General features: G+C 40.0%; 2 protein-coding genes across 3 annotated transcripts; one reads left to right on the top strand and one right to left on the bottom strand.

Annotated features, from left to right (window-relative positions):
• The first annotated feature begins 19,786 nt into the window (after nucleotides 1-19,786).
• LOC149223997 (uncharacterized) lies at nucleotides 19,787-21,909 on the top strand. Its single transcript, XM_089388057.1, has 4 exons — nucleotides 19,787-20,138; nucleotides 20,232-20,537; nucleotides 20,898-21,412; nucleotides 21,649-21,909. The coding sequence occupies exons 1-4, from the start codon at nucleotides 19,787-19,789 to the stop codon at nucleotides 21,907-21,909; spliced, it is 1,434 nt and encodes a 477-aa protein (XP_089244183.1).
• Nucleotides 21,910-32,072: 10,163 nt separating this feature from the next.
• Nucleotides 32,073-126,133, bottom strand: LOC149223996 (15.7 kDa heat shock protein, peroxisomal-like). Of its 2 annotated transcripts, none has more exons than XM_089385984.1 (3): nucleotides 125,961-126,133; nucleotides 125,630-125,769; nucleotides 32,073-32,644 (listed from the first exon to the last, which is right to left on the bottom strand). In XM_089385984.1, exons 2-3 carry the CDS (start codon nucleotides 125,760-125,762, stop codon nucleotides 32,370-32,372), a joined length of 408 nt encoding a protein of 135 aa, XP_089242110.1. In that variant the 5' UTR covers nucleotides 125,763-125,769; nucleotides 125,961-126,133; the 3' UTR covers nucleotides 32,073-32,369. The 2 variants fall into 2 exon arrangements, with proteins under 2 accessions (XP_089242110.1, XP_089242111.1); XM_089385985.1 differs by lacking the exon at nucleotides 125,961-126,133 and adding an exon at nucleotides 125,875-125,953.
• Between the last annotated feature and the right edge of the window lie 18,046 nt (nucleotides 126,134-144,179).

Below are 144,179 nucleotides of genomic sequence, written 5' to 3'. Positions count from 1 at the left end.
ATTTGGAGGACAATTGGGTCTTCAAATCCTGGATAATTTCTTTGTCATTTCCAACCAGCAACATATCATCCACATACAAGACCAGATAAATAACATGGTCACTAACTAATTTAAAATACACACAGTGATCTGCTTCGCTTCTGGTGAATCCAAGTCCCCGTATAAATGTATCGAATTTCTGATACCACATCCTTGGTGACTGTTTTAACCCATACAAAGACTTTTTTAACTTGCATACTAGTTCTTTCTTACCCTTGACCACAAAGCCTTTAGGTTGCTTCATGTAGATCTCCTCTTCCACATTCCCGTGAAGAAATGTTTTCTTCACATCCATTTGTTCTACCTCAAAACCAAAAGCAACAGCAACAAATAAAAGTAATCTAATAGAAGCTACCTTGGAAACAAGAGAAAAAATATCACCAAAATCAATTCATGACACCTAGGAATAACCTTTTCCTACCAACCAAGCTTTGTATTTCTCCACCTTTCCTTCTGCATTTGTCTTCTTCTTGAACACCCATTTGCTACCATTGGGTTTCCTTCCAGCTAACAACTCCACCAGATCCCAAGCCTCATTTTTGTGCAAAGATGCCATTTCATCAACCATGGCCTCTTTCCATAGTTTTCCATCCTCTGAATCCACTGCTTCCTTCACAGTTCTGGGATCATCATCAGAAATAGATAAAGAAAAATTTGAACAGAAAGTAGATGAACTATACCTTTATGGCTTCCTTCTTTCTCGAACTTATCTTCTCACAACCGGAGTTTGTGGCTCTTCATCTTCTGATTCCTCTTCTGATGTAGAGTCTGATTCTTCCTCCTTTAGCTCAAACTCTATCATCTCAGATTCCTTTGGTTAGACTTCATGTTTAATAACATATTTCACCTCTCTAAACACCACCTCTCGATTTTACACAACCTACCTTGTTACTAGGTTCCAAAGTTTATAACCCTTTAAACCATCCTTATACCCAATAAAGATTCACTTTTCAGATTTAATATCCAACTTTGTTCTTTTCTCCTTTGGAACATGTACATATGCATAACATCTAAATACCTACAGATGTGAAAGAGAAGGTTTCTTACCAGTCTATACCTCTTGTGGATTCTTATCCTCCAACGCTAATGAAGGTGATATGTTGACTAGGTAATATACAGTCTCCACCGCCTCTGTCCAGAATTCATGTCTTAACCCGGCACCACTAAGCATGCTTCTTACCATTTCCATCAACGTCTTGTTCATTCTTTCTGCAACTCCATTTTTCTTAGGTGTGTATGGAGTAGTCTTCTTCCATGCTATACCACACTTCTTACAGAATTCTTCAAATTCCTTCTTGAAAATCTCTCCACCATTATTTGTCCTCAGCACCTCTATCTTCTTCTCTTTCTGGTTTTCAACCAGATCCTTAAATTCTTTAAACCTGTCAAAGACTTCAGATTTCTTCTTGAGGAAATATATCCATGTATTCCTTGAGAATTCATCTATAAATGACACATAGTACACAGACTTACCCGATGATGGAACCTTCATAGGTCCAAACACATCATTGTGCACAAGCTCTAATATTTGTTTCGCCCTCTTACCACTAGAGGGGAAACTCACCCGATTTTGTTTTCCATATACACATTTCACAGAAATCAAAATCCAGAGAGCTATTAGTCATACCTTCTAACACACCTTTACCATAAAGTATTTGAAGGACCTCCTCTCCAATATGTACAATCCTTAGATGCCATAGCATGGTATTTTCTCCAGAGACCACTAGATTTTCTGCTCCACATTCAGGAACCACAGAACTGTTGCACCCATCAATAACAGTGCTACCTTGCAGCTTGTACAGAGTTCCAATCTGAACTCCCCGCATCAATACCAATGCTCCCCAAATCATCTTGCAGGTATTTTTTTAACATTGTTTTTACACCTGCATCACTAGCTCGCTTACAGAAATTAGATTTTTGGCTAATGCAGGAATATGCAGAACACCCGAAAGTGTTCTAATCCTTCCACCTTGCAAATTCAACTTAACTTTTCCATGACCAACGATTTTAGCCTTCCTGTCATCCCCCAAGAAGACATCACCACCATCATATTTCTCATACTTGTAGAACCACTCTCTATGGGGAGTGAAGAGAAAGGATGCACTTGAGTCAATCAACCATGCCTCATGATCTACATGTGTACTTGAAGAAGCCAAGTACACATCCTCACCTTCATCTGAGGTGGTTTTCGCCTCTGCAGAAGAAGCATCATCATATCCCTTTCCTTTGTCAGGAGCTTTAGATTTACAGTCCCTTTTGGGTGCCCTTCCTTTCCGCATTTCCAACACACCTTTACAGGTTTTCTTGGAGATTTAGATCTCCCTCTAGATTTATATCTCTCACTCGATGACTTATTTTTGTTTTTTTTCTGGGACCGTCCTCATACAGACAAGGCACCACCATTATGGCTCTCCATATTTTTCCGTCTCAAATCCTCTATCAGTAAAGATGAGACTATTTCATCAAACTGCAAGGCAGTTGCATTGCTACATATTGCAATAACAAGACTATCCCATGAATCTAGTAGAGAAGACAACAAACTGATGCACTTATCTTCATCTGAAATTTTAATATCAACATATAATAACTGACTTACCACAGCTTTAAATGCGTTCAGATGCTCTGTCACCGAGTCTGCATCTTTCATCCTCAGGTTATATAGCTTTTTCCATAGGAATAGTTTATTCTCCTGAGACTTAGATTGGTACAAAGTCCCTAACTTGTCCCACAAAACCTTCATCATAGCTTCCCCTAATTTTCAGCAATACTGAATCTGAGACACACAATCGTATTGTGCTCTTTGCCTTCCAATCCAACTTCTTCCATTCTTCATCGGACACTCCCATTAGTTTGGTACCCAGATCTACTGTGATCCGCTGATCTTTGTCCACCAACAGATCCTCCATCTTGAGTTTCTACAACTCAAAACTCTGACCATTAAAATTCTCGATCTCTATCTTTCCACTGCTCGCCATCTTCTTTCACCACCAGAATCGATCCCGCAGATCTCCCACTAAACAGGTTCTACCACAGGCCTAAGCGAAACCCTTCAGCAACAAAGGCATCTCCTTGAAGCCAAAACAGCTCTGATACCAAACGTAGGTTTTCACCTCGTACAGAAATTACCTGCATATGAATTCTAAAACACAGAAAATAAACATAGTGAGAGCATAACACATAAAACAAATATACATAGAGATTTTCCCCTAGATCCCAAATCTGGAACTGCCAGATTGATTTTTCATTATGTTCCGTCCAATGTTACAATACATATATATATACATGCCGAAGCATCCAATACCATGGACCGAAAACCATCGTGCCCTAAACCATGTGCGAAAACCATGCACAAAACCATAAGTAGGTCCATCCACCTAATATAGGGTCCAAAAAAAATTCCCAGGGGCATTGCCCTGAACCCCATAGAGAGGGGGCTAACCACCCCCCTCAAACCCCCTGTGACCCCCCGCTGCACAATCGACGCAACGAAGGGGGGGCTCTAACCCCCCGGTTAACTAGGTAAGCTAGTCGTGGAACGAATATAACACAACCCAACAGTTGTAAGTTTGTCTTATGTTTTCACATATCTTGAATGTATGTCTTCATGCTTGGAAGAAACATATGTTTAGCTCAGAATTCATCTAAAAGGTGCTCTAATTTTGTTTTACCGAGTTATCTATGTTTTCTTCTTAAAATAACATTCATAATTTATCTACAGTTTGATACTCTTTGTGTTGTTTCCATTTTTCCTAACACTCTCCCTCCTACAACGAATCAATTCCATCACCAAGACTGCCTACCATGCCCCTGTGGAAAAACCCTCTCTCTTCATCTTATCATTGGAAAAATAATCAATTTGACATTACTCGATGCCCAATGGATATGTCTCCTTTCTTACCAACAAACCTTTGAAAATTAGACCTTATTGAGCATTATACCTAGCCTAATATTAGATTAGTTGAACAACCTAAGTGAATGAGCCCTCTCCTAAGCTAGAAGGGCTAGCTTCTAGCCTAACAGTGGTGTTTTGGTTACCTCTGATGTTTTTATCCTCAGCCTAGGGAAAATTACAGAGAGCTAACACCCAGTAAATAGATCGCCTTCATTAACATTTGAGGATAAGACTCCACATGAGTTATGGACTAGTAAGAAACCCTCTTTCTCACCATATGACAAGTCCATTTTTAAATGCCCTGCAAAAGTGGAAGACCATTACAGAGTAACCATTATCAACTATGAAATTACTCCCCTAATTTCTTTGGTTCGATACAGTCCCCACACGACAAACTTCTCCAATAAGTCTTAGGGATTAAGCAACCCAATTGGTCTTAGGCTAAATACCACCTTATGGATACTACTACAAGATTCACCCAAGGACAAATATGCAATTATTAGGGTTTCAAGTGATTTAAGGTATAATTCCAAAAGAGTAAGTTCACATGATTCTATGGTTGAATCTAGAGGGATTAGTATGACCTAGAAATTATCAAATAGGTTTCCAAACACATACAATTCAAGAAATTACACTTTGATGTTATAAACTAGAGGATTAATCAACAATTTACAGCTTGCAAATATTTTATAATAGCAATAAGAAAACAACCCCAAAATATATGATAAATAAGTATAGAATTAAGGTTCGTTAATGAGTAAGCAAGTGAATAAATTGCAGCAATTTTTAATGGTTGATAACACATCTAACAATAATGCAATCCCTAGATGTCAGAAATGCATGTAAAAATAATATTTCCAATTTTCCAATTGAATACATGCAAGTCCTAACCCTAGTACAATAGGTTCCAAGGTAAATAATGTTGAAAAATGATGATTTTGCTATAACCTAACTCAAATTTACCTTAGAAAACATAAAATGCAAAATTTTAAGGTTTTATTTTATTTATTTATGGGATTGACCCAAGAGATAAGACTAGTGTCTTTCTTTATCAAGGTCTACTAAAATCTAGGAATAAATAAATCTATGGAAGAAGATTGATAGAAGACATTTCAAGAAAAATGATGAAGACAACTTGTGTCCCTCAATTCTTTAAACCCTAGCGTCCTATCATTTTTGGATATTAAAATGGAGGAAGCTAAACCTAGGTTTCTCAATAGAAACTTCATGAAAATCTTGCGCAAAGAGATTTTAGATCCATAAAACATCAACAAAACTTTGGTAAAATAATCATCAAAGCCTTAGTTCATCAACAAGTACAAGATGGAAGAACATAACTTATATGAAAATAGCACATATCATCAAAGAATCACCAATAATCATCCAAGAGAGAGAATCATCCAACAAAATATCCTCCCCAAGAAATTTTTCACAACTAGTATCCTGTCACACATGAAAGATTAGACTAGCTAGTTCACATTCATCTCCAAGTGTGACAATGATCTCAAAAGAATTCTACTTCCCTTTATTTATATAAGGGAAGCCAAGTTGAATTTCTCCAATTTTAACTTAAATTCCCAAAATAATATTTAATTATGATTACAAGTTGGATAGGTCACAAACCAGCCCTTAAATATAGTTGACTCGACGATAAAACATAAACATAAGCCTCAATTAAACCACATGTGAGTTAGAAACCTTCAACGGTGAATTCGTCCTCCAAAAGGTGCATCTCTCATTAAAAAGTGAAATGGGTATCTCAAAGGAAGTGTTTCATGTTTTTTTCCATGATCTTGGGTCTATGATAGAATCTTAGAATATCTGACGCTACCAAACCAAGAATCACAACGATACTACTTTTCACAGTGGAATATAAACAACAGTAAATATACTAGTGCACAAAATATGGAGAACTCCTTACAATTTTCGACCCAACTTCGTTATATTAATCAACATATGATACAATAGTCTAGGGCTCTTGTACCAGAAATAATGGCCCTCATACACCTACTATTACAAGATACAAAAATGGGACTTGGTGTCAGTGCATCGACAACCAATCTTCCCTCAACAAGATACTCTGACTGTCTAGCTGATGTAGAGCTCCTCACAACTGCCTTGGTCGTACCCTGTAGCTACCCAGTCCTTTGGCACCTGATCTACAGTACTTCCTCTATCAATGAACCAAGTCCATCTAGTCATTGAACCTCGGCTATCAATTTGCTCACTAGTTGTGCCTTAGTCCATCATGGACACAACACATCGATACTCATGTCGAGTTGTTCACAGCTCCACTTGTGAACAACACTCAACTGCCCATTGTTTCTCCTCAACTACTCAAGGACTTCAGCCCACTATGGTCTTCCTGCATTGCTAAGATGAAGGCCAACATAAGGCACAGAGGATTGCCACCTATAAATGCAATATGTCCATCTCCCACAATGAACATGGGCAAGGAGGAATACCCATCATCTGTTGTAGAAGTCCTTCTCCACACATAAGTCTAGGGCTCCACAAACTGCTCCCAGTTGATCAGACCCTTGAGCTCAACAACTACCACTCTAGAAACCACTTAGGTCCATGAAGATGGTGCACACCAGGCTCCAACTTGGACATAATCACATTGTCCTCCAAAAACCATAAATGCCCAATCCACTAGCATCAATTCAACCTTAAAACATCAATATAATACATACCTAGCCCTACTCAGCTTCTACATCACCCTGGTGCAGTTTGCTACATGCTAAACCCTCACTCGCATTGCCTACACTCATGCTACCTATACTCGTGTTCCTACACTCATGCATTCCTGCACTCACACATTCTTGAACTTGCACGTTCCTGCACTCACACGTTCCTGCACTTGTGCTTTCCTATACTCACACATTCCTGCATTTGCATTCTTGCACTCGCATTTTCCTGAACTCGCGCGTTCTTGCACTCGCATTACTCCACTCGCGCGTTCCTACTCTCGCGTTCCCACACTCACGCTGCCTGCACTCGGGCTGGATTTATTGATGTGTAGACTATGAAATATTCTTCTTGGATGTGTGAAATAACCCCAAGCTCACCTCTTATTTATATCCAACAAGAGGTCTCCAACAAATTTTTCAAGAGGGCTAAACTAGTCTTAGCCGACATGCTTCCCTTGACAAATTAGCCCACACATAACTTCAAAAATTCATAACTCAACCAACAACTCGGAAATGGAATATTCTCGATGCGTTGGATTCGTCTCATCATCTACTATCATCCTCATCCATCACATGTCGTAATATCATCATAGTTTTGGCCCAAACACCGATGGGTGCAAAACCCCAAGCTTGGGTTTCAAGCCCACAAGGCCACTTGTCGAGCTCCTTCCTCCAAACACTCGATACTCAAAGCTTGGAGTACCTTCCATGCTACAAAAATCAACACTCCCTCTTAGCGAGGGAGCTACTTCGAAGACTAGGAAGTGACCATCATCATCCGACGACACTAGCCTGTCTGGAATCCATCACTGAAGCATACCTTGTAGAATGAATCTGGGAATCTCGGTAGTGCCTCTACCTCATCACATCTGAACCTGAAAATCCCAAACCTCCATAGGTTTCTCCCTCTGAGCCTACACAATCTCCACTGGATCAGTTTTGCAAGCACTCATCATCCTGGATAAAATACCACTCGTGCAAATCCCTTCAATCTCGCATATAGAACATCATGATCTGATGAAGACTCTAGCCTGCCAACCCGTAGTCCATCAAATGAAGCCATCTTGATCAACCTGATCTTGTCCATGCCAAAGAAACCCTCGAGTTTTCCCAACCATCCATGAAAAATCAAGAAAAGTCCATGATCAATAATATGCCCTACAACAAACCTTTGTTAACCAGGCTCACCACCAATCCACCAGAACTCCCACCCAATCTCATTTCCAAGCCATTCAAGACCACATCTCCATGTCTTCAGCTGAACCCTATGCTCCACGATCTAGACACCCACAACTCTCTCTGAGTTGCTTTGTTGTGCACACTCTAATTCAATATCCCTCAAAGTTGTAAAGATATGCTCTAATACCATGTTGAATTTCCACGATCTTGGGTCTAGGATAGAATATTAGAATATCTGACACTACCAAACCAAGAATCACAATGATACTATGTTGCACAGTGGAATATGAACAGTAGTAAATCTACTAGTGCACAAAATATGGACAGCTTTTTCCAATTTTCAACCCAACCTCGTTATATTAATCAACATATAACACAATAGTCTAGGTCTCTTGTACCAGGGATAATGGCCCTCAAACATCCACTAGTACAAGACACAAAACTGGGGCTTGGTGTCAATCCATCAACAACCAATCTTCCCTCAACAAGATACTGTGATTGTATAGTTGATGTAGAGCTCCTCACAACTGCCTTGGTCGTACCCTGTACCTGCCCGGTCCTTCGGCACTTGATCTGTAGCACTGCCTCTATCAGCAATCCAAGTTCATCTGGTCACTGAACCTTGTCTATCAATCTACTCACTAGTTGTGCCTTCGTCCATCAAGGGCACAACACATCGAGACTCATGTCGAGTTGTTCACAACTCCACTTGTGAACAACTCTCAACTTCCCACTATTGCTCCTCAACTACTCAGGGACTTCAGCCCACTATGGTCTTCCTACACTGCTCCGATGAATGCCAACATAGGAATGGAGGGCTTCCACCTATCACTACAAGATGTCAAACTCCCACAATGAACACAGGCTAGGGGGAATTCCCATCAACTGCTATAGAAGTCCTTCTCTACACATAAGTCTAGGGCTCCAAAAATTGCTCCTGGTTGATCATACCCTTGAGATTAACAATTGCCACTCTAGAAACCACCTAGGTCCATGAAGGTGATGCACACCGGGCTCCAACTTGGAAACTATCACGTTGTCCTCCAACAGACCATAAATGCCTAATCCACTATCCACACTTGGACCACTCTCATGCTACCCTCCAACAGTCCATGAGTGACCAAGTCTGTTGTAGCATTTGCTCCTAGTTAGGGAATCCAACACCTAGGAAACCCTTCCACATGGCTGCTAACAGACTTCCAAATTGTCCTCTCCTAAGTCTACCTCCACTAGCATCAATTCAAACTTAACACATCAATATAATGCATACCTATCCCTTCTCATCTTCCGCATCACCCTAGTGCAGCTTTCTACACACTAACCCCTTGCTCGTGTTGCCTGCACTCGTGCTACCTGTACTCGCATTCCTACACTCACGCGTTCTTGCACGAACGTTTTCCTACACTCGCGCATTCCTACACCCACGCATTCCTACACTTGCACGTACCTGCCCTCACATGTTCATGCATTTATGTTTTCTTGAGCTTGCATTCCTTCACTCACGCTTTCCTGTACTCATGATTTCCTGCACTAGTGCTTTCCTGAACTTGCATGTTCCTGCTCTCGCGTTCCCACACTCACGTTGCCCGCAACTCAAGTTGGATTTCTTAATGTGTAGACTATGAAAGATGCTTCTTGGATGTGTGAAATAACTCCAAGCTCACCTCTTATTTATATCGAACAAGAGGTCTCCAACCAATTTTTTAAGAGGGCTAAACTAGCCCTAGCCTACATTCTTCCCTTGACAAATTAGCCCACACATAACTTCAAAAATTCATAACTCAACAACGATGACTCAGAACTGTACAATTCTCAATATGTTGGATTCGTTTCATCATCTACTATCATACTAATCCATCACATGTCGTAATATCATCACGGTTTTGGCCCAAACATCGATGGTTGCAAAACCCCAGGCTTGGGTTTCAAGCTCACAAGGCCACTTGTGGAGCTCCTTCCTCCAAACGCTCAATCCTCAAGGCTTGGATTACCTCCCAAGCCACAAAAATCAACATTTTATCCCAAGGATCACATCTCCTCATTAAATGGTACTAAATCATGAAGCAAACCCTCATCAACTCCAACATCCTCCAATAGAATTCCCACATCATTAATCCAAACATGATGATGTCATATTACAAAATCATGATGTCAGGAGAGAGTTGCACCATCCCCTCAAGAAGGGTCCCATGTCATCATCACCATCAAATTTCTTCAAAAATAGGGCAATGTTTGTCAAGTAGGTGCAATGCCAACCTAGAGGGTCTTGTCAACTTTAGGGTACATCATTGCTCATGGCAACATCTTGGCTCTGTAAGGTAGTGTCAAAGGTCCTAAAGAGAAAGAAGAGTAGTCATTGTTCTAGGTCAAAGCATATTGTGGAATCATTTAATGGGATGAGACGTCCTCTTTAGAGTGTTGGAGAAGAATCATACATACAATCCTTCAAGTGATGGAAATTGTACTTGGAAGCAAAGATCTAACAACACAAACATAGAATAAAGTGAGATAAACATCATGGATACAAGAACCATAAGAGTATAAAAGTGGTTCACATTCAATGTAAATGACATCAAGGCGCTTCACACAAGAATCATCTTCAAAAGTCTTCCTAGATTATAATTTGTAAACAAGTTTCCTTGCTTAGGTATGAAAGGGTTTTCGTAAGGCTTGTTGGGACAAGGTCCCCTGGGGTCAATTTTGCAATAGATTTTTGTTATTTATGTAAAGTCTCTGCATTTTGAGAAGCAGAGCGCGAAGGTCATAGAAGTAAAAGGGGCTTTATGAAGGTCAAAGCCCCTTAGTATGTTATAAGATAAGTTGTTTTGTGACCCACAAATGTTATAAAAAGGAGTCATAGGAAGTAATCAATCATTGAAGATCTATGTATGGGCAAGTGATCTAAGTCAGAAGAGTATGTTTTATGTACTTAGGCGAAGGGGAAGGCTCTACAACTGTGTGCGCAGATACCTTGATAAGTCTACAGCTGAGTTCGTGGGCCCCTACAGCTATGTGCGCAAGGAAGAAAAACTTTGTAATAGAAGGATTGAACTTAATAAAGACTATTTTGGAACAATATCTGTGTATATGTGCCTTTATGTTTACTTCTGCATTTTTTGTATATTCACTCTGTTTGTTGAAATTATCTTAAGAAAACATTTAATTCATGCGCGAAAGTAGTAGATCTACTAGTTTACTTGAAGATATGAATGTTTAAAGCAATCGAAGCAGAGTTGGAAGTTGTTGTCTGTAAATTATCTTAATTTCCACATTTCAAGGGTTAGGGTTCACGAAGGTCAGGATAAAGCCCTAGAAGTAATAGAAACCCATCACACAGACCTTTGGATGTAGAAACCTAGTTCTGTCATCCCCCAATACTGTATCGAGTGAGACTGCAACTTGCGTCACGCACTTGTGTGTTCCTGCACTCGCGCTTTCCTGTACTCACACATTCCTGCACTTTCGTTCATGCACTCGAGTTTTCTTGAACTTGCGCGTTCTTACACTCGCGTTTCTGCACTCACACATTCCTGCTCTCATGTTCCCACACTCACGCTACCCGTACTCGTGCTAGATTACTTGATGTGTAGAATATGAAAGGTTCTTCTTGGATGTGTGAAATAACCCCAAGCTGACCTCTTATTTATATCTAACAAGACGTCTCCAACGAATTTTTCAAAAGGGCTAAACTAGTCTTAGCCAACATGCTTCCCTTGACAAATTAGCCCACACATAACTTCAAAAATTCATAACTCAACAACGAAAACTTGGAATTGGATGAGTCTCGATGCATTGGATTCGTCTCATCATCTACTATCATCCTCATCCATCACATTTCATAATATCGTCACATTTTTGGCTCAAACACCGATGGGTGCAAAATCCCAAGCTTGGGTTTCAAGCCCACAAGGTCACTTGTGGAGCTCCTTCCTCCAAACCCTTGATCCTCAAAGCTTGGAGTACTCCCCATGCTACAAAAATCAACAATCCCTCTTAGCAAGGGAGGTACTTCCAAGACTAGGAAGTGACCATAATCATTTGATGACATTATCCCATCTGACATCCATCACTGCAACGTACCTTGTAGAATGAATTTGACAATCTCGGTAGTGCCTCTACCTCATCACATCTTAACCTGATGATCCCAAACCTCCATTGGATTGTTCCCTCTAAGCCTACACAATCTCCATTGGCTCAGTTCTGCAAGCACTCATCCTCATGGATCAAATACCACTGGTGCAAATCCCTGCAATCTCGCATATGCAACATCATGATCCGATGAAGACTCTAGTCTTCCAACCTATAGTCCATCACATGAAGCCATCTTGATCAACATGATCTTGTCCATGCTAAAGAAACCCTCGATTTTTCCCAACCATCCATGACAAATCAACGAATATCCATGATCAGCGATCTACCCTACAACAAACTGTTGTTCACTAAGCTCACCACCAATCCACCAGAACTCCCACCCAATCTCGTCGCCAATCCATTCAAGACCACATATCCATGTCTTTAGCTGAACCATATTCTCCATGATCTAGACACCCACAACTCTCTATGAGTTTCTTTGTTGTGCATAGTCTGATTCACTATCCTTCAAAGTTCTTAAGATATGCTCTAATACCATGTTGAATTTCCACAATCTTGGGTCTAGGATAGAATCTTGGAATATCTAATGCTACCAAACCAAGAATCACATCGATACTACGTTGCATAGTGGAATATAAACAAGAGTAAATCTACTAGTGCACAAAAGATGGACAATTTTTTACAATTTTCAACCCAACTTCGTTATACTAATCAACCTATAATACAACAGCCTAGGGCTCCCGTACCAGGGATAATGGCCCTCAGACATCCGCTAGTACAAGATACAAAATTGGGGCTTGGTGTCAATCCATTGACAATCAATATGCCCTCAACAAGATACTCTAACCATATAGATGATGTAGAGCTCCTCACAACTGCCTTGGTCGTACCCTGTACCTGCCCGATCCTTCGGCACCTGATCTGTAGCACTGCCTCTATCAACGATCCAAGCTCATCTGATCAATGAACCCCGACTATCAATCTGCTCACTAGTTGTGCCTTAGTCCATCAAGGGCACAACACGTCGAGACTCTTGTCGAGTTTTTCACAGCTCCACTTGTGAACAACTGTCAATTGCCCACAGTTTCTCCTCAACTACTCAGGGACTTCAGCGTATTGTGGTCTTACTGCGCTGCTCTGATGAAGGCCAACCTAGGGCACGGAGGGTTGCCACCTATCACTGCAATATGTCTAACTCCCACAATGAACATGGGCTAGGATGAATTCCCATCAACTACTATAGAAGTCCTTCTCCACACATAATTCTAGGGATCCACAAACTGCTCCTAGTTGATCAGACCCTTGAGCTTAACAGCTTCCACTCTAGAAGCCACCTAGGTCCATGAAGATGATGTTAGAAAATTATATATTACGGAGCAATGGAACACATAAAATATTGCAGAAATATAAACACAGAAAACGCACAAAACAAGAGAGACACAGATATACGTGGTTCACCCAGTTTGGGCTACGTCCACCCCGAACAGCCAGTCCTTCCTTTCTATTATCCATCAAAATGAAGAGATACAACCTACAGCAAATCCGCTGTAATATCCTCTGTTTTCTCTCAGAGTCTCACCTCTATGTTTCTCGCTCACCGAATACACATCTATATATCACAGCCTCAAATACAATGCCCTCATATAAAGAGAGGGGTTGCCTTCTAGGGCAAAAAACCCTAAACTAAACATAAGTTCTACCGTCAGATCATCCGCCTAATGAACGGCTCAGATTGACTAGAAATTACTATACTTTTACAAGGCAATTTTACAGTTGTTTTTAGCTTCGGGGGCGCTGCCCCCGAAACCCCCCGCCAGGGGGGGGCTCCATAAAGTCGCTGCCGCCCCCCCTGGACCCCCCACGGCAGCGATTATTTTACGGGCGGCGTTGCCGCCCCATTTTGAACTGGGGGTCCAATATGCCGGTACTATAGAAGATAATCAGGCTCCACACCCAACCGATGATGCAAACCTGGCTCCAACTTGGAAACTATCACGTTGTCCTCCAATAGACCATAAATTCCCAATCCACTATCCACACTTGGTCCACTCTCACGCTGCCCTCCAACAGTCCACGAGTGACCAAGTTAGCATTTGCTCCTATTTAGGGCGTCCAACACCTAGGAAACCCTTCCACATGGTTGCTAACAGACTTCCAAATTGTCCTCTCCTAAGACATCATCCACTAGCATCAATTCAACCTTAACACATCAATACAATACATAGCTAGCCCTGCTCAGCTTCCGCATCACCCTAGTGCAGTTTGCTACACGCTAAACCCTCACTCGTGTTCCCTGCACTTGCACTGCCTGTACTCGCGTTCGTGCACTCACACGTTCCTCCACTTGCACATTATCCTGCACTCGCAAATTCATGCACTTGCATGTTCTTGCACTCGTATTCCTACACTTGCGCTTTCTTGTACTTACATGTTCTTTCACTCACACTTTCCTGAAGCTTTGTGTTCCTACTCTCGCCTTCCCACACTCGTGTTGCCCGCACTCAAGCTCGATTTCTTTATTTTTATACTATGAAAGATGCTTCTTGGATATGTGAAATAACTCCAAGCTCACCTCTTATTTATATCAAACAAGAGGTCTCCAACAAATTTTTCAAGAGGGCTAAACTAGCCCTAGCCGGCATGCTTCCCTTGACAAATTAGCCCACACATAATTTCAAAAGTTCATAACTCAACAACGACAACTCAGAACTCGATGATTCTTAATGCATTGGATTCGTCTCGTCATCTACTATCATCCTCATCCATCATCTGTCATAATATCATCATGGTTTTGGCCCAAACACCGATGGGTGCAAAACCCCATGCTTGGGTTTCAAGCCCACAAGGCCACTTGTGTAGCTCCTTCCTCCAAACCCTCGATCCTCAAGCCTTGGAGTACCTCCCAAGCTACAAAAATCAACAAGGAACACCTCTTCTCATCAAATGGTGCTAAATCATGGAGCAACCCCTCATCAACTCCAACATCCTCCAATAGAATTCCCACATCATTAATCCAAGCATGATGATGTCATATTACCAAGGCATGATGTCACCATGGAGAGAGTTGCACCATCCCCTCAAGAAGGGTCTCATGTCATCATCACCATCAAATTTCTTCAAAAATAGGGCAATGTTTGTCAAGTAGGCGCAATACCAACCTAAAGGGTCTTGTCAACTTTTGGGTACATCATTGCTCATGGAAACATCTTGGCTTTGTAAGGTAGTGTCAAATGTTCTAAAGGGAAAGAAGAGTATCATCAACTATGTTGAAGCATCCCAATGTCAACGCTCCTCAAAAAGTAGTCATTGTTCTAGGTCAAAGCATATAGTGGAATCATTTAATGGGGTGAGACGTCCTCTCTAGAGTGTTGGAGAAGCATCATACATATAATCCCTCAAGTGATGGAAATTGTACTTGGAAGAAAATATCTAAGAACACAAACATAGAATCAAGTGAGATCAACATCATGCATACAAGAACCATAAGAGTATCAAATTGGGTCACATTCAATGTAAATGACATCAAGGTGCTTCACACAAGCATCATCTTCAAAAGTATTCCTAGATTATAATTTATAAACAAGTTTCTTTTCTTAGGTATGAAAGGGTTTTCGTAAGGCCTGTTGGGACAGGGTCCCCTAGGGTCAATTTTGTAATAGTTTTTTGTTATTTATGTAAAGCATCTGCGTTTTAAGAAGTGGAGCGCGAAGGTCGTAGAAGTCAAAGGGATTTTAGGAAGGTCAAAGCCCCTTAGTATGTTAGAAGATAAGTTGTTTTGTGACCCGCCCATGGTTTGCGAACCATGGTATTGTAAAGAAAAATGTTATAAAAAGGAGTCATAGCAAGTCATAGGAAGTAATCAATCATTGAAGATATATGTATGGGTAAGTGATCTATGTCAGAAGAATCTATTTTATGTACTTAGGCGAAGGGGAAGGCTCTTGCAGCTGTGTGCGCAGATACCTTGGTAAGTCCACAGTTGAGTACGCGGGCCCCTACACCTGTGTGTGGGGATACCTTGGTAAGTTTGTTGTTGAGTCTGTAACAGAAGGATTGAACTTAATAAATACTTTTGAATCAATATCTATGTATCTGTGCCTTTATGTTTACTTCTGCATTTTCTATATATTCGCTTTGTTTGTTGTAATTATCTTAAAAAAACATTTAATTGATGTGCGAAAGTAGTAGATCTATTATTTTTCTTGAAGATATGAATGTTTAAAGCAATCGGTGCAGGGATGGAAGTTTTTTTCTGTAAATTATCTTAATTTTCGCATTTCAAGGTTTAGGGTTCGCAAAGGTCAGGACAAAGCCCTAGAAGTAATGGAAATCTATCACACAAACCTCTGGATGCAGAAACCTGGTTCTATCATCCCCCAATACTACATTGGGTGAGACTGCAGCCTGCACTACGCAGGTTGTTGCCGAAAGGTCGGCAGTGTAGGGTTTTGTTGGTTGGTGCAGCTAACTTAGAACCTGGGTCCAGACCCCTTAAAGCCAACAAATGGTCCCAGGACTAGGACCAGATATTTCTGAGGAATCTGCGATGTTGAATAAATGGTTAACAACTAAGAAAGAGATCGAGATGTGGATAGATTGGAAGCTGCATGAATTTGCAGCCTAGGAAAACAGGAATACAGACCTATCGAAGGAAGAGTGGTTGAATAGATACCTATATACAGATGAGCACGAAATTTTCTTTTGTTCTTTTCCATGCAAATTACACTAGTGGTTGTCTAAATTGGCAGACAATCAAGGTACGTGGAAGTTGGAAAACCCTATTGTGTGGACTCCAGAGTTAGTAAGACACTTGGAATCTTCAGAAAACAAGATTGCGAGGGCTTTCGATTATTGGATCGATAGAATTTTTGGCGGATTCATCATTGAGTTCGTGATCAATACATCTGTCAGTTATAGCGAAGCTGAACGACAGTTTTACAAAGGACCAAAAGGTAAGTATCTAAAGTCCCTGAAAACTTGGATTAAAATGCTATTGAATTAATGTTTAGAAGAGATTTGACGGGAGCTACGCGAAGTGGAAAAACATTCAGAAGATATCCAGATTCAGGTGCTGAGTATAGTCCTCTGTTGGGAGCGTCTGATAGTGACGAAGAAAGTAGTGTTCTGAAGGCACCTCTAGGTGCGATTCAGCTGATAAAATTGGGTATCGCGGGATACCGCATCCATCCACTCCACCTCCACCATCACCTTTGCCTCACACACCTACACCTAAAAATCCACCTCCACTATTCATATGGCCAATGTTATGAAAATGTTCATATTCAGGGTTCTGGGGACAGAAGACCCTGAACAGTTTTGGTTTGTAGCAGATGTTGTGTGGAAGTCACAGCAGATTACAGATGATGATTTGAAGAAAGCGCAGCTAGTTACAACACTGCAAGATAGAGCACTAAGTTGGTATATTAAGTATTGTTCGGCTCATCCAAATGCAACACTGGAAGAAACGAAGAAAGCACTCAATAATGAATTCAAGAAGCCTAAGTCGCAAGCCCAGTCAGTGACAGAGGTCAAAGAGATCCAGCAGAAGGTGAATGAGTCTGCGTGGGACTTTGATCAGAGGTTGAAATGTTTGCTCCAGCAGGATAATATGCATATCACAGATGACCAACACAAGGACTAGTACATTGCTTCGCTATTTCCCCATTTGAGATTGCCACTGTCGCAGTAGAAGATTGGGACACAGGAGGAGGCATTAGAGATTGCTATGAAATTAGAAGCCTCACCCATTCAGGATATGAATCTAGGAGTGCAGTAGATTCAGTCACAACTAGCTAGCCTGCATATGGAGTTGCAGAGCCTCAAGAAGGGAAAATAAGTCTAGAATGAGGTCCGCGTGGAAGTATGGTGTTTGAAATGTAAGGACCAGGGTCATGATAAGGATCATTGCCCAGTGTACCAAAATTACCTAGTTGGAGGGGATCATGTCCCCTTGAAACCAGAGAACATCGTTGGGCCAAGTATGGGAGTGGTACCATGCTGCGCTATTTGTCAGATTGCCGAAAAACACACGAAGGACAATTATCATTTGCTACAGAAGTTTGTGCAGACTCCCCAACAGTTTTTCTATAATTTTTGTAAGTCTATGGGTCATGACGAGCGCAATTTTCGGAGTTACGAACTGATGATGGACAGAACACCAACATATAGAGTACAGATGAAGGCTCGTCCTCATGATCAAGGTGTAATTGTAGCTCGCTGAGGGTTTCAAGGTCAAGGAAGAGGACGAGGAGGAGGGGCTAGAAGAGGTCGTGGCCAAATCATCTGTTACAATTGTGGAGAACCATGTCACTTTGCACAAGATTGTCAGAATCCAATGCACCCCTCATGTCAATATTGTCGCCAATTTGATCATGTCATAAAATATTGTCCTATGCTCATCACAAAGATGCAAAAAAAGAAGACTCGGGGTCAGTAGCCTACCCAGAACATCCAGATGATGAGATCTAAACCGCGTTAAGAGGATCCTAGTGTTAATATTTTCATGTGAAGTGGCATAGCTACCGGGGAGGATAAAGGGAAGAAACCAGAGGAAAATGTATGGGTTCACAAGGCTATTGATAAGGAGACTAGATTCGATGTAAATAAAGTGAAGGAAATATTTATGGAAGCAAAAAAGGAGCTTCGCGAATGCAGGAGCTTCTACATCAAGGACTCAAAGCACGGGAAAACTTGAGACACTAGTACTACGCAGGAGGCAGACCACTCATTAATAGCATTATTTTTACAAACCTGCATGAACCTCCTAGGGGATAAAAAGGCAATAGAACGACTACAATAATTAATAGATAATTGCACTGGCAAGAATAAGCCACTACCGAAACTGTGCACAGTACATAAGGTGAGAAAAAGTGAGAAAAGGATTGATCGCGAAATGAGATTGACTACCCAAATAGGAGAATTCGAAATGGATCAAGTAATTCTTGATTTGGGGTCCTGATGTAAATGTTCTACCGAAGCAAAACTGGGAAAGAATGGGAAAACCAGCACTATAGTGGTCCCTGATCTAGCTGAGGATGGTGAATCAGCAGAAGATTATTCCTATTGGGTGCCTACATGGAATGACTATGGATATTGAAGGGGCACGTGCCATAGTCGATTTTGAAGTGATCGAAATAGTGGGCAACAGTAACACATATCCAACACTGCTTGGAATTGATTGGGCATTTGATATGAATGCAGTCATCAACCTTAAGAAGCATAGTATGACGTTCAAAAAGAAATAACTAAGGGTTATTGTTCTGTTGGATCCAGACGAGGGTGCGCGATACACTGAACTTGTCCGCGATTATGATGAGGAGGACAATATTGAGAAGATCTATAAGTTGAATGCGCACAATGAGGATTAGATCAACCCTAAGACGGATGGGCGAATTACGTGGGAGAAGGATAACTCCTACAATTCAGATTCAGATGAGGAGTTTTAACACTAGAAAAACAGGTTGCATGAGGTATCATCGTTGTGATGGAACCGGCTTACAAAGTCACTCTGATGTACACAACTTAAATCATTATGATGGTTTAGAAGATGTCAATTTATTTCTAGATAAATTTGAAAGGGATGTATTGAAGGAACATCGGTTCCAAGCACTAGACATGGCGCTGCAAGCTACGCCTGCTAGATGGTGGGGTACACATAAGAACAACTTTGTAGATTCGAAGGAATACATCGGATGATGAAGTTGCGGTTTGGGTATGCCAATACCCGCATTACGGAAAAATATACAAGGAAGGACGAATCGCGCAAGCATCTCGCTCGATGGACGAAATCATGGGGAGAAGAACCACATCCAGAATGGTTAATATATTCTATCATACTTTGGATACGATCTCGATGAACTGGTATCTAGAAATGGAGTTGTGACATAGAACCATGGAATGGGATGTCCTGAAGGAGAGTTTGTTGTTCACTTTTAGCTTTGAAGATGGATTTGAATGTATTGATGAAGCGTTACAGGAGATCAAAGCTGCAATATTCAGAATGCCTGAAGAACCTATTGCATGGGTACAACCAGATTGGAGTACGCAGTTGCGCCATGCGCTCGAATGTTACAATGTGACCATTGAGGAAGGCGAAGAAGATCCTAGGAACATCAATATTCCTGAATCAGAGGGACAACACGAAGTCGCAAGGCCTTCAGCGAAATTTCATGATATTTCACAGCCCTTGAAGACCAAGCAGGTGAATATTGGATTGAAAGCACAGCCAAAGTTTGCAAACATAGGCGACTATTGGGATGAAGACACAGTGGAAAAAGTCGTGGAGCTACTATGGGAGTATCAGGACTTGTTTCCCACCAAGTTCTCTAATTTGAAAGGGATAGTAGGGGATCTAGGTGTCATGAATATCACTCTAAAGCCAAATGTGAAGCCAGTAAAGCAATGCCCCTACTGGTTGAATCCTAAGTATAAAGAGAAAGTGCACACAGAATTGGATAAGATGCTTGCAGCCGGGACTATTGAACCTGTCGAAGAATTTGAATTGGTTAGTCCCATGGTGGTTCAGGAAAAGAAGATGCAGGGTGAGATTCGGATATGCGTAGATTTGAGGAAGTTGAATTATGCTTGTGTCCACACTCCATTTCCTACACCATTAACCGACGAAGAACTGGAAAATGTTGGAGGTCAGGAAGCTTATTTATTTATTGATGGGTTCTCAAGGTACCATCAGATCAAGATCATGCTAGAGGATAGGAGTAAGACCACCTTCGCTATTGAATGGGAGTGTTTCCAGTATATAGTTATGCCTTTCGGACTTAAGAACGCCCCTGCAATATTCTCTAAGGTGGTAGTCACAGTCTTCAAGGAGTTTATTCACAAGTTTTTGGAGGTATACTTTGATGATTGGACTGTGTTTGGGTTTGTAAAAAGACATGTTTCTAGTCTTTGCCTCATGTTGGACACTTGTCGGAGGTACAAGATATCCCTTAATCTAAATAAATGCATATTTTGTGTACCATATGTGATATTGTTGGGCAATGTAGTTTGTAAGCAGGGGTTGATGGTAGACCCTGCCAAAATTGTCGTAATTATTAAATTGGAGCCTGCAACGAATGTCAAACAACTGCGTGTGACATTGTGCCAAATAGGGTACTACACGAAATTTATTAAGGCGCATGCGCAGATCACTGCGCCCATGGAAAGATTGTTGAAAAAGGATACGACATTTTGTTTGGACGATGACTACCAAAAGAGTTTGGATGTTTTGAAGGAAAAAATGGTCACCGCGCCCATTTTAGTGTTCCCCAATTGGAAGGACTTCCACGTCCATGTCGGTGCATCCTATATAGCCCTCACAATTGTGCTAACCCAACCAAGTGAAGGTGATATTGATCATCTGATAGCATTTGCAAGTAGAAATTTATCGAAGGTGGAAAAGAATTATTCTACCACAGAGCGCGAAGGACTAACAATGGTGTTCCCCACACCCATTTTAGTGTTCCCTGATTCAAAGGAGGAGTTCCATGTCCATGTCGATGCATCCTGCATAGCCAACCAGGTGAGGGTGATATTGATCATCCGATAGCATTTGCAAGTATAAAGTTATCGAAGGCGGAAAAGAATTATTCTACCACAGAGTGTGAAGGATTAGCAATGGTGTATGGACTGCAGAAATTCAGGCACTACTTGTTGGGTGTGCACTTCAAGATGTACACAAACCATTCTGCTTTGAAGTACCTGGTCAACAAGCCTGTGTTGAGAGGGAAAATTTGTCGATGGTTGCTACTCTTTCAGGAATATGACTTTGAAGTAATTGTGAAGCTAAGGGGATTAAATGCAAGACCAGATCACCTCTCGCGCATTGAGAATGGTGACAAACCTACAAGTCTGGAGGAAGGTTTGCCTGATGCACAACTATTTGTTATGCATATCGCAGATGACCATTTTTCTGATAGTATCCATTTTTTATCCACGAGTACAGCTCCCGAAGGGTATTCCACGCAACAGAAGAAAGAATTGGTGGTTCGGGCTACAAATTTCTCTATTATTGCATGACAGTTGTATAAAATGGGGTCTAATCAAATATTGTGTAGTGTCCTAGAGTATGAATGGAAAAGCATCCTCACTAAATCACATAAAGGAGTTGCAGGATGACATTACGCAAGAAGAGAAACTGCGCAGAAGATCCTACACGTAGGACTATGGTGGCCAACTGTGCATAAGGATTCTAAGGCTTATTGTAGGGCCTGTGATGTCTGGCAGAAAACGAGGAGACCATCGCGAAGGGATGAATTTCCCTTGAACCCGTAGGTTTCATTACACGCGTTTGATAAGTGGGCAATTGACATCATGCGGTCAATTCAGCCACTGGGAAAGAACGCAGGGGCCAAATATATCATTCCAGCAACTGAATATTTAACTAGGTGGGCTAAGGCACAGCCTGTAAAGGATTGTAGCGCAGCGACAGCTACAAAGTTTATTTTTGAATATATCCTATCTCGATTTGGTTGCCCTAATATTTTGATGAGCGATAGAGGTTTGCACTTCTTAAATGAAATAATTACTGCATTACTCAAAGAATTCCATATGTATCACCAAAAGAGTGTGTCGTATCATCTTCAAGCGAACGGCACAGCAGAAGCATTTAACAAAATCTTGGAAAATGCCTTAACGAATATTTGCAATGTGAAGCAAAATGATTCGGATGTGCACATACCAGTTGTTCTATGGGCATATTGCACTACCACAAGAAGTTGACAGGACAAACATCGTTCAAATTGATTGATGGACAAGAAGCGATAATGCTGATAGAATAGATAATGCCCAATATATGGATTGCTGCAGTTACAGACATGGCCGATCGAGATACCATGGAAGAACATCTTGCGTAGCTTGTTGAGCTGGAGGAGGATCGCTTCTTGGCAGGTTTTCATCAACAGGTACAAAAGGATCGTGAAAAGGCATGGCACGATCGCCATATCAAACAGCGCACCTTCAAGAACGAAGATTTGGTATTACTGTATGACAGTAAGTTCACGAAATTTTCGGGGAAGTTCTAAATGCATCGGTTGGGGCCCAATATTATTAAGGAGATTATGGAGGGAGGCGTAGTTCAGCTCGCGATGCTGAATGGGGAATTATTTCCAGGCAAACTCAATGGGAGTCGATTAAAGTTGTACAGGGGTGATCCCGCCCCTACGCAATGACTATATGGATGTGGGATAGTCTTAGCGCTCCAGGCAGTTGCAAAGAAACGTGGGACTATAAACTACACTACGAAAAGGAAGATTGGACGAAGTGATGGAGTTGCATGAAAAATCAATGGAAGGCGCAGAAGAGAGCTCCAACGAAGGAGTTGCCTAAGATGGTTGGACCCACGCAACTTGGCCTAAAAGTGACCGTTGGCAGCACTGTAGCTAATTGGACGACGATTTTTTCGTTAAAGGGAGCAGGGGTAGAGAATTTATGGAGCATATCTTTGGAAATCTGCCACCAAAGACGCATTAATGACAGGGAATTGGAGGGAACAGACATATTTGAATTCAAATTGAGTTATAAATATGGCTTCTCGCTCCACATTTGAACACTTTGCTTCTTGACAATTTGCATTAAGATTTTGTGCCTCAGTTTGCGCCAAGAGAAGTATTATATGTCTGATAGGGATTGGGAAAGCATTAAGGAGAAGATTTCACAACCGAGATTCGCAAATTTTCCTGATTGGGAGCACAAGATATTCCTCGAGAGAATAACTGCAACAAAACCTGAGATAGAGTCGGTCCAACCTGTACCTACAGGGTTGCCTACTACTGTGCCTAGGTCACCAAGGCCTAAGCTATTTGCTTCTACGGTGGGAGATAAGAAGCAGAAGAAGTCTCAGCAAGCACTGGTGCAACAATCACCGCGGAAAAATCCAACAGAAATCCACTAGAAGGGAAATATGGATAGGTCCAAACAGCCGATAGAGCCCCTGGACCTAGATGAGGAAGAATTGCATGGAGGAATATAGGATATTGATGCAAAAGACACTGAGCCAATAACTCAACCATCGTTGTATATTCCACCAAGAAAAGCCACGGCGAAAGTACCCAAAGACCCAGATTTCGCGAAGTTTATGGTCTCCACACCTTTATTGCCGGAAAATATGTTGTTTGAGGGCAATTTATTGGCCTGTATACAAAACTTGAAAATGGAGGATTGGGACTTGGGGGACCACGAGAGGTTTCCACAGTTGGTGCCGAGAAAGTACCTGAAGAAGGTTTACTATGAAGAGTCGGACGTCACGCAGCTTGAGCCAATGAAATGGGTGGCTGGAGTTGGGTGCACGGGGCTCCTAAATATGTTGTGGGTGTTGCACTTCAATCGCACCACTATTAATACAGTCTATGTGCGCCAATTGTTGACACTAGTACACGATGGGTGCCTTTGGTTAGGAGGACCCATCCTGATCACTAACATGCTGATCCACAGAATAACATTGCTACCATACCAAGGAGTGGACCCTGCGGAGGCATTTGTAGGAAAATCGCAGGAGAAAAGATCGGTCTGGTCAAGAAGTCACATGGGTATTCCATTCAGTTAATCTCAAATGGAGTGGTGCAATTTGTTGCACAAATCTTGGCTAGAAATATTATGAGGAAGTGTCGCGCAGACGAAGTACCGACACCCATTGTTTCTTTGGCTTTGCAGTGCGCCAAGGGAGTCCAGTATAACTGGCCTTAATACTTATGTCAAGAATTTTTGGAAGACTGCAGAGAGGCCAAGGATGAGGGCAAGGAGTTCCACTATGCGTGGTTGTTATTGTTGATTGCATTGGTGGCCTGGAGGACGCCTTAAGAAAGCAAGTTCCCTCAACAGGATACAGATCTACATGAGGGCGTGAAGTTCGCTTCGTTGTGGGCGACCTAAGACACCGAACGAGTGATGGAGACGAAGATATTTTGGGTCTTGTTTGATTCAGAGCTAAGGATGGTGATTAACCAACAACCAAGGTTATCACCAAGTTTGCACATGCAGTACCTCAATGTCGCAGACATCAAGGTAGATTTCCATAATCTGCACATTCACACGAAGAAAGATGTTAAGGGAATATGGTACAAGTTGCCATATTTAGTCGCCGAAGATGATATTTTGGGGGTTGTCAGTAAATGGCCAAGTGACTGGTTGACCCCCTCTGATGTCGACGCGGGCACTAGTAAGGTTGTTGAAGGTGAAGCAATGCAGACCACATCAACAACAACAACAGAAAAGAAGAAGGAAGCGCAGAAGGCTTCTGCTAAAGAGAAGGTCGTGGCAAAAGAAAAGGTCACGCAGTAGAAATAAGTTGTTGCAAAGCAGAAAGAAGATGTTGCAAAGGAAAAAGAAGTTGTTGCCAAAAAAAAGAAGCAACAAAAGAAAAGACTACGTTGCATGCCACTATTGATGTCGGCAAGTTTGAAACAAAGTGCACGAATGTCGAAGAAGAGACAGAAGAAGAAGAGGAAGGGGACTCAATCTTGGAGTCCCCCTTCATTGTCAAGAAGAGACAGAAACAGAGTTCGACAAAGTCGTGCAAGAAACAAAAATCAGATAAATCAGTGAGCGCGACGCCTTTAGTTCTCACAAAAGGGGACCTAAAATGAAATTGGGGATGTGGTCTTAGATCTTTGGGGCCACTATCGAGGATCAGTACCAACAACGTTGGGTAAAGTGCAGCAGGGCCTACGAGAATTGCAGGTCCAAACAGGTCTTATTCAAGCGAGCGTAGGACAGGCGAGCCTAAAACAAGTGGGTGGTTCAGCCCTAGAAGCAGAACTCGCCTAGATCTACGCACAGTGCAATTGCCCGAGGGGTCCCTGCACGTCGATTCAGCAAAAGGCAAGGCGCACCTATTACATATGAATGATCTGAGTCTAAATTTGGTCACGCTTCAAAATATCACTGCAGCATTAAAGGATTCACAGGCAGAAATTGGCAGTCAAGTTTGAGTTACAGCTGCAAATCTCGAAGCTACAACTTAAGTTGCTACCCACTACGCCTCTAGAAGTCTGAGAGCAGCACGACGCTGCTATTAAAGAAGAGATGGCCACCTTGGAAGCTGCACTCAAGGGTTGCACTCAATTGTTTGAACATGCCATGCAATTATGGACCTTGCTGCAAGAGGATCCAACTCTGCAAAAGATTGATGCAGACATCAGAGAGAAGCAAAGACAGTTCGATGAAATCAGGTCGACAATGCGAACCTTAACACCAGTGCAAAGGTTCACTAGATTACAAGAAGGCAAGCTCATCCAGAGCGAAATTGATGAGCTGCGTCGAAAGGAAGCAATCATATCTTCAAGGACGCAGCCCTGGGCAGATGAGCCAAGTCAGTTGACACTATCAGTGCAAATCTAAAGTCAATCCAGCAAACTCAAAGAACCGCGGGCCTTGCAATTGAAGGCGCCACCACAAAAAAATTGGTTGAGGGAGTTCGTCAGGCCGCTGCGCAGGGGACAATATACCTGCAAGTTTTGAAGATTGAATTCAACGAGTCACAGGCGAAGATCGAGGCGCCAACAATAGAGTGATTCAAGGACGAATCACAACTTTGTGTTGGGGGCCTGTTGGGACAAAGTCCCCTGGGGTCAATTTTGTAATAGTCTTTTGTTATTTATGTAAAGTCTCTGCATTTTGAGTAGCAGAGCGCGGAGATTGTATAAGTCAAGGGGGCTTTAGGAAGGTCAAAGCCCCTTAGTATGTTAGAAGATAAGTTGTTTTGTGACCTACCCATGGTTCGCAAACCATGGTATTGTAAAGAAAAATGCTATAAAAAGGAGTCAGTGAGTCATATGAAGTAATCAATCATTGAAGATCTATGTATGGGCAAGTGATTTAAGTCAGAAGACTCTTTTTTTTGTACTTAGGCGAAGGGGAAGGCTCTTACAACTGTGTGTGTGCGGAGACCTTAGTAAGTCCATCGCTAGGTGCGTGAGCCCCTGCAACTGTGTGTGCAGGGAAGAAAGAGTCTGTAACAGAAGGATTGAACTTAATAAAGACTATTTTGGAGCAATATCTGTGTATTTGTGCCTTTATGTTCACTTCTACATTTTCTATATATTTGCTCTATTTATTGTAATTATCTTAAGAAAACATTTAATTGTTGCGCGAAAGTAGTAAATCTGTTAGTTTACTTGAAAATATGAATGTTTAAAGCAATCCATGTAAAGTTGGAAGTTATTTTCTATAAATTATCTTAATTTTCGCATTTCAAGGGTTAGGGTTCGCGAAGGTGGGGATAAAGCTCTAGAAGTAATAGAAACCCATTACACAAACGTCTGGATGCAAAAACCTGGTTTTCATCCCCCAATACTACCTTGGGTGAGACAACAGCCTATGCTACGCAGTTGTCGAAAGAGCCGGTAGTGTAGAGTTTTGTTGGTTGACGCAGCTAACTTTGAACCTGGGTCTAGACCCCCTCAAGCCAACAAGGCCCTATTAAGTGCTCTTCAGCCTAAAGGGAGGAACAATGCCTAGGTTTAGGAGCACCTAATAGGGACACTTGAGTATCTTTGGAGGTCTATTATATCCATGTTCCTATGGAGAAGCGGATGAAACTACAACCCTTAAGAGAGAAGAGCATATTTGTGCAATACAATGGGACATCAAAAGCTTACACGACCTCCATACCAAGGTTTTTCTTATATATTTTGAGCATGTGCCTTATATAGGGAATTAAAATTATATTAAACAAACCTAAACAATAAATGTGATTTCTTGTTATCTCTTGTAGTTTTGTTCAAAATATTTTTATTTAGGAAGATGCAATTATTAGACATTAAAAAAAACAAAATTGTAAATATGGCTTTTACCATAAAAACAATCCATCATCCAACACTCAACTACAATAACATATCCAAGATGAATGACAAGCTTGGTCTCCTATGCACCTCATCATAATCAATCTTAAAAGGTAACACTTCTTTTGATTCCTTGACCCATTCAACGCTTTTCCAAGATCTCAAACATAGTGTCTAAGGTGAACCTACCTTTAATAGATCTTGTTTGCTTAAGCCTAACAATACGAGCAACACAATTCATCCTCAAAGCTAAGATCTTAATAAGACACGTTGAAGAATGTAGTAGGATGCCATCAGCGGATAGAGTATTTAACAACATTCTTTAAAACTCCCTTTATCAAACCTTAAATTTAAACATCCCAATTTTGAATATGTGAAGCACCTCCCACACCATGCATAGAATATCATCTTCAAGCACATTACACATCTTAAAAATTTAATATTGAAGGCCATTGAAACTTAGGGATGTCCTATTTTTCTTGTTATTTAGAGCTTTAAAATATTCCTCCCCCCAAAAAAAATATAGGTCAAGCATACCCTGCACAATGCTTACAAATTAACTTCCTTGACAAGCCTCTCAATCAGCCTCAACATTTTTTGTCCTGGAATAATTGGTAAAGTAATCTAGAATTGTATCCTAAACATCTTGCAAAATTCATCCAGATTTACAGCATATATCCTCCTTACTGCTTTTTTAAAAGTTAAGAATGCTTCCCACGTCTTCAATAAGAACATTATTGGTATCCCTCAAACCCTTGAATTTTTCTAACATAAATAACACTTGAGAAAATCTTTAAAATGCTTGGAAAGCTTGTCACCTTCTTTCATACACTAAAACACTAAAGACAATTGAAATAATGCTTGGTAAGCTCATCACCTTCTTTGATCCACTGCACAATAACATATTTTAGCTTCTTGAGCACGATATCCTCCATGCCTCAATGAATTGTTCTTCCTTGGTTGTTTCTTCTTGAAATTTAAGATTATGAAAATTCTCTACATAAAAGTTCAACTTTTAGCACCTAACTCCCTCTTCCCTCTTCTCTAAAATCAAACTACCATTATACCCCAACCTCCAAGAAACTTAACTCATTATGTATTAAAAATCTCCCACCATAAAACCATCAAGTTCTTTTGAAATCCCAACTCCAAATTCCATACAATCACAATCATCACACAACAATGTAAATGAAAAGGACTCTAAACAAAAGAGATCCCAACAATGAATTCCATAAATCAACACAGAACAATGTTGCCATGAAAGAGACTCAACTTGAAAAGGAATCTAAATGAAAGAAATCCAATTTGAAACGCAGAAAAATAAAGAGAGGAACTATATCCCCAATCAAATAATCCAAAGAATGTGCATTCTAAAGAGTGTTCTAGAGAAAACATCCAAAAAATATGAAAGATGTTGAAACCAACCTTAAAAGCATAAGTCATGCCAAGCCTTTCTCTAACACAACATCCATTAATACAAGAAATAAAGACTAAAAATAGATTGTGTAAGTCTTGCTTCAATCATTGCTAGACCAAATGAACCAACCCCCATACTCAAGATATTTTCTCCCATTAACATTAAATATATAAAAGCTACCATTACACGAAATCCCGGCATTCTTTAAATATATAAAATCTAACATTACAACAAATCCAAGCATTCTTTAAATATATAAAATCTAATCTTACAACAAATACAAGCATTCTTTTCTCTAAAGATGGGAGCCACTTCCTCTTCTCAATCACCTTCCCACACACCCATATTAAAATGTCCACTACAATATTAAAATCTCCAAAATAGCAAGCAAGAGCCACTCCCCCTCCTTAATCACCCAAACACACTACCATACTAAAATTTCCAAGAGAAATCAGAAGCAACAAGCCAATCCCAAACTCAGACCAATTGGCAGCAAGAAACAAAAACATAAATAGAGCAAAAACCCAACGCTCTATCACCAAGCAGACACATTACCCGAACATCACTGTTATACGGGTTCATAATAGAAGAAACAACGATGGAGCTTAACCACGCAGCAAACCCAAGCATAAGTCCAAAAAAAATCACAGTATGAAGGTCAAAAACCCGAGATCTTGATCTGTCTTCGACACTCAAGCCAGATTGAGAGAGACCTCATCTTTAACTTGCATTTTTTTAAGGCTAGGTCCAAGCCTCCACACATCAAAAACATGTAGAAATATTCATCCTCAAAGGGCTAAATGGGAATCAACTACTCATCCAAACCACCTTAAGCATGTTTCTCATTCCCACCCTCTTTCCATGAAGTTAACATTCTACTAATACTCTTCCTATAACTGTTTGAACCTTTTCTTTTCCCACCTTGTTGAACTTGTAAGATCCCTCAAAGTAGAGTTTTGAAAGTCTCCTGTGACTCCTCGTGGACCTCAAGGATATTTTGCAAATTCAAGCCTCCCCAAGGCAACTGGATTGGATTGGCCCATGCAATGCAAAGAAATCAAACCTTGGTTTAACCTCCTTTCTCTCCAGCACCCCTGGTTCTCTGCCCACCATTGACAACCAATCAAAACTTGAAGGAATGATCTAGCAGGAGATTTTGGTTTAACACTATCGTGCCACTTTCACAAGGAATAAATGATACAAATCAAAATAATACGACCACTGAGCATTTACCCTCAAAACACAAGCTCATACCCATTAAATAAAATGAAATGGAACACAAACCGAAGCTTTGGCAGACTAACACCAGATCAAGTTCGTTTGGCGAACTCTGAAGCATTTTTCATTGCCACATAAGTTACTCTAATTTCCATACATTAACAATTTAAGACAAAATAATTTGTCGCAAATAGAAATTAACCATGGCCTCAATGCACAGAGCGCTAGCTGCTCCACAATCAATGAAAAATTTAAGGCCTCCCAAGGGCATTTAGCATCTTCCAATACAAATAGATCATACCAACTCAGTCCATGCTCAACCCCCCACCTAAATCATTTATATGGAGTTAAAAGTAAACAATATCAAGTTAAACATCTAGAAAACTGTACATTGTAAATAGTAGATTTTTACTTGTTGAATACCAATTGAAATATTTAGTTCAATGGCTAAGATAGAACATTAATATAAAGAGAGCTTTATACAGCATGGGGGCTAGTCTAGATGGAAAAAGTGGATATAACTAACAAGGCACTGCAAACTTCTAATCAGTAATTACATACTACAACACTCGCAACATAAGGACTCCAACAGGCAACAGTTCAGATGTATAACTCCACGGAACAGTTCATATGTATAGCTAGCTGTACCCTTCTTCAAATAAACTAATTCTAGATTTAGAAATTGGAACCATGGAGTTCATATGTATAAATCCAGGCAACAGTTTATATGTATAGATAGCTGTACCCTTCAAATAAACTGATTCTAGATTTGTAAATTGGAACTATGGCATGGAACCATGGCATAAGTTCTGGGAAAAACATGGCTATCAACCCACAAGGACCAGTTTTACTATTCAAATAGTACTTGCAGGGACCTCGTATATTGGCCATTGCTGTAAATTCACCACCCTCCCATAGTCTAGTTTTGTATAATCACTTTGTGAGCCACACCCCTCTATAAACGTATACCATATATTATGTATATTTCAGTATAGCCCATCCGTAAGCAGCAACAAGTTTCTTAATGCAACACCAAAACACAACAAGATACAACCATTAGAGCCCTCGCATAGTATTCCAGTGCTGCACTCAAAAATAAGAATGACCGCCATGATTTTTCCTCAAGCATTCACCATGAGATGACTTTGTCATCTGTTCCTGCCAATGTGATATTATCATTTTCTGTAATCATTTCAAACCCAGTACACATAATGAAGGAAACAATACTTGACTCTTCTCTATCTTCCATCCATCAGCAGTATATAGGAAAAACAAGCAAATTTATAAAAGAAAAGATCACATTTTCTCTAATGTTAAACAAATTGACAAAACTTGGAAAGCGTGAAACGTTTTGCATGTTGCATTTATGATTTCTTACAGATTTCCCCAGTCATCTAGATTGCAGGGAAAAAAAGACAATCTTATAGAACTACAAGATAAATTATATATATATATATATATATATATATCAAGTCAACTAACACTCCGCTGCAAGAGAGGTTAAAATCATCTCCAAAATGAAAAATTGGATAATACTCCTTATAAGTGGCCAAATACAACATAAAGAGCAGTAGAATGCAAGACATATACTGGGCATATTAAACAACCCCTTAAAATGTCAGACCATATCCAAGGGACTATCTTCTCAAGCTCAATAACAAACTACTTTAAAAATATGGTGTATGCTTTTTATTGACAAGCACTAAACAACCCATAACATCCTAAAAATCTTCAAACTACTTGATATTTGACATTTGTAGAAGCCAATATGATCACAGAAAGAACAATCGTAGCTTACAACACGCACACGTCTTTATGCATTGCTTCCTCAAAAGTATGAACAGCATTCACACCTCTTTATGTATAGCTTCATAAAAAGTATGAATTTATGTATAGCTTCAATAAAAGTACGAGTTTTGCTCTTTATTTGGTCGGGGGAAATTTGGCCAAATGTCTTAGGCCAGTAGAGTTTTAACATTTTATAAACACATTTTAGGCACCTTAAAATATGTCCAAGCATGACAAGCACACAGCGTTAGTCCATCTACATTCTACACATCCTCTGTTCACAGCTTACTGGAAATATTAATGTTTCGCACTCTAGTTTTTGGATTTGAATCCTTGGGAGCAATAATAGTCAAAACCCCATTCTCAACCTGGGCCTTTATGTGATCCATCTTGATATCTTCTGGCAAAATGAACTGCCTGGAGAAGCCACCTCTCCCTCGTTCCATACAGTGCCACATACCCTCTGCCTTATCCTCTTCTTTCTTCCTTTCTCCTTTAATGTGAAGGACATGACCATCTTCAACCTGAATCTTTATGTCATCTTTGTTCATCCCTGCAAATTCACAAACAGTGAGCTGTTATCAGAATCCTTCACAAAGAAGGCACTGCTATCTCAAGTAGGTTTGTTTCACTAGCAAAACACAAACTATCTTCTATAAGAGCACTAGTCTTATTTCAGATTATTAGGATAAACACTCGCATAAACCTATCTAAGAGAAATTTCCTTCTGGGAGATTCTATTTTTTGTTATGAGCTCACTTGATTTATGCTTAAAAAAACAGGAGTCGCCTCCCCTGAACAGTGAAATGATTTGATTGGTTTATAAGTAGTTGAAAAATGGCTGGCCTTTGCCAAAAGTTAGTAGAAATTATAGGAACGAAGGCCTTGGGTAGATATTGTATAGATAAGCTGTAGTAAAATGTTTGATAGGCAAAAAGGCCATCGGTAGATGTTGTGAAATTGTATACTGGAAATAAATATCTGTAATGAAAGAACTCTCAAGGGATAAAAAGTGACTCCGGGATTATGACAGTATGTTTGCAATATGTTCTTCAATTATTATTTACTGGGTTATTATAATTGCTATTAATACATTCCCTTTCAGAGGAATCAGATGCACACTTTACCTGTAAAATATTACGACTATTTATTTATGTGCTTGAGCCCTGTGGAATTGGACAAGATGCCATCTCATGAACCAACCCTGAACAAATATCATTAGGAGCGAGATAGGTGTGTTACCACTTTAACTCTCACGGTCTCACCTCTCACCCCTAGATGCAAAGTCTTCACCAAATAAAATGCGTAGTGAAAATTGGAAAAAGTACCACTGTCACATTAATGCCCTCTTCCCTCACTTCAAGAAAGCCTATTACCAACACCAGGGGATCTTCATTATCTTCATTAATCCACCGATATATGATCATAAATGAATAGATTGTAAAATATTACAAATCTATTCTGGGATTGAGGGAAGATTTGTATAACAGAATTACAAGTCTGGCGTCAGATGCAACAAATAATAAGGTTTAGGCAGAGCCATAGCAAGAACAAAGGTTTATTTTCCAGATCTGTTTGGCTAAGTAGAAAAAAGGTTTACATCTTATACAAATCTGCTTATACATGTATTCGCAAAACTGTAGGTGTAGATTTATATAGAGAATCTCAAATCTGATTTTGAATGCAAATGCAGTGTTGATAATATCGCCGAAATATCGGCGATATTCGGAAATATCGCGATATTTTCGGCGAGCCGAAATATCGCCGACAAAATATCGCGATATTTTCGGCGATATTTCATATCGCGATATTTCCGAAATATCGCCGATATTTCCGAAAATATCGCGCGATAATCGAAAATATCGCCCAGTGACTGTAAAATTTTTCCGCATGGCCTATAAAAATCCGATTTTGATTTTTTCCATATCATTTTCATTTTTTGTTGCTGAAGAAGGAAGGGGAGAGCTATGTGGTTTCTACCAAGGAGGGTTTGAGCGTTCTAGGCCCTAGTATTGATATGGTATTCATGGTAATGTTAAATTCTTAAAGTAAAAGTGACATTCTCCTTAATCTTCATTTTCATCCTTTTACTTAAATTTTTAACATTACCATGAAATGACTCAGGATGTTTGAGAGTGGTTCCGGCCTCATTGGATTTCATATGGAGAAAGTAGAATTTTAGATTTCATTCAAAATGCAGCAGACTTGTCAATTTTTTAGGATTTCAGGATTGGGAGTTTGTAATGTTTCCAGGTGACACCACTTGCCCAGGCTACCCCTGCCACCAGTAGAGGACGTGGTCTACCTCCTGTAGCTCCTACTTCTAGTTCTTCAGCTTCTAGAGCATAGCAAACTCCACTGCAACTCCACCAACACCAACATCTACATCTAGAGGGAAAGGGAAAGCTGTGGCATTTTCTCGCAAGAAGGGTAGAGGAAATCAATAGGATTAGACTTTAGTTATTTTCTTATGTGCTTGTAAGTTGTACATGAACAATGAACATTGAATATTCAAGAATCAAGACCAAGCATATCACATTCTAATTTCTAAATAGTAAATTTTGATTCTATTTATTTTTTAAAGTGAACTATGAACTTTGAGAAGTAATTATATTTTAATTTGATTAGATAGGCTGCAACCTGCAATTTAATATGGATAAAAAACTATATTTCGGTATATATATATATATATATAAAATGTGTCCCCCGTGTCTTGTTTCCAGGTCGTTGTGTTTCGTATTGAATACTCGTATTTACGTGTCCTCCGTGTCTCGTGTCCTCGTGTCATGTGACTTAGCTTAGAAAATATTGATGTATTGTCTCCATGGAGGGTGGAGTCTGAGGAGCCCCTCTTGGAGGAGTCACCTTCATGGTTAGAGCCAGTGGCAGTTGATCCATTAGAGCAGGGGCAGCAAGAGGAGGACTCGGAGTCAGAGGAGCAGCAGCACTCAGAGGAGTAGGAGGAGGAGGAGGACACTACGGGAGCATCGGCATCAACACCATCTGCTATAGATATAGGAGAGCATAGCCCCATACCTAGCACTCATTATTTGACATTAGGTGCAGAGGCAGGGTCAGGGCCTCCTATTACTAGGGGCAAGCCTGGCAAACAACCCATCATGTTTTCCCGTAAAAGGGGGAGAGGGCAGTGATTTCAGATAGATAGTTGCTATTTTTATTTGTTATGCTACATATAACTCATGATGATGAGATACTTTTATATATGTGATGTTATTTTGTATTGGTTCTCCACATTTGAGTCCTTGAATGGACAATTATTAGGGATCAGTAGGATTTGGTATCGCCTTTGATGTATCATTTCTATTTGACATCATATATATTAGTGTTTTCTTCATATTTATGTGCCAATGTGTTTATTTCATGTTGTTATTGCTTCATATGTTTAAAATCTGAAAAAAAATGAATATATTATGCATTTTTTATGCTTGCCGATATTTGCCGATATTTTACCGATATTTTCGCCGATATTGCCGATAAGATATTTTCTGGACCCTCGCCGATATTTTCCCGATACCGATATTATCAACACTGTGCAAATGCAATAAACAATAAATTTCCAGACTTGAAGGACAGATCTGAAGTTAAATAACTCCCATGTTCCCCCAAGTTTTCAGGATGTGGGAGCGAAGAAATGCACATCAGAAATGCGTAAACACCCCTCAAATTTTCAGGAGAAGTCACAGGACTAGGGGGCATCAAGTTCCCTAGCATAGGGGGTCCCATCTTAAAAATTGTAAAAAAAATAAAAATAAAAATACTACCAATAACAATTCATCCCATATAAAATCAGCATTAGACAATGTAAATACAAATTCAAATTTGTAAATGACAAAAACATGATTCATAAATCCCCATAGTTATTATCATATTTCACATTGAATCAATAATACATACACATCAAAAATTAAAATATATAACTTACCACAAAATTGAATACATTAATTCAAATTCCAAATTGTACCAAGTACTAAATAGTGAAGTCTAAGATAGTAAATTAAAATTACTCAAAATGATAAAGAAAATAGTAAATTTTACTCAACAATGGTAAAGAGAGAAAAGCTAAAGACCCTTATAGGGGAGACCTAGTAAAGCATGAATAGAATGATTTTTTTGTAGATTTTTTTCTTTTTAACTTAATGGGTGATTGCAAGGTGATACCAGTTAGCAGTGCCTGACAAAGGAATTGGGCATATTGTTGATGTTTTGGTAGCATCGGAAGTATTCTCACATGTGGGTTCTGGTCAAGTGATGGGACTTTGCACCCATACACCCATGGTATTACACCCTTTGAAAAAGTACAAGTACAAGGGTGAGTGATTCATTTTTGTGGTTGGCAAGAGACCATCTTGTCAAGGAGAAGGCCGAGTAGGCCTCAGACCTGTAGAGGACCAAGAGGGCCTGTGAAAAGTATGCCTTAAACAGGGGTAAGGTTGTTGAATATGCTATGCCTGTGACAGCAAAAGGGAGAGACCGAGAAGGCTAAAAGAAGGCAAAGAGGGCTGGAAAGGAGGGTCCATAGTCCTTGTGGAAGACTGCAGCAGAAAAAGGTAAGACTGCTGCCCTAAACGAGTGGCCACAGAACTGAGGATGGGCCGCAGCACACAAAAAGGCGGCCACAAACCTGAAAGAAGGTCGCTGGCCTGTGAAGAGGAGGTCGCAGCACAGTTACAAGCCACAGGGCTGTGGGAGACAATCTGAGGCCTGTAGAAGACATTGTTTGCCCCTGTTTGGACAGCGGTGAAGGGCTGAAGTCAGCCCGTGTTTGGACAGCAGTGAAGCGTTGAGTTTGCCCTTGTTTTGCAGCAGTGTTTGGACAGCTTAGAGGGCTAAGTTTGCCCTTGACTTCCAATGATTGGACAGCTAGAAGGGCAGCCAACAGTGAGCAAATTGTGGCACGGAGACTGAGGAGGGCTTCAGCAATAAAGATGAGAATTTTTCTGCGATCTCTTGTGATTTGGCATTTTACTGAGCATTGTAAAAGGGTCATTTTCCCTTGTACAGGAGCCCTAGATTCTTGTTGAAGGACTAATAAAAATTATGTTTAGGTGTTGAAACTTGAAATTCTGTGTTTGTTGTGCATGATCTAATTGTTGGTTTTATAAGTTTAGTTGTGCAAAATTTGTTTCTGGTTAGGCACAATAGTGTGTTTCAGTTAATTAATTTGAGATTGTTGCCAGATATGGTGTGTGTGTGCACCAAGTCTAGTGCCCAAAAATCTAACATGGTATCAAGGCTTGGCCTCTGAGAAGGGCAGTTGGATTTTAGATTTGCACAGGTGGCAGCTTGAGAGGGATTTGTAAGAGCCATTGCAAGTAGCAGCAATGTTTTGAAGAGCCATGCCCAGAGAGTTGGCTAAGTATGACACACTGCTTGTATGGGCCATGAAGGTCGGGATCAGCAAGCCTGGTGAAGCATGGAGCCACTTCTGGGTAGCGTTGTGAGAATACATCCCTCACATCAACACTCCCTCTTAGCAAGGGATGTATTCACACAACACCACACAAAAGTGGCTCTGCCTTCAAACCTAGAACAAATTTCCATCCTTGATCCACTACCATAGTTGCTCCATATGACATAATCAATTCTCGTTGAATGATAGAGACCCTTCTTCAAAGACATCCTACTCCTAGAAACCTCTTGCTCTTGAGCATCCCGCATGGCCATCTTGTACCCTAACACAATCTTGGAAGACCACTCTCTCCCATCCGCATGGCCATCTCATACCATGATTCTTGGAAAACTACTCTCTCCCACTTGCATGGCTATCTCGTACCATGACTTCCTGAACCTGAAGGTTGTCTTCCGCTAACTCCCTCTGACTCCAAATCACAAGCCTTCTTGGCCCTCAAGATCTTTACCCTCGTACCATCAATTCCTAAACCTAAAAGTTGTCTTCCGCTAACTCCCTCTAACTCCAGATCACAAGCCTTCTTGGCCCTCAAGGTCTTTACTTGACCTTCACTCTAAATTTCTCACTTTGATCTCCACTAGCTATCTCGGGCCTCGGACCACTCCCTCTTAGTGACAGATGTATTCTCTCAACACCACCTAGAACTGGCTCTACCTTCGAACCTGGAACACATTTCCACCCTCGATCCACTGTCACAGCTGCTCCATATGACACGAAAGCAATTCCCACTATATGATAGGAACCCTACTTCAAAGTCACCATCCTCCTAGAAGCCTCCCACTCCTAAACATCCTACATGGCCATATTGTACCATGACACAATCTTGTGAGATTATTCCCTCCCCACCTGCATGGCCATCTTGTTCCATGACTCTTGGAAGACTACTCTCTCATGCCTGCATGGCCATCATATACAATCATTTCCTAAACCTAAAGTTTGTCCTCCTTTGAGTTGATGACTCCCTCTAAGTCTGCTAACTCTCTCTTGAGCCTACTCACTCCCTCTAAAGCCTGACTCCCTCTAACCCTAGATCACAAGCCTTCTCAACCATCAAGGTCTCTACTTGACCTCCACTCCAAGTTTCTCACTTGGATCTCCAATGGCTATCTCGACATTTTGACCATCACAATCCTACCTGCTCAACCCCTCTCCTATCACAGGAATAGATTTGGCTTTTACTCAACCCCTCAAAGCTCAGATCTCTTCATAAGACCTTCACTTGGATGATAATGGATCCTTCATTCAATTCTCTCTATCTACACACCAGGCTACAGTTGTCCATAACTCCTCATTTAAATAGTCCACTCCATGTCTCACTAAGCCTATTAATCCTGGCATTCACGGCCCATACAAGCACTCTACCATACTTAGTCAACTCTCTTGGCATGGTTCTTCAAAACATTGTTGCTACTTGCAACAGTTCCTACAACTCCCTCTTATAGTTGTCATTTGTGCAAATCTCAAATCCAACTACCTTTTTCAAAGACCATGCTCTAATACCATGTTAAATTTTGGGCACTAGACTTAGTGCACACACACACTAGATCTAGTAGCATCTTCTGCTTTGATATTGGCTCCACTCATTATGATGATGGGTTTGTATATCTGGGTTTTAGATTAAAACCGAACAAATACTTTATTCAGGATTGGGATTGGTTGATTAATAGGTTTGACAAGAGGCTATGTGGATTGGAGCACAGGTGGTTATCGTTGGGAGGCCGCCTAACCCTGATTAAATCAATGCGACAATACATATCCGTATACTGGATGCATCTATTCCAGTTACTTATGTAGGTCATTCAATGGATTGAGTCTATTATGGCTAGGTTTTTGCAGTCAATAAATTTGCAAGTGGAGAAGATCCACCTGGTTAGATAGAAAGTTCTCACTAGGCCGATAGCAGAGGATGGCTGGGGTATTCTGGACACTCACACTTTTAATCAGGACTTAAATATTAAAAATAGTTGGAGGGCTATGTCGGAGAATGGTATTTGGCCACAAATTGTCAGAGGGAAATATATGTATGGACAGCAGTTTTCTACTTGGATCAGATGTGGAGCCAGGAGGAAATCATGTTCATCGATCATTTGGAGTTGCATGCGGAAAAATCTATTATGGTTGATGACATTCTTACGGTGGGAAGTTGGGGATGGATCCACAATAGAGATTGGTCTAGATGCGCTCATGGGCTTCGCTGGGAATCACTCTCTTTCGGCTCCACTGATCGATCTTCTACATGAAAAAGGCATATATTACCTACAACAGATCCAACACATTCACCATGACACCATTTATGGACAATCCTGAATCAAGGCTTATGAGATGGGCTTACATGGAGGGCATGTTATTGAACGGGAGAAGTACATCTCTCAATTATGCTCCGTTGGCATATTTATAACAGATCAGTCAAACAGGATGGTATGGGATGGGACGATCAAGAAAGGTCAGTTGATGGTGAAAGAGATATATCATAAAATACCCTTGGTTGAGAAGGATTTCAATTTCTACTTGTGGTTTCAGAAATCATGGGAATGGGAGATACCACAAAAACTCAAATGTTTTTGTTGGTTGGCACTTCATGACCGCATCCTTACCTGGAAGAATCTTCAAAAAACGGGCTTTATTGGTCCCAATATTTGCCTGATGTGCAAGTGGAGGAATGAAGATGTTGATCATCTATTGCTTCAATGTCCATTTGTTGCAGTGGTCTAGGAGGGGGTTTTGGATGCTTTCAGTATTGTTCCTCTTAGGAATCAACAAACATTGAAATCGTGCTTATTATTTTGGATCAATTCACAAACTCAGTATCGTTCCTTGCCCTTTTACATTATTTGGTCTATCTGGAGATGCCGAAACGTACTCATCTTTGAACAGAAATATGCAGTAGTACGGGAAGTTATCATTAAATCTATGGCCTATTTCGCGGAAATAGGGCTGACTAAAAGAAGGGAGACAAAAAGAAAGATCAGATTTCGGGATATCTGGAAGGACTTTCCAGTGGGGTTTATTTATGGGGCATGCTTGCACAGGAAATGTTGAAAAATGTGCAACAAGAAATGTTAAATTTAGAATGTGCTAAAAATAGACCTGCTAAAAATAGCAGTTTGGCCAGTGAGGTCATTGGCCACATTGGGTGAGAGGTGAAACTGCTAAAAATAGAAAGTTCTAAAAATAGCATATTTGGGTCCCTTCCTATTTATAGCAATCCCTAGTCTATCTATAAGAAGTAAAATTAATTTTGGTCTTACCAGCAGTTTGGAATATTAATTAATTAATTCTCCATGAGTTAATTAGTTAAGGAAAAGCAAACTTGAAGTCTTTGTGAGAACATGCAATTATTTCTCCACTGATTGGGGAATATGTCCTTAATTTCCTCCACTGATTGAGGGAATAAGCATGAGTTCTATAATGAGAGAATCAGTTGACTTAGTTCTAACTAGTCAAGTCCAGTTAGATTATTTTAACAAGTTGTTAAAGTAATAAAATATAGTTTGTTAATGCTTGCATGCATGTGACAACTATTATTTTAGATAACTGAGGATTCACTCATGGATAACTGTTGCATGTCAATTCTGTCAGAGACCCAGTGGAGATCAAATGTGGGACAGTGTACTATCAAATGCTTGACTATTTCTAGTAAGTATTTTTTGCATGGTTGAGGAACTAGTGTCCTCAAGGATTGCGTAGTTGGACCATTGGTTATTTTGGTATCTTTGGAATTAATAGCATATGCTTTTGCTATTATTTCCTACGCAAACTACGCAAGGACCATAGGTAAAGCCTATATAAACAGGCTTGGTTGGTTCATGAGACATATCTTCATATCTTCATAGTTCATTGAGAATTGAATAGCTTGAGAGCTAATTCTTTTTGTATTATGAAGAGGATTTCCACTTGATTGATAATACATGGTTGGGGTTTTATGCTAGTGCTTTCCCCTAAATATATCTTGTGTTATGTGTCATTATTTCTCTTGATCAATTATGCATGTTTCTACTTGATGTTGCTCATGAATTTGATTATGCTTCCGCTTAATGTTTTGTAGAAGTAGAACATGTATTATGCTTTAGGACATTGCATATATCAGCTTGTTCTACAGGTGAAAATTCTACATGTTATCAAAGCACAGGTGATCAAGCAAGAACAATATACTAGCAGGAGAAATTCGAAGTTTATTATTCAAGATATAGATCTCAAGTTCTTATCACATCTATTTCATCGATGGCGTTCTATGGTTTGAGGCTTGAGTATGCCCTTGATGGCAGCTCAAACTATATAGCTTGGAAGGATCGCATGGAGGCAGTTTTGGAAGATAATGGCCTTAAGGATTTCATTGATCAAGAAATTCCTAAGCCTACTGACAAGACTGAGCAGGTGGAATGGAGGAAGTGTGTGGCTAAAGCTAGGAGAATTCTCTTGGAGGGAGTGGGAGATCACATTGTCTCGAACCTCCATGGGAAGGAGACTTTGAATGCAATGTGGAAAACATTGAAAGATTTATATTAGAATAGCAGTGATCAGAGGAAGCTGGCACTGAAGGACAAACTTCGAAAGATCAAGTGTGAAAGGGATGAGACGATCTCTATGTATCTGACCAAGCTCATCACATGCAAGGATGAGCTTGCAAGTGTAGGGGTCGTGACATCGGATGAGGATATGGTGAGTCTAGCACTCCTTGGCCTTCCTAAGAGCTGGCATAGCTACCAGGACTCGGTGAATGGAAGGGAGAAACTGCTAGATTGGGAACGACTATGGTCAAATTTGATGCAAGAGGAGATCAGACGGAGCACCAAAGACAGTTCTTCATCCATGCATGATGAGGAGAACTGTGCCTTAGCGAGTAAGGCAAAGAAGGGGAAGGAGAAGGTTTCTCTTTCCGAATCCAGTTCTTCCAATGATGGGAAGAAGGTTGACAAATCGAAAGTGCGATGCTTTCGTTGTCATGAGGTGGGCCATTATGCTGCAAATTGTCCACAGAGGAAATCCAAGAAGGGATCCGGGGAAGGATCTCAAGGTGAGGCACTTGCTTCACAATTTGAGTTGGATTTCACACTCTTCGCATGTATGGTTTCATCCATGGTGGGAAGTGGTTGGTTTCTTGATAGTGGAGCTTCTTTCCACATGACCGGCGACAAGAGTTTGTTCAGTACTTTGGAGGAGAAAGATCTCCAGATACTCATAGTGATGGGTAATGATGAGAAGTATAATGTCTCAGGTGTAGGCACAGTTATTTTTCAGAGGGAGCATGGATCTCGCCTTACCTTGACCGATGTCAAGTATGTACCAAGACTGAAGAGAAACTTGGTGTCAATCGCGATGCTGGAGACAAAGGCTATGATGTAGTCTTCAGTAAGGGAAAGGTTTTCCTTAGACACATCATCACTAGACAGGTGAAGCAGATTGGTTCACGAGTCAAGAACCTGTACGCTCTTGAGGTTCAAGATGCATGCAAAGCCTTGAGCAGCAAGGCAACTGATGGAGACCTGGTGGTTGAGAGGGAGGGTATATTACCTCTCAACATGCACCGCCAAAAGAAGTCTCAGACAATTGTGGAGGAGCCACGATTGGTGCAGCAGCTTCAGGAGGTTGTGGAGTAGCCACAACAGGGGAAGCTGAGAGGAGATCGAGTAGAGACATCTACTCACGCAGAGACCTCGAGTGGGGGGAAAATTCGAGCCAGGTGGGTAGAGGGATCACATGCAGCCATACCTCCAAGTAGGAGGTGGGGCGATGTGGAGTGATCGTCCCAATGAGGAGGGGCGAGATCCTTGAGGTACCCAAACTCTTGGATGATACCTTGCTACGGGAGCCCCGATGAGCAGGAACTGACTGATTGGGTAGAGACAGATGCAGATGGAGCGGCAGAGAGAGCTACAGTGCAGGGAATCCCAGGACAATGCATAGCTAGCAGGCTGCAACAATGCGAGAGGCACAAGTGTTTTGCACAGTGCTAGGTGGCACAGAGAGGTGTGCAATGGTGCGAGATGCATGGAGATGTTGCAGTAGCGAAGATGTCAGAGAGGGAGCACTTGTCAGTAGCAAGTAGAGCTTAAGCATCAGAGTATGTTCCTAGCCCAACAAAGTGGTCAGTTGGGAGTGTTTTTGTTCCAAGTGTTGTTAGAGCAAGCGGACAGGGTAGATGTGTTGCATGCAGAACATTCCAGAGTTATAGGATCAGGTTCGAGAGGAAGCCTTTCTTGTTGAGAGGGAATGTTGAAAAATGTGCAACAAGAAATGTTAAATTTAGAATGTGCTAAAAATAGACCTACTAAAAATAGCATGTCTAAAAATAGCAATTTGGCCAATGAGGTCATTGGCCCACATTGGTTGAGAGGTGAAACTGCTAAAAATAGAAAGTTCTAAAAATAGCATTTTTGGGTCCCTTCCTATTTATAGCAGTCCCTAGTCTATCTGTAGGAAGTAAAATTAATTTTGGTCTTACCAGCAGTTTGGAATATTAATTAATTAATTCTCCATGAGTTAATTAGTTAAGGAAAAGCAAACTTGAAGTCTTTGTGAGAACATGCAATTATTTCTCCACTGATTGGGGAATGTGTCCTTAATTTCCTCCACTGATTAAGGGAATAAGTATGAGTTCTATAATGAGAGAATCAATTGACTTAGTTCTAACTAGTCAAGTCCAGTTAGATTATTTTAACAAGTTGTTAAAATAATAAAATATAGTTTGTTAATGCTTGCATGCATGTGACAACTATTATTTTAGATAACTGAGGATTCTCTCATGGATAACTGTTGCATGTCAGTTCTATCAGAGACCCAGTTGAGATCAGATGTGGGACAGTGTACTATAAGATGCTTGACTATTTCTAGTAAGTAGTTTTTGCATGGTTGAGGAACTAGTGTCCTCAAGGATTGTGTAGTTGGACCATTGGTTATTTTGGTATCTTTGGAATTAATAGCATATGCTTTTGCTATTATTTCCTAAGCAAACTACGCAAGGACCACAGGGAAAGCCTATATAAACAGGGCTTGGTTGGTTCATGAGACATATCTTCATATCTTCATAGTTCATTGAGAACTGAATAGCTTGAGAGCTAATTCTTTTTGTATTGTGAAGAGGATTTCCACTAGATTGATAATACATGGTTGGGGTTTTACGCTGGTGCTTTCCCCTGGATATATCGTGTTATGTGTGATTATTTCTCTTGATCAGTTATGCATGTTTCTACTTGATGTTGCTCATGAATTCGATTATGCTTCCGCTTAATGTTTTGTAGAAGTAAAACAAGTATTATGCTTTACGACATTGCATATATCGGTTTGTTCTACAGGTGAAATTTCTACAGGAAATGCAGTTGCGGTGCAGTGATTCTATTGGAGCCAGGCAACTATTACCATTTCTGGTGGGAGGGGGGTTATGGGACCAACAGTAGAGCTGAAATTATTGCTTTATGGGGTGTCCTCATAGGTGTGAAATGGTTGGGACTAGAGAGATTACAGGTATTTGGTGATGCTAAGGGCATAATTGAATGGGTCAAGGATTACACTGTTTAATCCTCCTATTTTATCAAACTGGATGAGGTGGATTCGGCACCTAGTAAGTACTTTCCAACAAACAGATTTTGGTCATATTTACAGAGAACAAAATCAAATCATCGATCTACTCTTAAAGCGAGGCAATCACAAAGGAACCTGGTAAGATTCAATTCGCAACTTTTATTCAGGGTGTAATGACAAATGTTGGATGCATTAATTATACTTAGGAGACCATAGAAGTTATGATCTGGAAACATAAGTGAAACTATGCTATAGGCATTTTTGATGATAAGATGTTGGATACACATGCTGTAAATTTTGTATTTTTTGGGCAATATACAATTTAATTTGATATAGATGAATATAGGGAAGACGACAGATAGAAACTTTAGAACATAAAGGAATTAGACATAAGAGATTTAGGAGATCTTAAAGAAGCTTATAGACAGAAACAAGATCATGTACTCTCTTTTTTATTAATGAAAAGAAAGTGTTTTTTTCTTCTAAAAAAAATCTACTAACATCTTCCACTTAACTTTACTCTGCTAATAAATTGAAACACACTAATGTGTCTAACTTTTACACAGTGAAAACTTTAAAAATAGCAATTAGATCATGCACAAAAAAAGGTCTTCCTTCTTGAGAGGGAAAATACACACAATAATAAACCTATAATTGTATTCAACTGATCAAACCTTTGATCTATCCTTTTATTTTTTGGTTGATCTAGATCTGTCTCCCTTGTTGCCCCTTGCATTCTTCCTCAACCCAATCACTAAGATCTCACTCTCACTGTGTATTTTGCTCAAAATTGTATGTACTCCTTGACTTAGCCTTCCTCTTGAGTTATTGATTGAATCCACAACCCTAATCTCCAAAGTGATTAACAATTGAGATTAGATCTCAACATCACTAGAGATCAATGGTTGAAATTCATCTAATTCATTAATGCAAATAACCTTTCCATTTTATTAGATTAACTCACATTATCTTATAAAAGTCAAGTACTCCATAATTAAAGTAATTGCTAAGGTTGAAGGTCAATTAGGGGACTTCTACATGCACAACCCACTTAGGACTGTGCAAAAGTACCTGCCTGAGCTATTAACATCAACATCCTATGTGGACACACCATCAACAACCTAGAAACCATCTGGAAAATAGCCCCTCTAGGAAGACATGTCCACAACAAACTCCTCCATGTCATCCAACATGTAACAACCCTAAACTAACTCTAGCAAACTCCCTGAATGAGGGGTGGCCTCATCATCAAGCACTAAAATAATAAATAAAATGTGTGACATCATAATATGTATGCCAAAGGATGAGCACTCCACTAAGATATCCTTATCCACATCATAATGCACCCATCCCAACGTGAACAAGACCAAAATGAATAATTGTTGGATATCCTTATCCACATCATAGTGCACCCATCCCACTGTGAACAAGACCAAAATGAATAATTGTTATCCCTACAATCAACCTCCAAATTTTTGCATAACCTAGGCAATCCACTTCTGATAACCATATATGATACTACAACATGAAATACAAGTGAAACATACCAAGGAAGACTAAAGTGCCAAGGCTAGATAGCCTCCACCATGGGAAATTATATCAAAACATAATCAAACCATGTTGGAACCATGTAAATTGATCAATAATGCTAGGCACTCCAATTTGTGAAATAAGCCATACACAAATGGCATGCTCATGCTAAATAACACTAATATGCTAATGATTCTAAACTGCCATGGATATTCCACTGGACAATTCGTCAAAACAAATCTACTAAAATATATTAGAAAATCCTAAATACACTATGAGGTTTAATTTCTCCTCAGATTTTTGGATCTCTTAATTATTGTTTATTGTGTATGCATGCAAATTACAATTTTGCAAAAAATAAAAACACAAAAAACCACAATTGACACATTATATCTTGGGAAACCCTTTTGGGAGAAAACCCATCTAGAAGGTGAGGTTGCTTTGCTCTCTCTCTGAATAGAAAATGGCTACAAGTACAAAGAAGGCATGTGGCCCATGGGATACTATAGTGCACAAGTCCTCTTTGTGTGCTCTCCCCCTATCCCTCTCGACTACTCTACTCATCTATGGAACTAAATGCACTCAAAAAGAATGAAATCCCTTTTCCTCATAGTGGCCCGATTATAACACATCCCGATCGACTAATAGCATACTAGTGGTTAAGTTTAGCTCCTTCAACTCTTAACCAGAGTTACAATAATGACTCTTCTAGAGTCTTCTTCAACATGATCACATGGCTAGCCCATTTTCCATGATTAATGGGGGCTGACACGGCATCCTTTAGAATTATGGTAGTCAAAATAGGAAGGTCAACTTCTGAGTAGCATAATTTTTGCATATGGACTTTGGTTGAGGCGATTCTTGCACTGTCGAAAAGGTCGTGTATAGAATAGGAAAAAAAAAGGTGCAACGCTTAAGAGGCAAAGTTTTACCCTGCAAAAAAATAAATAAATAAAAACATTATTTGATGGCTCAAACTGCTCCTAGAAGGTTTCAGACCCTAATTTGCCAAATTGGGTCCCGTAGATAAAAATGGTCCTGTCAGCTTATTCCCCACCTTTTCCACTCTAAAAACATCAAGATAGATTACAAACAGTATAATGAACCAATCTGAATTACACCTCCACATTTTGGGAGCTTTTGGTCCCCAAAAGCTTTTACTAAATGAGGTGACAAAATTTTTCCTCCACCTTCCCTCTGGGGTACCATTTACCTTTGCCTATAAACTATTATTTCAACCTAATATACCAAAGGTCATGCTACCCCTCTCTTGTAGTTTTGGAACTCTTCTGCAAACTTTTATCCTTTGTCAACTCTTCTTGAGCATTTGGTGCTCAAGAAGATAGGACCTGTTCCTCTTCCTAATCTAGCACAGGAGGCTCATAGAGTTTCAGATTCTCTACGATCACCACTGAATAAATGTGCATGTATTAGGAGTAGACTGAGTCTATAGGAGTTATCTCCTACCTTTTCTAGTATCTCAAAGGGACCATATCCACCTTGATTTTCTTACCAAGGCCGTATAGCATCTCCTTGTTCAACTGTAACCATACTATGTCTCCCACCTTAAATGACTTGTCTATTTTGTGTTGATCATGCTTGGCCTTGTATTTTTGTTATGATTTTTGCAATGTCTCCTATACCTATATATGGATTTTCCAAATATTCTCAGCAAATTTTTTTACCCTTAAGGCATCCCTTGTAAGATCCTCACTCATCCTTGTTGTTCATATGCAACATCCAAAGGTGAAGGTGGAAAATATCCAAAAGAAGTTTCAAATGGGGACTTCCTAGTAGAAGTGTGGACTACTCTATTATAAGGGTATTGAATATATGTACCAGATTTTCATCCCAAGTCTTCGAATGCTTCTTGTAACCACTCAAACGTTTATCAAAAGTCTCGTTGACTACTCCTATCCGCCCATTTGTCTGTGGATAGAATGTTGTAGACCTCCTCAACTTCATGTCCATCTTATCCCACAATGGAGTCTAGAATGCACTAAGAAATCTTGTGTCCCTGTCTGAAACAATGCTCCTCTATATCGCAAAGTGCACCCAAAATTGTCCAAACAACAAGTTCGTTGCCTCTTTCCCACTGATGGTCTTTTTACAGGGCATTAGGACACACCTTGCTAAACTTGTCAATTAACAAATATAGATAATCATGTCCCTTCCTTGCTGGTGGTAAACCTCCTATAAAGTCCATGGAAATGATTTCCCTAAGACGATTGGGCACAAGTAAGGGAAGAGATAGACCCTGTTTCCTATTATTAGGCTTGTTGGTACAACAAAGAATGCATCCTCTTATGAACCTCGCTACTTGTTCTTACATTTCGGCCAATACACATATCTTTGCAAGTTGGTCATTGTTTTCCCTACACCAAAGTGCCCTGCAACCTTGGAGGTGTGAGCCTCATTAATCAACTGCAATCGTTCATCATAGAGTAACCAATCCTAGAGATGGTAATCAATTATGATGTCGCCATCATGCACATGACTCTGGCTCTGCAACTACTAAAACACCTCCTTGAAATCCTCATCATTTGAATATGCCTCTACGCATGCATCATTAACGAATGGCTCCATGTGCATAAGAGTTTGTCAAAGTTGTGATGTGGGTGCCTTGAAAGCATGTCAGCCAACTTGTTTGTGTTGCCCTTCTTACACTTGATCACTAAATGAAATTGTTGTAGAAACTCCATCCATTTGTAATGCTTGATCTGGTGTAGCTTACTTTGGGCATGTGGTTACTATAGTGGTTGGTGATCTGTGTCGATTACTATCTCCTTTCCCATCATATATTATTTACACTTCTTAACATCTTGCACTAGGGCATAAAGTGTTGAAGAATCTAGGGGAATTAGGTGTAATGTGATTCTTGATAACAATTTGTGGAGTCTATTTACCTTTTCTTGTTAGTTTAACCTTCTTCTTATTATTAATGTATATGTGTGTACTTCATCAAACTGCTACCAAAAACATAAGAACAAGAACACAAGATGTTGGCTCTCTGCCAAGGCCAAAACCCTTTAGTAAGTTTCTCTTATTGAAGTTTCTTTTTAATCAATGCCAAACCCTAAACCCTTGATAAGAATATCCTCCAAGCAAAAGTCAAGTCCTTCCTTCTTCCAGCACTTCGTCCTCCTTCTTTCGGCATTTCGTTCTTCTGACAACTGGTGATAGTCCTTGTTATGCTAGCTCTAGAAGTGATACATATCTGTGATACTTAGTGAAGTCTTTCATCTATAAGGATACCTTCCTTCTCTTGTCCAATCGAGCTCCTTCTTGATGTGTAGTTGCAGACTTGTGATCACTGTAGTGCAGCCCTATGTTCTTGCACATGTGGGAGGATTCCTTCCAGATTCTTATGATAGAGTCTTCCTTTCTTCTTCGCTTGAGTGAACCTCTTCTTCGCTTGAGAGAGAAGCCTTATAGGCCTACTTTGATAGCCCAAACAATGAGAGATATGTGACTGTGATAGTGCTACTGTAATGACCGCAGATAGCCCTCCTTTTCTTGCATTTTTGACTATAATAAGTCCTATAACAGACCTCTAAGGCTCGGTGTTTCTTCCTTCTTCCTCATTGTCCTTGGAGAACCTTTTCTCATCCTTTTATTACCCTTTTCTTGCCTCCTTACTTTGTTGATTTCAAAGCTCCTTGATTGTGTTGTATTGGAGTGAACAACCTCTATTTATAGACTATCCCTCCTTTTAGGCCGACTTGTTTAACTATTGGTAGGCCAACTGGTTGAGTAGACTTTGGATGGTTTCTATGCTTGAAGGTGCTTCTTTGATGGTGCCTTTGCATAAGAGGAGACTTGACTTTGCTTGGAGGTATTCTCTTGAACTTAATACATATTCATACATGGTGTAACATGCCCTTAAGGCCTTCAACATTTCCTTTTGACTATTTGACTCACCTATAGCACTTAACATGTGCTAGACCTATTTCAATGAGCAAGAAACTCATTGCATATATTATAAAAATAATATTTATTTTCTTGAATAAATACAAATATCAAAAGTATATTTGTGAAGACCGAACCTAGTTACATTTCCTTACAACATTCCATCTTAACTAGGGAGGTATTCATACAACATTACAAGGTGTTTGGCTATTATCAATCTTGAAGAATTCACATAAGAGAAACCGGATTTGCAACCCATATGTTATAGCACCATATCCATCAGCATTGTCATAGTGCAGGGCCTTGACTAACAGCTCCATCTCTTCATGAGATCATGAGCTACAATGCTGGCGAGACCAATGATTTATAGACACCTTCATCATTGTCTCTTAAGGTACATGCCCACCCGAGTGTTCTCTGAATATGACCTTCTAGGACTATTCTTGTCTTGGGTTACCAACCCTCAAAGAATATCGATCCTCTTGCCTACTCTTGTCTTGGATGCCCTAACATCCTCAAAGAGTATCGGATCCCAATCCTCCCATTCTTTCTTCCCAAGTGAAGACAAGGATGTTGTGTCTATCTTGTGTCTACATTTCCATTCATGGCCTTCATCTAGACTTACGGTTGTTAGTCCTGGTCTAGTGCATGACCCATGAAATGGAAAAACACAATTGTCACTCCTTTGTAATCAGGGGTGATCCAAAACTCCCTTTTTATCAGGGAATTGTCAGAGCTCCCTCTTAACTAGGGACTCTTTCATTCATCAGCAACTTCTTCATGGGTTCTTCAACTGCTTGATCTTCTTCCTTTCTTTGATGTCATGAAGTCTTTGTTCAAACTTCTCCTAGGTAGGGCACCATCCATCGATCACTTTCCTTCCTGGTTTTTCATGTCATTGTTTCTTTCGTGGAAAGTGGCTTTCTTGTCATACATCAGGTTTTCTTGTCATCTGGCTACTCCTTTGTCATCTTGTCCATGCTTCAAAATACTCTTCTCATGGATGCTTCGTTGTACTTGTTTGTTTACATGCTTTGATCTAGTAGCCCATCATGACTTCATCCTGATATTGCTTCAACATTTCCTTTTCTTTTGTTGGATGGCTTCTTCAACATGACATCTTTGTAGAGTAGAATTAGTTATTTGCATCTTTCATATCTTTAAGGCCTTCATAGGTGTCAAGGGTCCTTCCTTCCTTTGTCAGAGTTGTCCTGCCTTCTTACGAGAGATATCTTCAAAGTATCTTGTCAGATAGTGATTCTTGGTGATCATGGTGTTCTTTACATGCTTGAACTCTTTCTTCATTTGCTTCTTCTTAGATAGATAGGTCAACCATCTTATGCTTCTTGTGAGAGCATTTCTTCATTGCTTGCTTCCTGGACTAGTCAGCATTTCTTCTTACTTCATAGTCAACGATCTTATACTCCTTATGTGAGCTTATTCCTTTGTTGACTTTCATTGCAATGTAGTACATGCCTTCAAGCATGTCCTTAGTGAAAGAGATTCTTTCATACTTGATCATGTTTATAGAATTGTTCCCATGACTCAATAATACACAAAAGATAACATGACTAAACTTTGATGCATACATACCTCATCTTGATTCTCCTTTGATCATCTTAGCTTCATTTGGTTGTCCTTGGTGTGGCCCTTCTTGCTTCATCTTAGCTTGCATGCATATCATCTTTTTCTTGAATCCCATGAATGAGATTCCCAATGAGACATCTGCTTTGGTTCATGAACCTTCTTTTGAAGATTCCATCATTGGATCTTAAAGACCCTTGCCTTGCAAATGTTTCTTTTCTTTTGATGATGGAGGTCTTCTAAGATTTCTTAATCATGATCAATTTTCTTTCATTGTGGATGAGGTCCTATACTAGGTATGCTCCTTCTACATGAATATCTTGAGCTATATCTACCAAGCTCCTATATTCTAGAAGATGATTCTAACCATGCATTTTGTTCTTATTTATAAATGCTTCTTCTACATGAGTATTTTGAACTCTATGTACATCATGCTTCTAGATTCTAGAGGATGTTTCTAGCCATGCAATTTTATTCTATTCCTACATGCTCCTATACTACTCAAAAACTTGAAAGAAGACTTGAAGTAAATAGTTTGACTTAGTCATAGTAGAGATCCAGAGGATCTTCCTTCTTTTGCTTCTTGTTTTCTTCTTTCATTTCTTGAGTCACATGAGCTTCTTCCCTTTTCCTCTTGTTGTTGTTGTCCTTCTTAAGCTTAGGACAATTCCTTTTGTAGTGTCCATATTCTTGGCATCCAAAACATTGGATTTTGGACATGTCTTTGTTGTTTGTTCTTCGTGGACCAAATTTGCCAAATTTAGCCTTTCTTTTGGCCATGGTAGCGAATGCTTTCTCCTTTGATCCCACATCTTCCTTTGCTTTAAGTCTAGCTTCCTCTATCCTGTATAGAGACCACATTTCACTGAGTGTGGTTGCTTCCTTCTTGGCATATATGCTTGAGGTGAAGTTGCCCCAATCCTCAGGTAGAGCATTGAGTACTACAGTTGTCATCTCTCTATCAGACATGACTTCCCCAAGCTCTTGAAGTTGATCTCTCATTTCAGAGATTTTCATGAAGTAGGAACCTATTCCTTCCTTTGTTATCTTCATCTTGTATAATTCATTCCTTAGAGATATTATTTCTCTAGTTGTGGATACCGAGAATAGCTCTACTAGCTTATCATAAATTTCTTTTGATGTTTCAAATTTGGAGACATAAGGAATGAGAGTGTCTTTGATTGATTCTATTAGAATCCTTTGTGCTCTTGCCTCATCCTTATTGTACTTAGATAAGGCTTGAGTTTTTTTCCTTAGTAGGGATAGTGATATTCCCTTTGATATGTTCAAGAAGTTCATTCTCCTTGAGAAGTATATCAATCCTCTTCTTCCATGCAAGAAAGTTATTGGTACCTACCAATTTGTTGCTTTCCTTGCAAAAAGACATTGATGTATATTCAGAGGGGGACATATACTTGCTAGATTTTTGAGATGTAATGGATTTGCTTCCTCCTTGAATACTTGATGGCTTGCCTTCCTTGAATCTTGATGTTCTTCAAGTTGCCTTCTCCAAGTGGACTTGCTTGATGATGAAATTGGCTTGATGACTTGTAGCTTGATGTAGGTCCTGCTTCGATCTGATCTTCTTTGTAGGTGCCTTTATGTAAGGCTCTTCTTCTTGCTAAGTAGACTTCCTTGATGAATGATGGATTGGAGACCTTCTTTTCCTTGAAGTGATTGAGAATTCTAGGCCTGAAGCTTCAACCTTGTAGATGTCCTTCCTTGATAAGTGTTCTTGAGTTTCCCCTTCCTTTATGCGTCACCTTACCTCTGATACCATGTTGAAGAATCTAGGGCAATTAGGTGTAATGTGATTCTTCTTGACTTGATAACAATTTGTGGAGTTTGTTTACTTTTTCTTGTTAGTTTAACCTTCTTCTTATTATTATTAATGTATGTGTGTGTACTTCATCAAACTAGTACCAAAAACATAAGAACAAGAACACAAGATGTTGGCTCTCTGCCAAGGCCAAAAACTCTCTTCTCTTGAGAGGAAAACCCTTTAGTAAGTTTCTCTTATTGAAGCTTCTTCTTGATCAATGCCAAACCCTAGACCCTTGACAAGAATATCCTCCAAGCACAAGTCAAGTCCTTCCTTATTCCGACACTTTGTTCCCTGGCACTTCATCCTCCTTCTTTCAGCACTTCGTTCTTCCGATAACTGGTGATAGTCCTTGTTATGCTAGCTCTAGAAGAGATACATATCTTTGATACTTAGTGAAGTCTTTCATCTATAAGGATACCTTCCTTCTCTTGTCCAATCGAGCTCCTTCTTGATGTGTAGTTGCAGACTTGTTATGATTGTAGTGCAGCCCTAGTTTCTCGCACGTGTGGGAGGATTCCTTCTAGATTCTTATGATAGAGTCTTCCTTTCTTCCTCGCTTGAGTGAGCCTCTTCTTCGCTTGAGAGAGAGGCCTTATAGGCCTACTTTGATAGCCCAAACAATGAGAGATATGTGACTGTGATAGTGTTGTTGTAATGACCGCAGATAACCCTCCTTTTCTCGCACATGTGACTGTAATAAGCCCTAGAACAGACCTCTAAGGCTTGGTGTTTCTTCCTTCTTCCTCATTGTCCTTGGAGACCCTTTTCTCATCCTTTTATTACCCTTTTCTTGCCTCCTTACTTTGCTGATTTTAGAGCTCCTTGATTGTGTTGTATTGGAGTGGACAACCTCTATTTATAGAGGATTGTCCCTCCTTTTAGGCCGACTTGTTTAACTATTTGTAGGCCGACTTGTTGAGTAGACTTCAGATGGTTTCTATGCTTGAAGGAGCTTCTTTGATGGTGCCTTTGCATAGGAGGAGACTTGACTTTGCTTGGAGGTATTCTCTTGACTTTAATACATATTCATACATGGTGTAACATGCCCTTAAGGCCTTCAACATTTCCTTTTGACTATTTGACTCACCTATAGCACTTAACATGTGCTAGACCTATTTCAATGAGCAAGAAACTCATTGACATATATTATCAAGATAATATTTCTTTTCTTGAATAAATATAAATATCAAAAGTACATTTATGAAGACCGAACCTAGTTAAATTTCCTTCAACATAGAGCTCCTTGTAGTATGGTAGTTGAGAACTGTCCCATAAAATACTTCAGAATGGTAACATACAACCCTTCCTACATCAAGGCCGCTCCTATAGCATATCCACTCGTTCTATCTCCATTTTGAAAGGTTATTGCAAGTTTGGTAATGCCAAAAGGCATGTTTTATTGATCTTCTTCTTTAACTCCTCAAACACCCTTTGTTGACCCTTTCCCCACTAGAAACTCTTGTCACTTGCCATTATGGCGTGGAGTAGTGTTGCTATTGCTAAAATGAGGTTATAAATTTCCTCAGGTATTGTGTTGCCCTAACGAAACTCCTAGCCTTAAAAACATTAATAGGCACTAATGACTTCATGATGGCCTCCATCTTGGTAGGATCTATTTTCAGCTCTTCTCCACCTATCACATACCCCAAATACACCAAACATTGTTGTGCAAATTCAAACATCTTGAGATTTGCTAGCAATTAGTGTTTCTTTAATGGCTCCAGCCCTGCATTAAATGTGAGATATGCTCCTCCCACGTAGCACTATATACATCCAAATAGACAATAACAAATGAATCTATAAAAGGGCACACTATATCCTTCATTAGCCTCATAAATGTAGTTGGTCCATTGCACGGGCCAAATGGCATGACTAGCTACTCATACAAACCTTGTGTAGTTTTCAATGCAATCTTCTAAGTATCTTCTTTGACTCGAACTTGGTGATATCTAAACTCCTGAGCCTAGCTTGGTGAAGTACTTCACTTGTTGCAACTTATCCAGCAGATCATCTATCATGGGTAGGGGTACCTTTCTTGAGCATAATTTTGTTCAACACCTCATAATCTATACACATTCACCAAGTCCCATCCTTCTTTGGCACAATGATGATGAATGACTCACATGGTGATGTACTCGGTTGAATGAGACCATGTTCCAGTGGTTGTTGCAATTGTTTCTTCACCTCACTTTTATAACAGACTACCTGTACAACCCAATGTTTGGCAATGGAGAGTTCGGCAATAGCTTGATCTCGTGCTCCACTTCCCTCTTGGGTGGTAGCCCTTTAGAGTCTAGACTCCTGGAACACATACCTATATGCCTGTAGCAACTCTTCTAGTTGTTGTTTTTGTTTCTTAGAAAACTCCTCCAAGTATGCCTCTGATCTCATCGGCTCTTCTATATACTTATCTTAAAAATAGTAAAACGTACTTCTTGATATAACTGATTAGTTTCTTGGCTTGGTTGGCGCTTCCTAGTTAAATTTAAGCAAGTTGACGGTGAAAGAGTTTCCATCCTTAACGAGAAAATAGTGGTTGGCTCTCCACATAAAGATTACACTCCACATGTTCATATAGGGACTTCAAAACGTCACTCCACATACATCAAGGAGAACTACATCTAGTTCTACTTCATCAATAAAATCAACACTAATAGCAAATATGATTTTGCACTGTCTTGTTACCTTCATTTTTGCAACCTTCTTTACCCATCCTAATGGATATGGACTTGGATAATCACGAACATCCAATCACAATTTATTGACTAGCTCCACTACAATAAGATTTCTCTGTGATCCTGAGTCAAACAAAGCATCAATCTTGGTCTTTTTAATCTATATCTTTATATGGAAGAGTTTGGTCTTTTCTTTTTCTTGTTGTTGAAGGCTACTCTGATTCACCTCCTTTTGCACAGATGTACATTGATCTTCTCATCCACGTCCGAGTTGCTTTCAACATGGTTGCTCAAATCAACGGCCATGAGATTTTTCTTCTTATTATTGTTCTTTTTGTTCTTCAAGTTAAGCTCTAGATTGAACTTCCAACACCTCTCCTTTCTACAACCATCAATGTTACATTAGTTGCAGTGGTTACTAGGATCTTTGCATCGATGTGTTGTGGTTGTCGCCTTTTTATCTTTTCCCCCTTTGCACTTCTTCTTCCTCCTTTAGAAGCATCCTGGTGCTCTTGCTTCAACCCACTTGACTACCCTTTCTTCTGCCTATGCTCTCCAAATATTGTGCCTATACACAAGCTTCATCCTCTAATTTGGCTTGAACATCACTTGCTATATAAATGGCTATATAAACCCCCCATATACTTGAGGAATACGTTTAGGTTCTTTGGTGAAATACCTAGCATTAGGGTCATCTTTCTAAACTATGTGGTGTACTCCTATACACTCTGCCCCTATGTTTGCCTAAAGTAATGCCATCGGATCCATTGGTCATCTACAGTAAAATTGTGACCTTGTGTGGGTTTTGAAATCATTCCAATTAGTTACTAGAGGATGTCCCTCCAACCTCAAGGTCTTTGTATGGCTTTCCCACTAGGTCAGGGCATGGCCCTCTAATTTCAGCCAAGCAAACAAAATCTTTTGTTCTTCCTCTATATGATGGACACTAAAATAAACTTCTAATTGTTGCATCCAGTGATTTAGCTTCAGGGCATCATCTCACCTTAATACCTCTTGATGTCAACTCTCGCTTTCATTTTGCACAATGATTGTGAATGTCCCTCCAACCTCAAGGTTTCTGTATGGATTTCCCACTAGGTCACGGCATGGCTCTTTAATTCCAATCAAGCAAACAAAATCTTTTGTTCTTCCTCTATATGATGGACACTTAAATAAACTTCTAATTGTTGCATCTAGTGATTTAGCTTCAAAGCGTCAATCTCACCTTGATACCTCTTGATGTCAACTCTCACTTTCATTTTGCACAAGGGCTACGAATAGTTCACAACACTTGAAAAGGGTTGATCATTTTCAAGTTCTTTCTTTAGCTCCTTTCCTATTTCTTCTCAATCTCCCCTCTAATCGAACCTTTGCATTAGAACCCCCATCTTCTCTGAATAGCCTGAGCTTATTTATTGGCTAGAGTTTGCCATGAGGAGGCTCACATTAAGGTTTGTATTTGCAACTGGTGCTTCTAGCCACAAAATCCTTTCCTTTATGGGATAAGGAGGGTTATTCACGGATTCATCGATCATAAGTTGGGTTTTGTCACTTTCGGCTTAACCAATCTAGATCCCCTGCAACTCCCTGCAATATACCCAAAGAAACCTACTCTAACGCCAGTATGATCTATAAACTGTCATGCATATTCCACTGGGCAATTCGTTGCAACAAATCTACTAAAATATGTTAGAAAATCCAAAATCTACACATTGAGGATTTATTTCTTGTTAGATTTTTGGATTTGTTAATTGTTGTTTATTGTATATGCATGCAAACTATGATTATGCAAAAAATAGATAACAACGAAATAAAAACTCTCAAATCACAATTGACACAATATGTATCCTAAGAAACCCTTTCGGGAGAAAACCCAACTGAAAGGTGAGGCCACTTTGCTCTCATTCTCTAAATAAAAAATGGTTGCAAGTGCCACGTACAAAAAAGGAAGCATGTGGTCTGTGGGCTACTACAGTGCACAAATCCTCTTTGTATGCTCTCTCCCTATCCCTCTTAGCTACTCTGCTTGTCTATGGAACAAAATGCACTTGAGAAAAATGGAACTCCTTTTACTCCTAATGGCCCGCTTATAACACAACTCGATAGCGTACTAGTGGTTAAGTTTGACTCTTCAACTCTTACCTAGAGTTATGATATTGACTCTCCTGGATAGCCCTTTTTCCCTGAATAATGGGGGCTCACTTAGCATCCTCTTGAATTATGGCGGTAAAAACAAGAAGGTCAACTTCCAAGTGGCACAACTTTTGCACACGGACTCTAATTGAGGCAACTCCTACACCATTGGAAAGGTCTTTGTGTGTAGGATAGGAAAACAAGGTACAACACAGCAATGTTCTAGCACACAAAAAATGGCATTTGATACCTCAAACTGCTCCCATGCTGTTTCAAACCCCAATTTGCCAAACTAGGTCCCACCGGTAAAAATTGTTCTATGAGTTGGTTCCTCCACTTTTTCCACTCTAAAAGCTTCAAAATGGATGAAAAAAAATATAATGACCCAATCCAAATCAAGTAAATGAATCATCTACTATACAATTTGTACAACCTCAACATATAAATCAAGTCCCATCACTAACGTATCACCACAACACTAAATGCCATCACAATAAATTTGATGCTTAGAACCATACAAACACATCATCCTCATGCTAAATAACACTAATATGCTAATGAAATAATCTACTATTCAATTTGCACATCCTCAAAATATAAATCTAGTCCCATCACCAATATATCACCACAACACTAGATGACATCACAATAAGTTTGATGCTCAAAATCAATCAAACAATAAAATCATGCTAGGCTCTACGAATATAAATGCATAACTTGATAGGATAGCACTAGGTCTCCTAGTGTTTTCACCTTGCTATGATAGCACTATGTCTCCTAAAGAGGTAGCTCCTTAGCACTGCTTCACAAACATATGAATGGCTCAGTTTGGGTGGATGCCTAACCTTTGTCAGTGTGCTAACATGGCACCCGTACCTAGAAGGTTGTTACCTTAATTGGCATGATGACTAACTCATTAGGTGCACACAATGGGGAGTTAATTGCTCAATGAAGAGAGGTTCCAACCTAGGAGAGAGGTATAGGCACTTGGACAAAGTCACTTAACCCTAACAACAATGGACCACATAACAAACACCTTGAAGGTTAAACACTCAACTTGAGGTTACTTAGGTTGATGAGCATACTTCATGGAAATAAGTCCAAACACCTAGGTTGAGGAGGAATTTTAAAGCATTGTGATCACATTGACACACATTTTGGGAACATAGGAAAACTTGAGGTACACAACTAGAGGAGGAATGTCATGTGCATGAGCACACTTAGGCCACCAAGGATGAGGTAGCACTAGGCTAATAGCAAGTTAGGGAGCTCACCGTCCTAGATGAAGGACACTAATCCCCAAGAAAATCATTCGTGTAGGGCATTTCATATTGGGGGTTGGATAAACCCTCATATGACACATGTAATCCTTAAGTTGTAAAGTGCTCCATGTGGGGTTGCCTTCTTGGTTAATTGTATGGCAAAAGTCTTTGTTCTATGTTAGCGTCCATCACCCATTATATATAAAAAAGCAGAAGAAAGCTTTTGTTATTCCACATCCTTATTACACTCTATTCTATCTCTTTATTTGTCTTGGAGGAGTCATAGGGAGTAGGACACTAGGGTTTATGATGTAAACACTAAGAGAAGACATGAAGAGAGAGCCATCTCAGATGTTCTTGGAGAGTTTACTCCTGTGAGATGTTGGGATGTGTGCTTAGTGCTATGCAACTAAACCCTTGAGATGAACATGGCAATAGAGGAAGATATATTTGTCTTGTATAGCTAACACCTTAGCAATTGCAACCTTGTTATTGTGTGATGCATGGAGGTTACAGCAAGATCATAGACAGGTTATCTTGATGTGACACCTTGCTTTGAAGGAGACATATATATATATGAAGCCTTCCAACAATCCAAATTTTGTATTCTTGTGAATTTAATTTTCAGCTTATGAATATTCATGGTTGAGTGGATTTTACTCATGTTTACGCCTGTTGATTTGCATAAACATATAATTGAAAAGGTTAAGTATTTTAACATATATTTAGAATATAAGAAAGCAGATTTATTGTTATTATAATCTGCTATCAAAAGACATTTCAGATTTGTTAAATGCTTGTAAAGTGTGCTAGAAGGGTTGTATCTTTGTGTCATTGAAGTACACTTGAATGATATTTATTTTCTTGGGTTGCCTTGCGGTGAAAGGTTGAAGAGAAGGGAAATAGTACTGCCGTAATAAATTCATATTTCAGATTTAGCCCCAATGCTAGAAGTTCACAAGCAATAGACCTTGGAATCCTCAAGTTTGAGGTGTTTCAAATCTGCATTAATTGATCAATTGCTTCGATCCCATATGTAGATGATACTTGCAGGTAGTTCTGAAAAGCTTATTGCATGGTGTAAGATACAGTTGACACCTGAGATCGACATGAAAGACTTTGACCTTGGGAATTTTTTCATGGGTATAGAGGTCAGACATGATATAGCTGAGGCCTTCCTTGGAAAAGAAAATATTGAGATTTTAAAGAGATTTCAAATGACAAACTATAAATCATTGGCAACTCCTACAATTCCAAATCTGAAGTTCCATGTTAATTTAGATTCTTATTTGGTAGATCCTTCCATTTACAAGAAGAATATTGGTCCCCTTGTGTCTTTGCTAAATTCTAGGCATGATATTTGGTTTACAATGAATACTTTCAACCAATAAGTGGTTGTGCCATGACTGGCTTGCCACAAAGCATGTGCTTTGATACTTGAAAATTGCAGTTCATTATTGTCCAAGGTATGTAAGAAATGGTGAGTTAGTATTGCATTATTTTGTAAATTTTGATTGGGAAAAAGATGAAAGTGGCAAGAACACTACTTTAGGGTTTCTATCAATCTAGGCTTAGGCAAGATATACTAGTTTAGCAGGAAGAGGGTGACAATGACACTCAATTTAGCAAAGGCAAGGTACATGGCAACAAGTTCTACGAGCTGTCAAAATCTCTCACTTTGCAACTGATTAGAAAAGTTAACCAATCAGATTTTGAGCCTACCCTACTATACTATCATAATTGAAATTGTCTCAAACTCTCTAAGAATATAGTATTTCATGAACACTCCAACCATATTGAGATCTATTACCATTTCATTAGAGAAATAGTTTATAGGGGGGCAAGCAGTTAGTAGATCCCTTCTTACTCAAAGATGGCAAATAGTTTGACAAAGCCCCTAGCTAAGGGGAAGTCCCAGATGTTCAAGAAAAGACTTCGCTAGGTGCAGAACACTTTGCTCACAAAGAGGCACTTTTGGCTGTTGATTTATGGTAGCATCGGATGTGCTCTAGCCATGAAAAATGGTGGAGAGGCTAAAGCACATGAGATCTCCAAAACCCAGAAATTGTTTGGAGAAATTCTATCCGGATGATGAGATATTAAAATAATTAATATTTTTAATGGGGTTCTAAGTACAAACTTAGGAAAATTAAAATATTAATGTGTATTAATATAATTTTGGGTTAGAAGGTTCCAACAGACGAGGATCAAGCCAAATCTAATCGTAGCCGTTGATTAGGTACTTAATCTCGGTTGTTGAAGACTCAACAAGAAAAGTATAAGAGGAGGCTTGAGGGTCAGTTTGAGACACACAAAATTGATCAGTCAATTCGATCTTCTAGAGCGCGGTTTGTTGAGAGAATTGACCCAATGATTTGTTGCAGCAAGGGGCAATTTAGTAGAAGGCCGAGAATACATAGCAGAGAGGCAGAGATAGTGCCAGAGAGACAGCGCAAAGCTTGGGAAGGCTGATGTAGAGACAGTTGGAACTGACGCAGAGGCTGTGGAGGCGAACGTGGGTGACGCAGAGGGCCAAAGGGCTGACGCAGAGAGCCAAGTGGCTGACACAAAGGTGGCAGTAGCTACGCAAAGGCTAGCAGCGCTGACGCAGGGCCAAGAGACAGCGCTAGGTGATTTTCGTACGGCAGACTGAGTGCTGGTGAGCTGACGCAGAGCCGAAGGAGGGTGACGCAGTCTCTAGTTGGTGACGTAGCTCCAGAGGGAAGCTTGGAGCATCTTTCATTGCCTAGCTAAGGAACAGTCACTTGGGGCTCATCATCCAGTTGCTGATTAGCCGAAATATTTGTCTCCGAAGAGAGGAACTATTGCCGAGGGAATTCTCTATTGGGTGAGCCATTTCTGGCACCCTAGTTGTATTCAAAAACTGTGTAATAATAAAACCCTCATATCTGTTGCACCAGTTTTTTTGCATTGGGTTTTTCCGGGGACGATTGTCCAAAAATAACGGTGTCCCTTGTGTGATTGTCTCAGTTATTTCAATTGTTGATCTGTATATGTGTTGAGGCTGGATTTGTGTTTATTTTTGTATTTATATTTATAAATAACTTGTTAATGGAAAAAACAAGTGGGAGATAATAAACTAGATTTAGAAATTTCAACATGGTATCAGAGGGTTGCAGATCACAGGAGCACTGAAGGCACCAACAGTAATCTGAAGAATTTGCAACAGTAGTAGCGGTCTTAAGAGACAGCGTTGTTCCAGAACAGAAGCAGCAGAGAAGAAGTGCGCAGAGGACCAGCGTCATCATTTCGAGCCAGGAGGAGGGTCAGCGCAGAGGCAGAGAGGGGCATATCAAACCTACTCAATGCCTGGTCATCTTTCTTAGCTAGGAAGGATCAACGTTGTGGCCAAGAGGAGCAAATTTTGCCGTTGTCGGGATTACGCAAAGCCTGAAAGTCTTAGTTTCTTCAGTTCTCAGGGCTTGGGGAGCTGTGGGCAGATTGTGATTGAGAATATGATGGGGTGCTAGTTCCATCATAACAGAACAATATCTAAGGTGACGGAACCAAGGTAGAGGGAGTCGCTACCTTGACGGATTTCTAGCCAAGAAATCTAGATCCAAGCTGCAGTTGCAAAGAGTATTGGAGAGCAACAGTCCGACAGTTGGCCAGAGGATTTCTAGGAAGGAAATCAGGACTTAGAGGGAGATTTCCAGGAGGGAAGTCGAATCTCAGAGAGAGTCCAGAAGAGGAGCTGAAATGGCAATGAACGGTCTAAGGGATCAGGGTAGGTTGGACAGGGCTTCCGACTTTGTCATCTGGAAGGCCAAGATCCTGGCAGTCCTAGATCGACATCGCATCAAGGACTTTGCCTTGAGAACTGTGGCTATCCCAGTTGACCCAGTTGAGAACGAGAAGTATGAGGATGCAATGGCGAGGGCGAAGTGCACAATCCTTGATGGGGTCAAAGATCATGTCATACCACATATTGCTAAGAAGAACACAGCAAAGGAGATGTGGGACACTTTGACGACCTTCTATCAGGGCTCTTCCGTACAGCAGAAGATGCTATTGGAGAATTAGCTGCGGTCATATCAGATGCAAAGGGGAGAGCAAATAGATCCATTCCTTCTCAGGTTGTAGGAGATTCGCAACCAGCTTACTTTCGTGGGGTCTACACCAGATCTAGAATTTATGGTCAAGATTGCCCTGAATGCAGTCTCCGAGCAGTGGGAGACATTTGTCCAAAGTATTTTGGGCAGGGCTACTCTTCCCGGTTAGGAGGAGATGTGGGCATCTCTTCGCCAGGAAGAGATCAGGAAAATGACCAAGGCGAGGAGTAGTGGCAGGGGAAGTCAAATCAAGAAACAGGAGGAGGAGGACGTGGCTCTAGCATCTGCAGGACAGCAAGGGAAGCGGAAGAAGAAGGACATCTCCAAGGTAAAGTGCTTCCACTGTGAGGAGCTGAGACATTATGCATCCAGTGTCCCAGGAAGAAAAACAAGGGAGAGGCTTTCGATTCAAAGGCAACTCCAGCTAAGGCAAAGAAAGAGGTCGAGATTGATGATGATTGTGCCATAAGTGCTCATGCACCTCTAGAGAAGAGGTGGGGAGACATCGAGTTGTAGTCAGGAGGACCACATACTAGGGGTAGGATCCTTGAGGTGCCCAAACTCTTGGCTCATATCCGGCTACGAGAGCCCTTAACGACAATAGCAAGACGACAGAGGTCAAGTGGGGCAAAGTGTAGTGGAGCAGCAAAGCAGTGCTTGGATGCAGAAATCTGAGACAGCACAGTAGAGGTTGCAGTAGTGCGAGCGACACAAAGGTGTATGCAACAGCGCAGTGGCAGCAGAGGGAGCACGGGATAGCAGCAGAGGCAGCTTCAGTTTCACAAGGCTTCCAAACTGAATGCGATGTCAGTATTTGGGAGAAGTCAGTTACCTACTTCTCGGTAACTGAGTTGCAGTGCAGTAGTTAGCAGTGGCAGTGCTAGTTGCAGTGCAGTAGTTAGCAGTGGCAGTGCTAGGGGCAACATATTGAGAAGGAGATGCAGTACAGATGTAGAAGTGGCAATGGCAATGTCATGGGCAGCAGTGCAAATGATGTGATGTAGCAGGCCAAGCATCAGCACAGGTATCGGTGAGGAGGATCAGTGTGATGTTTCAGTGATGGAGCATTACTAGAGCACATTCCTCGCTAAGAGGGAGTGTTGATTTATGGTAGCATCGGATGTGCTCTAGCCATGAAAATTGGTGGAGAGGCTAAAGCACATGAGATCTCCAAAACACGGAAATCGTTTGGAGAAACTCTACCCAGATGATGAGATATTAAAATAATTAATATTTTTAATGGGATCCTAAGTATAAACTTAGGAAAATTAAAATATTAATGTGTATTAATATAATTTTGGGTTAGAAGGTTCCAAGAGACGAGGATCAAGCCAAATCTAATCTTAGCCGTTGATTAGGGACTTAATCTCGACTGTTGAAGACTCGACAAGAAAAGTATAAGAGGAGGCTTGAGGGTCAATTGGAGACACACCAAATTGATCAGATAGTTCGATTTTCTGGAGCGGGGCTTGCTAAGAGAATCGAACCAGTGATCTGTTGCAGCGAGGGGCAGTTCAGTAGAAGGTCGAGAATACATAACAGAGAGGCAGAGATAGTGCCAAAGAGACAACGAAGAGCCTGGGAGGGCTAACGCAGAGACAGCTGGGAATGATGCAGAGGCTGTGGTGGCCAGCATGGGTGACGTAGAGGGATAGAGGTTTGACGCATAGAGCCAAGTGGCTAACACAGAGGAAGCAGTCGTTGTGCAGAGGCTAGCAGAGCTAACACAGGGCCAAGAGACAGCGTTGGGTGATTCTCGTGGGGTAGACTGAGTGTTGATGAGCTGACGCAAAGCCAAAGGAGGGTGACGCAGTTCCAAAGGGAAGCTTGGAGCAGCTTTTGCTATCCAGCTAAGGAACAATCACTGTCGGGCTCATCATCCGGTTGTTGATCAACCACAATATCTGTCTCAGAAGAGAGGTACTACCGCCGAGGGCATTCTCTGTGTGGTGAGCCATTTCTGGCACCCTAGTTGTATTCAAAAACTGCATAATAATAAAACCCTCATATTTGTTGCACCTGTTTTCCCACATTGGGTTTTTTCGGGGACAATTGTCCAAAAATAACGGTGTCCCTTGTGTAATTGTCTCAGTTATTTTAGTCATTGATTTGTATATGTGTTGAGGTTTCGTTTGCGTTTATTTCAGTATTTATATTTATAAATAACTTGTTAATGGAAAGAACAAGTAGGAGATAATAAACTAGATAATGCAGTAGGAATTTCTAATGTGTCAAACTTAGAAATTTCAAAATTGGCTTTACTCAGTCAATGGTGCACTTAGATGCAAATCTAGTTCCTTAATTCGTATACAGCTTATAGTTGTAGTTATGGCAAGAACACAGTAAAGAAGCTTCTTAAAGAGACATGTTGTTCTATAAATGGTAGAAAGGTCGAGGGCGCATGCATGATGTAGGTATGCATGTGGCAAACATAGTTATAGGGCACCATGTTCTAGTAGGCTGTGAAACTCTCACTTTCCAAGTGGTTAGCAAAGTTAACCTATCAGATTTTGGAGCCTACCCCACCATAATATCATAATTGAAATTGTCTCAAAATTGTCTAAGAATCTAGTGTTTCATGCACATTTATTTCATTAGATAAATAGTTCAAAGGGGAGCAGCTATTTAGTACATTCCTTCTTCCTGGAAGGCTGCGAATAGTTTGACGAAGCCCCTAGCTAAGGGGAAGTTCAATACGTTCTGAAAAAGACTTGGCTTGGTGCAGAGCACTTTGCTCACAAAGAGGAAGTTTTAGTTTTACCCATGTGTCAGTCAATGTTCCTTAGCAAATATGGTGTACCTAAGATGCAAATCTAGTTCCTTATTTCTTATGCAGCTTATAGTAGTAGTTATAGCAAGAGCACACTAGAGAACCCTCTTAAACAGGCATGTTGTTCCATAAATGGCAGAAAGGCAGAGGGCACATGCATGATGTGGGTATGCATGTGTAAAACATAGTTACTTTACCAATTTAGAGTTGTTCTTAAATTGGCTATCTAAAATTTAAAATATGCTTTTCTTAAAATAAAAAATAAAAAAATTAATGTCTTTACAAAATTAGCTAAGGTGCCTTCTTTAACTTAAGATCATGCAATGTATTTAATCAACAAACACAATGAATTATGAACAATATCCAAGAAATATAAGTTGCAACAAGGTGAAATAGGAGAACAATAATATTAAACTTATCAAATAAAAAACCTTGTATCAGTAATCCAAAAAGAGAGAGCAATGATCATGTGCTTCTTTGAATGGGCAACCTCCAATTGAGCAAAGCTACAATACTATGACAATACTTCAAAACCTTGCATAGCCTTCTAACTCTATAAATAGATTCTCACTAACAAAATCCTCTCTACTTGGTCCCATCATTGATTAGAATTTAGTACCAACCACCTAGTAGGCATTCTTTATAAAGACAATCTTTTTACATTCGGTAATCGCCAACCAACTACCTAACAGACCTGATTCAAAGAATATGGCTTCATAGCAAGAGAACACTAGAGGAGCCTCTTAAAGAAGCATGTTGTTCTATAAATGGTAGAAAGGTAGAGGGCACATGTATAGTTTAGCATGCATGTGGCAAACACAGTTACCTTACAGATTTAGAGTTGTTCTTAAATTACCTATCTCAAATTTGGAATATGCATTTCTTAAAATTTGTTTTTTAATGTATTTACAAAATTAGTTTAGGTGCCTTCTTTAACCAAAGTTAGCATAATGTATTTATTCAACAAACACGATGAATTATGAAAAATATCCAAGAAATATAAGCTGAAACAAGGTAAAATTGGAGAATAATGATATTAAACCTATAAAATAAAAACCCTTGTATCAATAATCCAAAAAGAGATAGCAATGTTCATGTGCTTCTTTGAAAGGGCAACCTTTAATTGAGCAAAGCTACAATACAATGACAATATATCAAAACCTTACATAGCCTTCTACCTCTCTAAATAGGTTCTCACTAACAAAATTCTCACAACTTGGTACTATCATCGATTAGGACCAACCACCTAGTAGGCATTCTTTAATAAAGACAACCTTTATACATTGGGTAATCGTAATCCAACTACCTAATGGGCCTTATTCAAATAATATATCCCCATATATGAAATTGACTATCTCCTACAAACCCCCAAGTAAGGAGATTAAATGCCCTCCTCCTTCAAAGCAACAATATAATCAAGGAGGTTTGCAAACTCTTGTGAAATCAATGTTGGTTCCCTTTGAGCATATTTTGGCTACATACCCTTCCATTATATCAAAACTTCCTGTTGAAGAATCCAGGGCAAGATAACATTAATGATTCTTCTAACTATGATAATATCTTGTCATGTCTTTTTACTTATTAGGATGAACTTATTATTATTATTATTATCGTGTGTTCTTCAATCGTCAAACAGCTACCAAAACAAGAGAATCAACAAGATACAAGTACACATGACATAGGCTCCAAGCCAGGGCAAAATGTTTCCTCTTGAGAGGAAAACCCTTCAATCTCTTCTTATAGATTCTTTATTAACGAATACCAAAACCTTTGACCAATACTGAAGCCCTTCCAAGACCAAGATCAACTTCTCAATAATGTGCTTGCTTTACTGCTTTCCAAACCCAGAAAAATCTCTTTCTGCAACACTTCTTCGACCTCCAGAAATAGATTTTTCAGCCCTAACTACAGATCTGCAACTTCGGCCCCCCAGTAGCAGTAGTTACTTCGCACGTGTGGACAAGTACTGCTTCTTCTTTGCCTCCATCTACCTCGCTTGACCTAATTTGACTTATGGATCTAGAAAGGGACTTTGTTGGCCCTTCTTTCAGCGCTTTTTCATCAAATCAAACCCTCACAAGGAATCCCTAGTTTGACTGCAAAAACCCTAGCGAAAAGCTCCAGAATTTCTGCGTCCTTTGCACGTGTGGAGAGGAAGAACGGGAGAGAAAGCCAAAACACTTCTTCTTCTTCTTCTGTTGTTGCCTTCTTCGCTGTCCTTTTTTGCTTCTTCCTTCGCTTGAGAGAGAGAGGGTATGAGTTCTAGCTTCTAGGCTGACTTGACAGGTTGGCAGGCTGACTTGACAGGTTGGCAGGCCGACTTGATCTTGGAGGGCTCAGTAAAATACAAAAGTATTCTTTTTACAATTTACAAGATGCCCGATGGGGTCTTCATATTATGACAATGTCCCTATTTGACTTCTTGACCTAGAACAATCCTAGAAGCACTTTCAATTAGTGCTTGACCTATAAAACAAATTTCTTGGGCAAGAAACCCAAGCTTAATAATAATAATAATCATTTTTCTTTCTTTTACAAAATACAAGAATCAAAAGTACATTTCATATTTATGAAGACCAAACCTAGTTATACTTTCTTCAACGCTCCCTCTCTCAAGTACGGAGGTATTCATAAATGGTACATGGCTATTCTCAATAATGAAGAGATCTCATAAGAAGAGTCAAACTAGTAGTCCATTTGTATAGCATCATTATAACCAACTTTGTCACGTAGCAAGGCCTTAACTAACAACTCTATCTCTCAATAGATCAAAGCACAATGTTGGCAAGACCAATGATTATAGACACCTTCATCATTGTCTCTCAAGGTACATACCCACCTGGGTGTTCACCAAGTATGACCTTCTAGGACTATTCTTACCTTGGGTCCCCAGCCCTCAAAGAATATCAATCCTCTTGCTTACTCTTATCTTGGATGCCCTACCACATCCTCAAAGAGTATCGAATGCCAGATGATTATTCAATCCTCCATTCTTTCTTCCAAAATGAAGATAAGAATGATGTGTCTATCTCTCCCTCTCAAATAGGGAAGATATGTCAACCAATCCAAGCTTGTTTCTAAAATACACAAGCTTCTTATTGGGAAGAGATTTTGTCAAAATATCAGCAGTTTGATCATCGGTGTAATATTTCTAATTAGCCATGGCTAATTGGAATATTCGATTTTGTTCAATTTTTGCCTTCTATAGTTATTTGTAAATAAAAAAAGTGAGGACGGGGAACATAACTCACTTCTAGAATAAAAAGTCACTTCCTAGTAGCACAACGTTGTGACTTAAAGAGGAGCCAAGGGGACCAAAGGGGGACGCAGAAATGGAGCCCACGCAGACACATGGAGAGACTGCGCAGGAGGGAAGGAACATGTGGCAAGAGGGGAACCACACAGGAGGAGGTGAGCCTTGGGATTGAGAGAGGCAAAGGCTATAAAAGAGAGAGGAGCCCCTCATTTTGATCATTGAGTTATGTGCATTTTGAGCTAGTCGTTTCGACTTCTGAGCACGCTGGTTGTTTAGCTGGTCTGCAGCACTGTTTAGTGCATTGAGTGTCTCCATTCAGAGATCTCACCCTTAGCCTCGGGGGACTTCGAGTGCTTGCTCGGGCAAGGTATTTCCATTGGCATTTCAACAATAGTTTATCAGCATTTCAGTAACAAGTTCATCAGCTTTCTGGAGGACTGCGCAGCACTGAGAGAGGGACGCAGTTCTTTCTGGCAGTAGTGTTGGATTGGGGTTTTTGCAGGAGGATTTATGCTGGGTGATTGAGCAGGGGACCCGCCCTTGCCTATTGGAGGATTTTTGGCAGAGTTTCAGGCAGAGTTCTGGAGGGGTTTCTTCAGTGGTAGCACAGAGCATTGAGGAACTGCGCAGATCCCCAAGGGGGTGATTTTCAGGGGTCGGCTATTCCAGGAAAGCTTTCTGGGTTTTTCTAGGTTTCTTGAGTAGAGCCCGATTCCAGAGTTTCAGCATTTTCCGAGGAGGGGAGCAGCCCCAAATCATCATTTGTTTTCTAGCAGTAGCAACAGCACGGCAATTTTCTAGCAGCATCCACGCAGAGAGGCCATTCTTTGTTATTTTGAGAGTATTTCTTCACTTGCCTTGTGCAAGTCGAGGTGCCATCTTTCTGATCACCTCCTGTACTCATTTTATTGCTCAGTATAATAAAATGGCTTAGCATTTCACGCTGCATTTTTTAGTATCTGCTTATATTTCCTGTCTACATTATTATATGTTGTACCACTGTTATTTTGTCATCTTTGGGTTATTATATTATTTGCACGTATTTGGTTGGAGTTTTGCTGGGGTTTGAGGGATATTCCGAGTTAGGGATATTACAATCAGTGGGGATATACTCCAACTTCAGCACACCATCTTGTACCCGCTTTCGAATGTAGTGGTACTTGTTTATGTGCTTCGTTTTTCCATGAAATATTGGGTCCTCATATAGTCTTATACAACTGTTATTATCACAATGTATTAAGGTAGGGTCCAATAATCCTGCAAACAGATTAGATAACATCTTTCTTAACCAAACCGCTTTCCTGCTTACTTCACAAGCTGCAATGTACTCGGCCTCAACACTACCCAAAGCCATTGTCTCTTGTTTTCTACTCATCCAAGAGACCATGGAGGATCCCAGGCTAAAACATCCTCCTGTATTGCTTCTTCCATCCTTCTCGTTGCCTCCCCAATCAGAGTCAGTAAATCCTTCTAGATGAACATCTTTTCCTTTTTCGTACTTCAGGCAATAGTGGACAGTTCCCTACAGATATCTCAGTATATGCTTCGCAGCTATCCAATGATCATGTCTAGGCTCTATTTGAAACTAACTGAGAACATTCACTGCAAAACGTATGTTTGGTCGAGTATTCACCAGATACATCAGGGAGACAATTAGTACTAGACTGGATTCATAATTCCTTAACATTTTAAAGTTTTTGATCATCGAAGTTGTCATGGGTTTGCATCCCATCGTATCAAACCTTTTCAATAGCTCGATCACATACTTTCCTTGTCCCAATAGATTTCATTCGGTTTCTGCTAGACTTCCAGTCCCAGATAATAATGCATAAGTCCAAGATCCTTCATATCGAATTCGACTGCCAGTAATTTCTTATATTCTTGAATTCTTTCTTCAACACCAATTATTAGAAGATCATCTACATATAGAAGAATGATGACAGGTTCATCATTATCTACTTTGATGAAGAGAATGGGATCTGTTGTGCTTTTCCTGAAACCTAACCTTTGCAAGTATGCATCCATTCTAGCACACCATGCCCTAGGAGCTTGCTTGAGGCAATAAAGTGCCTTCTTCAATCTGCAAAAATGAGTTCCTCTATTCTTTACTTCGAATCCCAATGGTTGTTTTATGTAGACTTATTCATCTATGGTACCATTCAAGAATGAAGTTTTGACATTCATTTGATGTGCCTTCCATCCCATTAACGCTACTAGAGATATCAGAGATCGGATTGTGGTATACCTTGCTATGGGAGCAAAGGTCTCTTCATAGTCAATGCCTTCTTCCTGAGAGAAGCCTCGAGCCACAAATCTAGCCTTGAATTTATCTATGCTTCCATCTACAGCATGCTTGATCTTATACAGCCACTTAGAGGTTACCACTAATTTGTTTTCTGGTCTTGGGACAATTTCCCAAGCTCCATTCTTCATAATTGATTGGTATTCCTCATTCATTGCATTCTTCCATTCTTGGTGTTTGGTTGCTTCTTCGAAAGTGGAAGGTTCATCTTCAATGAGCTTCGACATGTATGTTGTGTATCCTGAGTATCTTTTCAGTTTCTTGCTCTCCCTGAATCTTCCTGTTGCAGTGTGACCTTCTGCTTCTTGAAATGTAGAAGTTAACCAATTAGGTCTCTTTCTTCATTCGAGGAGAGAGATCTATTCACTGGGACCTTCTTCTTCATGATGAGAGACTTCTTCTTCCTTAGTAACTTCTTCCTCAAACATAGGAAGATCCTCCTCATTAGAATCAGATGAGAGATCTTTGGATTTCTTGAAGGCAATGCTCTCATCAAAAATTACATCTCTGCTTACTTCAATTTGATGTCTTTCCTTTATGTAGATCTTGTACGCCTTGGAAGAGTTGTTAGCTTCTTTATTTTGTCCTTGGAAATGTGAATATATACAGGACACCCAAATATCTGGAGATGATCAATATTTGGTTTCTTCCTAGCGAAGACTTCTTTTGGAGTTATATTGCCAAGTGACCCATGAGGACTTCTATTTTGGAGGTATACTGCAGTCTTTGTCGCTTCTCCCCACAAAAACTTCAGTAGATCTTGATCATGGATCATAGCCTTGACACTTTCTTCTATAGCTCTATTCTTTCATTCAGCTACTCCATTCTACACGGGATTGTATGGAACTATACGTTCCCTCTTAATCCCTGCCTCCTTACCGAAAGCAATGAATTCTTTGCAAGTATGCTCGCCTCCATTATCTGAACTTAGAATATTTATCTTTATTTTTGTAAGATTTTCTACCTTTGCCTTGGATTCTTGAAATTTTATGAATACTTCATCCTTGGATTTAAGTAGATAAACCCAAGTTTTTCTTGAATGATCATTGATGAAAGTAACATAATATAGATGACCTCCAAGTGATTTATGTTGATTTTTGGGTAGCTTCAGATGTGCTCTAGCTCCAAAATTTTGTGGAGAGGCTAGAACACATGAGATCTCCAAGACCCAAAAATCGTTTGGTGAAATTCCGCTCGAATTATATTCTATTAAAATAATTAATATTTTTGATGGGGTTCCTAAGTCTAAACTTAGGAAAATTAAAATATTATAGCTCCAAAATTTTGTGGAGAGGCTAGAACACATGAGATCTCCAAGACCCAAAAATCGTTTGGTGAAATTCCACTCGAATTATATTCTATTAAAATAATTAATATTTTTGATGGGGTTCCTAAGTCTAAACTTAGGAAAATTAAAATATTAATGAGTATTAATAAAAATATGGGTGAGAAGCTTCAAAGAGACAAGGATCAAGTCTAATTTAATCTTAGTAGTTAATTAGAGATTAAATCACGGTCATTGATTTCTCAACAGGAAAAATATAAAGGAAGGCTTGGGGTCAATTGGAGAACACACATAGTGAGAGCAACACTTGAGCTAGATCGAAATTTTGGGGCATGGTTTGCTGAGAATTTCGAAGTGAGCTTCTAGTGCAGAGAGGGGCAGTTCAGCAGAGGGACTTCTGTCCAATGCCGAGAATACATAGCAGAGAGGCAGCGCAGCACCAAGGAGAGACAACGCAGCTCTAGAAAGGGTGACACAAAGGCTGGAGGGCTCACGCAGTCACTTAGAGGCAGTGTTGGGGTTTCTATGAGGCAGATTGAGCATCAGTTCAATAGATCGATTTCTGAGCCGGGAAGGCTCACTGGCAGGGTGACGCAGCTCCTAGAGGAGGTGATGCAGTTCCAGCGCAGAGCTAGGAGCAGCCATCGCTGCACAACACTGGGGGTAGCGTAATCACCTGTGGGGTTTGTTCGTCCAGTTGTTGGATTCGCCAAAATATCTATCTCTGAATAGAGGTACTTCTGCTGGGTTTATTCTCTGTTGGGTGAGTTGGATTTCACACCCTAGTTGTATTCAGAAATCTGCTTAATAATAAAACCCTCAGATATGTTGCATCGGTTTTCCCGAATTGGGTTTTTCCGGGGAAGATTATCCAAAAATAAGTGTGTCCTTTGTGTGGTTGTCTCATTTATTTTTCAGTACTTGATCTGTATATTGGTGTAGGCTGCAGTATATTTGCATTAGTATTTTCTGAATAATTCTGAATATAACTTGTTAAACTGAAGAACACAAGTAAGCAATGCAAATTAGTTCACTGCAGTAGGATTTATGATTTGTTGGATTCAGGAATTTTCACAATTTAGACATGGGACCACATATTCAGAGTGGACGAGATATAGAATCTCTTGAGCTCTAGATGTACTACGTGCAAATGGTTTCAAGGAGGACTGAAGCCATCAGCGAAAGGACAGAGGAATTGCAGATCAAGGAATCCCTCTTGATCTCTAGAGTGATTGCAGATCAAGGAGGACTGAAGCCATCAGCGAAAGGACAGAGGAAAATTTGGGCGTGAAGACAACTGTCCCGAGAGACAGTGTAGTTTCAGGCCGAGAATGTAGAGGAGGGGTAACGCATTCACCAAGGGAGGCTCACGCAAAGCCTGCGTCAGCCTGATTGGTTGACGTTGTTGCTACAGAGGGCAGCGCAATGGTCACTAGGCCAACGCAGAAATTGTTGAGTCGCGTTTTTCCGATTGTCGTGGCTAAATGTGTAGTGAAGATTTCATCTAGAGTTGCTAGAAGGGTGTTGATTCTGTTGGTGCAGAACAATACCTATTGGGGCAGAAGCAAAGTAGAGGGAATTAGTTCCTCATAAGATTTCTTGCTAAGAAATCTAGATCCAGTACTGAGCAGCAGCAAAGAGAGATCAGAGAGGAGTGGTTCGACAGTGGTTGTCAGAAGGATTCCCATGAAGGAAATCGAAATTCAGAGGAAGCTTGTTCCTTAGAGGATTTCTAGTGTCAAAAAAATCCAGATCTGAGTTTTGTTGGGGCGGCAGCAAAAGAGGGAGAAGAGAACCAGTTCGACATTCATTTGAGCAGAGATGGCCATCAACGGACTGAGGGATCTGAGGGATCAGGATAGGTTGGATGGAGAATCCAACTTCGTCATCTGGAAGGCCAGGATCTTAGCAGTTTTGGATAAAAATCACATCAAGTATTATGCCTTGAGAACGGTTGTTGTTTCGGTTGATGTTGATCCTCTCAAGAAGTACGAGGAGGCTTAGGCAAAAGCAAAGTGCATGATCATGGACGGGGACAAGGATCATGTGATCCCACATATTGCTCATAAGGACATGAGGGAACTTCCGTTCAACAAAAGATGTTGCTTAAGTTTTAGCTGAGACAGTTTCAGATGCAGAAGGGAGAAGAAATCGATCCCTTCCTTCTCAGGTTGCAAAGGATCCTGACCAGCGAACTTTCATAAGGTCTACCCCAGATGCTGAACTTATGGTTAGGACTGCCCTAAATGCAGTCACTGGAGACTGGAAACATTTGTCCAAAGCATCTTGGGCAGGGCTTCTCTTCTGTTGAAGTTTCTAACTCTACTTAGTTTAGAAACCTTTCATGCACTTTTTCTGATTTATTCCTGCCTACTTGTTATTTTTCTTTAACAAGTTATTTACAAGGTAAATACTGAAAATAAACACCAGTGCATACTCAACATATTATAGATCAGCAAATAAAAGAAACAAGAACAAACACACCACATGACACCATTATTTTTGGACCAATTCCCCGAAAAAACCCAATGCGGGAAAACCGGTGCAGCTATCTGAGGGTTTTCTTAAAAAGCAATATTAGAGTACAATCTGGGTGCCAAAACTGGCCTACCCAATAGAGAATTTCCTTAGCAGCTATACCTCACAGTTTTAGAGAAATATCCTCGTTGAAACCCCAGAAAACCCTTCCGACAATTCCTCAGCACAAAAGTGCTCTGCAACCCCAGCGTCTGCGCAATCTGGACTACGTCAGCCACTCCTAGCCCAACGTTGGCCTTGCGTCAGCCTTCCTTGGCCTGCGTCAACTCTGGGAGCCTCTGCGTCAGCCACGCTGGCCCCTCTGGTGCTCTGCGCAGCACTTGGCTACCTCTGCATGGCCCTGCATGAGCCCTTGCTGGCTCTACGTCACCCTCCTTAACTGTTGCGCTACTCTCCCGGAACAATCTCTGCCTTCTCTATTTCTCTGTACTCAATGCCCCTCAGCTGCTCTCCCGATCACTGATTCTATCTCTCTTAGCAAACCCCGCTCTAGAGAATAGAATGACTGATCATTTGGTGTACTCTCCAAGTGACCCTCAAGCCTCCTCTTATACTTTTCTTGTTGACATCTCAACGGCCGAGATTAAGTCCCTAATCAACAGCTAAGATTAAATCTGGCTTGATCCATGTCTTTTGGACCATTCTAACACAGATTCATATTAATACACATTAATATTTTATTTTCCCTAAGTTTAGACTTAGGGACTCCATTAAAAATATTAATTATTTTAATATCTCCTAATCTGTTTAGAATTTGCCCAAACCCTTTCTGGGTATTGAAGATCTCATGTGCCCCAACCTCTCCACCAAATTTCGTGGTTAAAGGACATCTGATGCTACCCCAAATCAACACTCCCTCTTAGCGAGGATTGTGCTCTAGCAATACTCCTCACTAAGTATTACTCTGATCATCCGGCATCGGTACCTGTGTTGATGCTAGGCCTTCATGCCCAACATCCTTTGCACCGTTGTATCCTGTACTGTTGCCCATGGTTTTGCCACTGCCACTGTTGCATCTGTACGACAGCTCCCTCTGCATCCGTGTTGCTGCTAGTCCTTTCTCCCAGCACTATATCTACACTACACCTCCTCTCATCATGTTGCATCGTGCTGCCCACTGCTGCACTGCAACTCAGTTATTGAGCAGTAAGTAACTGATCTCCTAACTAACCTCCCTGTTGGGCTAGAAACACCCACTGATGCTGAAGTTCCCTCTGCCACTAACAAGTTCTCCCTCTCTCTGACCTCTGCGCTGCTGCAACTACTCCCTGCATCTCGCACCATTGCACAACTTGTTGTGCCTTCCTGCACTGATCCAACACTCCTGTGCCTCTCGCACTATTGTAGCCTACTAGCTCTGCATTGTCTTGGGACTCTGCACTGTAGCTCTCTCTGCCGCTCCATCCACATCTGTCTCTACCCACCCAGCCAGTCCTGCTACTCCTCGTCGAGACTCCCGTAGCAAGGTCTAATCCAAGAGGCTGAGTACCTCGAGGATCCTGCCCCTCATCGCCATCAGTCCATCTGACTATAGCTCGATGTCTCCCCACTTCCACTCAAGTGGTGTGTGTGCACTCATGGCACAATCATCGTCTGTCAGAACTTCCTTCTCTGCCCATGCTGGTGTTGCTTTAGTCTTGGAAGACTCTCCCTTATTCTTCTTCCTTGGTCACTAGGTCGCATAATGACCCATCTCCCCACAGTGGAAGCACTTGATCTTGGAGAAATCTTTTTTCTTCCGCTTCTCCTGCTTTCCCTCATATGCTAGGGCCACATTCTCCTCTTCCTACTTGACCTTCATCCCTTTACTGTTGCTACCTGTCTTTGACTGTCGTCTGATCTCTTCCTGGCAAAGAGTCGTCGACATCTCATCCCAAGGTAGAACAGTACCTTTGCCCAGGATGCTCTGGACAAACACTTCCCACTCTTCTGAAACAGCATTCAGGGTTGTCCTCACCATAAGCTCCTGATCCGATGTCGCTCCTATAGCAGTCAACTGATCTCGGATCTCATTCAGTCCTCTGAGGAAGGAGTCAATCGTTTGACCCTTCTTCATCTGATACGACCTCATCTGGTTCTCGAGCAGCATTCTTCTCTGCACAGAAGTATGCTAGTACAAGTTCTTGAGAGCCTCCCACATCTCAACTGTCGTTTCCTTCTCGGCTATATGTGGTACCACATGATCCTTGACCCCGTCAAGGATAATGCACTTGGCCCTCGCCATCGCCTCTTCGTATTTGTCGTTATCATTGGAGTCGACTGGGATAACTATAACCTTCAAGGCGAAGTTCTTGACACGATTCCTGTCAAGCACTGATAAGATTCTGGCCTTCCAAACTGCTAAGTTCGATGCTCCATCCAGTCTATCCTGGTCTCTTACCCCATGTAGTGCCATGACGCTCCTCTACTTCCCTCCTGGAAGTTCTCTATTCGACTCCTCTGAGTCTCTACTTCCCGTCTAGAAGTTCTCTTATAGACTCCCTCTGAGTCCTGATTTCCCTCCTGAAAATCCTTCTGCCGCTTGTCGAGATGCCCCCTACTCTGATCGTCTTGTCCAACTGCACTGCTAATCCGGGTTCCTCGGCTAGAAACCCTCAGTTACAACTCCTTTGGCCCTGCTCTGTCAAGTACTATTTTGAATACAGTACCTCACCAGCTCCACTCTGCAATATTTTTGCAGCCTTCTAGACTCCAGCAACTGCCTCTCTATGAACTGCATCAGCCCCTCTCTGCCTCAGGCTGCCTCTGCGTCACCCTGGATGGGTCTGCGTCAACCCTGGGATGCCCTGCGTCAGCCTTGGGATGCCCTGCATCAGCCCTGGGATGCCGTGCGTCAGCCCTCTGGCCCTTGGCGTCAACAACTCTAGCCTCTCTAAGCTTCTGCGCAATTCCCAGCTTCTTCTGTGTGGCTCTGGCTGGCTCTGCGTCACACTTCCTTGGCTTCTGCACTGCTAGAAACAGCTTTTGTCACCTCGGGACAGCGGTTTTCTACTGCTATTGCTCCGCTCAGCTAATGTCTTTTAGTCCTCCTGTGATCTGCAATCATGCTCTGATACCATGCTGAAGTTTCTAACTCTACTTAATTTAGAAACCCTTCATGCACTTTTTCTGATTTATTCCTACCTACTTGTTATTTTTCTTTGTAAAGTTATTTACAAGGTAAATACTGAAAATAAACACCAATGCATGCTCAACATATTACAGATCAGCAACTAAAAGAAACAAGAACAAACACCACATGACACCATTATTTTTGGACCAATGTCCCCGGAAAAACCCAATGCGGAAAAACTGGTGTAGCTATTTGAGGGTTTTCTTATTAAGCAATATCAGAGTACAATCTGGGTGTCGAAACTGGACTACCCAACAAAGAATTTCCTTAGCAACTATACCTCACAGTTTGAGAGAAATCTCCTTGCTGAAACCCCGGAAAACCATTCCGAAGGTTCCTCATCACAAAACTGCTCTGCAACCCTAGTGTCTGCCCAATCTGGATTGCGTCATCCACTCCTAGCCCAGCGTTGGCCCTGCGTCAGCCCTAGGAGGCCCTGCGTCAGCTCTGGGAGGCTCTGCGTCAACGACGTTGGCCCCTCTTGTGCTCTGCGCAACACCTGGCTGCCTCTGTGTGACCCTGCATGAGCCCTTGCTGGCTCTGCGTCACCCTCCTTATCTGTTGCGCTGCTCTCCCAGCACAATCTCTGCCTTCTCTGTTTCTCTGTACTCAATGCCCCTCGGCTACTCTCCCGATCACTGATTCTATTGCTGGCTCTGCGTCACCCTCCTTGGCTGTTGCGCTGCTCTCCCAGCACAATCTCTGCCTTCTCTGTTTCTCTGTACTCAATGCCCCTCAGCTACTCTCCCGATCACTGATTCTATCTCTCTTAGCAAACCCCGCTCTAGAGAATAGAATGATTGATCATCGGTGTACTCTCCAAGTGACCCTCAAGCCTCCTCTTATACTTTTCCTGTTGACATCTCAACGGCCGAGATTAAGTCCCTAATCAACGGTTAAGATTAGATCTAGCTTGATCCATGTCTTTTGAACCATTCTAACACAGATTCATATTAATACACATTAATATTTTATTTTCCCTAAGTTTAGACTTAGGGACTCTATTAAAAATATTAATTATTTTAATATCTCCTGATCTGTTTAGAATCTACCCAAACCCTTTCTGGGCATTAGAGATCTCACTGCCCCAACCTCTCCACCAAATTTCGTGGCTAGCGCACATCCGATGCTACCCCAAATCAACACTTCCCAGTTGGGAGGAGATGTGGGCAGCTCTTCGACAGGAAGACCTCAGACGGTTGACCAAGGCAGGAAGTAGTAGTAAAGGGATCAGAATCAAGGAGGAAGATGAGGATGCAGCTCTCGCATCAACGAGATAGCAAGGGCAGCAGAAACAAAAGAAGGAGGACATATCCAAAGTCAGATGCTTCAAATGTGGAGAGATGGGTCATTTCGCCACACAGTGTCGTCATAAGAAGAAGAGCAAACAAGAGAAGTCTTACTCAAAGGTTGCTCCAACGCAAGCTGACAAAGAGGACGATGATGATTGCACCATGAGTGCTCATGCACCTCTATAGAAGAGGTGAGGTGATATTGAGTTGTAGTCGAGAGGACTACATAGGGGGCAGGATCCTTGAGATGCCCAAACTCTTGGATCACATACAAATACTGAAGCCCTTAATGCCGGTAGCAGAATGACGGGAGTCAGTTGGTGCGAGGGATGATGGAGCAACAGTGGTAGTACTAGAGTGCCAATGTCCGAAGCAACGCAATGGATTGTTGCAACAGTGCAGAAGGCACAGAGCAAATACAACATCAGCGCAGTAGCATTAGAGGGTCAACACAGATTAGCAACAGAGGTAGCTTCAGCGTCAAGGGGCATCCAGACTGACCAACATGTCAGCTTTTGGGTGGCTTTTCGGTTGCTTACTTCTCAGCCACTGAGTTGCAATGAAACAGTTAGCAGTTGCAATGCAACAGTTAGCAGTGGCAGTGCTAGGGCAGCATGATGTAGCATATTGAGAGGGAGTTGCAGTACGGATGCAGCAGCGACAGTGGCAATGTCATGGGGAACAATACAGATTATAACAATGCAGTGGATGAAGGGCAGCAGGCCGAGCATCGGCAGCGTGGAGGATCGATGTCGTGGATTAGTGTGATACTTTTGTTGTGAAGTATTGCTAGAGCACATTCCTCACTAAGAGGGAGTGTTGATTTTTAGGTAGCTTCGGATGTGCTCTAGCTCCGAAATTTTGTGGAGGGGCTAGAACACATGAGATCTCCAAGACCCAGAAATCGTTTGGTGAAATTTCATCCGGATTGTATTTTATTAAAATAATTAGTAGTTTTAATGGGGTTCCTAATTCTAAACTTAGGAAAATTAAAATATTAGTGGGTATTAATAAAAATATGGGTGAGAAGCTTCTAAGAGACGAGAACCAAAACTAATTTAATCTTAGTCGTTGATTAGAGATTAGATCACGGTTGTTGATTGTTCAACAGGAAAAGTATAAAGGAAGGCTTGGGGTCAGGTGGAGAACACACAGTGGGAGCAGCACTTGAGTTGGATCAAAATTTTGGGGCGTAGTTCACTGAGAATTTCGGAGTGAGCTTCTAGCGCAGAGAGGGGCAGTTCGGTAGAGGGACTTCCGTCCAAGGTCGAGAATACATAGCAGAGAGGCAGCACAACTCTAGAAAGGGTGATGCAGAGGCTGGAGGGTTGACGCAGTCACTCGGAGGCAGTGCTGGGGTTTTTGTGACATAGATCGGGCATCAGTTTAGCAGATCGATTTCTAAGCCAGGAAGGCTCACTAAGAGGATTACACAACTCCTAGAGGAGGTGATGCAGTTCCAACACAGAGTTGAGAGCAGCCATCGCTGCATAGCACCAGGGATAGCGCAGTCACCTGTGGGATTTGTTCATCTAGTTGTTGAGTTCACCAAAATTACTGTCTTCAGATAGAGGTACTTATGTCGAGTTTATTCTCTGTTGGGTGAGCCGGATTTGGCACCCTAGTTGTATTCAAACATCTGCTTAATAATAAACTCTCAGATCTGTTGCACTGGTTTTCCCGCATTGAGTTTACCCAAGGACATTTAGTCCAAAAATAAGTGTGTCCTTTGTGTGGTTGTCTCATTTAATTTTCAGTACTTGATCTGTATATTGGTGTAGGTTGCAGTGTATTTGCATTAATATTTTCTAAATAATTCTGAAAATAACTTGTCAAACTAAAGAACACAAGTAGGTAATGCAAATCAGTTTACTGTAGTAGGATTTTTTAATTTGTTGGGTTCAGAAATTTTCACATGGTATCAGAGGGATTGCAGATCAAGGAGGACTAGAGCCATCACTGAAAGGACAGAGGAAAATCTAGGCGTGAAGAGAGTTGTCCCGAGAGAGCACAGTTTTAGGCCGAGAGTGCAGAGGAGGGGTGACGCAGTCACCAAGGGAGGCTCACGCAGAGCCTGCGTCAACCTGATTGGGTGACGTTGTTGTTGCAAAGGGCAATGCAGTGGTTACCGGGCCAGCGCGGAGATTGTTGAGTCTCATTTTTCCGATTGTCGTGGCTAGAGGTGCAGTGAAGATTTCATCTAGAATTGCTAGTGGGGTGCTCATTTTGTTGACGCAAAACAATACCTAGTGGGGCAGAAGCAAAGTAGAGGGAATCAGTTCCTGAGAAGATTTCTTGCCAAGAAATTTAGATCTAGCGCTAAGAAGCAACAAAGAGAGATAAAAGAGGAGCGGTTCAACTGTGATTGGCAAAAAGATTTCCATGAAGGAAATCGAAATTCAGAGGGAACTTGTTCCTTAGAGGATTTCTAGCACCAAAGAAATCCAAATCCGAGTTTTGTTGGGACAGTAGCAAAAGGGGGAGAAGAGAACCAGTTCCACATTCATTTGAGCAGAGATGGTTGTCAACGGACTGAGGGATCAGGACAGGTTGGATGGAGCATCCAACTTCGTCATCTGGAAGTCCAGGATCCCGGCAATTTTGGATAAAAATCACATCAAGGATTATTCCTTGAGGACGGTTGATGTTGATCCTCTCAAGAAGTATGAGGCTCAAGAAAAAGTAAAGTGCATGATCTTGGACAAGGTCAACGATCATGTGATCCTACATATTGCTGAGAAGGACACAACAAGGGAAATGTGGGAGGCCTTGACCACATTGTACGAGGGAACTTTCGTTCAAAGGAAGATGTTACTTGAGAGTCAGCTGAGACAGTTTCAGATGCAGAAGGGAGAAGAAATTGATCCCTTCTTTCTCAGGTTGCAAAGGATCTGTGACCAGGTAACTTTCGTAGGGTCTACACCAAATGCTGAATTTATGGTCAAGACTGCCATAGATGCAGTCACTGAAGACTTGGAAACCCTTGTCCAAAGCATCTTGGGCAAGGCTTCTCTTCCAAGTTGGGAAGAGATGTGGGTAGCACGTTAACAGGAGGAGATCAAACGGTTGACCAAGGCAAGTAGCAGCAGCAAAGGGATCAGAATCAAGAAGAAAGAGGAGGATGCAACTCTCGCATCAGCAGGACAGTCAGGGCAGCAGAACGAAAGGAGGACATATCCAAAGTCAGATGCTTTAGATGTGGAGAGATGGGTCATTTAGCCATGTAGTGCCCTCAGAAGAAGAAGGGCAAAGAAGAGAAGTCTAACTCACAGGCTGCTCCAGCACAAGCTGACAAAGAGGATGATGATGATTGTGCCATGAGTGCTCATGCACATCTAGACAAGAGCTGGGGCGATATTGAGCTGTAGTCGGGAGGAAAACATAGGGGGCAAGATCCTTGAGGTACCCAAACTCTTGGGTCACATATGGCTACGGGAGCCCTTAATGACAGTTGCAGAATGACAAGAGTCAGTTGGTGCGATGGATGATGGAGCAATAGTGGCAGAGCTACAGTGCCAAAGTCTGAAGCAACGCATTGGAGTGTTGCAGGTTGCAGCGATGTGGAAGACACAAAGTAGATACAACAGCAACGCATTAGCATTAGAGGTTCATCACAAATTAGCAGCAGAGGTAGCTTCAGTGTCAAGGGGCATCCTCACTGACCAATGTGTCAGCTTTTGTGTGGCTTTTCAATTGCTTACTTCTCAGCAACTGAGTTGCAGTGCAGCAGTTAGCAGTGGCAGTGCTATGAGCAGCATGATGCAGCATATTGGGAGGGAGTTGCAGTACGGATGCAACAGTGACAGTGGCAATGTCATGGGCAACAATACAAATTGCAGCAACGCAGTGGATGAACGGCAACAAGTCAAGCATCAGCAACGCAGAGGACCGATGTCATGGATCAGTGTGATACTTCTGCTAAGAAGTATTGCTAGAGCCAATTCCTTGGTAATAGGGAGTGTTGATTTTTTAGTAGCTTTGAATGTGTTCTAGCTCCGAAATTTTGTGGAGGGGCTAGCACACATGAGATCTCCAAGACCCATCAATCGTTTGGTGAAATTCCACCCGGATTGTATTTTATTAAAATAATTAATATTTTTAATGGTGTTTCTAAGTCTAAACTTAGGAAAATTAAAATATTAGTGGGCATTAATAAAAATATGGTTGAGAAGCTTCTAAGAGACGAGGATCAAGTCTAATTTAATCTTAGCCGTTGATTAGAGATTAGTCACGGTCGTTGATTTCTCAACAGAGAAACTATAAAGGAAGGCTTGGGGTTAGTTGGAGAACACACACAGTGAGAGCTACACTTGAGCTAGATCGAAATTATGGGACATGGTTTGCTAAGAATTTTGGAGTGAGCTTCTATTGCAGAGATGAGCATTTCGGCAAAGGGAATTTCGTCCAAGGCCGAGAATACATAGCAGTGAGGCAGCACAGCACCACGGAGAGACAACACAGCTCCAGAAAGGGTAACGCAAAGGGTGGAGGGCTGACGCAATCACTGAGAGGCAGCACTGGGGTTTCTGTGAGGTAGATCGGGCATCAGATCAGCAAATCGATTTTTGAGCCGAGAAGGCTCACTGGGAGGGTCACGCAACTCCTAGAGGAGGTGATGCAGTTCCAGCACAGAGCTGAGAGCAGCCATCGTTGCACAACACTGGGTTTGTTCATCCCATTATTGGATTCGCCAAAATATCTATCTCCGAATAGAGATACTTATGTCGGGTTTATTCTTTGTTGGGTGAGCTGGACTTGGCATCCTAGTTGTATTCAAAAATCTGCTTAATAATAAAACCCTTAGATATGCTGCATCGGTTTTCCCGTATTGGGTTTTTCCAAGGACGTTTAGTCCAAAAATAAGTGTCCTTTGTGTGGTTGTCTCATTTATTTTTCAGTACTTGATTTGTATATTGGTGTAGGCTGCAATGTATTTGCATTAATATTTTGTGAATAATTCTGAAAATAACTTGTTAAACTGAAGAACACAAGTAGGCAATGCAAATCAGTTTACTGCAATAGGATTTCTGATTTGTTGGATTCAGAAATTTTCACAATTTAGACACGGGACCACATACGTCAGAGTGGATGAGATCTAGAATCTCTTGAGCTCTAGATGTACTATGTGCAAATGGTTTCTTTGCATTCTTTCCTAGGGCACAACCTTTGCAGACTCCTTCATGGTCTTCTTTGAGATTTGGTATTCCATTTACAATGGAGTTTAGAGTTGGTAAGATCTTGTAATGAAGATGGCCCAATCTTCTATGCCAAAGTTCACACAAACTTATCTCAATGTGGACAAGTGCTTGACTTAGAGGAGATGAGAGTCTATAGAGTCTTTTGTCTCGAACTCCAATGGTTCTAGCTTTTTCAATGCTTGAATCATTAGCCTAAACCACTACTTTACCATCTATAAAAAGCAACTCTATCTCCTTTTTTCTTAAAATGATGACATAGAAATAAGATTTTTGGACAAACTTGGAACATATAGAATGTTGTTGAGATGAATGTTACCTCCTCCTTCTAGCTCAATTGATGTAGAACCGATGCCTTTTACCAAATAGTTCTTGTTGTCACCAAGCTCCACAAAGTATTAAGACTTCCCTTTCGATACGGTTTTGAATTGCTTAAGATATCCAGTCATGTGTCTTGAAGCTCCACTATCTATCACCAATATACTTTCATCTTGAAATGTTCGGTGAGGGCTGAGAACAATCCTTCATTCTTTAAAGATTTGAGATCTTTGGAAGAGAGGAGACTATTCCATATTGCCTTGAAACTTTGCTTGATGAGACTTGCTAATGATGAACACTTCTTTTCAAGCCTTTTCATAATAGAGTTGACCTTCTTCATGCCCTGTATGAACCATAGCTTTGAGACCATGTTGAAGAATCTAGGGCAAGATAACATTAATGATTCTTCTAACTATGATAACTGCTTGTGATGTCTTTTTACTTATTAGGATTAACTTCTTATTATTATTATTATCATGTGTTCTTCAATCATCAAATAGCTACCAAAACAAGAAGATCAACAAGATACAAGTACACAGGATGTAGGCTCCAAGCCAGGGCAAAACCTCTCCTCTTGAGAGGAAAACCCTTCAATCTCTTCTTATAGATTCTTTATTGACGAATACCAAGACCTTTGACCAACACTGAAGCCCTTCCAAGACCAAGATCAGCTTCTCAATAATGTGCTTGCTTTACTGCTTTCCAAACCCAGCAAAATCTCTTTCGGCAACACTTCTTCGACCTCCAGCCACAGATTTTCGGCCCTAACTACAGATCGACAACTTCAGCACCCCAGCAACAATTCCTACTTTGCACGTGTGGACAAGTACTGCTTCTTCTTTGTCTCCAATGACCTCGCTTGACCTAATTTGACTTCTGAATCTAGGAGGGGACTTTGTTGGCTCTTCCTTCAACCCTTTTTCATCAAATCAAACCCTCACAAGGAAACCCTAGCGAAAAGCTACATAATTTCAACCTCCTCCTTCGCACGTGTGAAGAGAAAGAAAGGGAGAGAGACCCAAAACACTTCTTCTTCTTCTTTTGCCTTCTTCGCTATCCTTTTTTGCTTCTTCCTTCGCTTGAGAGAGAGAGGATTGATTGTGTCCAAATGAAGTCGAACTGCCTCCTATATATAGGCTTCCCAGGGTACGAGTTCCAACTTCTAGGCCGACTTGGTCTTGGAGGGCTCAGTAAAATACAAAAATAATTCTTTTTACAATTTACAAGATGCCCGATGGGGTCTTCATATTATGATAATGTCCATATTTGACTTCTTGACCTAGGACAATCCTAGAGGCACTTTCAATTAGTGCTTGACCTATAAAATAGATTTCTTGGGCAAGAAACCCAAGCTTAATAATAATAATAATAATCATTTTTCTTTCTTTTACAAAATACAAGAATCAAAAGTACATTTCATATTTATGAAGACCGAACCTAGTTATACTTTCTTCAACACTTCTAAATAGTGTGCTAGCATAGTCAATGCTCTCTTGCGACTAGCATTACCTTTAGCTATAACCAAATAGAACCTGCTTCATCAAGTTCAAGTTCAAAAAGGGTGGTTTAAACTTGTCAGCCCCACCCATAACCTTCCTCAAATAAAACACATCAAAGACTAGGTGGATCTTGGAGTGAATTAGAAGTGACATTGATGCCCACAATGAGCACAAAAGTGAGCATATTAGAAAAGACAGCAAACTACCACCATGATGATAAATGCATTATCAACTTCAATGAGGCATATTACCCCTCTTGTCAGTAGCGTTACATACATCTTTTTGGTGCAGTATTCATCAACATTGTAAGCCCAAGGTCACAAGCCATGTAAAAACCATGAGAAGCATTGTATTAGGTATCCTAGACCTGTGTCTTGCCTTTGAGTATGTATCTGATTGTTTGGTTGAACCGTACCTTGTCCCTTGAAAGTTTCACCTAAAACACTCTCGTCCCTAATTGGACTAGAGGGATTCAGCTAGACTCTCTTGAGGACTCGTGGTTTTATGGGAGCCTACTCTTGTAGGGGTGATCACCCATGTATGGGCCAACCCAACCACATCAAGGTGCACATATCTCATACCACATGGTTTGAGTTTATCAAGTCTATATGTGACATTGGCCTTCTTGCAATATTCCTCACGACAGCTCTCACAACATAGCAGTCTCATATGAACACTTCCACATTTCTCAAGGCAATTCACGATTCCCAATGCAAAATGGTCACCCAGTCTCAAATCGCAGAACAGTACTAATATTTTCTAATCCAAGCATTTAGTGAAATGTTACAGCTTGGTCAAACTTGGTCAACAAGTCAAAAGTTTTTAGGGGGCAAAAGAAGGGCAAAATTGGGTCATTTGTGACATGCATGACGTCAAAAGTGGTCTGCTCTACTTAATGAGAGGGGCAAAACCTATGTTTTAGATTTTGTAAATCCTCAAGGGTGTTGGAGATCACCCAATTGGGTGTGCTGATGTGTCAAGACAACTTTCCTGGAGGCTTAACATGGTCAAATATTGACAAAACTTGACATGTAATATGTCAAAATTGGATTATAAAACGAGAGAACAAACCCATGTCTCAGTTTTTCCAAATTGCGAAGGGCATTAGAGTTCCAGTAGGGCATGATAACATAGCAAACAAGTGATGATGTGACAACACTAGGCAAGATATGAAGATTCCAAGAGATACTAGTTCAGATCCAAGTCGGTATCTGCATACCTCGATGCCAAAATTGTCAGAAATTCAAGCGCATTAGAGATCCAACTTCCATGTGGCTAAGTTGAATTACTAAAGGGAAAAGTCAAGTCAAAAAAAGCTACCGGTGAAGCTAACTAGTCGTTAAAGAGTCTACTTCAACGGATCAATTAGTTGAGCAATGGACCATGTGCAAAGGGAATCTTGAGCTAAATAGTGGAAATTTGTTAAAGTCGACCCCCTAGTAGGCGAATTAAAAATATAATGTAATATTTTATGAATTAATTTCTCCTCATGGGACGACCGAGTGGTTGGCACAATGGGCTGTTATACCCTCCACCCAGCTTCAAATCCCACAAGGGGACATCTTTGGCCTGTTGTGATAAGGTTCAAGTGGTAGGCTCCCACACCCTCATGGAATCTCGGCTCTAAGTCATAAATTCCTGGTATAACTGGCTTACGAGCTGTTGGATATACTCTTGGTGTTAGAGTGGCAATATCCAGGTTGAACTAAGGCCTCACCTAGATTACTCCGACGAGTTACCAATTCACCTAGATTACTCCGAGTTACCAATTCACCATATTAGTCATTGACTAGGAAAATCAAAGAGTTGGAGTAAATATAGCCAGTTTGGATACCCTCCTCTCAAATATCAAGGTTGCTCAAAGCTCTTTTGAGCGTATATGTTATTGCCATATTCTATGTGAGTTAAACTCTGAAGTTGATGGTCTCTCCAAAGAGGCTCTCCTCCCCACAAGCACAATTGGTCTCTATGAATTTGTGGATGGAGAGGAGATTAAGTCAATCACAACCTATCTCAATTTTGCTTCTTGGTAATTTTAGGTTCATTATTGGAAATCTAGTTATACAAGGGTTCACACCCTTGGACTTCTTGTGAATAAACTATCTTTATGACGTCTTTTTGGAAGTAAATATGGTCATTCATGTTGTTAAGTTATGGTATGTTCTATGCTTATAACAGTTTACTTCTTTTTCTTATTATATTCCACCGATTAGCAATCACATGTACATAAAATAAAGTGTAGATAGAACATTAAACGATCGACAGAAAACAAGCCAAGACAAGAGACACAAGATGTGGCGGCTAGCCAGGGACAAACCCCACAATGTGTGGGGAAACCCTTTGATCAAATCTTCTTTTATCTTCAATAATTCAGCAGAGAGAAATAGTACAATAAATCTGATTCATATCAGCAGTAGCAAACCCTAGATCAGTAGCATCAGCATTAGCGGCTTCATTATCAAACTAGGGCAGACCATATCTCACAAACCGACAGTCAGATTGACTTCATTCCACCACCAAAAGTTTCGGCTTCCAGAGGAGGTTCAGATGAACCTACAGCGCAGTTCAGATGAGGAGATCTTCTAGGCCACGCAAGTCAATCTTTACTTCTGCAGTTGCAGCTTCAGTTTCAGCAGTTTCCGGCTTCAAACTAGGGCAGTCAATATCTTGCAAACCGTTCGTCGGATTGACTTCATTCCACCACCAAAAGTTGCGGCTTTCAAAGGAGGTTCAGATGAACCTACAGCGCAGTTCCAAAGAGGAGATCTTCTAGGCCACGCAAGTCAATCTTTACTTCTGCAGTTGCAGCTTCAAATTCAACAGCTTCCGGCTTCACATGTGTGAGAGAGAGAGACCCATTTCAGCGCAGTAGAGAAGAGACTCATATCTGCGCAGTAGAGAGAGAGAGATGTGATGAGATGAGTGAGTCCAAATGAGGAAAAGTCCTCTTATATTTATACACAACGTTGGTGGGTGAATAGATGCGACTGTTGGGCTTCTGAGCCTACATGAGTATTCGGCTTGATAATAATTCCATAATCAAAATAAATTCATATCTCCATGAATACTTATCGGAATTGGATGATCTTTATATCAATCCTACACCTCTCGACGAGAGGAATCTAATTAAAATATTATTAGCCATGAATAAGATGACCCACATGAAGTTTTGCCCTGGTTGCCAATTTTAACACTCCCTCTCAACCATGGAGAACTTCAGCTGCAATCTATCTATCGGTCGTTACTATTCATCCATCAAATGTACTGCCTTGTACAACCTGACCCTTGCCCTGCTCTGCTCTATTTTGCCTGTTCTGCTTTGACTTGTTCTACCCTGCACTGATCTGTACTGTTTTGTTCTGTTCTGCTCTGCTCTTGCATTGTTCTGTTCTACTCTGCTTTTGTCCAAATTATGAAAAAGAAGAAATGATCGAGGATGTATCATACTGACTCAAAGTCAGTCTCAGAGTATGTACCACTGGTCCTAGACCAGTCTCAACCAACCCAAAGTCAGCGTCATAGTGAGTACAACTCCAATGGTCCCAGACCAATATCATCCTCCACTGACTCAAAGTCAGTCTCAGAGTATGTACCACTGATCCCAGACCAGTCTCAACCGACCTGAAGTCAGCGTCATAGTATGGTACAACTCCTACCACTGGTCCCAGACCAATATCATTGATCCCAGATCAATGGAGGTCATCCTAGTGTAGGGAGTACGGTAGTTACAACGACGCGTCCATCGGTACTACTATGGTCCCTAACTTCATTTCCCTGCTCATTGATCAGATGAAAGGTACTTCCCATGAGTCCCAGACTGCATGGATAGGATGCCTCGACAGGAGAACTAATCAATCCTGTCCTCACAGGAGAACACATCAATCCTGCTACAATTGCCATGGAGAACACATCAATCCAGGCCTCACAGGAGAACACATCAATCCTGCTACAATTGCCATGGAGAACACATCAATCCAAGCTGCCATGGAGAACACATCAATCCAGGCCTCACACGAGAACTAATCATCCTGCTACACAGGAGAGCGAATCATCCTGTTCCACAAGAGAGCGAATCATCTTGTCCCACAAGAGAGCGAATCATCTTGTTCTAGTGTGCACCACCAGGGGAGGGTGAGTCACCCTATGGTCATATGTTGCTCCAGTAGGAACCGCAAGCCCTCAGAGCTCCCAGAGCTCAATGTATACAACATGCAGGACCCTTGTACAAGAGTTTATTGCCGACTCCAAGTCGTTTGGGAAAATCACAGATTAGATCTTTCCTCGGGGCTTTGACAAGGTGTATCAACCTGTACATCATCTTAATGTGATGGAGCTTCCTTGCTCATGGACTTACCATATCCCAGATGATGTCTATCTGCTGGAGCAATTGACGAATACGGGATTCCTCAATAATCGAATCCCACCTCTAGTTGTTACAGAGAATCACAGTGGTATCCAATGTAAATCCAAACAGCTCACTGAAGAGCTTTCGCAACCAAACTGCCTCACACGAGGTCATGCTAGCAACAATATATCCTGCTTTGGTGGTGCTCAAAGCCACTGACTTCTGCTTCCTGCTCATCCAGGATATCGAAGGAGATCCCAAGGTGAAACAGTGCCCGGAAGTGCTCTTACGGTTCACCACACTGCCTGCCCAATCAACATCAGTATATCCAAGTAGTCTCACATCTCCGGCAGTGTATCTTAATCCATGAGAGATTGTGTCTTGAAGACATCTCAGAAGATTCCTGGCATCAATCCAGTGAGGCTCAAATATGAGCTCACAATGCTAACTGCAAAACATATGTTCGGACGGAGGTTCACCAAGAACATCAATGCGAATGAGTTTTTGAAACTCAAAGGCATTTCCCAAGTCTGGTCCGACATCATTACCATATAACTTCTAAAAGTTAAGATCCTCGAGGTAGTCACAGGCTTGCAGTCCATCGTACCGAATCTTTCCAATATATTTACCACATATTTTCCTTGAGATAGGAAAATTTCCCTTGGCTTCTGCCACACTTCAAGTCCTTGGTCCTTCATTTCAAATTCAGAAGCTAGCTCCCTCTTACATTTGTGAATGAGAGGGTCTGCACCTGTTAGAAAGAGGTCATCCACATACAACACCAGTATGAGAGGCTTGTCATCTTCAACCTTAAAGTAAAGGTTAGGATCGGCTTCACTCCTAGTGAATCCCAGCTTCATCAAGTAGCTATCGATCCTCTCATATCATGCTCGGGGTGCTTGCTTCAGCCCATAGAAAGCCTTCTTCAACCTGCATACATGAGATTTTCAATCATAAATCTCAAATCCTGCAGGTTGCTCCACATAGACCTCTTCTTTGATAGAATCATGCAAGAACAAGGTCTTGACATCCATCTGATGTAGGTTCCATCCTTGTGAAGCCACAAGGGCTATGATCAAGCGGATGGTCGTATATCTGGCAACAGCTGCAAATATCATAGTCTATACCTTCCTTCTGGGATAAACCACGAGCAACAAAATGAACCTTATACTTTTCCATACTTCCATTTGCTGCATGCTTTATCTTGTAAAGCCATTTTGAAGTAACAATTGTCTTGTCCAGCGTCGAGGAACTACTTCCCAGACATCATTCTCCATAATAGACTCATATTCTATGGTCATAGCACCCTTCCATAGTTAATGCTTGACGACATCTGAGAATGATGAAGGCTCATTTTGTATGATCGTGCTCATGATGGTCAGGTATCCCTGATACCTGTTAGGTTTCTTACTTTGACGGAAGGTTCCTCAGGGTGCAGCATGTCCTTCAGCATCATCAAGTAACCCCTTAAGCCATGAAGGCCTCTTCCTAGAAGAGGAAGGCTCATATGGAGGAGGATCAATCGGATCCATGGGTTCTGCTACATCAGGCATTGATTCATCATCCTTTCCTTTCGGTTCCCTGGTGTCAGTTTCTTGAGAGCTCCTCAAAGTCGGAAGGTTGATCACCTTGTTGAGAGCCATATCTTCGTCAAAGGTGACATCATGACTAATTATGACTTCCCTTTGACCAGCTACATAGATTCTATAGCCTTTAGAATTTTCACCATAGCCCACGAAAATTCCCTTCTTTCCAGATGCTCCCAATTTATTTCTTTTCTCTTTCGGCACATGAAAGTATACAAGGCTTCCAAAAATTTTAAAATGAGAAACATCAGGTTTCTTACCAGGGAATTTTTCTTCAGGAGACTTGGAACCCAATGCTTGATGAGGACATCGATTTTGTACATATACGGCAGTGTTTGCAGCTTCAGCCCATAGAAACTTAGGAAGACTTTGATCATGTAGCATGGCCCGGACAGCTTCCATAATTGTGCGGTTCTTCCTTTCTGCCACACCATTTTGTTCAGGAGTATATGGTGTAGTAGTCTCCCTCTTAATGCCAACCTCAGGTATGCCTGAGTGAACCAACAGTAATATATCGGAGGTCTTGCTTTGGCTTGAGGGGAATGGTCCCCTTTTGAGCTTTCCTTCGGCACATCCTGGACATACACCTTCTTTCTCTACTTGGAATTCAGGCATCCCTGTTACCATCTCTCTTACATCGGGTAGAGCTTTGTAATGAAGGTGGGCAAACCTCTGATGCCAAAGTTCAGACTGAAGCGTTGTGTCACAAGACATGACACCTAGCGGACTTCCACCGACTTGATATAAAGAATCAACTTGAAACCAAAGAGTGAAAGCATCTTTAACATTATTTTTCCATATGCGTACCTTACCATCGCTGAAGGTTACCTTATAGCCTTTGTCTTCCATTGCCGAGATGGATACCAGGTTCTTTTTGAGATCAGGTACATATAATACATCTTGTAAGTGAATCGTATTACCTTGATTTAGTTTAAGAGAAACATTGCCTACACCTTTCACTGGGTATTTCATGTCATCTCAAAGGACAATTTCCAGGTTAGTTTCTTTCTCTACCTGATTATAGAGTACTTCTTTGTAACCAGTGAAGTGTCTTGAGGCACCACTATCAATGAGCCAAATTCCCATTGAGTCCGAAGGAGCAGAGGTAGATAGAGCAGCTGGTAGATAATATTCAGCCTGCTTATCGTCAATAGTGTTAGATTCATACCTGGAATTTCTAGCCTTCTTGAATGGTTGCCCTCTTCCTTGATTTCTCGCGTTCCTTTTTCCTTTGTTGTTGAATTTTCCATTCCTTCGATTACCATGAGAGGGATTTTGATCATCGTCACGGTGAGAGTCCTTTCTATCAGGGCATTCCCTTGCATAGTGACCTGCTTTATTGCAAATGAAACATCGTCCTTTTCTTCCACCCTTAAATATAGCCTTTCTTTTCGATTTAGACCCAGAATTATTTCTTTTCTTAGCATGAGAAGAAAAAACAGCAGGAGGACCTTTAGGCAAGGGCATTTCCTGCTCTTCTACCCTTGTTTGTTCTTGAATGCATCTAGCCATTAATTCCTCGAACTAGGAATTACATTATTGTTCAGAAGAGTAGTCCTGAACACATACAATCAGATGGTAATCCTCCGAGAGTTGTGAGTGCCATTTCTCTGTCAGTAATGGTTTCCCCAATAGATAGGAGATCGTTCTTGATCTCGGTGATTCTTAAGAAGTATGCTTGCATACTTTCATCTTTACCCTTCTTGATTTCCCTCAACTTATTTCTAAGAAACAAAACTTGATTTGCATCATTAACTTTAAATAAACTCACCAGTCTGTCGTAGATTTCCTTGGAGGTGTCTAGATCAGAGATGTAGGCCACCAAGCGCTTGTCGATAGAGTCCCGGATGATCTTCTTTGTTTTGACTTCTCCATTTTTCCATTTGTTCCAGGCAGCAGCAGATGCATTTGATGAAGGCTCAACAATATTGCCTCTTACATGGTCCAGCACTCCTTGATCTTCAAGGGTTAGATCGATAGACATCTTCCATCCGTGATAGTCAGCTTTCTCACGGAGCTTGTCTTTGGCAGGAAAGAGTGTTGAGGACCCCATAGTTCTTTTAGGATAGCATTGCCAATCTTCTCTTCAATGATTGCTCTTGCTCTTGCTCGGGCTTTGTCTTCACCTCAGCTCTGATACCATGTTAAGTTATGGTATGTTCTATGCTTATAATAGTTTACTTCTTTTTCTTATTATATTCCACCGATTAGCAATCACATGTACATAAAGTAAAGTGTAGATAGAACATTAAACGATCAACAGAAAGCAAGCCAAGACAAGAGACACAAGATGTGGCGGCTAGCCAGGGACAAACCCCACAATGTGTGGGGAAACCCTTTGATCAAATCTTCTTTTATCTTCAATAATTCAGCAGAGAGAAATAGTACAATAAATCTGATTCATATCAGCAGTAGCAAACCCTAGATCAGTAGCATCAGCATTAGCGGCTTCATTATCAAACTAGGGCAGACCATATCTCACAAACCGATAGTCGGATTGACTTCATTCCACCACCAAAAGTTTCGGCTTCCAGAGGAGGTTCAGATGAACCTACAACGCAGTTCAGATGAGGAGATCTTCTAGGCCACGCAAGTCAATCTTTACTTCTGCAGTTGCAGCTTCAGTTTCAGTAGTTTCCGGCTTCAAACTAGGGCAGTCGATATCTTGCAAACCGTTCGTCGGATTGACTTCATTCCACCACCAAAAGTTGCGGCTTTCAAAGGAGGTTCAGATGAACCTACAGCGCAGTTCCAAAGAGGAGATCTTCTAGGCCACGCAAGTCAATCTTTACTTCTGCAGTTGCAGCTTCAAATTCAACAGCTTCCAGCTTCACATGTGTGAGAGAGAGAGACCCATTTCAGCGCAGTAGAGAAGAGACTCATATCTGCACAGTAGAGAGAGAGAGATGTGATGAGATGAGTGAGTCCAAATGAGGAAAAGTCCTCTTATATTTATACACAACGTTGGTGGGTGAATAGATGCGACTGTTGGGCTTCTGAGCCTACATGAGTTATAGGTCGGCTTGATAATAATTCCATAATCAAAATAAATTCATATCTCCATGAATACTTATCGGAATTGGATGATCTTTATATCAATCCTACACCTCTCGACGAGAGGAATCTAATAAAAATATTATTAGCCATGAATAAGATGACCCACATGAAGTTTTGCCCTGGTTGCCAATTTTAACACGTGAACAGAAAAGGTCCTGAAAGGACTGAAGTTTTGGATGGCCTGTGTATATATTTTTCCATTAATGTATACAATATTTTTCTTTGAAATATATATATATATATGGAAGTGAATATGGTCAATCATGCGAACGAAAATGGTCCTGAAAGGATTGTAGTTTTGGATGGTCTATGTATATATTTTTCCAGTAACATATACAATTGTTTTATTTCAAAAAATAAAAAGTAACACACACATAAATAATGGATTAATTTACTAAGTCTCCAACATGTGGATGCCTAGTAAATGTTTTATTGAGTTAGATTCAAACTAGTCGTTAGCTAGCCATCAAAATATTTTCTATAAACTCTATAGTCTAGACTCTCCTCGTTTGCAAATCATTGTTGTCCATTTGAGACAAGTGCGATCACAATCAAGAGTTCATTTTCATTGCAAACCTTTGTATAATTTCTTATGCATTGGTGGAGTAGTTTTTGTTCTATTCTTCTTTCTTGCTATATGTATTGGCCATTATAATTATAATTCTTATTGTTGATGAGTAAAATTATCCTATGACTAACATGCCTTCCCATTGAATAACCAAATAGTTACTTGGACAAGAACAACTATGGGGAGAACCCGACTTGTTTTTCTTGTTTCGCAAGTAGAGTCAATCCAAGGTTTTGAATTACTTCATGACAAGGTTTCACTATTCTTTGTGATTTTGTATTTTACCGCACATAAAGAACGAAGGTTGGAGATGCCATTACGAGGAGACGTCATTCCTAAGGAGATTCGAAAATCTTCAAATATATAAGCAAAAGCGGGGGCGATTGGACCAAACCCACTCCCTTGATCAAAGCCATCCATAATGACTTAAGAAATAACTACTTCACAATCTAGCAAGAGGTGAGACTCCACTAGCACAGGTATTATTGCAACAACCATAAAATTCAAAAAATACTTAAACTTCTTTTATTTTCTGCAGTTAGTTTAAGACAACCACTTGTTTCTTTTATTTTTTACATCTATTTAGCAAGTTACAATCGTGAGAAAAAGTGCCATAATTGTTAGATCTAGTCAAGATTTGATACAAGTCTTTATTGCTTTATGTTTTACACTTGTATTTAGCCATCTTTGTTGTAGATCTGCAGGTTTACAAGGTCATACTTCAATGGATTTGTAATTTACAACCACTTACAAGCAAGTTCTACAAGCTTCCAGGTAAGTTATCTCACCCTAAATCTTAGCATATAGCTCTAAATTGTCTCCAGATTCCTATTTTTATCATTTTGAGCCACTTTTATTCAATCCCAGCTAACATTAATCATATTAATCAAATCTGGAATTTCTAGGTGTAGAAACATATTTTTATTTAACCCAAAATTCTGAAATTTAATTTCCAAAGCTTTATATTTCTAGTTAGGATTTTCAAAGTAAACAAAAATCTTTATATTTCTAGTTATAGTTAGGACTTTCAAAGCAAACCAAAATATATAGATTGCATACTATATGTTTATTGAGTTTTGGCTACTATTATTTGGTGTTTAAAATTCTGCTTATAGTGACAAATTTTAAGTTAGGTGTTGTTTTTCCACGACCCTAGTGTCTGGGATAGAATCTTAAATCACTGACGCCACCAAACCAAATATCACAACAAAACTACTTTGCACAGTGGAATATAAGCAGCAGTAAATCTACTAGTGCACAAAATATAGACAATTTTTTACAATTTTCAACCCAACTTTGTTATATTAATCAAACTGAATAATACGATAATGGCCCTCTTACATCCACTAGTACAAGAATACAAAATTGGGGCTTGGTGTCAATCCATCGACAACCAATCTACCCTCAACAAGATACTTTGACCATCTAGTTGTGGCGCACTCTTTTCAGCTCTTCTCGATCGTACCCTGTACCCGGTCGATCGTTCAACTCCCGGTCTGCAGCACTGGCTCTATCAACAATCCAAGTCCATCTGGCCACTGAACCTCGGCTCTCCAATCTGCTCACTAGTTGTGCCTTAGTCCACTAAAGGCACAACACATTGAGACTCCTGTCGAGTTGTTCACAACTCTCTTTGTGAACAACTCACAACTACCCACTATGGTCTTCCTATGTTGCTCTAATGAAGACCAACATAGGGCGCGAAGGTCTGCCACCTATCACTGCAAGATGTCCATCTCCCACAATGAACATGGGCTAGGAGGACTGCCCATCATTTGTTGTAGAAGTCCTTCTCCACACACAAGTCTAGGGTTCCTACACTGCTCCTCTGGCTAATCAAACCTTGAGCTCAATTATTGCCACTCCATGAAGATGGTGCACACTGGGCTCCAACTTGGGCACTATCACGTTGTCCTCCAACAGACCACAAGTTCCCAGTGCACCATCCACACTTGGTCCACTCTCACGCTGCGCTCCAACAATCCACGAGTGACCAATACTTGTTGTAGCATCTACCTCTGGCTAGGGCATCCTCACACCTAGGAAACCCTCCTCTTAGCTGCCAACAGACTCCATCAAATTGTCCTCTCCTAGGACACCCATCCACCTAGCATCCAATCATCACCAAGAGACCATCTGCAACTCCCTGTTGTTGCTCTCTTGCCTAGGGTTTTGTGCATGTACCAGTCTGGTTAAGGCACACCAACAGCCCCACACTAGTGCCCTAATCTTCTCCAAACAAGTCGCTTACTTCAGCTGAAGGTTCCTAAGCTTGGGTTTCAAGCTCACAAGACCAGTTGTGGAGCTCCTTCCTCCAAACCCTCGATCCTCAAGGCTTGGAGTACCACCCAAGCTACAAAAATCAACATTAGAAAACAAATACAAAGTGAACACCTCCTCCCATTTGACTACACACTAGGCATTAATCTTGTATTAGAGTTGTTGGGAATCGGGATTATCTACGGACTCCTTCCTTGGTTGTTTAGGAGGTGTTCAGCCTAAATAGCAAAGCCTTAAGTCGAGGTGATAATGGATCCCTGCCATATGTGTGCACATTGAGCAAGGTTGTGTCGACTTTAGCAACATTGCTAATGTGATCGATAACAAATCCCACCATAAAACCCCTGAATAAGTTGAACCATATAGTGGCAGGGATTAATAGCAACTACAATGCCCCTGGATATTCATTGTTACCCCCTTTGTTCCTTTAACAAGCATCAAATTCAACTATAAATGTATTGTCCTTTTTCATGACTTCTCAAAAGAGGAAGCGCTTAGGTCATTTCTATGTTTTTGAAAGCTAAAGAGACATGTTACCGCTCAAACTAGCAGGGGGCCTAAATGGGACTTCTTAAGGGTCAACTACTAGATCAAAGGCAACAATGGAGACTTAGCCCAATGTCACCTCAACTAAGACACCCTACTCTTTATGGACTTTCACCGATGGGAGGAGACCTAATATATGGAGAGTCACTTGTGAAGGTTGAATCAACAAATGGATGTGAAGTGACCTTAATGATTATTTTCCTAGAAGGAGGTCAAGAATGGAGCTTGCTTTCTCTTTAAGCAAGGTACAAGGCTTTCTAGGAGAAGAAGGTGACGATTTAAGGGCTAGGTTGAGGGCATATGACTTGTCAAGGAGTTTCCCAATCCCTAAAATCCTTATTGAGCTTGGTATCCAAAGTGGTTCTTGAAGACCTAACTTTTCAAAGGTATGGGACCACACGAGACCAAGTGGACCCAGCCTAGGTTAAGGGGAGGGAGTCTAGCAACCAATGATGATCTTAACCCAAGCAAGGAAGTGGAAAGGATCAAAACCAAAATTTCCACTTAAAGGTGTCAAATTGATCCTATGAGGTACTAGCCTAGGGAACACCAGGCCAAAGTTTGATCTAAGAGCTAGGGCTTGGGATATCTCATAATCCCACTGTCAAAATTTCTTCCAATTTGGAGGAAACCTTGAGGACACACCAACAGTAGAGGCTAGGAAATCGAAATTTTTTTATGGCTACTTTATCGGGAAAATGATGCCCTAGGTGACCCAACTTGACTAGACCTAGAAGGGAAGGGGACAAGACGAAGAAAAATGTTCTTTGAGTGAACACCTATCGGTAGACCAATGCCTAATCCCTTGGGGAGAATGGAGTCTAGGACAATGATGAGAAAGAACTTCGTTTCTCGGTCAAGGAGCCCTTAAGAACTACATTGCTTGGCCTTTAGGGCAAGAAGAAGTGACCTCAAAGCTTTTATACTTCGCTTTGCAAAAGAGATGGCTTATAGAGATAAATTCAGTGGTAGAACTATCCCTAGGAGATTTCATTCAACATACATGGACCATACATTGAGAGATGCTATATAAAAACAATAATTCCACAATTTAGCAATCATGCAATGTAGCAATTAGCCCCAGTATAGCGAAAATCACATTCAATTCATATGATAAAGTAAAACAAGAATAGCATTGAATGTGTGTACTTACATGTAAGAGAACATATCCAACCATCAACAATTCGACAATAAGGAAGCTCCAAGATAAGATACTCCAATCCAAACATCAAAATTCATCCATGCTCCAATTCTTCCTCCAAGAAAAAGTGTGAAATTCTCAAGAGAGAAGAATGATCCAATACAAAGTGATGATACAAATGAATTCATGTCTCTACTATTTATACACTCATTAGGAGTTCAAACTTTCCAATTTGAGCCTACATTAGCCCATCAACTAAAATAATGTGCAAATAACTATCTATTGGTGACAAGCCCACCAAACTAGCTCATAAAAAAAAAAAATAAGCCTCCCAAGGGGTCGAATAATCAATAATGCATGTCATTGGGCTCTCTAAGAGGCCTGATGAAGTCCATAAGTGCCAAAATGATGAGTTGGACTTCCAAAAGTAATGGACAAGGGGTTGGCCCCTTGTTCTCCACATAATAAACCTGTGGTGCTCCCAATGGTTGTGAGGGCACACAAGTGGCCTCATGGGTCTCCAAGTAAGTTGAAGATGCCTGTAGACCATCTGTAAGGGCTCATATGATGGTGCAAGTGATGCCACATCAGCATACAAGTCCTGGGTCATCTACCAAGTACATGGTACAACTGTGGGGCAGGCTGGGCAAAGGTGAATCAAGTGCATCTTCCTCGTCCAATAGGTGAATCTCGAGCAATCTCTAAACATCTCTAGGGATCCATGGAGTGTTGTCTATTGCTGTGGAGGCCCATGGTTCTCAACGCACACCCTACATGTGCCAATGTAGCCTTCTGGAGAGCTAGGACCCCGTATAGGGAGACCAAACCCAAAATGGAGACCACCTGCAATCCTACATAAGATCTAATGTGTCCCCTAGCCTTCCAGTACAACAAGTCATCAAGGAAATCAAGTAAAAGAGCTTACAAACCACGGACCACAAGTGGGGACTTCATAACGGCCTACCCTTCCATAATGGACTTTGGCAGGTGTTGATGTCTCCAAGTTCAAAATGGGGTTAACCAAGTATCCCATTAGGTGGTTTCTACTTCTAAAGGGGATAATATGTCCAAGGTACATCCTTTAAAAGGTGGTGGTTGTTGATTTGTGGTAGCATCAAATGTGCGCTAGGCATGAAAATTAGTGGAGAGGCTAAAGCACATGAGATCTCCAAAACCCAGAAATGGTTTGGGGAAATTCCACCCAGTTAGAGAGATATTAAAATAATTAATATTTTTAATGGAGTTCCTAAGTCTAAACTTAAGAAAATTAAAATGCTAATGGATATTAATATAAAATTGGGTGAGAATGTTCTAAATGACATGGATCAAGCCAACTCTAATCTTAGTCGTTGATTAGAGACTTAATCTCGGTCGTTGAAAACTCAACAGGAAAAGTATAAGAGGAGACTTGAGGATCAGTTGGAGATACACCAAGATTGATAGTTTGATTTTCTGAAGCAGGGTTTGTTGATAAAATTCGAACAAGTGATTTGAGTTGTAGCAAGGAGCAGTGAATACATAGCAAAGATGCAGAGATAGTGCCAGAGGGCCGATGCAGTGACTGATGAGGCTACACAGAGGCAGCAGGAGCTACGCAGAGGCAGCCAGAGACTATGCAGAGCCTGAGGGGCCTGCGTGGATGACACAAAAGGCCAGAGAGCTGACACAGAGAGGCAGAGGGCTGACGCAGGGGGTTCCATAGCTACGTAGAGCCTTGGAGAAGCGCTGGAAGAATTTTCATGGGGCAGACTAGTGCTGCGAAGTTGAATATCTGCTTCCGAGAAGAGGTATTACTGCCATGTAGAAATCTCTGTTGGGTGAGCCAATTTGGTACCCTAGTTGTACTTAAGAAATCTGCATAATAATAAAACCCTCAAAACTGTTGCACTGATTTTCCTGCATTGCGATTTTCAGGGACGATTGTCCAAAAATAACAGTGTCCCTTGTGTGTTGTTTATTATTTCAGTTGATGATCTGTATATGAGTTGAGACTGCTTTGGTGTTTATTTTCAGTATTTAAATGGATAAATAACTTGATAAGGAATAAACAAGTAGGTGAAATAAACCAGATAATGCAGTAGGAACTTTTGATGGGTCAGACTTGGAAATTTCAACAGTGGCATGTGATAAAGAGATGGATGGAGTAGGGACTGAAAAGGGGCAACCCTGGGCCACATGCTGGGGGACAAGGGTAGCTAGTAAAAGGGAAGCCCGCACTTGGGTATATAATGTGTAGGAGGGAAATATCACATGATGTTAGTTCTAATACAAAATCCACATGCAATGCATCCTATACTAACATGCATAATATACAATGTCAAGTGCTACGTATAATCATAGATCCAATGCAACCAACATATCAATTGATCAATACAAGAATGCATGCTTTCATTATTATTTTTGCAATGGACCCAACAATACAAATGGGAATAATGACATGAGTGGGATGTGGGAAAACAGAAGACCTATATGGTAGAAAGGAACACTAGAAGAAGGGAAAGACATCAACCGAGAAGATTGAATTTGATCTTCGAAGAAGGAGATAGAAATGTGAATGATCAAGTACATGAATCTTTGATGAAGAGTTATCTCAAGCCTATCACCCTTTAGGTAAGACGGATTGAATGTCTCAAACATATTTAGGATGATATTATTTTGGTCATTGGGAAAACAAGGAGTGGACTCATCATTGTATCTGGGGAAAAACCATGATTTCTGGTTCTTCATAAGGGAAAGCAGTTCTTCATCAAGACTAGGGGAATGAACATCATCACAAACATCTATTTCCAGGGCAGGGGAGGAACGCTCAAACATGAAGAAAAACCCTTTATCGGTGGCATGGCCTAAGGTAGCATCTTCCTCAATTTCTTCTATATTAGAGTCATCAAAATTTCCCACAATCTTGGAAGGCTCTTCTTTGATTGAATCATCTTGGAACATAAAGAAGAGACCTTTCCAACCACTAGGAAGGGCTTCATAAGGACCAACATTGTTATTCAGAAGGGTCGGAGCATTTTCTTCTTCCCTGATCTCATTCTTATGGACTTGAGAAACCATGGGGTCTTCATTTCTATAATAATACCCAATTCCCCAATCAACAACCCAATAGTGACTCATACATTCTTCGTTTATTTGACTATCATAGTCTTCCTCAGAACCCTCCCATTCTTCACTATATATTTGGCATTAGTTAGGATGCCATTCATTCTCTTCTTTAGACAGGGAGGACTTTTCCTCCATCTGTTCCCGAAGAATGATCTCCAAGGTATTTACTACATGATTTTGATAAAATGCCTCAAGAAGAAGTTCATCAGTAGGACTCTTTTATATTCACTCTTCGTGTTACGGAGCTTTTCCGATTGCTCACAATAGCGGGAGAAAATATCTTGGAAATTATATGTGGCCATTAGTTTCCTACAAGATTTTTCATATTCCATCATCCATTATTGCAATGTCTGAAGGCTCTCGGGGTTGAGTTCTTCCTCATTATCCTTAGAGGACATGCTTTCCAATTCATGAGTCTCTCCTTTGGCACCATCCTTAAAGTATGCATCAATAAGACACTCTTCCTCAAGCATTAAACCATATTCAATAACTTCCTCCTCTTGAAGGGCCACATTCAACATTTGTCATATGTCTTCATGAGATTGGAAAGTTGGCCCTTCATGTAACAGGAAGTGCGTCGTCAACATTCTAAGAGAAAGAATGCTTTTAGGTTCACATGACTTAAGTCAATCGATATTTGGGACAATGGATAGGACAAATAATTCCATTTCGTCAAAAGGTTGAGTTATATTTTGCTTTGAAAGATACCTTATGAACCTTACAATGTGATTGGCTGCGAAATACAGATCCCCATCGAACATTGGCATATTCTTCATGCATTCTGATGAGGGATACTGTGGGATCCATGTCACTTTTATGGCAGGAATATATGTGGTCAACATGTTGTTGGGTCCTTAATGACATTGGAGTCGCCAAGGTGAATGAAATTGCCTTAACAAATGCTTGTTTCACCCTACAAGCATTGACTTTAGAGATCAATGAAGAACTAGGGCTTCGTTCTTCCAATGGAGTCGCCAATAATGATATGTCAATATGTCATATGGGGAACAAAACACACGTTTCGTGTCCCCAACAATGGCGCCAAAATGTTACCGCTCAAACTAGCAGGGGGTAAAAGGGACAACTACTAGATCAAGGGCAACAATGGAGACTTAGCCCACTATCACCTCAGTTAAGACTCCCTTCCCTTTACGGACTTTCACCGGTGGGAGAAGACCCGGTATATGGAGAGTCACTTGTGAAGGATGAATCAACAAATGGATGTGAAGTTTTAATTATTGTTTTAGAACTCCGACTCAGCCGAGGTTCGACTCCGACTCCGACTCTGACTCGATATCGACTCAGTCGGCTCGATTTCAATGACTCGGTCGTTGTAAAAAATACATTAAATATTTATTTTTTTTATAAAAAAACATAATTTTAAAGATTTTCATTCATGTTTCCAAACACACAACATTAGAATATAGATAGAAGACAACATATGATCAAAGTAGGCTCATAAATATATCCATTATATCAAAATGGCACCCAGTGCACGATCAAATACATACATGATCATCATATAGAGATCAAAACAAAAACGCATAACCAAGGAGGCTAGAAATGGCCTCTACAACAAAAGTAAATTGTGACCAGTACTATTGGCTACTGCTAGAAAAGCCGAGATCATCTGGATCAATCTCTAGATCAGAGTCGGACAGGGGGCCCCATGGCTCCTCCTCATCATCATCTCCAACTGCAACTGTAGAAGTGGTAGCACTAGCAGGTTGTGCAATCGCTGCAAGTTGAGATAGACAAGATATGCGCTTCTGTCATGGCTGAGCAGAGGAAGTGCCTGCAACTGGAGGACTTGTTGGCTCTGAGGCTGAGGCTGGTACAAGTGGATCGGGATCTGCATTCAACTGAACATTATGTTCCAGTGATGCCATCGTCTGTAATTCATAATCCATATCCTCATTAGAAGCAAACTCTGCTGGATGACTCTCCACTACCCAATCTGATGTTGGATCAATGTCTTCCAACATAATGGGATCTAAATCGGGTCTTTTGTTCAGCAATTGGTTGCGCCTAAGTCGGAGGTTGTATTGGACATATACTAGATCATTTAATCGTTTTTTATCCAAACAGTTTCTCTTCTTTGTGTGAATCCTCTCAAAGACAGACCAATTGCGCTCACACCTAGTAGCATTGCAAGTTTGACTCAAAATACGTATTGCAAACTTCTGCAATTCAGGACAATGGCTACCAAAAGCCTTCCACCATTGTGCTGCAAAAAACACAGGAGTGTAATGAGTTAGCTCAACAAAATTACAAATTATATCCAACTTTCAAATTATAAACGATTTAACAAAATAAGTATAAGAATTTGAAAATTGAAATTTTTGTTTACCTGGCTCATTTGCTTCCCTTGCAATCTTTGCTAGGTTCTTCCCAAAGGTACCTGAGGAAGTGCTGAAGGTTGTGACCTGTCGGTGTATCTCCAGCTGATCACACTCCAATGGGATCATGCGATCAATGCAGTCAATCAATCCATCTCTAACCTCCCCCTTCAAAGCCACTGTCGCCTTAGCTTTATAATGATACCATGGGTTCAAAAAATACTCAGCTGCATGTATAGGGCGATGGAGTTGATTGTTCCATCTTTCATCAATGATTGCCCAAATGGGCCCATACTTAGCCACTTTATCCTTGTATGCCCTCTTTATTTGCTCTTTTGCTAGATCCGTAGCCTCATAAATGAAACCCATAGCGAATCTTTCCCCATCCACCAACCACAACACCTTAACCAATGGCTCAGCAAGCTTCACAATCTTTGTTGCCTTTCTCCAAAATATTTCTTCATTGCCTTTCTTTTTCAATTCTTTGCCTTCCAGTTTGTGAGACCACTGGTTTTGATTCCATTCTTCACTGGAAAAAATCTTTTGCAAGTTTCTATGTTGTGAAAGCATAGATTGCAATGTCAAAAAATGAGTAGCAAATCTAGTGATGGCAGGCCTAATAATATCCCTGCCCCCTCTGTATTTCCTCATCAGGCTCAAAACCCATGAATGATTGTAGATAATTTTCGTTATGTTTTTGGCATGATCTACAGTGTTTTTGACCCAATCTAATTTGCCAATATCCTCAAGCATGAGGTCTATGCAATGTGCAACACATGGGGTCCAAAAGATGGTTCTATGTTTTTCCTCTAACAGTTTACCAGCAAGAACATAGTTAAAGGCATTATCTGTTATGACTTGAACAACATTAGCCACCGCCACCTCCTCAACAACCTCATCCAGTAGCTAAAACAACAATTGTCCATCTTTTACCTTATCAGATGCATCAACTGATTTTAGAAACATGGTTCCCTGTGGGCAGAAGATAAGAAAGTTTATGATGGTATGGTTTCTTTGATCAGCCCATCTATCTGACATGATGGTACATCCTGTTCTTGCCCATTAGTCCTTGAAATCTTTCAAATACTCATTAATGGAGGCAATTTCTTTCTACAAAAAATACCCCCTTAGCTCATGCATAGTAGGGCCTTTGAAGCCTTTTCCAGCAGCATGTATGGCATCAAACATAGGCTCATAATATGGTGAATGGGAAGCATTGAAGGGGATATCAGCATCATACCACCATCTAGCTATGTAATCACAAGCAGTCTCTCTCAATTCTTTCTTCCAATGGTCATATAAAGTGGGTTGTATATGACTTTTACTAGCTTGAGGACCATGTGCATCTAATGGAAAGGAGGAAGTGAAATAACTTTTGATATTCATATCACCCTTTTTCATTTTACCCTTTCCCTTTTCTTGAATAGACTCAAAAGAGGAACATATCGGAAGGAGTTGGATGCATCAGTACAAGGGATAGAGGAAGAACCCTCAATATCAAAATGGGGGTTGGTAGCCAGCATTTTTTGTATATTCCTCTTCCTCCCAATTTCAGCCTCTAAGCCTTATCTTCTTTAAACTTCTCAAAGCTGGCTAACAAATCCTTCCTAATCTCCCCAATTTTTGGTGAGGTACATGGAGTAATTTGGCCTCTAATCCCCGCCAAGTGTTGTTTCAGCCTGTTAATAACCCCAAGACCTTCCTTAATTTTCCTATGGCAAAATTTGCAATGCATTTGACTATGAACCATTTCAACATATGTCCAAGCAGCATCTTTCACTCTAGGTGCCATTTTTTGACTTGGAAATGAAAGCAAAAAATCTGAAAATGAAAACAAAACAAAAAAGCATTGATTCAATGTTCATTTCTTTCACAAAAAACACTCTTTTCAATTTCCAGATTTGCACATAAAATTTAATAAGCAAAAACAGATTTTTACAAGTGAAAAAAAATACCTCCAGGCACAAACTGCCTCCTCAAGGTTGCTCCAAGAAACCAACTCCTCAATGGCAAATGCTGCTCCAAATGGCTGCCCAAGAAGCTCCTCACTCCAGCTACAATGCTTGCCCAAGACTCCTCACTGCTGCTCCAAAAACAAACTCAACAACTCCTCACAAACTCTCACTGAAATTCTCACTCAAATGCATGAGATGGTTGTGAGGAAATGAGAGGGGTTGGGTGGGTTAAATAGGGTTTAGGAGAGGGGAATGGACCCCAAAGACAAAATAAACAAAAAAAACCGGTTTGGAGTCCCCCAAAAGAATCATTTAAAAAAAAATCATTGTTTTTTGGGTTATTGGGTCGTTGTTTCCAACCCGGCCGAGTTAATACGGACTCGGCTGAGCCGACCGGGTTAATACCGAGTCGGCCGAGTTGTTAGACAACCCGGCCAGCTCGGTATTAACTCGGTCGGCCGAACCGTTTCCTAGGTCGAGTCACAGTTAGAGGGTCTAGCTAGGACCAACTCAGCCGAGTCGGTTCTGAGCCGGCCGTTTTTTAAAACATTGCAAGTTCCAATGGAGTCGCCAACAATGATATGTCAATATGTCATATGGGGAACAAAACACACGTTTCGTGTCCCCAGCAATGGCGCCAAAATGTTACCGCTCAAACTAGCAGGGGGTAAAAGGGATTCCTTAAGGGACAACTATAGATCAAGGGCAACAATGGAGACTTAGCCCACTGTCACCTCAGTTAAGACTCCCTTCTCTTTACAAACTTTCACCGATGGGAAAAGACCCGATATATGGAGAGTCACTTGTGAAGAATGAATCAACAAATCGATGTGAAGTGGCTTTAATGATTCTTTTCCTAGGAGGTCAAGAATGGAACTTGCCTGCTCTTTAAGCAAGGTACAAGGCTTTCTAGGAGGAGGTGAGAGTTTAAGGGCTAGGTTGGGGGGATACGACTTGTAAAGGAGCTTCCCAATCCCTAAAATCCTTATTGAGCTTGGTATCCCAAGTGGTTCTTGAAGACTTAACTTTTCAAAGGTATGGGACCACATGGGACCATGCAGACCTAGCCTAGGTTAAGGGGAGGGAGTCTAGCAACCAATGATGATCTTAACCCAGACAAGGAAGGGGAAAGGATCAAAACAAGAATTTCCATTTAAAGGTGTCAAATTGATCCTATGAGGTACTAGCCTAGGGAACACCAAGGCAAAGTTTGATCTCATAGCTAGGGCTTGGGATATCTCACAATCCCACCGTCAGAATTTCTTCAAATTTGGAGGAGACCTTGAGGACACACCAACGCAGAAGAGGCTAGGAGATCGAACATTTTTATGGCTAATTCGTTGGGAAAATGATGTCCTAGGTGACCCAACTTGACTAAACCTAGAAGAGAAGGGGAAAATATGAAGAAAAATGTTCTTTGAGTGATCACCTATTGGTAGACCAGTGCCTAATCCCTTCGGGAGAATGGATTCTAGGAGAATGATGAGAAAAAACTGTTTCTCGATCAAGGAGGCCTTAAGGACTACTTCGCTTGGCCTTTAGGGCAAGAAGAAGTGACCTCAAATCTTTTATACTTCACTTTGCAAAAAGAGATGGCTTATCAAGATAAATTCAATGGTAGAATTATCCCTAGGAGATTTCATTCAACATACATGGCCCATACATTGGGAGACGCTATATAGAAACAATAATTCCACAATTTCGCAATCATGTAATGCAGTAGTTAGCCCTAGTATAGAAAAAATCCCATACAATGCATATGACAAAGAAAAACGAGAATAGCATTAGATGTGTGTGTTAGTGTCAGTCTTTCCAGCCTTCCTCCAGTGATCAAATATGCTCTTACAAAGTGGTCTCAGAGTGTCAAGGTCAAATTTTGTCATTTCAGTGAGTTTTCAAGCAAAATTTGGTCACTAGGCATTAGGTCTAGGGTTTGCTTTAACTCCTTCTAAAGTTGTCAAAATGTCGGTCCATGTCATTATTCAGCTGAGTCTATCATCATTCATAGGGTTGTCACTATCATGTCAATGTCTAATGAGTCATTTTACATCTTGTTCATGCTTCAGTTGCGCCTAGGCAAGGTCATTTCCCTCTCCTAGGGTTTTGAAGGCAATTTCTCTTGGATGGTCAAATCATCGGCAAAACTTGTATCCTGATGTTCATACACCTTCCCCTATCCTTAAAGTACCTTATTAAATGCTTCCCATCCCTTAGATCCGCCAAATTCCTCATTTTCGCACAAACCCTAGTTTCTTGCTACAACCTGGCAATTTTCTAGGTTTGGCCTGTGTTTTGCCCTTTTGGACCCCTTCCCCTCGCTCAATCTCTGAGATTCCACTTTCCCCTGCTTCCTAACATCCCTCCCCACTCCCAAAAATTTCCCCAAGAATTTAGAAGCCCCCTATCCCCTTCATTTCGCTCCATTTCGACAAAATTCCTTGTTTCACACATCGGGACAAGTCGCACTCAAATGATGTTCCAGAGCAATAAAAGATGAATTTTGGAAAACTGAGAGAGGTTTTTGTCCATAACATGCCAAAGAAGAAAAACCTCCTTCACTTTTTGCACAGGTGTCATGGTTTTAGAGAAATGTCAAAATTGCAATCGCCAGATCCAAGGAGGTTGGCCAAGGCACTAAAACGACGGAAAAGGCCCAATCCACTCCAAATTTTGGCCAAAGCCTCTTTGACTGAGCATGGTACTTTATTGGGGACTCCCAGCCCAAATTTCAAGAAATTTGGAGAAAATTTTGTCAATTATGAATTTTTTGTGCCAAACAAAGGTTTTCTCCACCAACGAGTCGCGTGCCGCGCGCGACCTTTTCGTTGGGCAACTCCTTTTTGGGAAAACTCAGCATTTTTGGATTTGTCATGCAAAGATACACTTGCTCAGCCATTGCCAAGAAATTTCACCAAGTTTTGGGCCTCCAGAAAGTCAAAAAACAAGCAAAAAATGACTTTCTGCCACCTTTTTGACATACAGGAAGCAGTCTTGGGAGATTGCAATTTTGGAGGGGCAAATGACCACCAAATTCAGAAATTCCACTTGGGTTGGAAAGTAGACATCCAGACCTTTCCAACAAGCCCACTTTTGCCTCATTTGGACACCTGGAAGTACCTCAAAATCAGCTCCAAAGTAGCGCGACCCGTTGGGCAGTTTTCACAGGAATTCATCTACAGCTCAGGAATTCGCCCAGCTTTGACCAGTTTTGACTTGTGATGGGATTTTTCACCCTCTTTGATGTAATTTATGTATTTTCATGTTGACATGACACTTATTTACCTATTCTAGAAGATTCATTCATGAAATAGCAAACATTTAATGAATGAATTGGTTTCCTAGCTTATAGAGGCAAGTTGTTTTGACTGCCTAGATTTTAGTGCTCAGTTTAGAATTGGTTGAAACAGCTCCTAGAAGGATGAGCTCGACCCCTAGAGGCAAGGAAAGGTGTTAGCTTGCCTATATTATGTATTTTCTTAGTCATTTTCAGGGGTTGGAGAGGTTGGACTTTTGAGGGAGAAAGCTCTATTGTATTACTCATTGTATCTCTGCAATTTTGGCAAAGGAAGAAAGACCAGGGTTTTGCAGTCCTTTTTGGGATTCCTGTGGTTACATGTATTCATGGTGTGTTTCTCTTTGTACTTGTAAGTTTGTTATGTGATTCATCTTCTCACTTTTCCTTCTGCAAATTAGGCAAATGAAGTGTTAAAGTAGAATTCATGATTGCCATGCTCTGCTTTTAAATTTGCTTAATATTTATGTTTTCATCTGTCTAAAGAGAACTCTTGAAGGTTTCTTGCTCTCTTTAGCCCCTCACCGGTCATTCCTATCCATTCACTTAATTCAAAGGCATCAATACAGTCTCCTACCTTGCCCCAAAGAACCCCCTGCAAAAACTGTGTCCAATCCCCGCACCCAAAATTGTCTTTCCCCGATTTTCCACCAAAATCTTAAACCTTCCCAATTCAAACCTTTTATCAGTTTACTAGCCTAAAATCAATGTTCCCTTTTTGGTTATCTCGCCCATTGAAGATCTTTACCGAGATATACCGGAGAGAGCCCTCTCCTGCCCCGTAGGGCTAGCTACGAGGCTAAGTGGTTTGATGTTGCCTTGGAGTTTACCTTTTTCAGCCTGAGGTGAAATTTCAAGCGCTAACAGTGTGTACTTACATGTAAGAGAACATATCCAACCATCAACAATTTGACAATAAAGAAGCTCCAAGATAAGATACTCCAATCCAAACATCAAAATTCATCCATGCTCCAATTCATCCTCCAAGAAAAAGTGTGAAATTCTCAAGAGAGAAGAATGATCCTATTTATACACTCATTAGGAGTTCAAATTTCCTAATTTGAGCCTACATTTGCCCATCAACTAAAATAATGTGCAAATAACTATCTATTAGTGACAATCCCACCAAACTCGCTCATAAATAAAATAATAAACCTCCCAAGAGGTCGAATAATCAATCATGCATGTCGTTGGGCTCTCTGAGAGGCCTGATGAAGTCCATAAGTGCCAAAATGATGACTTGGGCTTCCAAAAGTAATGGACAAGGGTTTGGCCCCTTGTTCTCCACATAATAAACTGGTGGCGCTCCCAATGGCAGTGAGGGAACACAAGTGGCCTCATGGGTATCCAAGTAAGTCGAAGATGCCTGTAGACCATCTGTAAGGGCTCAGATGATGGTGCAAGTGATGCCACATCAACATACAATTCCTGGGTCATCTGCCAAGTACATGGTACAACCATGGGGCGGGTTGGGCAAAGGTGAACTAGGTGCATCTTCCTCATCTAATAGGTCAATCTCGAGCAATCTCTGCACATCTCTGAGGATCCATGGAGTGTTGTTTACTATTTTGGAGGCCCATTGTTCTCAACACACACCTACATGTGCCAATGTAGCCCTCTAGAGGGTTAGGACCTTGTATAGGGAGACCAAACCCAACATGGAGACCACCTGCAATCCCGCATAAAATCTAATGCGTCCCCTAGCCTTCTAGTACAAGAAGTCATCAAGGAAATCGATTAAAAGAGCTTACAAACCATGGACCACAAGTGGGGACTTCATAATGCCCTATCCTTCCATAATGGGCTTTGGCAGGTGTTGATGTCTCCATGTTCCAAATGGGGTTAACCAAGTATCCCATTAGGTGGCTTCTACTTCTAAAAGGGATAAAATGTCCAAGGTACTTCCTTTAAAAGGCAGTGGCATGTGATAAAGAGATGGATGGAGTAGGGACTAAAAGGGGTAGCCTTGGGCCACATGCTGGGGTACAAGGGTAGCTAGTAAAAGAGAAGCCCACACTTGGGTATATAATGTGTAGGAGGGAACAATCGTGATACATGAAGTGCCCCGGCCTTGATTTTTCCACCCTTATTTATATGTCTTTTGCCCTTTTATGATTTGTCTTTAATTAATTGCCTGGGTCTCAAGGGGTAAGAGCATGATGTGTAAAATATAGCAGTGGATACCCCCTTTTAAGGTAGGGCGGTTCATTTCCCACCAGGGGTTGGGCCAATCATGGGTTCCTATATGATGAAGGAGGCTCATAGAGCCTATAGGGACCAGGGTGACGACCATGATGATGGGCTAGAGCTCATGTATTGGCTTTTGCCCATGTGCTAAATGTGCTTGTCCCAGCCATCTTTTGCATTTTGTGGTACATTTTCCTGTTGAATGTGGCCAATTATGCTTTTACTTTTCATTTTAGCTACATCAACCTCCGAGGCATCATTCCAAGCCCGTCTCAAGGTGTGGGCAAGGGGGAGGGGAGAGTTAGCCCTATGTGGACCCAGTGGAGGAATGTGGACCCAAGTGGGAGAAATGATGAATGGGGTTATAATGAGTGGAAAAGGGGCAATATATATCGATGAGGGAGAGGGGCCACGCAACCAAAATCAAGGTTTCCCATGAAACATGAAATACCATCCCTAAACCGAATGGTCACTTAAAGAGATCCCACGAACTATAATCCACCGTTAATATCCAAACGGGGTCTAGGGGACAAGAGCACCGACCTATCCCATTATTTCCGTCAAATCCCCCCATTAATCCATGCCCAAAGGTGTCCATGATAAGCAAACTGCAATACTCTGCTCAATTACCAAATGACAAGGCATACCTTTAGGTTCGAGAGCCCACCTTCAAACATACAATCATGACAAATAGGTGAAGGACCACATGGTTGGCTCAAGTGGCAGAGAAGTGGCACAACGAGCTAGTTGGTGGCTGCAAGGGGCTACTAGCTGCCGATTGAGGATCATCTTGGAGAAAAAATTTATGCTAGGGATATCACCCACAAAATGGTAGGTAACAAGACCCATGATGGGACAAGAGATGAATGAAGTTAAACTATCACCCATTCTTTTTACATAAAATTCTAAACCCAAAAAAAATTGCCCCTTATACCACAAGGTATCCTACTACCATGTATAGACAATAGGTGGGGATCAGAGACTTCCTAAAGTTCTTTAATGAGTTGAACCATTATGTTGTTGGACAACCATTCTTACCATATTTGTTCAAGTCAATCAAGTACCAATAAGGATAAGGCTAAGAGGGAGCCTTCATCGTCATATTTCCTAAACAAAAGCATCAAACACCATATTCTTCTTACCCTTCTTCTATATGATCTTGCAATTAAAACCTAACACCTTAGTGGTCCACATGTGGTACTTAAGTGGCAACAACATTCTTTCAAAAAGCACTTCAAGTAATGATGGTCCATTATAAACTAGAATGACTTCCCAATGAGATACAAGTTCCATGCAACAAAGGCATTGACGGTGTCCATCATTCCTTTCTCATAAGTGGGCTTTCGTGAAATTCCACATACACACAATTGTTTAAGGGTGAACACCAATGGGTGCTCCTCTTGCATCAACATTGCCCTAAGACCTCATCCAGAAGCATTGCATTCCAGTTCTTAGTGAAATTAAGTATTACTAGGACTAAAATTGTGCATATAGCTTCATTTAAAGCATAAAAGGGTTACTTCACTCCACACACAAGCATTATTCTTGAGCAAGGTAGTTATTGGCTCTATAATTCACCCAATATTCTTCACACACTTCCTATTGTAGCCAATAAATCATAAAAAACCACAAACTTTTCAACTCCTTAGAAAGTGGTTAATCTTTCATAGCTAAGATTTTCTTGAGATTCACTCAAACATTGATCCACTATCTACACAAACAAAATATGCCACTTTAGAAACACCAAAAGTGCATTTGAAATGCCTCAAGAACAATTGGTTATTCTAGAGTAGTTGTAAGGCTTTCTCAAGATGCTCCACACATACCTCCTACATCTTGCTATAAGTATAAAGCAAGACATTATCAAAGATAGCAAGCACACAGCTGTGCAAGAAATGCAAAAAAATGCTTGTTCATGAAGCTCTAAGAAGGGGATGGGGCATTGCAAAAACTAGAAAGCATCATTACAAACTCATGTCCTCCCACTGTGTTAAAGGAAATCTTAGGGATGTTTACTTCCATCCAAAATTGGTGATAACCAAAGAGAAGGTCAAGTTGAATGAAGAACTAAGCATCATGTAGTTCATCGAAGAGGTCATGAATAACTATGACGAGAAATTTATCTTTGACCATCAATTTCTTAAAAGCTTAAAAGTCAAGGGCATGCACCAACAACCGTCTTTCTTTAATACCATGACCACAAGGGATGTGTAAGGAGTAAGGGCTAATACTAAGATACATCAAGCCAACCTGCAACAAGTCCTGGATAATCTTTTCAATATTATTCATAAGGACATGCATTAAGAGGAGAGGGAGATTCCATTTTGAAAAGAGCATAAGAGGAGAGGAGTGGAAGTGAAAGAGCATAACAAAGGAACTTAGTATTCTATAGTAGCCTATTAGGCCATAGGTTTGAGATGACTCCATAGAGAGTACCTTCTCCTTTGTATTTGCATTATTTCCACTCTAGACAAAATAAAGCCAAGCAACCTCGCCTACTTCACCTTCCAGCTAGGCTTTCACCCATGAGGATTTCCCAAACCATATTTTTGTGTTCATTGAGGTTGGTGTATAATTGTATTTTGTTCTTTATTTTCTGCATTTTATCTATTTCATGCATAAACAACGAATCAAAATTAACAAATCTGAAATCTAAAGAAATTTAACCTTCATAGTATGGACTTTAGTTTATTTTTATCAAATCTATTCTAACAAACTGTCTAATGGAGTATCCACTACAATTTACAAATCACAAGTTTTTTGGATCCATATATAAGGAGCCTAGTGAATCAACGACTCAAGGGTCTCCCCATCAAACCTTCCTTTTGAATCCTCATTTGTTGTTATGAAGGTTTACGTAAAAACCATAGTCAATGATCGTACTTAGAAGCATCAAAAGAGTTGGAAACCTTAATATTTTACTTTTGATACCTCCAGAGACTTAGAAACTTAACAAAACTAGGTTTACGATAAATTTAGTCTCATCTTATTGTAGTTTTGTTTAAGTAGGGCAAGATAAATAAAACGTCTACTCCAAATTTTTATATAGATTATAGCGAAAAAAGGCAGTGAATTTCTTTTTACATTCATCTAATTATTTTAGTAAAATATTCAAAAAAAAAACATCTTTACCTTTACAAACATGTTAATTTTAGTTAACAATGGTATGTTCTATGCTTAGCACAATTATTTCAATGTTCTTTTAGCAGCCCAATGGAAATTTCCAATTTAGTTTTCCAATAGAAATCACATTAACCATAAATCGCATTGACAGTAACTGTACATAGAACATGAACAATAAAAGCAAAAGACAATCCAACACAAGAGGACACCAAATTTGGCAGATGCCAGGGAAAAACCCCAAGATGGGGAAAGCCCTTTGATGAATTCTTCTTATTATAATATCAAATGTTCAGCAGAGAGAGAGAGAGTACAATAAAGTCAAAATTGACTTGCCAAATGATGATTAAAGTAGCATTGTCAAATCTGAAACTTTCTGTAGCAGTGAACAGCGCTAACCAGAAAGTCAACGTTGGTCAAAGCAGCAACAAAATGTACTCAAAGAAGCTTCGTCATACCCAATCTAACTCGGTCTGGTAAGGTGGTTAAATTCAACCCAAAACAATCCTAAAAACAACAATCAAACCTTGTCAAACTCTACAGTCAACTCTGAGGTCAACCCTGCAGTCAACCCTGTGATATGTTTGTGGTCAAAGTCAACAAAATGTGTGGCCTACCAAAAACGAAATTCAAGCACAAAAACCACAGTTAAAGGACGTCAAACCACCCTTGGTCAACGTTGGTCAAACCTGCAACAGTCTCTGAAATTTCGGCCCTATAATTCGTCCTGCAATTTGTCCTTTTGCTACCACGTGTGAGGATAAGAGATGCCCAATAAGTTGTATGAACCAATAAGATGATGAGAGAGAAGAATGTGTGAGTGCGTGAGGTGCCAAATGAGGATCAAGGTCTCTTATATTTATATAAATCATTGAGGGTCAAAAGACACATCCATTGGGCTTCATGAGCCTACGTGATGATGTGGCCGACCTTGACAATTTACACGTGGGGGCATAGATTCAAAAACACATTTTTGCTTGTTCAAATTTGATGATCTTTAGGTCAATTTTGGTCCTCGCAGAAAGACGAATTCAATGCAATCATCATCTCCATCAAATGAGTTGTCCAACATGGAATTTGGCCTTAGTTGCCAATTTTAACACTCCCTCTCAACTAGGGAGAATTCCACTTGCCAATCCATCTATCATCATGTCATCATGTACCATCTTTGCATCTCATCTCTGCTCTATTGAACATTCATATAGATAATGAAGAAGAATTGATCAAGAGTGAGTCACAAGACCTTACCACTCTTCGCTGACAAAAATCAGTCCAGGGGTCCTAATTAGACTTTATCTTAGATCAAGTTGTTGAACACCATGCACTAGACATAGGGAGTATGACAGTACATGATGCGTCCATCTATAGTGCTGTGGTCCCTATCCACTTTTCCCAACTCATTAGCCAGATAAGAGGTACTTCCCATGAGTCTCGAACTACATGGGTAGGATGTATGCTAGGGCATTCGCAGGAGAAGGTGAACCACTCATCCTGCTCATATGCCAAAGGAGAAGGTGAACCACTCATTCTATGCATATATCATCAACCGTAGGGGAAGGTGAACCACTCACCCTACACACATGTGTCATCAATCGTAGGGAAAGGTGAACCATTCACCCTGTACACAGCGCACCTATAGGGCAAGTAGAACCACTCACCCTATGGTCGCTCGTAGCTCCAAGAAGTACCACAAGCCCCCAAGAGCTCCCAAAGCTCAATGTCCAACTCAAGCAGGACCCTCATGGGAGGGTCCTTCCATAACTCCAAGTCTCTCTCGGAAAGGCGAATCCCACTCTGGTTCTCACAATATATCACAGTGGAATCCAACAAGTGCTCAAATAGCTCAATGAAGAGCTTCCTCAACCAGACAACTTCACAACAGGCCATACTAGCTGCAATGTATTTGGCCTCATTGGTGCTTAGAGCAACCAATTTATGCTTCTTGTTCATCCAAGAAATTGGAGCAGATCCCAATGAGAAGCAACATCTTGACGTGTTCTTTCTATCCACCACATTGCCATCCCAGTCAACATCGGTATATCCATGTAGCCTCAAATTCCCGGCAATGTATCTCAACCCATAGTTGCTTGTGCCACGAAGATATCTTAAGATATTCTTAGTAGCAATCCAATGTATGTGATAAGGCTCAACCATAAATTGACTCAACGTATTCAAAGTGAAGCATATGTCCGGTCAAGAGTTTACCAAGAACATCAGGGCCCCCACAAGTTGTCTATATTCAGAAGGGTTTACCAATTCGGGCCCAGCAACACTTCCACATAGATTTCTGAAGTTGAGTTCCATCAGAGTATACATAAACTTGCAATCGAACGTCCCACATATTTCTTGCAACTTCGCAATGTATTTTCCTTGAGAAGGAAATTCTCGCCTATATTTTGCCAAACCTCCACTCCTAAGAAGTAGTGCATCAGTCCTAGGTCCTTCATCTCGAACTCGAAAGTCAACTCCCTCTTGCATTGATAAATGAGTGTCTGCACCAGTCAAAAAGATATCATCTACATAAAGGACCAAAATGAGAGGCATGTCCTTTTCAAACTTGAAGTATAGGTTTGGATCAGCATAGCTCCTTGTAAATCCTAGCTTCATAAGATAACTATCAATCCTCTCATACCAAACCCTCGGGGCTTGCTTCAACCCATAGAGGGCTTTCTTCAACCTGCATACATGTGTCCTTCGATTTTGTACTTTGAATCCCAGAGGTTGTTCCAAGCAGACTTCCTCCTTAAGCAAGCAATTCAAGGAAGCAGTCTTAACATCCATTTGATGTAGGCTCCATCCTTGAGCGGTAGCAAGAGCAATAATAGATTGGATAGTGGTATATCGGGCAACCGGTGCAAATATCTCATCATAGTCCACTCTTTCTTTTTGAGAGAAGCCTCGAGCAACGAACCTAGTTTTATATTTTTCAGCACTCCCATCAGCTCCATGTTAGATTTTGTAAAGCCATTTCGAGGTGACTACGGACTTGTCCTTGGGTCTAGGCACCTCGTCCCAGACATCATTCTTCATGATCGATTCATATTCCTCATTCATTGCATCCTTCCATATTTGGTGCTTTACGGCTTCTTCGAATGTGCATGGTTTAGCTTGAACAATAGTACTCATAGCAACCAAATATCCTTGGTACTTGTTCGGCTTCTTACTTTCATGAAATGTCCCTCTTGGAGCAATATGTCTTTCACAATTTTCGAGAGTATCTTTGAGACATAGTGGACGTTTCCTTGAGGTAGAGGGATCACTAGGAGTGTGAAAATTCGAGAAACCTCGAATCACTACTGCAACAAATTGATATTACTTCTTCTACTTGTCAATCCATGCAAATTATTTATTGTGTTCTACTGTAAATATTGAAGTAAATACAACTACAGCCTTCACAATTTTAAATAATATGCGGAAACAAGAATCTGAGCAAGAAAGAAATACCACACACAAGTGACAATGTTGGTTTTGGACCAATGTCCCCGGAAAAACCCAATGTGGGAAAATCAGTGCAGCAGCTGAGGGCTTGTATTATTAAGCAGTAATTTCTGAATACAATCTTTGGATGCCTTACTGGCTATCCTATACAGAGAATCTGACTAACAGAGAGATGAGTGAGACACTATCACTAGCGATCCAATACTGATCCAACCACTGAATGGCTAACCCCTAGCTACCTCTGTACAGTTTCTGTGCAATCATTGCGCTGCTCTATGCCACAACTTCTGGGGACTGCGTTACTCCTTTCGTTGATCGATTTGCCTCTGGAACTTCGACTTTCCGCCCTTTCGTTCTCACACCCCACGTTCTGGCTCTTGAACTCGACTCTCCAACAAATTTCGAATCTTCTCTCAGGCTCCGCGCTGCCTCAACGTGGCTCTGCGTTGCCTCTTTTGGATCTCTCTCTGCCTCCTCTGTAATGTATCCCCAGATCAAGGAAATTTTCCAACTGGAAAACTATCTCTGCCCCTCACTGCATGAAATCACCTCGATTACTTCTCCTACAACTGTTGTGCTGCTCTCTTCATAAATACCCATCAAGCCTCTGCTTATATCTTCTCATTAAGTAACCAACGGCCCAGATTAGATTCTAATCAATGGCTCAAAGCATTCTTGCTTAATCCTCATCTTCTTCTAGAAGTTACACCCCCAGTTTAATTAATACCCTTTAATTATTTTAATTTCGTAAGTTTAGACTTAGGCATCCATTAAAAATAATTAATTATTTTAATAAAATTGTCTCCGGGTGGAATTTCCCAAAACGATTTATGGGTATTCTGGAATACATGTGTCCTAGCCTCCTTGCAAATTTTGAGGCTTAGATCACATCCGATGCTACCAGAAATCAACAAGGAGGTGGATCAATAGGATCCATCGGGCCTTCAACATCGTGCATAGAATCATATGACAGAGGTTCACCCTGTTTTTCAGTAGCAGCAACGTCATCATTGTCCTTCATTGGGATGGGGAGATCTCGGGCTTTCTCAAGGGCAATGTCTTCATCAAAAGTAATATCACGACTCACTTCCACATATCTTTGACCAGGCACATAGATTCTATATGTCTTTGAATTTTCAGTGTAGCCAACAAATATACCCTTCTTCCCAGATGCTTCCAACTTGTTTCTTTTCTCTTTAGGCACAACTTCTCCCTATAAGAACTTCGGTAGGCCTTGATCATGGAGCATGGCACAGGTGGCTTCTATGATTGTTCGATTCTTCCTTTCAGCAACTCCATTTTGCTCAAGAGTGTATGGAACAGTTGTCTCCCTCTTAATGTCAGCCTCTCTGCAAAAATCATTGAATTCATTTGATTCATATTCGGTTCCATTGTCGATCCTCAATATCTTGATCTTCTTCCCTGTTTGATTTTCCACCAATGCTTTGAAAGAACGAAACCATTTGAACACTTCATCCTTCCTCTTCAAGAAATAGATCCATGTTTTGTGAGAGTAGTCATCCACAAAGATTGCATAATATAAGTATCCTCCCAACGATGTTACAGGCAACATACCAGACAAGTCAGAATGGACCAATTGAAGAATATTGGTTGTCTTGCTTTCACTAGAAGGGAATGGTCCCTTTGTAAGTTTCCCAACTACACAACCCTGACAAACACCTTCATGATTCATGTTGAATTTGGACATACCTGTGACCATCTTCCTTACCCCAGGTAAGGCTTTGTAATGTAAGTGGGCAAATCTCCAATGCCATAGCTCAGATTGAAGTGAAGTATCGCTTGCCAAAGCTCCCAAAGGACTTCCTCCAACTTGATAGAGACCATCAACCCTAAATCCAAGAGTAAATGCATCTTTAGGGTTTCTTTGCCAAATACATACCTTTCCATTAACAAATGCTACCTTGAAGCCTTTATCTTCCATTGCAGAAATAGACACCAAGTTCTTCTTCAAATCAGGCACATACAATACTTATTGTAGATGAATGGTTTGACCTTGATTCAAGTGAAGAGTGAAAGTACCTATCCCTTTCACGAGGTAGGTGGTACTACCTCCAAATATGATCTCTAGATTAGTCTTCTTTTCAACCAAATTTGAGAGGACCTCCTTGTACCCAGTGAAGTGCCTTGAAGCTCCACTATCAATCAACCAATAATCCAAGATGTCTAGAGGAGAGGTAGTAGATAGAGCGGAAATAAGATAAAACTCATCTTATTTTTCTACAATATTACTTTCATCATACCTGGTATTTCTCGTCCTTTTGGGAGGTCGACCATTACCATTTCGAGCAACAGGAGAATTCCTCTTTCCTTTGTTGTTGAACTTGTTGTTCCTTTGTTGTTGAACTTCTTGTTCCTTTGATTGTCATTGATTTTGAAATTGTTGTGGTTGTAGTTGTTATCATCCCTTGGAGTATTCTTCTTGTGAGGACACTCCCTAGCATAGTGGTTAAACCTGTTGCAATTGTAGCACCTTCCTTTTCTTCCTTCCTTGAAACCCTTCTTGAACCCTTGACCCTGACTCCTTGGACCAACATTATTTTTCCTCTTTGCATGAGCGGAGAAAGCAGTAGGTTCATTTTCATTTGAGAGCTTGTCTCTCTCCATTATGCTTGTTAACTCTTGAATGCATCTAGCCAATAACTCATCGAAACCAGGTATTCTGTCATTGTTAAGAATATTGGTGACAAATACATCCCAAGGTCTTGTAAGACCTCCAAGTGCAATGAGAGTGAGCTCCCTATCAGCAATAACTTCTCCAATATATAGTAGATCATTCTTGATTTGTGTTATTCTCATGAAGTAGGATTAAATAGACTCCCCTTTGTTCATCTTGATATCCTTCAACTTGTTCTTAGTAGATCATTCTTGATTTGTGTTATTCTCATGAAGTAGGATTAAATAGACTCCCCTTTGTTCATCTTGATATCCTTCAACTTGTTCTTGAGAAAAAGGATTTGATTTGTATTATTCACTTTGAACATCTCAACCAGCTTATCATACATCTCCTTAGATGTTCCCAAATCAAAAATATGGGCAACTAATTTTTTTTAATGGAGTTAATGATAATTTTCTTAGCTTTTACCTCACCTTTCTTATACTTTGTCTTAGCAGCAGCCGATGCATTTAAAGGAAGCTCCACCACTTTTCCCAGCAAATAATCCATTGCATCATGCTCTTCCAAAGCCAAGTCCAAAGTCATTTTCTATGCATGATAGTCAGTTTTGTCATTAAGCTTGTCCTCAGTCTTGAAGTAAGATGTAGATGCCACAAAGACTTGTCCAATAGTCTTGTCCAACATTTCTCTCTTAGTGATTGTTTTTCTCACTCTTGCTTGGGCTTTGTCTTCACCTGGGCTCTGATACCATGTTAATTTTAGTTAACAATGGTATGTTCTATGCTTAGCACAATTACTTCAATGTTTCTTTAGCAACCAATGACAATTTCCAATTTATTTTTCCAATAGAAATTGCATTAACCATAAATCACATTGACAGTAACTGTAGATAGAACATGAACAATAAAAGCAAAAGACAAGCCAAGACAACAGGACACCAGATTTGGCGAATGTTAGGGAAAAACCCCAAAATGGGGAAAACCTTTTGATCAATTCTTTTTATTATTATATCAAATGTTCAGCTGAGAGAAAGAGAGTAAAATAAAGTCGAAATTGACTTGTAAAATGATGATTAAAGCAGCCCTATCAAATCTGAAACTTTCTGCAGTAGTCAACAGCCCTAACCAGAAAGTCAATGTTGGTCAAAGCAGCAACAAATGTCCTCAAAGCAACTTGACCATAACCAGTGAAACTCGGTCTGATAAGGTGGTCAAAGTCAGCCCAAAACAGTCCTGAAAATAGCAGTCAAACCTAGTCAAACTCTGCAATCAACTCTACAGTCAGGCCTATGGTCAACCCTGTGAGATGTCTACAGTCAAAGTCAACAAAAAGCCTCAATTCTTGTGCCAATAGATGTGTCCTGCCAAAAACGAAATTCAAACACAAAAATTGCAGTCAAAGGAGGTCAAACCACCCTTGGGCAATGTTAGTCAACCCTGCAACAGTCTCTGAAATTTCAGCCCTGTAATTCGTCCTGCAATTTGTCTTTCTACTGCCACACCTGTGAGGAAAAAATATCCCCAATAAATTGTACGAACCAATCAAATGATGAGAGAGAAGAATGTGTGAGTGAGTGAGGTTCCAAATGAGGATGGAGGTTTCTTATATTTAGATAAATCGTTGAGGGTCAAGAGACACATCCATTGGGCTTCATGAGCCTACATGATGATGTAGCCGACCTTGACAATTTACACATGTGTGGGTATAAATTCAAAAACACATTTCTGCTTGTCCAAATTGGATGATCTTTAAGTCGATTTTGGTCTTCGCGAAAAGAAGAATTCAATGCAATCATCATCTCCATCAAATGAGCTGTCCAAAGTGGAGTTAGGCCCTAGTTGACAATTTTAACAAAACACAAGCCTATAGTACATAATACTCAAACTTGGTGTGAGATGAATTTATGTTTATTTATAGTTATTGAGTTATTGTTCATATATTATAAAAAAAATAGTACCTGTTCCAAATTATGAGTCAAAATATATATAATTAATCTTCGGATGCACAAAAACACTTAAAAAAAAAAAAAGTAACAAGATCAGCCCACAGGCTTTTCTCAGCGCAATTAATTATAAAAAATCACGCACTCATTCAAGAATTGAAAAAGTACAGACCATTTTGCATATACATTAAGAGCAGTAATCTGAATTTGGATTATTGCAATAAGAATCCACTGTAAAAAACCAGACACCCATTCAAGTACTCAGCCCTTGACCTATAATTTAACATACACACAAACGATTAATATCACCTCATGGATACATGGTGTCATTTCCATCCCTAAGAACCTTGTATGGCATGCAATGACTGCAGCTCATCTCTAATATATTAACGTTATGGTACCAGTTTCCTTTCTAATGTTTTAAACAGTGCAAAACTTGACCGACTGATTAGAAAATATGTAAAAGCAATGGACGGGTATGTACTATATAGTTACCAGGTACATTGACCTTGAAGATGTGGGAATTGGATGTTTCCAACCAATCCACTTGACCCGTCGTGGAGTCATCTGTACTGAGTCTGAAAGGCAGGAAGTGCAGCAGCGGATCTCTCATGTAAGACGGAGCCATGAACTATCTGCGCCATCATTTCATTCAATCAGCGCATTTATTCATCCTATTCTAACCCCATGAAGCTTTCGAATTCGCATAACAAATAAATAGGCAAAATTAAGGATCATGCCATGAATTTCCCATCAACATGCACACAGGTTGAATTGTTGATATCTGCAATAACTCAAAAAAGCAATTGAAGTAAAATGTACATACCAGATTGCTTAAAAGGGTTTGTCAGGTAATAAAGAATTCACGTTGGAATGTATTGAATGGATGGATTGAATGGACTTGAAAATGTATGTGAGAAGTTTGGGCCCTCTGTTTATGGGTATTGCATTGTTCTAGACATATCTGATGGAACGTCATCGATAGCAAACAAATCCACAAAAATACGAAGCTTCTACAACATTCTTATCCTGGTTCTTTTGGTTTTCTAGACGCTTCCCAACATCCTAGGTGAAAGAATAAACACATGCGGAGGGTGAATCTGTCGTGCTGGGTTTATCCCCGCCGTTTGTCTATTTTTTTTGGTAAATATTGAGGTTCAGAGTGTTGCCAAAATAAATGTTACGATTTAAATGTTCAACCTAAATTGATCTTGAACCATGCTCTAATGAAAACTCACATGTTTTTGTGAAGGGCAGCCCTCTACAGATTAGGACGAGAGGTTATCGTTTCAGGGTAGTCTTTCATTAAAAAAACATGTGAAAGGTTTGCTAAGTTTTATTTTTATTTAATTTTTTATCTAATCAAAATATTTTAATTAATAATTATTATTTTTATTTTTATTTTTATGGTTCTGATTATGAATTTGATTAAATTAAAAATTTTAGATTACATAGTGTAACAAAAATTTTATAATATTTTTTTACACGGGTTTGAAAAACATTTTTAGGCCTAATAATAAAATATAAGTTATTTAAACAAAAAAATTATGAAAAATAGAAATTTTATTATGGTTAGATCTTAAGCTTTTGTGATCCATGATGTAGTAAGTATGTCTTTGGGATTAATCACATCAATATTATTTGGTAGACATTTTATTATTATTATAAAAACATATTTTCACTTTCAAGGATTTTTTTGTTATTTGAAATATGTTTTTGAATATATAAATAGATTCACCTCTTAATAATTTTTTGGGCGAGATAAAACAACCTAAACTGGAAGTTTTTAAAAATCTCTATGAAATTTTGATTAAAAATGTCCTAAAAAGTCATATTATTTATTAAGTAAATTAAGTTTTCTATTGATTACAATTAAAAGTAAAACACAAAAATTTAAGAATAAAGTATTACAATATTATAATTGATTTATTACATATTTGTAATTTAAAGGAAAAAAACAAAAAAAAATGTTAGTTGTTTAATATTAAATGAATATTATAACAATTTGTAATTTAGTATAAATAAACATGTCTAGATTCATTTTAACTTCGGATCTACTAAGCGTCTAGAGAGATCAAATCTCTTTTCACTCTAAAAGAAGTTTGCATGTCAAGAAGAAAGAAAGAAATTATTTTAACGTCCACGAGGCTAAAGATAGCCTATGGGACATATTGTTTCTTCATCTACTTGATGTATTCAGCCCTTTTTCTGTGAAGCTTCACAATAAATGCTTCCAGCTTCTCGAAAAACCCCTCGTTAAATAGAGTATCCCAAGAGCTAGCTGCCAGCATATCTGCATAACTTTCCCTGTTGTCTTTGAAGGCCTCACATTCTAAAATGAAATGTTTTTCTATTTCCACCTTTCCGGAAGAACAAAAAATGCATACCGTTTCCTCCCACACTTCGTTTGGCCTTTTCCAGCGCCTTGTTTCACAACTGAGTTAATGAGAATTAGTCCTTAACTGAGTAATAAAAATTTTGGCTCTCCAAGAGATATTGGCCTCTATGTATGCTTTTGGTTGATGATTATGAGTGGGATTAAACACTTCAATATAGTAATTTTCTTTCTTCCTTGCTCCTTATCCCAAGTATGTTTGTGGAACTTTTCCATAACAAAAGCTTTTATCTCTTTGTTGTTTATGGGACACGTGTTCAAGCCAATACCCCATTTACTAAACCATTTGTTATTTTGTTGCATCCAAGTTATTTTGGTCTTGCACAGTCTATCATTAAACACAACCTTAGGCCATCTACCCTCTTCCATTTGCTCAACTTTTTGTAAATACCTTATGACTCGCACCATAGCAATTGCTTCAATAGGAGCAGTCCCTGTTTCACTTAACAAGATATCATAAGGAACTGCACTTTTAATCTTAAATTTGTTTGTAATCAAACGCTTCTGAATTTTCTCAATTTGTCTCCACTGCATGTTGGAGGTACTGCTAGCCCACAGTTCACAACCATAGAGAATCACCAAAATCACTAGAAGCCCAAAAAGAGTTTGAGTGGTCTTCCAATCCCATAACTCTGCCTCTCTACACCTATTTTGAAAAGAATAAAATGATTTCCAACCCCCCAAAGTTCTTTTCTTTCTAACCATTCCAGCTTAGATTTTTGTTGAAGTCAATTCTGAGGTACTTGTAATATGCACTTCTTCGAGAATGTTGCCTTCAAAGTAGAACTTATGTTGGTTATGTTTTATTTTCTTAGAGAAGACCACTACTTTTGTTTTGTTGATATTGACTTGCATCCCCACACTTCTACAAAAATGCTCAAGGGATAGAAAGTGTTATTTCAAACTAAGAGCCGATTTAGCAATCAGCATAAGGTCATTTGCATACAAAAGAAGTCTTATAACAAACTTGCACAAATAGATACCATCACCCCCTTGTGAATTTAACCACTCCTCAAGCTTGTCGATATATAAACCAAAAAGGGTAGGAGACACTGGACAACCTTGCTTGACCCCGATATCGCTTCTAAAACTTTCAGAAATGCCTGTTGAAGTTCTTATTTTGACTCTCACCTCTTCATAAAACATATGCACAGCTGCTTTCAAATGCTTAGGAACCCCAAGTTCCTCCATTCTCTGCCAAAGTTTATCCCTAGGAACCGAGTCAAATGCTTTTTTGAAATCAATAAAGCAACAAAATACTTCTTCCTTTTTCTCCCAAACTTTTTCAATGATGTTCCTTAAAGTTATGCAATGATCAACTACGGAATGTTTAGGTCTAAAACCTACTTGCCTTTTAGCACACTTATCTCTTTCTTCTACCCACTTGCTAATTTTGTTTCTAGCATGCTTCCAAATAGCTTTGCAAACAAAGGGTTTATCATGATGGTCCTATAATTGGAGGGATTATTGACGTCATCAGTCTTGAAAAGAGGTATTGCCAGACTAGTTGTCCAATCTGTGGGGAGCCCTTGTTGTATGATGTTGTTGAAGATTTTTGTAATGTGAGGTGCAAGAATCTTTGAGCCCACTTTAGATATTCTACTTGGAGTTCAGCTAAGTCTTTTGCTTTTCCAACACCCAACTTCTTGATATCCATCTCTACCTCTTGTATTGTGAATAGTTCAGTATCAGTGTTAACCAATGGGGGGGGGTCAACCTTGGGAACCTTCTCATAGAGTTGTCTTGCATAGTCAAACCATTTAGAAGTTGTAATATTATTTCCAGTTTGTATCTTTTTCGGTTGGAGCTCCTTCCAAAATAATTTGGGATTATTTTTCCCATGGAAGATTAGTTCTTCCCTCCTTGAAACCATGAAATCAACCTTTTTCTAGCTTAATAACTGCTTGTAAGATTTGAACTTTATGTTATCCTTGTTTGACTCTTTCCACAATCTCCTTGCCTTTTTGCATTCCTCGTCAAACCAAGCATTAACTAGAAAGCAATTTGTTTCAGACTTCTTAATTTTTGTTCTTTTGCACTTTGCAAGTGCACATGGAATTAAATGTGTTAATTCATGACCATGAAGGTTGTGAATTGTAATTTTCTCCTTCTCAAAGAGCCTCTCTAGTGTCATTCTGAAGGTATTACAATTTTATGGGGTCAAAAGAATTCTGCCCTATGGGAGATTTTGTTGGACATGCTGAATTTGTTACTCTAATTATTTCTTTCCAATCCAAGAGAAACACAAATAAATTGGCTTGTGATCTGATTTCAAATCCCACCATTGATCTCCAACCAAAACTTCTCCCATTTTCTCACACAAACCATGCGAGCAAATTACATAATCTATCACACGTGCTCCGTTGTAGGTATTGCAAGTGAAATTACCGGACTTTGCCCATCTAGTCAAGCCATTACAAATGACTAAATCAAAGGCCGCACATAGAGTAAGTAATTGTTCACCAAAGAGATTGCAGCCCTTGTCCTCTAAAATTCTTTGCCACTGATGATTACTTTCTTCTGTAAGCCAAATAGGGTCACAATCATCTTTACAACAAAGAATGCTAGCTTGCTCACTTGTAGTCCTAGCATTGAAATCACCCACTATAAGGACTTCACCTAGCTTCAAATATGTTGCAATATACGCTTTTAAAGCTGCAAATGGATCTTTGTGGTCAAGCACTCTAATTTTGTAGATTTTTGAAACCTGTGGCGCAAAATAGCAAGTTTCAATTCTGATGTGGTTTCCATTTTCTAGTATTTTAAACCAAATGAATTGCTTATTTGAGTCTTCTTTTTCTAACTGAATCAAACAACCTTCTTTGTCCCTTACTAAAACCATGATACCCCCGTGCCCTTTGCCATTCCCTACTGCCTTGTTCCACACTTCCATCTTCCAGTATCCTTCAAACAAAGGTGTCTTGCACCCTTCATGCTCGTGTTTCTATGAGGCAAACTATGTCTTTATTTTTCGCAATAGGCCCTAATCCAATTCATCGTCTCCATGGGTAACCTTTGCAGTTCCAACAAACTAATATTAAGGAAACCTGGGTATGACTTGATTGCTATTTATTTTGATATGCAAGACACGTTTGAGTCTTTGTCCCTGTTTTCCCATACCGACCTTGCTTTCTGATTTCCTGTTGAAGAGTTTGTTGCCTCTTCGTTATTACCATCTTGCTATTGTGTTCTGTAAGGATGTCCAAATTGCGTTATCACAGCTTTGTCTTTATAAATCCATGCTCTCATTCCTTCATCTCTTAATGCCCTAACCTTTAAAATGTCCTCGCTTCTTTCCTCTTGTTATTTTACAGTTAATTCTTCTTCTAGGAAAAAACGAGAACCCCTTAAGAGATGTTTCTTACTTAGAATAATATATTTATCACGCAAGCTAGGCATAATGACTTTTATGGGACTTTCTCTCTCCTTGTTAAACTTACCCACCCTCCATGCTTGGCATATTTGTCCTTGCCATAGCAACTTGTCTTTCAAGAAGTCTCTTGCAAGGTCAAGAGTACATTAATTTTTCCCATAGTCTTTCACCTCTTTAATAATTATGTTTGCTACCCTATTTTGTCTTTCCTTGTCTTCACTATCTTGCATGTTGCCAACCTGAATATTTGTTTCTCCTTCTTTATTAGCAAAATTGCTAATAACTTGAGCCCAAGTTTTGAAAACTTTGGTGGAATCTCCTTTCGTTTCTTCTCTTGTGTTCTCTTCGTGGTTGTTTATTTGGGCAATCATTTTCCCTTTATCCTGGGATGATTTCACATTCACCGCCTCTGTACTTTCCACTACATATTTCTTTATGTTTTTCACATCCGCCTTCATGTGTTGCCATTCTGTCTTCCCTATCAGGAGAGCTTCCTGTAGCAATGCCACTTGTTCTTTTAAAATTTTATTGCTTTCTGCTAACGCCTTGTTCTCAGACGCTATTATATGAATTTTATGATCTCTTTCCTGCCCTTTAGCTTCTAAAACCTCCAATGTTTGTTTTGCATTTAACAATTCTTTCACATAAAGATCAAATAACTAGGTGAGAAGTGTGGATGTGGAACTATATAAGACATAATCATCAATGAGTTTTCCTTTGGACTTCTTGTTGCCATGTGCTTGTGGAGGAGACTTGTTTGCGTGCTTTTTGCGAAGGGCTCGATTGCTTTTCTTTTTAGACTGTTTCTTCCTTGTTTGCTCCCATTTTAGACAGGCTATTATTCGTTTTAAAATGCCCCAATATTGTTTGGCATTGACCCAAACCCACTTCCCAGCTTTGGCAGATGAGGCAATTTTCACTTGTCCTAAATCATTTGTCTCCACATGTTTTGAAATTTCTTGTTCCTTTATCATGTTTGAATGCATTCGTTGTTGCTTGCTCGCTGCTTGATACTTCTGCTGCATAAAAACTCTTTGCTCTCACACTGCTCATTGTTGATTGCTTGTTGCTCTCACTGTTGCCCATACTGCTCACACTGCTATGCTCATACTACTCACCACACTGCTCACCACGCTGCTTTTCTCATAAATGCCCTAAAAATTTCAACTGACATAGAGAGACGAACCTATATGAACTGATAGAATCGCATTAGCATGTTGTGAACTTTTCAATGTGCGGACGTTTAATTAGAAATTATACCAACCATCGGCCATGAAAATTTTCAATCAATAAAACCACCATGAATCGAACCCGAACAAGTGCAATCAAATCTGGTCAATGAATGCTGGTTTGAGAGGCCCTCACGTTGCAACTTAAGGGGATTTTCCGAGCAGAGGAACATTCTCCCTCAAGGAACACTCTGCTTCCGTATGCTAAGGATGTTGTTGTGCAGCTGATGGGTGGCTTCCAAAAGAGAACGAGCACCTTGCTTATTCCCTCTAGATGGCTTAGTAGATCTAAAATTAAGATGTATCTATGCTAGTTTAATTTCCCCCTTTAAATAGGTTATATTCCACATGAATACCATAGATCAATACCATGGGCCATTTTAATTTTTATAGGGTTATTTTTATTTGTATTTTTTTATTGCACAGAGAGCCAAAGAGATCTTGTCATGTAAAGTTTAACATTTTGATGAAGATTAAAAATAAGAAAATAAAATTTAAAAATAAAAAACAAATTAAATAAAAACATTAATGTATGTGATGCAAATAAAAATAAAAATGGTTCATGGTATTAAGAAACTATGGTATTGACCCATGGTATTCATATGGAACATAACATATTTAAAGGGGGGAATTAAACCAACCTAGATCCATCTTAACTCTGGAGAAGAATCAAATTTCTTGATATGCAAACCTCTTTTAGAGTGAAAGGAGGTTTGATTCCTCTCGACACTTCGTAGATCTAGAATTAAGATGGACCTAGGCTAGTTTAATTTTCAACGAGTTAAAATGTTTGCATTACATTATATTAATATTTTATAATTTTATTTTATTTTTATGTAATTTGACTTAGTCAAAATGTTAAACATTATATTACAACATCTCTACCATACTAGGTTGGAGAGCACCTCTCGGAACAATCAACAACCTGAATCTATGAACCGTAAGTGTATCAAGAGTTGAGAGATATCAAATCTCTCGGAAAGAAAAAAGATTTGCACCTTGAGAGATTTGATTTATCTTGACACTTAATAGATCACTAGTTAAGATGTGGATCTATGCAGGAGTTGAGAGATTGTGTATCAAGAGTTGAGAGATATCAAATCTCTCGGGAATAGAAAAAATATTTGCACCTTGAGAGATTTGATTTATCTTGACACTTAATAGATCACTAGTTAAGATGGATCTATGTGGCATATCTTTAAGCGAGGTAATTTGTATCATGAAATGGGTAATGATTGTTTTTAATGCTCATGGTAGAGTACTTGTTGAATAATAATATTTGTTTGAAGAGTATGTATCAAGATATGGACGAAAACAAAAACAAAAAACAAAAAACAAACTTTTAACATTTAAGCATTTTATGAGTTGGTGTGCTATTTGGTTTTGGTTTTAGAGGTTTGATCACCATGAGCCTATTTGTAATTAGATTTTGTTTTTTCATATGGAAAGTGTTCATGTCTTTTGTTAATTGGCTTTATCTTGAGTGGTTCAAAGGAGTGATTGTTATCGTCTTCACCCAAGCTCATTTTTTGTTAGTGACATGTTGAGTAAATTGTTGTAATAGTTTCGAGCCTTATTATTGTATTGCCTTAAGTCCTAATGTTTCACCCCTACCTTTGTTACATGAAAAATAGACTAATGTGACCCTCCTTTAGTACTACCATGTTTCAATGACATCATTTATTTGATTTAATGGTCGTGATACATTAATTATTGAATAACAACCTTCCTTTAAGAGTACATGCCATGATCATGGAGCTTTTTGTCTTCCTTTTAATATTTAGCCACTATATGGCATTGTCTTGCTTAGGGCTTGGGGACTTGACCAACTTAAGCTTTCTTGCAACCAACCTTTTCATTTAGAAATTTCTCATGCATTCATTTTAAATTACAATATTGGCACCTCAACCAAGTTCGCTAACACAAGGTCTTTTGTCCAACCATAACCTTAGAACATCTCAAACAATAAAGTTCAATGCTTATCCAAATATTCAATACAATGAATAGTAATATTCCACATGAATGAACCACAACATTGCACTATTGAGGTGACACCAAAGGTGGGTGTCTAAATCTTATTAATGAAGAATGTTACAACAACAATAAAACACATCAATTTGGTTGTGACTCGTTTTACATAAGTGCAAATAGATTAAAGTGCCCCTGCTTCGGTACCATCCTACTTAAATGACATGGTTGTGTGATTATCTTATTTGTTTTAATGGTCGTGATAGAATAATTATTGAATGGCAACCTTCTTTCAATATTATATGTCATGGTCATGAAGATTTTCATCTTCTTTTTTAGATTGGACACTCTATAGCAAGTGGCACTACTTTGCTTTGGTTTTGGAGGCTTAACTAGCTTAAGACTACTTGCAACGAACCTTTTTCATTTAGAAATTCCTCGTTCCTTTATTTTAAGCTACAACATTAGCGCCCCAACTAAGTTCACTAATGCAAGGTGTAATGTACAACTATAGCGTTAAAACATCTCAAGCAATAAAGTTCAACACTTAGCCAAATATCCATCGTAAGAAATAATAACATGCCACATAAAGAGATCGTGACGACGCATTATTAGGGCAACACCAAAGGTGGGTGCTTGAACTCTATTAATGAAGAATTTTAGAACAACAATAGTACACAAGATTCTAGCCATTGATTATGACTCATTTTACAAGAGTACAAAAAAAATAAAGCAATCATGCCTCGGTACCCCTTTCTTGCACCAACTATCCTCTTAAGCACCTAGGGGTCTACCTATTACAGTTATCATTCTTCAATAACACTACTATAGGATTTATTCCATGCCTCAAACACTTGTTATGTTTTCTCCAGTCAAACCCAAGTAACGCGACCACCAAGCTAAAAAAACTCCAATATTTTTCATTTTGTTTTCATGTTAGAATGACTGCTTTATCCAATCTATTGAATGAATCTCTCTTGATTGCCTTTGGTAAAATGCCTTCCCCAACTTTGAATGTTGAGCGCATTGGAGTCTTACAATATTCACTTGAAATAGGAGATATGTACAGTTGTTTTCCCAAAATAGGGTGTCTTACCACCATCTCCAAGGCAAAGGGAACCTATTGCCCTCAAGCTACTACTTAATTGTTAGGTGGTTGCAATTAGCTCCATGAAAGTTGCCAAGGCATTTATGGCCAATATCTTCCACCCAATTATCTTGCCACTCAAGACATATTTCACCAACTCATGGGTTGCAACCTAACTCAACTCTTGAAGCATGCACTACACCGAGCAAAATCCTTCCTCGAGTCATAGGTGCACAACTCAAGATCCCCAATATGTTGTTGTTTACCCAACGTCCTAAGTACTTGATCAACTTTACCAATGGTTAGACCATGCCAACCCAATTCTCTTTAGAACCTCTTCCAAGTCATATATTTTTCCTTGCTCCAAGATTGTTTTCAGAAGTCATGCCAACCCCAAGTTTCCTCAATACTTATGTAACCTCTCTACAAATATTTGATGATGGCACATTGTGAATTTTGTCGTGCTCAAGACTCTACACTTCCTAGACACTTATTCCAATTCCATCAACAATCAAGCACACATCACTTCTATATAGAAGGACCGCCACATACTTGTTTCATCTAGCTATGTCACCCACTGGTCACAACTTACCACACTCACTTAAGACCGCTCAAAAGATCAAGTAAGGGTGCCTATTGCGAACAATCAACAAAGGTAATGCAATGCATCACTTATTTTTCTATTAAAACAAACTACAATTATCATGTGCATAGATGAGGTAATTTTAGAATTAGGGACTAAGACAATTGAATCCAACCAATAATTCTAGACTTTCCAACCACAAGGAAACGACTCATAATAATATTTAGTGTCCCACTTAAAACTAATGGAAGACATCATGAAGCAAAGAAGGCAAACTTTCCCTTCGGTGATCCAAGTGGATATTGGTGGCCTTGCACCTATTCCATTGGCTCGAAGCAAAATTCTCCATCCCGATAATTTTTCTACAGTTTTTTTAAGTCCTAAACTTTTAGGGTTATTTTTGTTGAAAATTGGTAGCTTTGGTCAATTTTTTCATTGGTAAAATAAAGGATAAATTTTATATTTTTCATGTTGACCAAGTCGACCTCATATGCACAAGTCGGCACCACTCATTAAATGGGTCTAGTCCTGTGGTCAAACCCCTCCTCCTAGCACACATATAAATTGGATTTCGTTTACCTCATTTCACATCCATCACACATCTCATCTCATTTGATCTGAAACAAGGAGATTTGTCCACATGTGCGAAGGAGAAAAGAGGAAAAATATTTATGTGTTGACTAACTCTCATGACTTATGTTTTGACCACTGTTGACTTGGGATTCTTTGCTTCTATATGACCGAGATTTTGACTGGTTTTGGAGCCCAAATTTTTCAATGGTTCGTTGACTTTGTTTAATTGAAGTTTTGCTCTTGTTTTGGCTTGTTGATAAAGGGTTAAGTGCAAGTCAACTCCTATGATTTGACCAAAATTTTATTGTGTTTCCTTGACTGTAATTTGATTGAATTTCGGCCTCTTCTATTGAGCTACCTCGAGCTGAAATTTAGGCCCTCTATTGCATACTTTGACTTGGACCAACCATTACTATTTCTCTTTCTTTTGACTAGTTTGAATTTGAAAATATTGAGGTCAAAATTTGGAATATTTTGATGAACTGAACTATCTCTCACAAGGAAAGATTTGTTGGGTTTTCCCCTTGCATGTTTTTCCTTGGTTGTTGAAGTAATTTTTTGGTGTCTCTTGTTGTTTATTGTGACCTCTATTGATCTATTGAAGAAGTTAATGGTTGAAATTTTTCATGTATAACTACTTAATGACTGGAACACTCTAAAGAAGTAATATTGTATCATTGGAAGTAATTATCAATTTGAAAAGTTGCATTAGTCTTGATTGCACTAGAAAATCAACATGGTATCTTATATTTGGCGAAGGAAAAGAGCATTGAGATCACCTGGAAGATCATTGAGATCACCTTAAAGAGCGTTGGGATTCCTCATATTTTGATTTGATTGGTCATCTTCATTATGAATTCCTTCATGAAGACATAAAACAAGTTTGAAGGAGCTACTAACTTTAGGGCATGGAAAACTAGAATTGACCTTGTCCTTACAAGGCATAAGATCTTGGGTATTGTGAAAGGAAAAGTTATTGAACGAGCTGATCAAGTAGGAAAAGAGAAGCTTCAAGAAGATGATATCTTGGCCATGAGCATCATTGTGGAATTTGTTAGGGGTCATTTTATTCCTTACATTGTTGATCACAAATCTTCCACAGAGATGTATGATGCCCTTATTGGATTTTATACCATCAACAACATCAATCAATCTATAAATATAAGGAGCCAACTTCGTGATGTCAAGACGACAAAGAATGATATTATGGCATCATACTTTGTAAGAATGTCTCAATTAAGAGATCAAGTCAAAGCTATCAATGAAGAAATTCCCGACGAAGAATTAGTAGTTGTCGCAATGTGTGGCCTACCTAAATTTTGGGACTCTTTTGTATCAAGCATTAGTGGCAGAGAAAATACTCCTACCTTTGATCAATTATGGGTTTCTTGCACTCAAGAAGAATCACAGCTCATATCTGGAGGTGAGATTTCAAATTTAGGTGAAGATTCTCAAGATTTTGCAGCCCAATCAAGGAGTAGCAAGGGAAGAAGGAATTTGGAAGATTCCAAAGAAGTTTAGCTACGGGACCTGCTCCAAGACCTACCCTAGGAAGAAGACATATTCCACAATGAATACCTCCTCTTCCCTCTCAATGAAGAAGAGGCATGTAAAAAGTTCAATGTTATCATTGTCATGCACATGGTCACTATCAAAATAAGTGTCCATAAAGGGCTGATCCTCAAAGGAGTGATGATAAAAAAAGGAAAGGAAAGCACCATGTTTCTACATATGATCTAAATGAACCATCTCATAAAAGGAGGCCTAGGAAGAATTATTTTGATTTTGAATATTAATTATAATATGATTTCATAGGTTTTATTGCAAGTTGTGATGAAAATTGGCTAGTGGATAGTGGTGCCTCTAGGCACGTGACTAGAAATAGTGAGAATCTATCTAAATTGATTGAAAAGAAGATAGCTAAAAGGGTTGATCTTCGAGACAATGGCAAGTACTAAGTTAAGGGCATCGATTCGTCATCCTTCCAAGTGAAATCATGAGGCAATGTCTTTATTAATAATATCTTATATGTTCCTAGTTTGAAGAAGAACTTGTTGTTTATTTCATCTCTTGAAGACAAATGATATAGAATTTCATTCGTTGATGGACAAGTTCGAGTATGGGAGAAGGAATCCTCTTTTGAATCAGCCAAATTCATTGATGTATGAATTGGAAGCTTGTATCATCTCCATGGACGTTCAATTCAAGCCTTAATACACAACACATCTGATTTTTGTGAACTATGGCAATGAAGGTACCCTCGTGTTCGTTAGAAAGCTTTGTCTAGAATAAAGGATTTTGTTAAAGGTGTACCTGAAATCAAGATTGAATATGATGAAGTTTGCAAAGGATGTGCGCTTGGGAAAAATGTCAAAGGATGATGTACTAGCAGTAATAGTAGATTATAAAGAAATCTTGGATCTTATGCACTCTTATGTTTGTGGGCCTATGTCTGACAAATCCTTGGGTGGTCATTTGTACTATTTCACTTGCATTGATTATTACTCTTCTAAAACATGGATTTATTTCTTGAAATCCAAGGATGAAGTATTTGAAAAGTTTAAGGAATTCAAGGCATAGGTTGAAAATGCTACAGGATTAAGACTTTGAGGTCTAATAATGGAGGAGAGTATGTATCCAAGGAATTGATTTATTTTTGCAGGGACACTGGAATTATCAAGGATTTCACAGTTCCTTACTATCCTCAATAAATGAAATTGCCAATAGGAAGGATATGACTATTATGGAAGCTGCCAAAGCCATGCTTCATGATCAAGAGTTGTCAAGGTTTTTGTGAGGGGAAGCTTCAAAGACAATTGTTTATGTTCAAAATATATATCCACACTGAATATTGGATTACAAGACTCGTGAAGAAGTCTTCAAAAATGAGAGACCCAATGTTGAACATTTGAGATTTTTTTATTGTCTTGTTTATGTTCATGTGCCCAAAGAGAAAAGAACAAAATTGGAACCTTCTGAGAAGAAGGGAACTTTTGTTGGCTATGGTGAAAATTCAAAGGATTTTAGAGTTTATGTACCAGTACAATGATCTATTGAAATTGCAAGGATGCCATTTTTGATGAGGATGTTGCTTTCTAGAAGTCCAAGGGATCACACTTGGACTCTAATGATGAGATGCAAATGGGTCCTAAGAATGTGGAAGTGAAATCTAAAGAACCTAAACCTATGAAACAAGATCCTTTGGAAGAGTTTGATGATCCTCATGACTTTGTTGATTCACCTAGAGTCATTGTACCTAAGACTAGAAAGATTAATCCTTGGCTTGAAAGAACTTTGAAAGAAGCTAAAGGATATGTAGCACCTCATGGGACATTCGGGCAAAGCAAAAGGACGAAGAAGTATAATGGTCATGCAACAATGATGTATAAGATCATTGAATTTGAGCCTTCCGCCTATGAAGAAGTTGTCTAACATCAAGTTTGGAAAGATGTTATGATTGAGGAGTACCAATCTATATTGAAGAAAGATGTATGGGAAATCATGCAAAATCCTGAAGGGAAATTTGTTGTGTCTTCCAAATGGATCTACAAAATCAAGCATGTAGCTAATGGAAGCATTGATAAGTACAAGGCAAGATTTGTGGCCTATAGATTCTCCCAGAAAGAGGGAGAGGAATATGAAGCCACATTTTCTCTCATTTCTAGGTATGCTTCTATTATATATGTTATTGCTCTTACTTTTATTGTAGGTTGGAAATTGCATCAGATGGATGTCAAGACTGTGTTTTCTAAATGGATTCGTTGGAGAGGAAGTTTATATTGAACAACCTCGAGGCTTTGACATTTACAATAGAGAAACACATGTTTGCAAATTGAGAAAGCCGTGTATGGGCTTAACTAAGCTCATCGTGCATGGTACTCTTGTATTGATGGATATTTGATGAGTCTTGGTTTCAAAAAGAATGATGATGATTTGAACTTGTAATTCAAAGTTGTTGAAGGTAAGACCTTGATTTTGGTATTTCTATGTAAATGATTTATTTCTGATAGGGGTTGAGGTTCTCATTGTCTAGTGTAACAGGGAGCTAATTTATGAATTTGAGATGAAGGATATTGGCCTTGTGCATTACAATTTGGGATTGGAAATATGGAAAATTCCTAATGAAATATCTGTTGGACAAGGAAAGTACACCATTAAGATCCTTTAGAAATTTGGCATGATGGACTGCAAGTCCATTTACACTCCCATGGTGACAAATCTAAAGTTGTGAGATTGTGATTCTATATAGTTGATTTCTCTATGTATCACAAATTAATTGCCTCATTAAACTATCTAGTGAACACCAAACTTGATATATGTTATGTTGTGAACAGGTTGAGCCTTGACATGTGCATTTGGCTACAATGAAATGTATATTGAGATATTTGTGTGGCACCATTGATTACAGTTTCAAATATGTTTCTAATGGAAAATGGAAGCTGCATGGTTTTACTGATGTTGATTAGGCTGGATGCATTGAACGTAGAAAGAGTACCTTTGGGTTTTTTTTTTATACCTTGGGCTCTATTATAATTTCATGGTCTAGTCAGAAGCAAACTTTTGTTGCTCTTAGTATGACTGAAGTTGAGTGTATAGTTGCATGTTCATCTTGCCGTGAATATATGTGGCTTCGTAAGTTATTTGCTAGTTTGTTTGATCAAGTGTTGGAATTGACCATTGTATATTGTGATAATAAAAGTTGTGTAAAGCTTTTTAAGAACCCAATTTTTCATGACAGATCAAAGAGCATTGAGATCAAGTATCATTGCATTTGGAATATTGTCTAGAGAGGAGTTGTGAGGCTTGAATATGTACCTAATGATGAGCAGGTTGTTGATGTTTTGACGAAACCATTGTCCCGGATGAAGTTTACTTATTTCATAAAACAACTTAGTGTTGTTGAGAATCTATCTTTAGGAGAGATGGAGCATTGATTATATACCACTATGTGATTGAAAAACTTCCTTGGGCTTAGCTAAGAGACTAAGGGTTATGGTGAGAAGATTGTCCTGGTTACTCCCCTGGGTCATTAAGATTGACTGAGAAACCATTGTATGTTGGGAGTTTGGTTTTTGGTTTTGAGGCTTGTAGTGACCCCTTAAGTCATTGTATTTGACTGGGAGACCAAGGGGTTTGGTCGGGGACATTGATTTTGATTTTTATCCCTTGGGTCATCGTATTTGACTGAGAGACTATATAGTCGAGGAGATTGATGTTGAGATAGGGATGCCTCCCTTGGGTCATGGATTAAGATACCTTGTTTATGGTCGGGCAGATGAACATTGTATACTTTCTCAGGTCATTGTGCTTGACTGAGAAACCATTTCATATGGTTGAAGAGGTTATTGGTCGGGGAAATTGATCTTGAGAGAGAGAATGAAAAGTACCTCCCTAGCTAAGAGGGAGTGTTGAAAATTGGTAGCTTTGGTCAGTATTTTCATTGGCAAAACAAAGGAGAAATTTTGTATTTTTCATGTTGACCAAGTTGGCCTCACTTGCAAAAGTCGAGCACTCTCATTATGGGTTTAACCCTATGGGAAAAACCCTCCTTGGAGTACACATATAAATTGGAGTTCATTGACCTCATTTACCATCCATCACTCATCTCATCTCATTTGATTTGAAACAAGGATATCTATCCACATGTGTGAAGGAGAAAAGAGGAAGAATATTTGTTTTGACCAACTCTCATGACTTTTGTTTTGACCAGTGTTGTCAATGGATTATTTGCTTCTGTTTGACCGAGATTTTGACTAGTATTGGAGGTTGATATTTTCAATGATTTGTTGACTCTCCTTGACTGAAGTTTTGCTCTTGTTCTAGTTCGTTGACCGACAATTGACTATAGGTCAACTTCTTTGATTTGACCAAAATGTGACTGTGGTTTGTTGATTGTAATTTGACCAAATTTCAGTCGCTTATGTTAATCTACCTCAGGCCAAAATTCGGCCCCTCTATTGTAGACTTTGACTTGGACGTCCAACGTTGATTATTTCTCTCTCTTTAAACTAGTCCGACTTGGAAAATATTGAGGTCATAAATAGGAATTTTGTTTGGAATATTCTGATGTACATTATGATGAACTGAACTCTCTCTCATAAGGAAATATTTGTTGGATTTCCACTTGTGGGTTTTTCCCTATTCACTGACCTAAATTTTTATGTCTCTTGTGTTATTGTTTATTGAGATCTCTCTTGTTATATTAAAGAAGTTAATGGTTGAAATTTTTCATGTATAGTTTCTTAATGTTTGGAATTCTCTAAAAAAAAAACTATTGTATCATTAGAAGTAGTTATCAATTTGAAAAATTGTACTAGTGTCAATTGCACTAGAAAATCAACAATTTTGAGGCCCCAAATAATGCTTTTATATGTGGTGGGGGCCAAGGAAACGTTTGTATTTTTTGCCTGGACCCTAGTGATAATGTGTAATTCTTGGTTAGACCTTTCCGACATGATACCGAGAGCGCCAAACAGAGATCATATGCAAAAGTTACAACCCTAGGAATTTGATGTACCAACTAACTACATCGGGGCCTGGAAACCTTTTCACATTTTATCTTTTAAGGTTAGGTTTTTGGACCTCTAGGGTTCTTTCTTTATGTCAAAAAGGCCATTATGTTGTCCTCTAGTAAGAAGTTTTATGAAAGCATGTAGCCACGATCTCCCTCCATTAAAAGATAACTACCACCATTCTAGTCAGTTTGTGTTCTACAACATTTTGTTATTTCATTTATTAATAAAAGTTGGGTTTCCACTACATTGTTGTAATCTCTACTCTATTTATGGTATGTGTAATGTACTTTCCTACACTTAATTTCATTCTTTGTACAACCTTGGATCAGTGGTATCAGAGCAATCTACTCCTTGTTGCTTCTTAGTACACGTACCTAACAAGGTTAGGGTAGAGAGATTTAGGTCTTGAGCTAGTTTCACTTAAGAAAAATTGCTCTCACAAACCTAAGTGGTCTCCCATGGTGGAATAAAAGAGAGACATTATCAATTTGTTGCTCAAGGAAGCACTCACGTGAAAAAGGAATGAGACGATGGAAAAATTTGCCTAGATCCTTCAACGACTACCAATAATAACCTAGGCACCTTCAACAAGTGGTAATTTTAGTGGTGCCACACCCTTAGACGCACATGTTAACTTTGATATCCCCTTATTCAAATGCAAAATAGATGCAATTGCTTTGGAGAAATGGTTAAATCATATATTATTACATCAAGCCATTCAAAAACAAAGTATTGTGTGATGTTTCCCAACTTGAAGTTTGTGATGTTCTTTTAGGACAACCTTATATGTGGAAGCATCATGTTGTTTATGAGCATTATCCTCTTAATGTCATTATTACTCTAAAAGAACAACTCTATAGGATACTAGAGGTAGCCCCAACTACTATAGTTTCATGGATCTTAGCAAAACAATGCCAAAAGGTAACCTCTAAAACCACAAAGTTCATTCTCTTTGTGGTTCAATCAAAAGGTGAAAGGAAGGTCATTGCAACCGTTAACACTTAGAAAGTTTCTCTTGGCTATAGGAGAGAAGTTTCCAAGGTAACCTTTTCACTCCAACTTACAGATTGAAGGCTATCCCCTTTAATCCAGAGGGGGCCCTCTCTGACCTTTACATTGTGGCTAGATCTTTAGATAGGTTGCGTTAATGTAGGGTTTGGTTGGGCCTGAAATCAATAGCTCATTGGGTGGTGGAGTCAAATAGGTAGGTTTAGATAAATTTACCAAGATAACTGGTTGGCTAATCAGGATTGATAAAAGCAAGGTGGATAGTAGATCCAAGACCTTTGCCATTTGTTTTAGATGGATGAAGAAAAAGAAGA

This window comes from Pinus tabuliformis, chromosome Q (assembly GCF_031772625.1).
Source record: "Pinus tabuliformis cultivar Carrire ecotype Pingquan chromosome Q, CPIR1, whole genome shotgun sequence".
Taxonomy (NCBI): domain Eukaryota; kingdom Viridiplantae; phylum Streptophyta; class Pinopsida; order Pinales; family Pinaceae; genus Pinus; species Pinus tabuliformis.
Note: the sequence above shows the minus strand (reverse complement) of the source record. Positions and strands in the feature narration are given on the sequence as shown.

Excerpts from the sequence above, each read along its gene's own strand:
- LOC149223997 (XM_089388057.1), top strand. The coding sequence starts at position 19,787 with ATGGAATGGGATGTCCTGAAGGAGAGTTTGTTGTTCACTTTTAGCTTT. Across the intron at positions 20,139-20,231 it reads GCCAAAGTTTGCAAACATAG|GGATAGTAGGGGATCTAGGT; the intron begins GCGACTATTGGG and ends CTAATTTGAAAG. Across the intron at positions 20,538-20,897 it reads AGAACTGGAAAATGTTGGAG|TTTGTAAGCAGGGGTTGATG; the intron begins GTCAGGAAGCTT and ends TGGGCAATGTAG.
- LOC149223996 (XM_089385984.1), bottom strand. The coding sequence starts at position 125,762 with ATGGCTCCGTCTTACATGAGAGATCCGCTGCTGCACTTCCTGCCTTTC. Across the intron at positions 32,645-125,629 it reads CTTCAAGGTCAATGTACCTG|GGATGAACAAAGATGACATA; the intron begins GTAACTATATAG and ends GTGAATTTGCAG.